The 142,367-nt window shown below is 46.0% G+C and overlaps 2 protein-coding genes across 4 annotated transcripts; both read left to right on the top strand.

Annotated features, from left to right (window-relative positions):
• Positions 1–24,474: 24,474 nt before the first annotated feature.
• ALDH1A3 (aldehyde dehydrogenase 1 family member A3) lies at positions 24,475–55,615 on the top strand. Its single transcript, XM_061371230.1, has 13 exons — positions 24,475–24,646; positions 28,147–28,251; positions 33,449–33,589; positions 35,769–35,898; positions 37,529–37,590; positions 40,280–40,408; positions 42,776–42,889; positions 45,377–45,479; positions 46,156–46,340; positions 50,756–50,920; positions 53,070–53,227; positions 54,421–54,495; positions 54,986–55,615. The coding sequence occupies exons 1-13, from the start codon at positions 24,548–24,550 to the stop codon at positions 55,056–55,058; spliced, it is 1,539 nt and encodes a 512-aa protein (XP_061227214.1). The 5' UTR covers positions 24,475–24,547; the 3' UTR covers positions 55,059–55,615.
• A 3,740-nt stretch (positions 55,616–59,355) lies between these two features.
• LRRK1 (leucine rich repeat kinase 1) lies at positions 59,356–136,181 on the top strand. Of its 3 annotated transcripts, XM_061371227.1 has the most exons (34): positions 59,356–59,480; positions 62,685–62,896; positions 80,646–80,809; positions 81,442–81,613; positions 83,545–83,727; positions 84,342–84,490; positions 92,050–92,276; positions 92,789–92,916; positions 93,190–93,353; positions 94,068–94,205; positions 97,159–97,271; positions 98,418–98,494; positions 101,703–101,832; positions 102,370–102,482; positions 103,338–103,552; positions 105,576–105,740; positions 107,405–107,577; positions 109,502–109,622; positions 109,879–110,038; positions 110,676–110,952; positions 113,900–114,071; positions 115,512–115,675; positions 116,940–117,079; positions 118,649–118,898; positions 120,319–120,485; positions 121,440–121,637; positions 122,287–122,564; positions 122,753–122,947; positions 123,755–123,906; positions 125,512–125,629; positions 126,939–127,055; positions 132,031–132,869; positions 133,445–133,546; positions 135,510–136,181. In XM_061371227.1, the coding sequence occupies exons 2-34, from the start codon at positions 62,830–62,832 to the stop codon at positions 135,685–135,687; spliced, it is 6,006 nt and encodes a 2,001-aa protein (XP_061227211.1). In that variant the 5' UTR covers positions 59,356–59,480; positions 62,685–62,829; the 3' UTR covers positions 135,688–136,181. The 3 variants fall into 3 exon arrangements, with proteins under 3 accessions (XP_061227211.1, XP_061227212.1, XP_061227213.1); XM_061371228.1 differs by lacking the exons at positions 59,356–59,480; positions 62,685–62,896 and adding an exon at positions 63,286–63,851; XM_061371229.1 differs by lacking the exons at positions 59,356–59,480; positions 62,685–62,896 and adding an exon at positions 76,064–76,215.
• The last annotated feature ends 6,186 nt before the right edge of the window (positions 136,182–142,367 follow it).

The raw sequence follows: 142,367 nt of genomic DNA, 5'->3' as shown, positions 1-142,367 counted from the left end.
TCCCCACAGCCACTGTTTGAGCGAGCTGAGGGTGTTGAGCACCCATAGGATTCAGTCCAAACTCAGCTCATCTCTCCAAGCTTCGTATTGGCATCGACCTGCACCATGTCCATCCTGCAGCGCTGGGTGTCCTGCCTGCGGGCGAAGCAGGGGAGCGCGGGGGCCTTCTGCAGTGCCTCAGATATTTGGTACATCTGGTGTGTTCTCTCTGCAAGATGTGGGTTTAAGAAATAAGGGGCTTTTTTAAACAGACTCAGGTTTTTTTTACTGAGGCATCTGGTTCTGTGAATGTTTGAGAAAGCTGAGATTTCTTCATTCTTGGCAGTAAGAATAGCCCAGCTTCTTGCCCACTGCAGTCCAGTGAATAAGTGTCCAAGCACATCACTGGGGAGGCTAATATAGCTATTCTTATGGAACAGAAGATACTTTTCTCATTAGAGCTGGCTCAGTACCCTAAATTATCATTGCTTATTTCTTGTCTTATGAAGAGCTGTGGTTTACACCAGGTAAGGATTTGTCACAAAGTTTTGAGAACGCCTTGAAAGTGTGAACCAGAAAAGGAGCTTTTCTTTCCCTTGTGAGATGTTCCTGCTCTTGTTGAAGATTATGCCCACATTCACTCCACTGCTGTTTTTAACCATGAGACTCTAACCAGTCTCCCCCAGGACACAGGTAGTTCAAGTCAGGTGGTGTATCTCAAAGGCTCTCCAAGTGAATCAAAGGGATTTGAGGGAATTCAACCCCAGTGATGAGGGTGGATCCGGCCACTGCAGCTGCTCCAAGCTTTTTCCAGTTATTGCTTCCTGGGAATAACTATAAGGTCACAGGATCTGCCTTGTCTGTGTGTTGCTTCCTGACCTACTGAGCTGTGATGTGTCTTTCCCCCCCCTGCCTGGTGCCTGTGGCACTCAGATAGAGTTTTGACAGGAGCTGAAAGAATCCTCCTGGGGTGGAGGGAGGAATTGGACCTGCATCTCTTGCATCCCAGCTGAGGGCTCTGCTGACTGCACATGGTACAGGAGGATAACACAGATCCTTTTTTGTTTTTCTCTTTTTAAATGGGTGGGAACAGGGGGGAAAAGCATTTTATCTGAAACTGATCCCGTGCCTGCGTGCTAGAAAATCCTCTGTGTGCGACAGCTCCTGGTGCCCAGGTCACAAAAACCATCCTGGGAAACATCAGGTACAGCTCAGAGGTAATCTCGCACATCAAAACCAGGCGGGTTTCAGATCATTGTGTGGCTGGACAAGTCTGGATGCTGGCAGGAGGGAGATGGCAGGAATTAGGATCAAGGGATGGAAAAGCCCTACAGTGACAGCTTGTTCCCAGCATCACAGTCACCATAGTTGGTTTTGCTGATCCATCCAATCCAGTGGCACAGTGGCTCTGCTAAAGGATCCATCACCCCATCTGCCCCAGGGTGAGATGGTTCAGGGACCTGAATGACCAGAATCAAGGAAGGGAAGGGGTTTCTGCTGCTTCAGCTGTCCAAAGTGATGCTGGTGGAGGAGCCAGCCTGGCTCCTGGGGTCACAGTGGCCATTGCCTTGGCACAGCCGCAGCATCAAACCGCACCTCTGGACAGCCCCACTCTGCAGCCTGGCCTCGTGCCTGGGTTGTACACTGTGGTGAAGGCAGATGTGTTGTTTTGGCCTTAATGTTTGTCCCACAGCACTTAACAAAGTGGAAAAGCACACAAGGACAAAGCCCTGAGATCTTCAGTTTATTCAGTAGTGCTGCTGGGCTTGTCTCTGCCTGCTGCTGGTGCCAGGGTTCCTGTAACCCTTCCCTGGGTTTGAACATGCAACTACACACGTGTGTGTGGTCACATAGATGACCTGTTCAGTGAAACGTTACAGCATCCAGCACAAGTTGGACACTTACAGATCTTGATCCTTCTCTGACCACCAACACCCAAGTCACTTCCCCACTGGCCTTGGTAACACAGAGTGGCACCAAATCACATCCCTTCAGAAGACAAATTCACTCTTTGCTTTGAAGACAGCGAGGGCTGAGGCATCCACCACATTCCTTCCTGCCGTGTGCCAGCAGCTGCTTCAAAACCAGATGTCTCCTCTCTGATTCAAATGCTGCTGACTTCCAGTTCCTGCCGTTAGACCTTCTTCTGCCTGTTCCTGAGGGATGTGGGAGCCCCAGGTTGTCAGATATCCAGGCTGCCCCTACCACCCAACACAGCGTGCACTTCGGGTGTCCTGAACCAGCTTGCTCTTCCTCGGTGCTGCTAAAACAGAGCTATTGGGGTCAGAAAGATCAACACCATCGTTAAACACTTCAAGCGTATTCCTTTGCTTTGTGTCTTGGCTGTGATGGCCATTTGGTGGAAGCAATGCTTTCATGTGCACAGCCCTGGTCTGGTTTTCCCATTGCTGACTCTTCTTTGACCTACCTGCTTGATAAAGTGGTGTGGTTTTTGTCCTTAGTTCAGTTTCACCCCCCTACAAAGTGATAAATCTGTTAGAACATCATCTTTTTTTCTTTTTTCCTGCTTTGTTATTATTATTATTTATTGCTTCATGGCTTACCATTGATACTCCATGGTATCATCTTCTAATGATGCTGGTTGAGGTTAAGGCGTTGATCCCATTTCTGGTTGAGCAATGGACATTACTTCTACAAGAAGTCCCCAGCAAGGTGTGGGGAAGGCGATGGACAGCCTGATGTGTGAAGTCTCACGAACAAGAAAGCAGGGATTTTCTTCTTATCACTAGTTTAAAGGTCAAGCTTGGTTTTGTTTCTCAGCTGCATGTACGGAACAATGCGTCTTTTCTCTTTGGGGCTGTCTGTCCACCTCCTTCCCCTGTAGATTTTGCTTTTAACTTGTTTGCAGCCCTACCCAAGGCAGAAATGCTGGCAGAGGCAGCGTGTGAGACCAGAGCATTGCCCAGAATGGAGCTGATCCTGCAAAACTCCGTGTCTTTTGCTATTGGGATTGAACATTGGGCTCTTCTAAATGGAGGGGCACCTGGTCCCAGCTCATTTTAAGCAAGATTGGCATCATCTGAAGCAATGTAGGAATATTAAAAGGAAGTGAGGGTGTATGCGTAGAGCAAATGGAAGTATCTGTGCTCTCTCCCACCTTGTAAGTACATCACAGTAATTCAGAGGAGTAGCACGTGCTCATTTACAGACTTTGTGCTACAGAATTATCCCTCATCAGAGGAGAGATGTGCTTAGTGCAAAAAACAGCCTGAGATCACAAAGATGCTCAGTGCAGCCCATAGCTGAAGCATGTTGTGATACCACTGGGTAAAGATCAAACTGGAAAGGACTTACCGACATCTGATTCTCCTCAGTTTTAGTTGGCTCCAAATCGAGTGAAAGGGTATTTTTATGTCTGGTCACAGTCCAAAAAGATATAGCAAAATCACCTGGAGTTACAAATGTGTTGCAGAACCTGTCCCTAATCACATTAAGAGCTCTAAACTGTAAGAGTCGGTTGTTTGCCAAATGAAATATTCTCCTCTGGTATTTGCAGAAAGGAATTACAGCCTGTGAGTAATGTTTTTCATTTGGTATTGAACTATGGTTTCTGGTTTATGGACCCAATTCTGAGCTTGGGGAAAGAGTCACTAAAAGGGTTTTGTTTGGTTGGGGAATAAGGGCAAGGTTCCCTTATCTTCATACCCACCTTGGGGCTGGCATCCAGGGACCCACCAGTTGTCCCCCTCAGGCTGGTGTTACCTGCCTGTGTGATGCCCAACAGCAGTGGGTCTCAAATGATGTATTTGAGGATCTCAGTTTCCAGCTGGGCATTTGAACCCTTAACAATGTCAAGCTTCCTTCTGCAGTTCTGAGGGAGATGGTGGTTGTTGCTGGATTTGAGGTTGTGCTTAAAAAGATGGGAAGGATTTGTAATCATAGGGCTTAAAGGACAGCCCCCATGGTTGTGAGGCTTGCTGCAGAAACGTCTGGCACCTTCAGGTGTGCTGATGTCCATCCAGCTTCTTCAGTATGGTGACCAGCTTCTTCAGCAATGGTGACCACTGGACTCTTGCTCCAAGCTTCAGTTGCAGCTAGCTCCTTCTTTTGACCCACTCTGATGTGGGCCACCAGCCATGGACTCTGGTCTGCAGGTCCCCCATGGTTTGTACATGAATTCCTGGGCTCAGCATCCCCCAGTAAACCAATTAATTAGGTGATGTAGAGCTCTTTTAGCAGGTAAGAGGAGGGGACAGTGAAATCAAACGAAAACACTCAAAGCACCAAGTCATCTGCTGAGAGAAGCAAGGTGAGATGGTTTAGAGAGCTCCAATCTCCCTGCCATAGTGGATGTACCCTATGCAGACTTTATAAGTATAAACCTAGAGCTGTGTGAGCTGGGGCAGCAGGGAGATGCTGTTTGCTTAAACCAGTGCTGCTGCCCAATGAGCTGCCCGTCACACCACGCTTCATTTACACTGAAGGGAACATTGCTGATGGTTCACCCCATATCCCAGGGGAAGGAGAACCCAAAGTGGCTTTGTACCACCTCAAAATTTCAGCTGCGGGCAGGAAAGCATCCTAATTCCTTGGGAAAAGCAGAGTGCATGCAGCCTGCCCCCGGCATGCCCCCTTCTCATCCCATGGGAGGAAGCGCGGGGCCGGGTTAGCAGCCATGCCCTGGGGATTTTGGCCTGACTTCTTGCAGTGTCTTAATATCCCCCAGCTGGCAGCCATAATTGGAGAGTTATTAAATAACTGTCTGCAGTGACATACAATCTGAGAGCACTGTACCAATTACTTCTCATTTGCTTCCCTCTATCTCAACGTGTCCCTATCCCCCCATCCTACCCTGCGCCGTTCCCATGAACAGTTTACTGTAGTGATTGTGGGGCAGCGAGAGCTTCTGCAACAAAGGAACTACTTTATTTTCTGCCATGGTTAATGCCCCAGTTTAATGAGTTCTTCGTATCATTCTCACCACCCTAAATTAAAGGGTAGCCTATGCAATTAAACCACTTAGGTTTCAGGATGCCCTTCTCACAGTTATCTGCAAGATGGGCTGAAATGCAGCTGCTACTAATATTGCTCGTATTAAAACTGGCAAAGGAAAAGCCCACTTTCATCTCTTTATTTTTTGTTATGTGCCTTTACTTTCAATTAAACTGATTATTTGCACCATCTTGTTCCTGATCGTTGTCCTGTGAGGTTTTCCTGGCCAGGAAATACTTTATGGAATACAGAGCTGTAGATGCTGAGACCTTAATGTCTGTGGCTTTCAATAATGAGGGTGAAGCTGAGATTTGCAAGTCTTATAGTCTAATTTAGACCAGTATTAATCAAGAGTAAGGCTGTAGTTTGCAGTGGATTCATTCCACATTCAAGCTTTGTTAGATTAGATTTTGCTCTCCTTTCTTTCTTTTTAAATAGGAGTTCAATGAAGAGATGAAATTCTCCCAAACCCTTCTCCCCAGTTCTCTTCTTCGCATCTGGAACCTATTGATGTATTACCAAGAGCAGATAATCACCTGCATTAATAAAGCATCCTTGGGGACCCCCAGATTCTTTCCATCAAGGACTCTCTTCACCCATTCCCAATATCCAGCCCTGGAGATGAAAAGTTGCTGCTTTTCAAGAAATAGGAGGAGTTTTGTCAATCTTTGGTTGGGAGCAGAGCAGGGACCCCCAGCAGCTCACAGCTGGGGTCTTGCACCCACAAATGCCCCCCAGAGCCTACCACGTGTTTTGTGGGGATCTATGAGGATAGGAAAGGTTTGGGCCCATGGAGACACAATGGAGAAACCCTGAACTGGCAGCAGAGGGACCGGAGGGGTGACCATGTGTGTTTATTTTCAGGTGAAACACAATTACTCTCTGGATTGAGCTGAGTCATTGGAGCTGCAGATCCCAACCTCACAATCCTGGCAGGAGTCAGGGTTTTCCTGACCCAGGGGCAGTGCTGGAAGCAGCAGGTTGGATGCGTTGGCTGGGATGCTCCCTCTTGTGTGTATCAGTCTAAGTGGAAGAGTGCAACCCAGCACCTCATGAAGCGCTCACTCAGGTAAATGCTCTTATATCAGCAGAGTTCCCTCTTGCACAAAGTGCTGTAGGCTCCAGGAGCTGGGATTTCTTAATTCCTTTTGTCCCCAAAATGTCAAAATAGAAGTGTGAAGAAGTGGCATCAGAAATAGCTCTTTTCTGCCATTTAGCTGAGATTGGCTCTGCGGCAAGCCAGGGTATTATAATTGGGATGCATCTGCAGTGAAGTTTCTTCCTGCCCCAAACCTGTCAAGTTCCAATATTCATTTTAATGATCTCATTTTATAAATAATGGAAAGAAAAACAATGCATTCAATAGAAATGAGATTAGAAATGGGAGGGGAATGAATTACAGCAGTGTCATTATTCCAAGGAAGATAAATCTCACTGTAAGTGCTCTCCAGTGAAACAGTGTCTTGTTAAGTATAAACCAAATCTGGTTCTGTTGATAAATAGAAGTGTGAGGCAGCGGCAGGGAGTGTTTCCTAACACCAGGTTGTTGTCTTAGTATCTTGTGGCTAACGATACCTGGGTTTTACTGGTTATGCCACTGTCTCTCTGCAGGAAATCATTGAACACCCTGTGCTGAAGCTGCAGCTCCAGCTGGAAAATCAAACTCCAGTGAACAAATGCACAGACGGCATCAGTGAGTAACTCTGGGTGAAGCTGCCATTGCCAGGCTCCTACCTCAATGGGATCATGGAGTCTGGAGAGCACAGTGCAGTGGAAGGTGCAAATTAGTGTCATTTCAGCAGCCCACACACAATTTGCTTCAGGCTATTGTGGGAAAGGCTGTCCCTGGGACAGAGATTTTAATCTGGGGCTGGATTTGTGTGGCGATGAACCTCGTGTACGTCTCCCAGTGTAGACACGATGCAAATGGTGGCTTGAAAAGTCTGTCTCATATGCCTGTGGTCACATTTTCTGTCTGCATGAGCAGCTGCTCTGCAGAGCAATCCCTGCGTCCCTTCTCCATCTGCTCCTCAAGGAAGGGACCATACAGGGATTGATAAGAGGGACTGAACTGCAAAGACCACCAGCTCAGCAGCGTGGTCACCCCACCACGTTTGTGCTCACCTAATCAAAACCAGATTGGCCTTTCCTGTGACTAGGAGGGACACGCTGGCACGAGCCGTGATGGGATGGGGTGAGGTATCCCTAGAAAGAATGTAAACCCAAGAGCTGGCAGGCACCGAGCGGGGGTACGCAGAGCTGCACAAAACAACACCGCAATCAGCAGCCACATGGGCTGGAGCTGGAGAGTGGCCGACCCTCCTAGCTGGGAGCTAATGATTCCCTTCAGGATTGCATCATTAGATTCAAACTGAGTCATGATGAGGTGATTTGGGAAAACAAGTCAGAATTCATTAGTGAGGATACACGTTGGAGCTGTTGCAACTCAGAAATACAGTGAATAATGAGGAAACTCCTCAAGAATCAGTGAAACCCCAGTAAGGTGAGCCAGCCGGTGGGTAGTGAAGACAACAGAGGACAGGCCTGATGGGCATCTCCCATGAGTCATTCTCTAGGGAGCTCCATGCCACGGCTGCTTGAAGAGAAGGTGGATGCCTGATCCCAGGTAAAACCTCCACCATCTCACATCACCCACCAAGAATGAGGTACAGAGCAAGGTACACGCGAAGAAGATTTCAACCAGAGGGCTCAGAGCATTGCAGCCCTCATTACTACTGCCCCATGCTGTGCTTACCATAGGGCTGCTGGCAGAAAAGGCTTTGTATATCCTCACAGCTGCATCTGCCCATGACGCCAAAGCCACCAGAGAGCCCAGGGCACTGGGGTGGCAAGTCCACCTGCTGTCCAGTGGCTGCAGGCTGGCTGTACTGGGTCAACCTTTTGAAGCTAGTGCCACAAAATCAGGTCATCTTTGTGAATTAGAGGTTGCACTTCAAAGGGTTGGGGTTTTCCCCCCAAATTCCTAGCAAAAAGCAGCATCTCCCCATAGGGTCAGTTGTTCGTGTGAGGAAAAACTTGGTGAATTCAGGTATATAAAGCGTTTCCTTTGCTTCCTCAGCAAAGTCTTCCTATAAATAACTGCATACCCCCAGCCTTGTTCTGTCCTGGGTGATGCTTAAGCTGTCAGTAATCATAAGGCTGCTGTCCCAGTGCTGCTCAACAGGGGTGACAGATTATATCTCTAAAGTCCCTTTATTGGACCTTGTTCCCAGAAAAGCTTGCAAATTGCTCTGATCTCACCAGACAAAGGCGTTGCTCACTCTGGGAGTCCTTGGATATCCGACACAATAAGGTAGGAATTGGTGAGAATTACCTGAGATAAAATATCCCTTACAACATCAAAGTTCTTGATCTCTTAGCTGTCAGGTGCAGGTATGTGAAAGTCCTGACAGGCTGAAGATAGAAGGAAGAGATAAAGCAAAAGAGGAATAGGGAGGGGAATGGAGAAATTCTCTGAATGAAACGTTATATCATTGGATTTGGCACAAAAATTTCAGTGCAAGGGGTCTATAGGGCTGGGTGGGTGTGAGCAAGGCATGGAGCTTTTGCCTTTTGAAATGAATAAGCAGCTGATACCAGGCTGCTGAGGCTGGATCCTCATCTTCATCACACCAATGGATGGAGGATACGGCAAAATCATGGTCACACAACATCTCCATGTCCCCCGTTTCCATGCTCTCCGTTGTTGGCTGTTTTTTTCCCTGTAAGATGGCTGAAGTGGGTCAGTTATTGATGGGGAATTGCAGCTGTAACACAACTTTGTGCTGTATATTTAATAACCAGGCTCTCTGTGGAGGACTGACCTCCCCGCATTGTTGTCAGTAGCTATGGCAGGAGAGCCGGGGCTGAGCTTTCACGCGGTGCAGCCCAAACTGCAGTAGCGACCTGATTGCAGAAGGCCAGGTCTTTGGCAGTAAAGCCACAGGTAAGTCTGAAACAGAGTCAAAGAGGTTGAGCTGAAAGGAGATCTGCCTTGCTCAGTCAAAATCCTGCCCTTTCACACTGCAATGACCGGGCAGCCCTTCCCTCTGCCCGCTGCTCCCGCACACCCCATCCTCCTCCCAGGTCTATGCTTTAGAGCAGATCTAAACCTTCAGGTTCTTAGCAAGGTTTTGGCAAACACACAAAATACTTCTCTCAAATGACATAAATATTGTATGTTATTTGCTGCCTTGCCAAAATGCGCACACACACACACACACACACACACACACGCACTCCTAACTAAGCAACAGTCTTTAAAAGTTAGGATCATTGCTTAGAAAGAAATATACAGCATTTTATAAACCCACATTGATCATGCACCACGTGTTGAAAGTATGCATGAAACTGGGACCCCAAAACTCCATTAAAGCCCTTTGAGACAATACATCACTGCACCTTTATATTGCACAGAGGGGTTTAACAACCCTTCTCCAGGAAAATATTTTACTAGGTAACAAAAAAAACCCAGTTATTGAAAACACATCTATTTGAGACTTTTGGCAATTCGTTTTACTGCTCGCATTTCCAATTCATTGGTGCAGTTCATGAAAAAACATATTTTCACAGTTGGGTCATGGTATTATTTCTCTAATTTTATGGGGGTTTTCTACTTGAAAGTCGTGATAGGATTTCTTTCTGCAAAACAACAAAGACAAAGATGTTTGCCCACTTTGGTGATAGTGGTGATGTTGTAGGGAAGCAGGGCCTGCTGCAAGTGTAGAATACACACAGATGTCCCTACAGGAAATGATGACACCTTTCTGCATAACCAGTGTTATGTCTGAACTAGGTAAAAAGGAGCCAGAGGAAGAATTAGTATGTTTGAATCTCCTAAGGAACAAAAACAAGGTATTATGTATTAGGCCATATTAAAATCTGTAAATGAAATAGGTGGTTTTACATCAGAACACCTGAACTGTTCTTTGCACTCGCCTGACCTGGATAAATCACTTCACCTCACCCTCTAGCATTCCCCTTCTTTTGGCTGATGTGAATACACCTCTCCAGGTGAAATCCTGGCTTGAATATGCCCTGCCCACAACTGATGCCAGAAGAGGGCAACGGAAGGGAGAGAAGGAGATAAACTCTTCCTAAATCAGACTAGCAGTGTATCTACATTGCAAACTTGGGCTCAGATTGGGTCTGCTACATCATTTTCCTATCTAGAGAATGACTTTTCACCCAAAGCTGCTAATGCTTTAACTCCATTTTAGCTGGCCATGATGGAAATGTGGATGTGTGCTGGGCTTCTGCTTTTCCGTGGGTAGATAACTCACCATTTGGAAACAAACCTAAACTATAGGCATGACCCTCCAGTGCCTGCCTGCATCCATTCTCCCACCTGCCTCTTTCTTTCACAGATCTCCAAGAAGACTTTGATGGAGAGGCTCCACTTACTAACATGCAAAGAACTGAGTTACGTATGTCCTTGGAAGCCCTGGTGACATGCAGGCCTGGTGACAGCAGAAGCCACTTGTCAGTCTGTGGATTCCTGAACCCAAACGCTGGTCATCTATGAAGACCAACACTGAACATCCAAATGAGGATTTCTGCTTATTTAATCAAACTTGTCCTGGATCATGTGTGTGCTTGCCATTTAAGAGCTTAACTTCTTACAATGCTACAGGTAAGTCTAACCTTTGCTTTCAGAGAGATACTGTAAGTGCCCACAAGTACGGTATGACCTTGTTTGTCCAGAGAAAAGTGATTTTTTCCACTTTAATTGCTTCCTGTATGACACATTTCATTAGCTCCCAGCTTCCTGCCAGCTGATCTTCTCACTGCATTTGTTTCCTGCTCTGCACGTAATCACGGCCATGAAAGTCCATCAGCAAAAGTGCAACCAATTTGAAAGATGAATGAATCTCATGCTTTCCCTCCTTCCTCCCCCCAAAATCAGAAAGCCCACGCTGTGGTTTCCAGCACACATCTATCATTACACACTCCTGGGTCTCAGGTAAATTAGCAACCTGATTCTTTTCCCTGCTGTCACTTAGAAGAAAAGGGCTTCTTATTTGCCATCCAAGGAAAAGTACAGTAAACCTAGAGCTAGATAAAAGGGAAGTAATCAAATATATTTAACTGTACTCAGCCAAACCCCATTATTTGTATGGATGTTGCTGGTGCGTTTGAAGAATTAGGATAGCTTTGTCTCTAACAGCAAATAGTACTCCTCGTGACAAGTGCAATTCCTGAGCTGGTGTTCTTCCACTTATTTAAAATGAGAAGTCCAGCTTTGTATTTCCATATTCATTTATGAATTACCACGGTGAGCTTGGCAGATACTAAAAAAGAAGTTACATGTCTGCTCTTCCACTAAGCATGTGCCTTTGGGGTGACCACAGCATCCCTCTGTCTTTCCTAGTTGGGAAATGCCACCTCAGTATGTGAAGTTGCCTTGGATTGTCCTTCCACATCTACCTGAAGGAAGCAGGGAGAATAATTTTAAAGTCATATGTGTATCAGAGGGTACCATGTCCCTGAGTTGCAGAGAACAGCTTACGGAGCATAGGGAAAGCATAGGGCAGACTGAGCAGCCACGGTGAAGAAATACCATGGGAATATATTATGGAGATACCATGGAGATGAGGGTGGTAAGAACACAGCAAGCCTTCAGCTGGTGCTAGGACCGCAGGATTGAAAACACCTGGACAACATCACAGCGGTGCTGATACAAGGGGTGCTCCTTGCCTTGGCAGCTAGTGTGTGGGAAAGGAAGAATGCGCCACCTCTAGACGGCTGCGATCGATGATCACACACACACAAGTACCTTCAGAAATCCCTCCAGTGCCAAAACACACCGAGTACAGGGATCAAGACTAATCCAATTGGGAAACATAGCAAAACCACCTCCTATCCCTCATGCCAGGTCTCCCTGTGCAAACAGTGCAGGTTTTGCAGTGAAACCACTTGACTAAGATGTTCCAACATAAGCACTGGAATTCAAGTCCAGAGATTGAGGGAAAGTCTCCCCTGGGCTCTGCTCATGCCAGCACACAGCTTTTCTCAGTTCAGTTCTGTGCTCAAAAGACACTGGTTTGTGTGCTAACCAACCAGGGAAGTAACTGTGGCTCTGCAGGCAGCCCTGTATCTTCAGGATGATGACGCAGCTCACCTGGATGCAGATGGCCATAACCAGATGACACACGTTCTGGTCCCAGCCTCTAGTTTTACTTTGCTCAGATGAAACATTACAACTCAATGTCATTTCAGTACTTTGGGGAGAAGAAGGAGGGAGACAAGAGCCTCCACGATGTGTTTTTTTACATGCATGCCTGAGTCAAATTACCCTCCCTTCTGCAGGGCTTCTTCTGAAATAACAGATCTTACTGTAACCAAATATTGCCGTCCAGGAAAGCCATTTTGCAACCAGCAAGGAGGCTTCTTCCTTCCCAGCAGCCACTGAAAAGGCTCTTTGTTCTCAGGCTGAGCACCTGCAGGGTGTTATCAGCAGTGGCCGGCTCGCTGAGCAGCTGCCACAAGACCCAGTGCCATCGGCATTGGCACCTGCGACCCAAAAACCATCCCCTCTGGGCCACTGCATGGGCAACTTTGGGTGCTCCCCCTCTCCCATGGGGACCAAGGGCACCAGCCCAGCCTGTGTTTTCTTTCTTTTCCCACCCTGAAATGAACAGCCTCACTCCAAAGGGTCTTTAGAGAACCTTGAGGTGATAACTCTATCGAGGATGGAGAACAAGCCTTAGGCACTACCATGCCTTTCTGACACAGAGCACTGGCATCCTGGGCACATGGTTAGAAACTACACCCTGAAGAGTACAAGGTAGAACTGTTGACTGGCAAGAGGAGCAGGCATCCACCAGAGAGGGAATAGCCTGATGTGACCCAGGACAAGACTGCACCCCAGGCTGGACCCAGGCACAGCTTTCTGCTCTGTCCATAGAGCCAGCAATTCTGTTTGTGGGAAGACAGACCTATGTCTGCTTAGAAACTCAAGGAAATCTAACTCATTCAACCCAGCAGATAGTCTCATACACCTGAACACAGAACATGCTCTATAAAGCATCACTGTCAGGCACAATAGCTTCAAAAAACAGGTTTTCATTCTTTTGCTGCATTTTACATGATTAAAAGAGGGGCACAAGGGCAGGAAAGCTGGAGGGGCAGAAAGCAGGGGCTGTCGGTTATAGATTTACCATGAGGTAATCTGGAGAGCTGTCTACACCAGTTGAGTCCATGCTGGCTCTGGAAGGATTTTACCAGTGGCCTCAGTAGAAATTGTATCTGCAACCTATAAGTTATTTATCAGGTCCAGGCCTGCAGGCCTGTCTCTGAGTATTGCTTTTCCACCAAAGTCAAAGGCTGGACGGTCCACACCACCAAAAATGTAAAGCAAGCACATCATTCTTCCTTTCCTGATAATCCAGGTAAAATCCTGACTCCTACAAGGGAGTCATGCATCGGGGATTTCAGCAATGCCTCAATGCAGGGCCCACGGTATTTATCCTGGAGAAGTTCTGCTAAATACCAAGAGAAAATTGCATGATGTGAGAAGGGGCAGACCGCAGCTGAAGCTTCATCATGTGCAGTGGCGGTTCAGCACCAACCTCACGAGTTCTTCCACACACCATGGCATCGCTTCCATTTTCTTTGGACTGCAGCAGTGAAAGAACAAACATTGCAAAAGGTTCAGAATGAGACCTTAGAGTGCCAGGGCCGAGCCCCTGGGAGGTTTGCATAAATGGACAAAATAACACCAAGCATAAGCCTTACCTGGGAAAAGTCACCGTTTCTGGGTGCATGTTCAGGCAGTTCGTAGTGAACGAGCCACTTTAAACCTTGGTCTCTGTACAGACAGCAGGAGCAGCTTTCCCATGACTTCATGTTTTTATCTCTTTCTAATATTCCCCCCTTTCTTCTTCGCAAAGGGAAAATGTCCAGGTTTGTTCCTTTTAACTTTGTTCGTGGTAGCACTCTTGACAGAAGGACTTAGTGTCTATTTAACGTCTTTGCAAGGAAAAGGGAGAAACTTCTCGGTTACATAAAAGTTTGTATCAAAATTCAAGAATCCTGATTAATTATTGGAGACTTGCCTTGTATCATTCAATTTGTTTGAATAGCTTTAAAGATTAAGCAGATCCAAGGCCTAACAGAACCAGGGCCAGTAAGACAATAGCTGAGATTTCCCTTTGAAACAAAATATACAGGTGGTTTCACTGAGTTTCTGTGTCTATCTGCCCGGCTTTCTTATTTTTATGTCGTATCCAATATCACAGAACCTGGCAGTAGAAATCATATAGCAATTTGTGAAAGGTTGTTGCTGTTCTAGATATCATATAGTCTGTTCCACACCAGCAAAGACAAAACCAATGCCTTTACTCCTCGAGTTTTCATTCAAAGGATAATGATCTCTGGTAACAAAATATTTGGCAGTGGCATTATTTAAAATGCACAGAGGAAATGTTTGTCCCTAATTCAAGGGCCTGTGGTCACACAGTCTCTGTTCACTTGGTATTTACCAACGAATGCCAGCAGCAAAAAGCCCAGGAACAGAGTTAAGTTTATCACACTCCATCCTCAACCCATCCCGTTGTAAGGGAGGGGGGGGAAAGTGATCACTGAATTTCTTTGCGGCCAGAGAACTTATAAACTGAGTGTTATACCCAGCAGGCTCTGATGGCTCCTTCGGTGAACATCTAATTAAGCAGTTAGGGTGGATTTTTTTCCTTTCAGCGCATACTTTTGTGTTTTAAAATCCCTTTGCATTAAACGACTTCTCGGGTTTTACCGAATTTCTCACACGGACAGAAGAGGGGAGTAGGGGAAAAGGCAGAGAGGAGATTTCTGTCGTGGGAACAGGAGTCAGAGACAGGGATTTGCAAAGGCTGAAGGCAAATCCTCCCCGAAATCTCCATCTAAAACACCGAATACCGCAGCCACGAGCTGCCTGGGACCGCTGCCTACCTAAAGAGGGAGCAATGAAGCCAGCCCGAGGGGGATGCCCGCGTTTGAGAAGGGGGGGATCGCTCCCCGGAACCCAAGTGCCGTTAAATCACGGCTTAAGACACGTCCTGGCGGCAGTCCTTCGGGAAAGCGACGGGTTCGCTTTTAGTGGTGCAAATCCGGAGCTTCGGAAGCTTTATTCGGCGAACCCAAGGGGTGCCCTGGAGCAGTGGGAGCTGGGGTAGGGGAAACAGCCCCGGGGGTGTGGAGAAGGGCCGAGCATCCCCCCTCCCCTCTCTTCCCTTTGGAGAGATGCTGCGAGGAGGTCAGAAAACCGCGGATCTCCTGCCCGGAAAGCGCGGAGTCAGTGCCCGAGGGGAAGCTGCCGGCCCCGGGCATGGTCCCGGCAGGTGCCCACGGACAGGGACGAGTCGGGGGGTCCCCGGGGTGCACCCAGCTTAAACCCGGAGAGATTAAGGGGGAAGGGGGGGTAATGGGAGCCACGTCGAGGTACGGGGCTGGGCTGGAAGGAGCCGAGCACACCCCGGGTCAACCTCGCATCCCGGAGGGGATGCAGGTCTCTGCCCGCCGGGATAGAGCCGAGCCGGACCGGGGCGGGTCCCCCGGTATCTCCCCCACCCCTCCGCCCCTTCTCCCTCGTTAAGAAAGTGTTAGAAAGTTGCTGAAGTGCGAAATGAGCCTGCGAAATCTCGTTGTCCTCATTAAACTCTGACAAGGAGGGTGACAAGAAGCAGCGGAGGGGAAACAATGCGGGCAGTGTTGGGGAGAGCCCCTCGCCGGGGGCAGCCTTTGTGCCCGCCAACAAAAGCTCTTGTTTGCATGTGTTCAAGTCCATTAAACCGCGGCAGCCCCAGGTGCAAACGCCAGCCCCGGAGGGGCCGCGCAACCTTGCGCGCCCGCTGAGCGCGGCGGCGGCGGCAGCACCGCGGTCCTCAGCGCCCGGATGCGAACGGGCAGGGCCGGGGCACGGTCCTGGCGGGGTGTGCATGGCGAGGTCCTACTAATGAGGGCCCGGCTCTTCATTAACAGGCGTGCCATGCAAGCCTGCAAACCTGGGTGGGTTTTGCTTTGCCCTCTTCTTCTTGCGTGCCCCCGGATCCGTCTGTCCCCTGCCTGGTGTCAGTGGAAGCGTGAAGGCTCTGCAGCAGGAGGATGGGACACAATGTCGGCTATTGTGCTGCTCACCCCATCAAAGGAGGGGACACTGGTGGGACCCAGTAGCTCAGGGCCATGGACCTGCTGAGAAAGAGCTCAGCAGACACAGAATCATAGGATCAACCAGGTTGGAAAGGACCTTTAAGATCAAGTCCAACCATCACCGCAGCACTGCCAAGTCCACTGCTAAACTATGTCACTAAGGGCCTCATCTACACGGTTTTTGAATGCTTCCAGGAATGGTGATTCCACCACTTCCCTGGGCAGCCTGTTCCAATGCCTGGCAACCCTCTCAGTGAGGAAATTTTTCCTACTATCCAATCTAAACCTCCCCTCACGCAGCTGGAGGGCATTTCCTCTTCTGCTATTGCTTGTTAAATGGGAGAAGAGACCGTGTGCTGTGATGTGGTTTGCTCCTGCTGTGGCTTCTCAAGGTATGTTGGGATGTGGTGAAGCCAGCAAATCCCTATACAAAGTACTCCCAAGGTTTGAAGAGCAGTTTGACAGCTCCTGGTTCAAACAGCAGAGTTCATCCCAAAAGGTGCAAAAGAGAAGGAGAGTTTGTGCAAAGCTTAACCACAAAAAACATCCCTGCACAGGTCAAAGCCTATGAAAACAACCTCAGCCCAGTGTTGGTGTTTCATACAACTGGCACTGTGCATTGCCCAAGAAAAAGTATTTCCAGGTTGTGTTGCAATAAGTCCAGATCATTTCATCCCCAGTGGATCTGCCCCACGGCTATTTTAAAATGTGCTGGTTATAACAATTCATTGCATTTGATAGAGCTGGGAGACTTGCCTTTTATTCTGCAATTAGACGTAAAGGCTCTGAGCTGGCAAAGGTTACGCGCTGTAAGCATGTGAGCAGCTCTGCTGAAGTCATCTGGGACTGCTCACGTGCTTAACATTAAGCCTGTGTGAGTGTGCAGGATCAAGGCTGGAGATGGTATCTTCTTTAAGGATGTTTGCTTACCTGATCTGTGTTTCTAGATTCGTGACTGTGCCCTTCACACCCATTTCTCTGGGAAGAGCTGCTGGGGGTAGAGTCAGCCGGACACAGCTCACACGTAGCGTGATGAAGCCCGTAAACAGAACTTGTTGGCAGGAGCTCGATTCAGGAAGACATTATGGCACCGGGTACATTGCAAACTGTTCAGCTGTGCAAGGCTGTGTGTATTGAGGCGTTAATGCAGAATTGTTGGGCATTGGGCCCACAACAGATGTGATGATGAGTGAGAGCAAAGAGAGAGGAAGGAGCAGAAGAAGAAAGGCTCCTCCATTCCTGACGAGGCAACCACTGCTTCCCAAACCTGGATACTGGCTCCAAATACCTCTTATCAAGAGAAAGTAAGTAGGAAGCAACGTGATCTGTGGAGAAAACAAATGTATTTGTTTTTTCATTTGCCAATCCCTCAAACAATACCTGTTTGTAGGCAAATAATCCTCAGGTCTGCACCTTAGATCAATGCAGGGAGTGGTTACCATTGCTCTGTGGTGCCAGACACACTGAATGGTTTGTAATGAAACAGGTCCTTGAACTTCTTCACGGCACAGATGCTATCTTAGTAGGTTATCGCACACTTGCTTCTGTTCCTGTTCCCACTCTCCTCCTCTTCCAACACTAGGCCTGGCAGGGAGGAGTGAAGGCAAGAAGAAATAGAAGTTGTTTTAATATAAAAGGCCTCACAATGTTCAGCTGTTTGTTATTTCCTTGCCACTAACTTTTCCACTTCACTTTTGGAGCCAGGCAAACTAAAGGGAAGGCCGGTCCTTGTGCAGCCAGTGTAATACCTATGAGGCGCATGAAGAAAATTAATTTGATTGAGGATTTTGCTTCATGAAGTCATTACAGTGCAAAGTATAAAAAGGCTTTGTTTTGCCTTGAGCCAGCAAAGTCCTGGTTTGCATCAGGACATCATGTTTAAGATTACAAATGCTCACACAGCGCATTTCATGGTATCTCACATCGCTTCTCTTCACCTTTTCTGGTAGATTCTGTGGAGGTAGAGTGGAATGGGAGAAGAAACTCTTCTTCAGCCACAGATGTGTTAAAATGGAAGCTTTAACCTGCAGAGCATGAAGGGAGATACAAATATTGGGAGAGTGCTGAGTTCATGCAGTACGGCTGCTTCAAATTCCAAGATACCAAAGATACCCAATGCCTACAACCCTTCTTCACTAATATCACTCAGCAAAGCCCAAGTAATGTTGGATTAACTTTAAAAACCCTACATAATACATATGGTTTCCAAAGGATCTTCAGGACAGCCTCATCTTTCATTTTAAAGCATCTTTCTAGATTCCAATCCTTTCAAAATTGCATTTGAATCCTTTGATAAACTGAGTAGAACTTGTCTTGGGATAAACCAGCAGACCTCCCCACTAATTTTGTGTTATTTGCAATGTCTTTCCGAGCTGAAGGCAGTGGTTCAGCTCTCACAATTTCTCCTGCTTGTTTTACGTGGCAGCTGATCAGGTTTGGCTTCAATGAACTCAGCAAAAACCTGTGTACAAGCCAACCCTTTAAGCAGCAGTAATTACCATTAGATAACTATGTAAGTGTTTAGACAGGTAAATAAGCAAGTAGGTGCCTTTGTTACTAAGCAGCTTCTTCCAACAGGTATCTAAGGGACTTACTCTCCATGTATTTCTTCATGTTTGTATTCTCTGTGTCTGTGTGGTGGGTTGACCCTGTCTGGATGCCAGCTGTCCACAAAGCTGCTCTATCACTCCCTTCTCAGCAGGATAGGGGGAGAGAAAATGTAACAAAATGCTTACGGATGAGATAAGGACAGGGAGATCACTCAGCAATTACCATCATGGGTAAAACACTTGACTCAGTGAAATCAGTTTCATTTATTGCCAATCAAATCAGGGTAGGACAAAAAGAAATAACCCCAAATCTTAAAATATCTCCTCCCCACCTCTCCCTTCTTCCTGGGCTTAACTTCACTCCTGATTTCTCTACCTCCTCCCCGTCAGTGGTGTGGGGGGACACGGAATGGGGATTGTGGTTAGATCATCATATTGTATGTGCTGCTCCTTCCTCCTCAGAGAAAGACTCCTCACACTCTTCCCCTGCTCCAGCATGGGGTGCCTCCCATGGGAGAGAGTCCTCCATGAACCTCTCCAACGTGAGTCCTTCCTACAGGCTGCAGTTCTTCATGAATAGCTCCATTGTGGGGTACAGTCCTTCAGGAACAGACTACTCCAGCTTGGGATCCCCATGAATTCACAGGTCCTGCCAGAAAACCTCCTCCAGTGTAAGCTCTTCTCCCCATGGGGCCACAGGTCCATGGAGAGAAGATCCATGCTCCAGCACAGGTTTCCCAGAGCCTTCTTTGGGCAGCTCCTTGCTCTGGCCTGGGGTCTTCCACAGACTGCAGGTGGATACCTCCTCCACCATGGACCTCCATGTGCTGCAGGGGGACAGCCTCCTTCACCACGGTCTGCACCAGGAGAGCCTCTGCTCTGGTGCCTGGAGCACCTCCTTCTCCACTGTTCTTGGGGCCTGCAGAGCTCTTTCTGTCGCATATTCTCACTCCTCTCTCTGGCTGCAGTTGCTCTTGTGCTGTAGCTTTTTCCCTTTCTTGAATACATTACCCCAGAGGTGCTATCACCATCGTTGATGGGCTCAGCCTTGGCCAGCAGTGGGTCTGTCTTGCCACGCAAAACCAATACAGTGTGGAATAAAGAAGCCAGCTCAGTAAGAGGGGACCAGGTTGAGGGAGCTCTCTAGATCCTGTTTGTTTCTGAGGTCTGGGATGGATCTTGGGATTTTGCAGCTAGAAAATATTTGGAGCAACAAAGTGAACCAAAACCTGCTGGCAAAGCGTATGTATTGCTCCCTTCAAATGGCCAGCCCATACCAATTAAACAGCCCACTACTGCTACCAGGGAGCCTGTAAAATGCCAATCATATCCGAGTTCAAAACAACCCATCCTGCCGCTGACCCGTATCGCGGTGAAGCTGATAGACAGTGATGAAATACATGATTTTTAAGTTTGCTTAGAAAAATGAACTCAAACCCTAGAGAAAATAAAGTTACAGGAATAGAAAGTTCACAAAATCTGGCACAGAAAAGTAAGAAAAAGTCCCAGATGAAAGTCACTGGGGAGCAATGCACTGTCAGCTGCATGTTCTGCCTCAGCTGGGTGTTTTGGTGGGAGATCTTCTGATCCAGTTTGTTGTTTAATGACTGCTGTAGCTGAGCACAGTGGGAGCTGAGCTCAGAATGCCCATAATGTAAAGTACTCACACTGTAGGTGACTCACATGGGGAATCCAAAACGATGAAGACCCTTCTTTTAATTCATTGCCACCTGCCTTCTTTCCTCGCTGATAACCCAGGGTCAGGATCCTCTCTGAATTACTGGGAAAGGAAATGCTGCCTGTGAAACACTCAGACATTGCTGTCATGAGCACCATGGAAAAACCAGACGGAAATGAATAATTTTGTGCCCAAAGCACAGTTTGTATAACAGGCAGTAAAAAGCCCCGTCGCTGCACATTAAACAAGAGGGGAATAAATCATGAGGGAGCTGCTCTCTAAGGAGCTGCAATCACTGCCAATGCGGAGTGAGGGGGGTGCCTGCAGGAAAAGGACATGGATAACTCAATTACAGTTCATCAGGCTGCGCAAAAGCAGGCGAATTCTGATCGGTTCTAGCTGCTGAGTGCCGGAGTGTGCAGCCTCAGTAGCCTTTTAGAGTATATGGTTTCACCCACATATTTATGTTTGAGTGTGTATGTGTGCTTCAGGGTTTATGTAAAATAAGCAGAAGCAGCTTTGGCTCTGTGCCATGATAACTGCTCTACACAGCTACAGGGCTTCTGGTCAGCTTGAAGCATAGGCTGAGGTCTAGATGCAAAATATCATTGGAATATCAATTGATCAACTTGTGTCATAGCTCTCAATGGCTACGCCACTGCTGACTGGGCAAAACCATTGTCCTATGGGTGAATATGTGCTCCGTTGCTAAATCTGTCTTCATCCATGGGGCAGGATGCCAAAGTTGTCTGGAAACATCATGCTCCCAGGTGATCCGGAGGTGTCTTCACTGATCCTCCTGATACAACTCCCTGGTATGGAGCCAGGAGGTAAGCTACATGTTTACAGAGCAGAGTGTATTTGAAGGATGAGTTACCAACATTATTCCCTTCATTCTGGTTAAATGAGGTGGGGGAGTCAGAGAAATTAATCCCTGCAGAGACCCTTGACCCCCACAGCAGATAGGGAGACAGCCACATCACAGCACGAACATCTCCTTGGCACAGAAATGGGTGCTTAGGTCTGATCCATGGCTGCGGATTTAAGAGCGTGTATGTCTGACCCAGCAGAGGAAAGGCAATCTCTGTGCTGGCTGGCAGAGCAGAACTGGTGTGCTTACAGCTAGAAACCTGTGAGACACGGCTCTGCAGAGCAGCACAGCACCAGGGAATTCACAGCTATTGCAGGGGGTGCAGCAGGTTAAGGATACATATTGCAGACATCTCTGCAAACACTGCTGCAACAGTAGAACATAACAGGGTGGCTCAGTAGTGATGTGACCTTTCATTAACAGATGCTTTTCCTCTTGCGGCTGTTTCTGGCACGTTTATCAACTGTTACAAACTTAGGTAAACCCCATTTTTTCAGTGCTTCTATTTGAATGGTGGCATGGCCCTCCTGGAGCATGGGAATGAATATAAAACGTCTCTCACTTGTTCTGATCAGGGCTCTGCTGTTGCTTTTAGGACATCTCCCGCTGAGCTATCCATTCAGCAGTCTGGGGGAGCGAGTGCTTCCACATCTGTGGATCTGATATAAGCACCAGTGACAAAACACTCATCTCCTGAGGCCAGTGGTGTTGTTCCCATTTGCGGTAGGAATGAGTTTGCCCAACAAGGGACCAGTGTCCACAAAACTCTTTGACAGGGGAACATTTTGTTACTCTTCTTGTGATGTTCCTAGGGGGGAACATTGCAGACAGCTCTGTGTATTGGTTAAAGTTTATTGTTTCAGCTCATTCATATGTCGCTGACTCACAACTCATTCACTTCGTGCAGCATTTAAAAGTCTTACGCATCCCCAAACCCTGCATGTGGAACTCTTGCCTTAGATACAGCTCACACTGCACCAGTGTTAACTCAAAGAAGCAATAATGCCTAAAGTAATTTCCCCAGGAATGTCTTGTAAAAAGTCTTCCTCATGAGAGGTAAGAGACATGGTCATTCCATGCGAGAAAACCCACTTGGAAGGACTCCTTAACCACTGCTTGTCCTGGAACTTCTTATTCATCATTCTCATCATCCATGTATTTTGTCCTCTAGTTAACAAGAGTACTTCCCCCCTTTAGCTGAGCATTTCTGTGGGCAAAACACAGACAGAAATAGAGAAATTCTATTGATATTGTGTCACCTCTGTAACGATGTCCTCCCCGCTCCCTGCTATTTGAACTGTCAAGTTATTGCCTGTAGTGTTGTGATACATTCTGGTAAAACCAGAAATGGGAAATTACTAGAGGTCCAAAAAGGTTTGGTTGCCAGACCATGCCACTGGGCCTAATGGATCAGTGGCCATTTCTTTTCCAGAGATAGCTTTCAGAAATGTCTCCTGTCTCAGGCTTGAACTTGCGCATCCAATCAGTCTCCTTGGAGTGTTGTTGAGGACATCTAAGGATAGCTTAGATCCAAATTCCTCTTTATTGGGACCAGGACTGTGTTGGGATTTGGTGAACAGATTCTTCAAGCTTTGAGGCTTTTGTGGATAATACCAACCGGACAGTTGAAAATGGACAGCTTAGAAACAAACACTTCTGCTGTTGTAATGCATCCCTTTATTTTCTGATAGTGCTTATTCGCTTCTGCCATTGCAAACGAAGATATTCCCCTTCTAACTGAAGCACCTTCCCATGTGAAGGGGAGATTCCACCTTGCAGCTGGTAGGGTGGATGAGTCCTTTAGTGTTCAATAGAAATTGATTCAGTGGCTTGTCTGGTAAAGGTTGTGGTGGACAAAAATCCTCCTTCATGTTATGGAAGCGCTCAGGAGCCAAGCACCACCGAGTAGGCTTTCACCTGAGCAGAGGACCTCCAGGACTACCCTGCAAGTTGCGGGAAGTGGGGTTTGATTCATCAGTGGTACTTTCCCTTCTGAATCAGCACTAACTCTTGTGCTGCTGCGATATCACGGGCTGTCCGCCTTTGGAAGCGCCGAGCATTTTTAAGCATTCTAGCAGCAAAGTGCTGACTGTTGCTGGGGATGACAGATTCTGTGAAGCATTTTGTAAGATAACTGCTGGCACCTTGCCACTTGTTATATGGAAAATATGTTGTATTATCTTCCATGTGTGTGTGGGTGTAAGGGTGCTCCCAGTGTCCTGGCCCCCAGCCTGCAAAGACTTACACATATTTCATTCAGAATGAAGTGAAGCAATGCATAATGAACTTGTTCAGGCACAGAGCCTAGATCTGTCACTTCAGACATGTTCCATATCCTTTAGGGCTTCTTGAAAGACAGCATCTTTCTCAATGTTCTGAGTATGCTGCTATGAAAACCATGCTGGAGATTGGCTGTGTAGGACACAAGTATATTGGTTATCACTGTAGGAAGTTGCAGCAGGAGGGCTTGGTCCTGCACTGATATACTGAAGCCCTTTAGTCAAACTGGGGTGGTCAAACTGGTCCCAGACTCATGTATGCACATGGACGTGGAGGATTTGCTGTCTGCTCCACACCAGACACTTCATAGGATCCCAGACTGGTTTGGGTCGGAAGGGACCCTAAAGCTCATCCAGTTCCAGCCCCTGCCATGGGCAGGGACCCCTTCCACTGGAGCAGCTTGCTCCAAGCCCCTGTGTCCAACCTGGCCTTGAGCACTGCCAGGGATGGGGCAGCCACAGCTTCTCTGGGCACCCTGTGCCATGACCCTCACAGTGTCCTTTAATTAGTGTCTTTAATGTCCTAATAATGTCTTCCTAATATCTATCTTAAATCTCCCCTCTGTCAGCTTTTTGTAATTTGATGAAGTTTCTTCCTTCTCCATCAGCCCTGGAAGCTCTACAGAAGCAGGGTGCGAAGAACGGGGCGTCATGGGCTGAGGTGAGGACGCCACGGCACCGGCCATGCCGCTGTGGGTGATGGGTGTTGACAAGCGAGGGGAGACCCTTCCAGTCAGGGAGAGCTGAGCTACCTTCCATGCCGACATCCTCTTGTGCTGGGCCGCTTCCTCCCTTTGGCAGAAGCCGTGCTGGCCGCTCGGAGCCCGCCCGCCTGGCACCAGGCACCCTCCTTCCCCTTACGGGCCCCGCCGCGGCCCGCTGGCGCCCCCCGGCCCCGCTGCCTCAGCGGAGCCTCGGCGGGGCGGCGCCGCCCGGTACCTGAGGGCCGCGGCAGCGCGACGGGGCGGGGCGAGGACGCGGGGCGGGGGCCAATGAGGGGCGGCACCGCCCGCCCCTCCCCGCCCCTCATTGGCCGCCGCCCCGCGCGCGCCGCTCTTAAGGCTGAGGCGCGGGGCTGTCAGCGGCAGAGTGGTGTGGGTTCGACGGTGGGGCCATGGCCGCCCTCAACGGCGCTGTGGAGAACGGGCAGCCTGAGAGGAAAGTGCCGCCGCTGCCGCGGCCCCTGCGCGGCCTGGAGGTGAAGTACACCAAGGTGAGCGGGAGAGGAGGGGAGGCGGGCATCGCCGAGGTGGTGCAGGTGCTCAGTGAGGTCAGGCTGGTGGTGAAGTTTCATCCTTTTAACATAAAGTTTTCTCTCGTTTTCCTTAATTCTTTTCCTTCCCCCCCCGACCTAGACTTAAGGTTCACTGGGGGGTTTAAGTGTGGTTGAATGACTGGAGTGAGCAGATGACTGTGGTATTTCTAGGGGAGCTGCTGTTGCCCCAATCCCTAAAACCCAAGAAACCAATTTTAGAGGAAAAAAAACCCCAAAACATTAAGTTGTGGTGCTGCCCTGGGTGCCCATGGGCATCTATCCCTGGTGGGGTGGCACCCATGGTGCCCATTGGCGGCAAGCCTGCAGCGTGAGGGCTGTGGTGCCGAGCTGTCCCTCCTGGCTGCCATCTTCCCAAGCACAGCACTCACAGACCAACCTGGTCGATGCTTTTAGCATCATGGTGGTGCTCAGCGAAATCGGATTTGGATGGGGTGAGCCCGGGTGGAGGCGAGAAGGGGTTTATCCATGAGGCAGCTGCTTGTCTGGGCTGTGTTCTGCTGCCCTTAACCAGATGGGAAGCTGCTGTGCGGGCTATGCTGGGTGCGGGGTCAGTGCTAGGGTGGGTTTGGGTCCTGATGAATGCGGGAGCATAGAGGAGAACCAGTGTCCTAAAGGGCTGGCCTTGTGAAAGGGCTCTGTTAGGGCACTGGGGCTGCCCAGGAGTGGTGTTAATACATGTCTTGGTGGTGGCTTTCTGTGCCAATAGATCTCCTCCATGGTTTCCCCATGGGATGCGAAGTCAGGCAGCACAAACCCACACCTCTCCATCTCCATTGAGCTCCCCTTCAGTCATTCCTGACCTGCCAGATTTAACCAAAGGCTCCTCATTGTGATCACTTTGTCCTCCAGAGGTGAGGCTGGCACTGGTGTGGAGCTGAGCACCGCTGCAGGAACCCCAGCTCCCCAAATGCGGCTGTAGCTCTGCCATAGCCCAGTTGCCTTTTTGTTCCACAACAGCCTGACCCGCTGCCTTGTGCAGCGGGGAAAACATCCCGGCTGCTTACACTGCTAGGGAGCCTTGACCGCCATAAGTTGAGCGATGTGCCTGGACTGAAAGAGCTGGAGGGGCTGAATGAGTGCATGAATTGCTGTTATATTTCTATATTAAGTATTAAAAATAAAAGGCAGGACGTGAAGTCCATTCTCTTGCGGTGAGAAGGAGTAAACAGCGATAGCTTATCCAGCGACATGTTGATTTGAATTGTGCAATCTGAAGTGCTGAACAGATTAGCAATTAGTGGTAATCACCGGACTAGATTAATTTTTAACATCCCAAATTTATTGGCTTTTTCTCTGTAAGATAAACTTGTCATTTCGCAGCAAATTGGATCTGCAGCTGCTGATTGCGGAATGGCGTAATGCTGCTCAAACAGCTCTTTCCTGCATCCAAAATGGACACGGCCATTAGAGGTGTTCTTAAACTTCCAAATGTTCTGCTTTTTGTTATTTTTATTGTTGTGAACACTCCTAAATACTCCTTAGGGATCTAATCCCGCAGCCGTGCGTGTTTTAAAACATGTGAGGTTTTTATTCTCTGGAGTTTTACCGGAGACTCTGTGCACTAACAGTACCAAGGTAGTCTCTTAAAAGTGGAAACCAATGTTAATTAAAAGCGTGAGTTTGACACTTGAGCTGATGCTCCCAGTGCATCTGAGAAAATAATGAGCAGCAGTCAGTGTTCATAAAACTGCGAGGGGTTTTCTAAATGCCCTGAGCTTCACCAGATGTGTACAGCTGACGGCACGCTCCCCTCTGCTTAGCAGAGGGGTTTATGTGTGGTTCTACCCGTTATGGGGCTGGGAGAGAGCAGAGCTTTTCAACAAAGATCTTACTTACAGAGCAGCTTCATGCTTGTCATGGATGTGTGATGGAAGTGATCTGTCCACAATTCCCTGTCTCAAATCATGGGTATGAAGCATGAACGGCTGATACGCTGTTCTGCACTAACTCCTGGCACTAGAGACTCGGGGTGTGTGGTGTGATTCCCAGAATGATGCCAACATATATGTTGCATTTAAAACAGCCTGATCCTGTCAGTCTTGTGTTTAGTACTTCTCATAAGAACACTGTTTTCCCATCCCTACCTTCTCAATGTTGAATGCAGAGGAAAAATTGAATCCTTCCCCAATCCTTAGTTTGTGAGCATATATATATACAATTCCTGCTCTAATTCATAATGTTACTTTCTTCATTAGTGAAATGAAAGACAACTGAGATTACAGTATGTAAATATTAAGATGCAGGACTTGGATACAGAGGTAGTTTGGGAGCATCAGTGTCCAGCCAGTTTACGTTTCTAGCATTTTATCTCTTCTGACTTCACTTGGCAACATTCTTTGGCAAAACTTGCTTTTTCTCAGCGTGTCTGAAACAGGTGGCTCCAAAAGTGCAGCTTCCCCACAACTGAATCTCAGATGCTTTTTGCAGTAATAGTAATGAGAAACTCCTTTCAGGAAAAAAAAGCTGCCCAGGGAGAGAAAACTATGACCCAAAGCAGTGGGAATTCCGAATGTGAGGGATGCAACATTAATCTCCTGGTAGTGTATAGAGACTCATAAACAAGATTGTGAATGTGGATGACTTCCAAGTAGAAGTACTTGCTTACAGCCGCTAACAGGCTACTAATAAAGATTACTTCATCTAATCTTATTTAAAGTATATTTAAAATATAACACTGCCAAGTTAGATCACAGCATGGATAAGATGCATGTTGAATCAATTAATTGCCTATAGGTATTCGTGTTCTGTTTACAGTGAGTAACAACACTCCAGTATTTAATGCATTTTCGGTTACGCAACACAGGGACTGTTTGTTCTTGCTTTAGAAATACAATATTTTGAAACACTTCAATCTTGTCACAGATGACTCCAAGTGATGTGGGAGGCTGCATCTACCCTGTGACAAGGCATGGTGGGGTAGAACTGAGCCAGTACTTACCCTCCTCTGGACAGTGTTGGGAGGGGGCAGGTCGTGGAAGTACCCCAGGGCAGGTCACACACAACTGAGTAACGCTGTATGCTGACACGTCACTTGTAGCATGTAACAAGGGGCTCCTTTTGCCTGAACTGTAAGAGTTTCTTTTGGTGTCTTTTTGCTGTTCCCATGGAGATGCATTTCAAAAACTGTCTGTTTCTCATTGCCAAATCATGGTGTTATTTTGTGTGGGCCCCATCCTCTGTCCTCCTCTTGCTCAAAACTAACTGGGTGCATGAAGGCTTTTTCATCTCTTCTTTACCTCAGGTTCTAGTTTGGATAAATGCTGTCTGTATCAGTCTCCTCAGTCTCCTTGGGAGAGAGACTGAACATCCTTGACTCTGCCATCAATGAAAACTGAAAAGCCTTGGGACCTTTGAGGAGTACTTGTGTTTTATTTGCATTGTCTGCATGACTCTTTCCTTTTCTCTTCCCCATCCCTCTTCCTTTGCTCTCTTTTCAGATATTTATTAACAATGAATGGCATGAGTCTACAAGTGGAAAAAAATTCCCCACCTACAACCCTTCAACACTGGAGAAAATCTGTGACATAGAGGAAGGAGACAAGGTAAGGAGTTTTCCTGCTGGAAAAGCAAAAGGCAGTTTCGAAGGGGCTTCCTTTTGTAGGGAAGCACACAGAGGAAAAGGTGGCTTTTAATGACAATGTACATCTGGCCAGACTGTAAGCTGGATCTGGAACACTAGATGTGCTGCTCAAGAATTACACTGGGTGGGATCAATCCTGTCTGACTTGGCAGGGTCACTTTCCCTGGTAGGAACTGCCTGCTGAGCACTGTCAGAGGGATGAGGTTCAGCATTGTTCTTGTTTTATATCCTGGAAGGAAGCAGCCAGTCTGAGGAAAGCCAGTCTGAGGAAATAGCAGTGATGGTGTATGCACACCCCTGACAGAACTGGGGCTTTGAGTTGGAAGTGGTTATACACAAGCTGCATGGCATTCTGTTGGAGACACTGGATGAAACTTGCCCTTTTTTAAACACAATCAACAAATAATCTGAGCACTTGGGGGAATGTAAGCTCAGTCATGCTAACACTGCCCACTTCCTGCTAGAGATGTAGTGCTGCTTTTCCAACTGGCGTCATGGGTTCTGGCCTCCTGTGCAAATGTGGCAACTCAGTTAAAAGCAAACCAGTATCTCTCAAGAGTTTTAGTAGTCCCTGGTGTGCTGTAGATTAGCCTGGGACATAACTGCTTGGGTTTGGTAATAGTCTGAGGTGAGGAATGATCAGATGTGACACTTTTTGTCCAAAACAGCTCATCATGTATGGGCCAACTGGCCTGATCTATGGGAAAGAGCTGGCGTTTTGCAGTCATGGGAAGATGAATCACAGCTTCTCTGCTGTACCAGGGCTTGGGCTGCTTGTTGCTGTTGGGCAGTAAGTGTTGAGCAGTGTGGGCATTTCTGCCTGTGCTGAGGTATCTTTTTCTTGGTGCCTAAGCTTGTTCAACACTTGTGAGGCCCAGTGCCTGGTTTCCAGCCAGGCAGCTGCCCTGGGGATCCTTTCCTGGTAGGAGTGATACCAGTTGTGCAGGGGCAATGTATTTAATGGTATTACACTCTGTAGAGTATAGAGCCTGACCCTTCTGAATATGGGAGCAAACTTGCTTGGCAGTACAAGTCTCCAGCCTGTATGCAAATAGTTTGTAAAGTAGCTGTTCTTTTGGATGTCACTAAAGCAGCCTCTGAGACCTATTGCTATGGAGGATCTGTGCATCCATGGGGCAATTGCAGATTGAGGCAGAACCAAACATTATGTGTAATTGCTTTATACTGTCTGGGTAGGACACAACTGTGTTTAACTGCAGTGGCATGTAAACAGTGGGTCTGAAGCAAATTCTGATGCAACTGTGTTTTGTTAGGCAGGAACCATGATGTTGTTATTTTTCTCTGAGCTAAGTGTCTCCTCAAGCAGTTACAGAGCATTACATGAGTATTTAAACCTGCCTCTTCATGACTTGGTTAAAGAAAATTGTTATGCAGAGCTAAAAGGCCAGTTTTGCTGCTTGCCTCCTTGAGACTTGTTCAAGCCTGAATCCAAGGATAACTTTCAGCTTCTAGTTTGCAAAGGTGTAAACCTTTCCTTGAGGCCTGTCAGTGGAGCCCTCTGCCCTTGGATACTCAGCATAGGTGGCTGACTTGGTGCATAGAATAATTGCCGGTGAGAATGAAAGTTAGCTGCACCTTGAGTGCTGAAAGTCTCTTCTTTCTACCTCTTTACATCACACTTAGAATCATTGGATAGTTAGGGTTGGAAAGGACCTTATGATCATTTAGTTCTCCAGTCTGTTGGAGTCACTACAGGAAGTGGTGAGTTGTTTGGTGCTTTCCAGTGTCGTGCCACCATACTTGGTTGTGCTGGTCAGTTCCACAGGGTGGTCCCTGGTACTGGCTTTGGCTCTAGTTTCAGAGCAGGATTCCACTTCTATCCCTGAACAGAAACCTGCCTCTCCCTGGCTGTGCAGAGTGTGTTTTGCTTAGGCTGCATGTGAGGGGTGAGAATTTGGCAGCTGATATCTCAGCTATGACAGTTTAGTCTGGTGCTGAATGAGGCTGGGAGCTAGGGTTTTGTTTGTTCTTTAGTTATAGAATTGAAGATCGACTTGCTCTTGATGGGCTATTTGGGTGATTAAAATCTTGTATGATAAAATAAGTATTGAAATTAAAATGATGAATTCTCCCACTTGATGCTTGGAGACTTTTTGCCTCCCAAATAACAGCTTTGTGTCCAAGTGTTTGCCAGGTTGATAAAGAGAAGGAATAGCTTTCTTCATTAGACTTCTGCCTCCAGCAAATAATGCAGCCCTGGAACTGCCACTGTGTCTTGGTGTTGCCATGTGAAGGCAGAAATACTTGTGCCATTGTGCACTGTCAATAACACCTGAAGACAGGCTGAGGTATGAGGCTGCATCAGTATTATTCTCTAGAGCAGACTTGCAATAACACCCAATGCTTTTGGACACTTTAGGCTGTTAAGATGCTGTTTGTAGCTGTTTTGAACTTGGGCTGAAAAGTTAGAGCAATACAATGTGTAGACTGTTTGCAGGGGAGCAGGTCAGAGAACCTCTTCTAATTGAGAAACTGTGGCATGCTCATGCCCTGTGTTGGGTAAGTGCCTTTCCAAAGATGTGCACTTCAGAGGCTTTTCAAAGAAGTTAGCAATTGAACTGATGGAAGATGATCTCTACTGGATGTGCTCATCCCTGGCACTCTTCTTGCGGGATAAATGGAAGCAGTGTTGTGCACGCTGAGCATGAAGCAGAGCAAGGCTTTTCTGTAGGTGTTTTTCCTACTCGCAGAGTGAGGTGGTGGTCTCTACTGAACTACTAGGGCAGGAGAGAGGAAAAAGGGGCAGGATAGAAATGGAGCAGCGATGAGCAGGACTTGATGTAGGGGAGGAAGGTGGAGGAGGTAGCTTAAAACAAAGAACAGCGTGAATTTGTTCAGGGGGAAATGGTATGTGGTTGTGTAACTGGGGGTGCAAGGTGGGTATGAAGGTTTGCAGGCATTTTCCAAGGCTGCAATGCTTGACTTCATAATCTTAATGTTCTCTTAGGGGGGCTTTTTGTATAATGCTCAGTAAATCCGTGTAGATCAGAACTGAGCACCAGGATGCACACAGTGTGTCCCTGGCATCTTGACAGTTACGAGTCTTTGTCACGCCTTGTGCCTACCTATTGCGACATGCCTGCAATGAACATGCCATTCGGACTCCCCTAATGCCTAGTCATAACAGGGTGGATTAAGAATGGTATTTCAGCCTTCCTGAAGAATTTCCTTGTTTTTGCTAGTCTCTCAGGCCTATTGAGGCTCTGCAGGCTCACAAGATTTCAGTTGGTGGTGCTACTCCTGCAAGTGATTTGAGAAAGCCTGTTTATGTATGTGATGGTGACTACAGTCTCCAGGCCACTGTGTGTACCCACCATGTCTGAGAAGAGACAAGAATGAAGACAACTAGTATTTGCAGGAGCTACAGCAGGGCTCAGGTGCTTCCATGGTTATAGGATGGGGAAAATCTCCCCACACAGCCATCTCCTCCATGTTCTGGAGGTGCCAGGGTGGTGGGAAGACCCACAGTACCAAGGGCATGTTGTGTTGTGGCCTGTGCCAGTGCAGACCCAATGCTTTCCACATCAGTGCTCTCAGCCCGGTCACAGAAGCTAATTAATTGCTGCTAAGGGAAGACTAATTTAAACCTGACACACTTCTTGTGTTCCATTGTCTGCTTTGTCACATAAAATACTGCCCTCTTTCAGCTGGAGCCTTCATTCCAGCAGGCAGAGTGGGGAGCACATAAGTGTGCAGTGGCTGGTGGTGCCTTCTGGCTTTTGTGATGTGCCAGTTTGAATTCAGATCAACTCAACTGAAGTGAGCCACTCTAAAGGCTCATTCTGCCTGTGGGTGGTGAGGCCCAGGCAGAACAGACCTGCCTGTACACTTGCTGTTTGCTTGCCAGCACCCTTGGCTTGACCAGAGCCATTCTTAACCCCCTGGATGAGCACAAGTTTCCTACAATGGTTACCCCATCAGTGCCCTTCCAAAGGATGGATTTCTTTTCCTAATAGTATAAGTTAAACTATTTTAAAGGTGTGTAATCTTGCAAAGAAAAGGAGCTAAATCTAGTGCAAGGCGACATTTCCGTGGGTGACAACGTGCTGTTTTGCTCTAAGAAGGCAACTTGTTTCCCTATAACACTATTTTCTTGGTTGAGCCCCACATACTTCCCCATGAGGGGAGAATGGCCAGACCCTGCTGGATCAGTGCAGAGGCTTACTTCATAATTGTATCCAAATGAGACTTGAGATAAGACATAAATGACAGCAACTGGAGAAGTGCTATGAGGAATGATAAAAGCCTGAAACTCTCCCTCCTTTCCCACCCCCTTGAGCCACATATTATGGTGAGGTGCAAGTTCTCCATCAGCAAAGTGGGCTGAGGGCTTTGCCAGACATTACATAGAGCAGGACTCTGTCCAAAGCCAGGGTGAGGTATGCTTTATGCATGCTTGGGGCTGTGGATGCTGATGGCAGTGTTCCCATTGATTTCACTGGGTCAGGACATTGCCCTTGGCTTCACTTTTAATCAGTGTATGTGGGGAGAAGGGAGGAGTCCAGAGCATGCTGTGGCCAGAGCAAATGCATGAGAGTTTCTCTGGGGATGGCAGGGGAAGGGAGAGTGGCACTAAGTCTATGTAGGTGAAGTGCCTTTGTCAGAGCACTGAACCCTTCCCATCTGGCAGAAATGTTCTGAAGTGTGATCTAGGACCTAAGGGAACTTTACTGTGTTAACTGTTACTGGCATTAGTTCCAGTGGGCTGGAATGATGGGACATGGTTTAGTGATGGATTTGGCAGTGCTGGGTTAATGGTTGGACTTGATGATCTTAAAGGTCTTTTCCAACATAAATGATTCTGTGATCTTGCTTCTCAAATTCCCCCAGTGTCACTTACATCCTGTATCAGCAGGAATATGAATTTGGATTATTTTATAAACAAATCATTTGCATAAAATTCCCTTTGAAAGACCCCATTGGTACTTGACCTTGAGGTTTTTTATGAGCCCAGGCCAAGCCCAAAATACATTGCAGGCTTGGGTTCAAATCCAGGAGTAAAATGGAAGTGGCTTTGTAAGACAACTTTGTTTTAGCCACCACAGCATCATCTAGGAAGAGGCCTGGTGGGCTTTCTCTGCCATTATCCAGCTCCTTCCTTGTAACCCAAGGTTTTCTTGTGTATGTGGCTGCTCTAGCCTGATGTGGATAATGCAGTGGAAGCAGCAAAGGCAGCATTCCAGAGGGGTTCTCCATGGAGACAGGTGGATGCCCTGAGCAGAGGACGACTCCTGCACAAGCTGGCTGATCTTCTCGAGCGGGACAGAGTCACCCTGGCAGTAAGTACTGTTATCAGTGATCAGCCAGCAAGAGCTGGCTGGTAACTCAGCTCCATCCTCTGATACTGCTTCCTTATCTACCTAATACTTTACCTTCATGAAGGACAGAAGAGTCCATGCAGGAGACATGGCTTACCTTCCTTTTTCTGCAGGATGATTTTAGGGCTCTTGGAAGAAGGCTGATAGTTTTCCTATATGGTTGACTTCTCTAAAACTTTAGCTAGTTATGGAAGTGATTACAGACACTAAATTTTCAAAGCAACAAACATATTCTTTTTCAGTTTAAGTCATCAATGATCGTAGCTGTCTCCCAGCTCTTACCTTAAAAACAAACCAACCCGAACAGAACAACCAGCAAACAAACCCACACCAAACAAAAAACCCTAAACCACCACAAATGACCTGGTCCTCCTTTATTACAAAAATACAAGGCCAGTTTGGTTCCTTTGCAGATTGTTTCCCCTAAAATGGGGGGCTGGAAAGAGATTCTTTCTCTTGCTGGATGTCATCCAAAGTTTAAAATGTGTGTAAGTGGGAGCTGTTTCTTTCCCTACTAAATACTGGCTCAGGAAAATAGCATTATAGCCCTGAAGCTGTTTTAATTTGGACCTGTGCTGAAGAACTGTGGCTAATGATTCCCCATCCTGTTCTGAAGGAATCCTTCTGGTGCAGAACAAAGGGAGCAGGACTGGAGCTAAAATGCATTGCAGTTGGTATAAACCTTTAGACTATATGGGCCTCATAAATCTTTACACATTCCACCCACAGATCCTAACATCTTTCAGCTTGGAGCTATTGTCTCTCCAAGCCTAAGATCATGGACCTCAGCACTGACTAGTTCAACGCTGCACTTTGGCTCTGCTTATCTTCAGGGGAATGGCATTTGTGCCATTCAGTGCTGGTAGATCTGTATGTGCCTGAGCCAATGTCCCACTGAGGTCAGTAGGACTTAATATACATGGGATGTTCTTAGGAGTCTGTACTTGCGTGACTGTTCTGAGCTGTGTCTCTCCCCAACACAATGCCTCTTAACCACATGAAAGCTTTCAGTTTCAGCAGGACAAAACCAAAGCATCCAGGTCTGAAGGCAGTTCTGGACAGCAAATAAAAGGGAAAGAAAAAAAAAGTGTGTGTGAATATACCCTGTTCATTTTCTGCTCCATTTTTTGATGTGACTCCAGAGGACCCTCCTTTTTCCATAACCAGGATACTCATTTCAAGCTCTCTGCTGTCCTTCTGATCTGGGAGGGCTTGTTTGGCATTGTTGTTTTTACTGCAGAAAACCAGCCCTAGCTGCCTTGGCTGCATGCTAAGCAATGACTTATAAAGATCAGTCAGCTTAGCAGACAGCCAGAGTGGGTAACAGTCCTCGTCTTTCCAAGGGGAATGTCTGTTTGGACCCTAATATCTGTGGAAGATGACAGGGTATGACCTCATATGTAAACAGAGATGTTTCAATCTACCAAGGGATAGTACTTCCCTTATGGATGTGCTGGCCATTTGCACCAACATCCCAATTTAATGACCTGAGTAGAGAACAAAGCGTTTACTGAGCTAATGTCCAGAACAGTGAGAAGGACATGAGCCCAGACTGGACTTCATTTAGAGCTACTCAGCATCAGTGCAGCTTTAGCGAAGTGACTCCTGCCTTTCCTTAGTCTCAGCCCAGATCTGAGCCCAAAGGTTACTTTAGCAGAACTCTTAAAAAATGTGGGGTTTATCATCCTGGGGACAAAAAAATATTTTCAGAGGTTGGTTTTAGGGCTATCAAGTAGAAAAAAAATAGATTTGCAAATAAAAGTGGATCCGACTGATTTCAGTGACACCATCTGGAATCCAGAGCATCTGCGTTGGAGGGTCAGTTGCAGTGAAGTCATGACACATCATTTCTGACCAGTGCCCCAGATCACAGCCCTGGATCCCATTGACAGCCACCTTCTGGGGGCTTCTGGAAGATGTGCTCTCGTTGCAATCACCTGATGCATGCAGTAGGGTTATTTGGTCTAGTCTCCCTTCTACCTTACTTGTATCAACAAGTTCATTCCTTAAATCTAAGCAGAAGGAAAGAAGCCCCATGTCTGCAGCACAAGGCAAAATAAAATTGAGAAGGAGAACCTCTAAAACTGCTTTTTATTATAAGAAAATCCACTTTAACATTGATGCAATTTGGTTGTTTCAGACCCTGGAAACAATGGACACAGGCAAACCCTTTCTGCAGGCTTATTTCATTGACCTGGAAGGTTGTATAAAAACACTCCGATATTATGCTGGATGGGCTGATAAAATCCAGGGCAGAACTATCCCAGTGGGTAAGTTCCTTCAGACCCAGTTTCAGAGCTGGGATGGGATCTGGCTCAAGGGGTGGGAGGGAAGTGCATGGAAAGGTCTGCCTGTGAAAAATAGCCTGCATTTCCTTTCTGTCTCGGGATGTGTTTTAAGTAGATGTGTTTCAAGATTTAAACTAATGGCAGGACAACGGAATGCCTGGATAGATCTCTGGAAAACAATGGATGGGCTTTTCTGTTGCCTTTCTAACAGAGAAACCTTTTTGGTTTTAAATTCAGGCTAAGTTTTAAAGAAAAAAGCCTCAGCTTATAGGGGAGTTTACTCATTGGGTATCACTGAAATGAATTAAGATGCTGGAGAGTGTAAGGATGGAGGTTTCTAGGGAGAAATGTATAAAGGCAGCAGAGCTTGTACTGTTCTAGATGGCACACATATGTGGCAGAGAGTTGAATCCACCAGCATCTCCCACCTTGCTGATGTTCCTGCATCCTTGACAGTGCTCGCTTACAGATGTTTAGAGATAGGATGTAGTGCTTTATCTTAAATGTTATTAAAGAGAAGGTCTGAGATGTTGCCTTCTCTCAGGAGCCAAATCCTGAGCTCTCAGAGGGACCCTCTTCAGTTTTCTGACCCTTCAAACTTCTCCCAGAGTGTTTCCTAGGCTGCAGAGCTGGAGCAGTCCCACTGCACTGCTGTGGCAGGGACAGAGAGAACACTGTGTCTCAGCTGTATGAGTTCAAATATGGTTTTGGGGAGAACAAGTTAAGACAATGAATGCCCATGTATTTTCAGAATCAGCCTGTTTTGTTCCTGCATGTGGGTAATCACTGAGGCTGGACGAAGGACAGGCACTGCAGACAAGAATTAGTCACCAGAGGAAGGGCTCTGAAGGGCTGGACTAGTTTCAGTCTGTGCAGGCAGCAAAGGGAGCAATGCCAGTCATATAAACTGAGGTCTGTCACCCTCATTCAGAGTGATGGGAAGCTTTGCTTGCCTGGACATTGCTCATTTGTCCTGATTTGAGATCACTTCCAAAAGCTGTAATTAGAAATGTTCATGTTTTCTGTCAGATCTTCCCAATGAAAGCAGGTTTTCAGCAAGAGTGAATTTATAAGGAAAAAGTCCTCCCTGTTTTTCCTTTGAAAGAAGAATAGCAGTATTTTAAGATGAATGGTATTATGCTTGTCCAGAGTTTCATCTCTTTGTGATTTCTTACTGGAAGTGCAATTCCTGTTACACTGAGTATGATTCCTATACAAAATGGGTTTAAAAACTCTCCCCCTCAGGGAGACAAGTGCTTTGCTTCTTCCAGTGGGGAGCAGTCTCAATTAAATTTGTTCTGGCTTTTCGGTGTGGGAGTTATCCTTCCCTTAGCCTCAACACAGGGAGTCTGCAGGAAGAACTGAACCTCTGGTTTTAAAGGCTCCGCTGTGACCATGAGCAGTATTTGGCTTTTGAGCTAACACAAGACCTGTTCTCAGAGGTCTTCATCCACCTGGAGCATCCCAGGGGCATGAGTTACGATAAACAGATATAGGGTTTTTTGTCTAATATGGTATTAGTTCTGTCCCCAGCCCATTATTGTGCAGTTGTGTTACAGTCTTCCTGTAGCAGCAAGGATTTTGACTGGTCTTTCATTCTTTTGTCTTGCAGATGACAATTTTGTCTGTTTTACCAGGCACGAGCCGATGGGTGTCTGTGGAGCTATAACTCCAGTAAGTAGCAGTGATGGTGCTCTGTATCTCTCTAGAACTGGAAGAATTACATGTGTATTCCCCATCTTATACTGCAACCATTTGCTTCCCAGTTAAGTACAGCTGTTCTGCAGGAAACTCCCATCTCAGTTGCCTGATGTAGTTTCTTGGTTTACCCTCATGCCAATTGCTCTTGGCAACACAAAGTCCTCTGCAGTGGAAGGTGCGTCTCCTAATCAGATGCTCTGCTCCTCTCTTAAGGCTGACACCAGTCACTAGAGGCCAGTCAGAGCTCTCTGACTCTTGCACTGCTGGGATGTCATTATGTGTGACAGCTTTATGCTGCCTAGTGCTGATGCAGTTTTAAATCATATCTATTATTAATAATGCTTGAGTGTTCTCTGAGCTTTCTGTGATTAAATCTCACTGAATAGTTTTCTGTTCCTGAGGTCTCATTCTCTGCTGAGAGGACAGTGTGGCTAGTTCTGGGAATACCTCCAGTTTTAGTGTGTATTGCTTGCTCTGTTTTAACAGACATCCAGGAAGATTTTAGAACTACACAGGAGATAGAGTTTGTTCCTGCCTGGTTGTAAAATGCTTTGAATGTGGTATCCTACAGGTCATGAGGCAAATGGTGGTGTGCCAAGATTCTCTGTTTGGATACTTGGATCAGTAAGAGTCCATGGAATACTTTTACCTTTGGGATAAGGTTATAGGAGAGACTGAAAGAAATGCATGTGGGGTGTTGGATTTGCTGGACCTTGGGAATACCAGGTCTGGACCAGTTCCCAAAGATATCTGGGGAAATTTTGCTTTTTCCTCCAGCAGAACTGAGTTTATATCGTGGTGACAAGATGGTGCAGTCTATTTAGCAACATGAGGGTGATGTGAGGCAAAGTGGGAGATAGTTGGTACTAGTTGTCAGTTGTTTGGTTTGATTTTGGCACAGCTTTTCTGCTGACCAAGCAATGTGACTGCTTGTGACTGACTAGAATTTGAGACTTAAGATCAAACCATCAGGTTCCTCTCATAGATCACAAATAAAAAGGTATCTCCCTGACACACTCAGCCACCTTTGGTACTCAGCAGTGCTTTGGGAACTATCCCTTTAAAAGCCTACATGTAGGATGCTTTGGAAGGTCACTTAAAGGGGACATAATAGGACTTCTAATATTTCAGGTTGTCCCTCCATCAACCATAAATACAATAGAAAGTACAGAACCAAATTTGACTCAAGTTCAACAGCGTGTTTGTAAAAAGGATGATTGGGGTCAACAAAACCACATCTGTCTTCAGTTTACTTAGAACAAATCCCCTTCAATTCTTTCTGCAGTTTGATCTCTAACGCCAGCAGTCTGTGGGTTTGTATATTCCTACTTGATTTAAAGAGATTCTGTCACTACTCAGCATATGCCTCCCTCCACCAATTACCAGTCCTCCCTTTTTTCCTGTGGCTTGACTATATTGAAACCAATGTTCTTAGCAAGGGAAGTTCTTTTTATCCCTAGGTGATGTCATGAGGCAGCAGTGGAGTCCTTCACTGTTGCTTTCACCAGCCACGCTGCAACAGAAAGCTCCTAATGGAGTTATGTCACGCTCTGAAAGTCTAGAAAAGAAGTTTAGATGTGGATGGCTCAAGCTGCAAAGTCAGGCCTTCAAGAAGGCTTAGGAGAAGAAGACAAATGGGCGAATCATGGGATGTGGCCATTGGAAATCACTGAAATAGCAGGTCTGGGAAAGAGGGAGAGGCGATTTGAAGAATTAGACGAAATTCTGCTTTGTCTCAGGGCTGCTGGGTTAGAGCAGAGCTCATCTCTGAAAAGCTACACTGCTAATTTATTTGTAAGTGTGAATTTGTAGATTCCCAACATATTTGGCTTCTTTGTTGATAGCTGAAGGCCCTTGGCTTGAGTCTAGAGAATAAGTCCCCTTACTGTTGGCCTGCTTCCATCATCCCTAAAGCAGCATTAATGATTTTTGATGAAGAAATCCTTTCTGCTGCCAAATGACCTTTCTGAGATTTAGTCTGAGCTCGATTTTTCCACTTCTTGCTTAGGCTCCAAGGTCTACAAATACATATGACCGTGAAAGAGATTAGCACAGAGGAAACTCCTGTGGACTGGTTCCTAATTCCTAATAGGAAAACTAATTGGAAAGGAGCAATTTACAATTTGAAGGGAGTATAAGACCTCCCCTGGATTTCCACAACTGAACAACCCACTGCAGTTTCCTTGTTACAAACCTGGAATTGAGTGATATTGTATAAGTCTGAACTACTCAGCCAGTACCTAACACAGAAAAATGGGGTTTTTTTTCAATGAGCAGTTGAACCCTGTAATTCCCCACATAAGGACGCTGTGCAGAAGTGATGCATCAGGATGCTGTTTCCAACACAATTCCTGTGAACAGCCAAAATCCTATATTAAGTGTGCTCAAACTCCTGTAAAGAATGAGGTCACATCATGCAGAGCTTTGTCCAACTTACAGGATTAGCTTGAGGACTGCCAGCAATATTTGGGATCTCAAGGGGAAATCAAGGAAGTTATACCCTGTAGTCCAAGCAAACAGATTTGTAAGCAGCCACTTCTCTTTGTGGCTGTTCTCCCAGTTGCTTCTTTCTCTCCCTGTGCTGTGTGAAGGTGGGGTAAATGCTGTGTGGATGTGGATGTGACTGTGCCAGGCTGAGCTGATCGGCCCTGTGTTCTTGCAGTGGAACTTCCCATTGCTGATGCTGGTTTGGAAGATGGCACCGGCGCTGTGCTGTGGAAACACTTTGGTTATCAAGCCAGCTGAACAAACTCCTCTCACATCGCTGTACATTGGCTCGCTGATCAAGGAGGTAAGGAAATCTGAACATCCTGTCTAGGTGCTGTTCTTTTAAGGTCTTAAGCAAAGCTGTATTTTGAATTGAAACTGTAGGGTTTTAGGTTTTAAAGATGTTAAAGCTTCACAAAGGAAAGGGAGAGCAACCCATGTCTTCAGTCTTTTCTTACAAAGGCCTTTGTGACTGGCACTGGCTGGGAGGTAGCAAAGATCACAAAACCTGTAGGTTTTTCTCCTTTCTCAGGAAAGCTGCAGAGAGAAAAACTGGTGGTTTTATTCCTCTGCCTTGTCTTCCCCTCTCCCATATGATGGAAAGAATACAGCTCAGTTTTCTTAGACAATGGGACAAAAAGAGTATGTTTTGACAGCAGTTTTGTGTTTATACCATCTTTAAGTGGGATAATTCAACCAAGACAGAGTGCCATGGGAAACAATTCTTTGTCACTTCTGCAGTTCATAGAACAAGTTAGCTATGTCTGGCCTGTAAAGCCAACTCTGTATTGACATAAAGGGAAGACCACAGGTTGGGATTCCAAAATGTTGGTTTAGGGTTTGTCAGGTGTCCTGGGTAGGATCTTAGTGCCCTCAGATCTATTAACCATCCTGAGGTGGTGGGAGGTGCAGGGTACTTCCAGCATCCTACAACTACATATATAACTAATTGTGAGGAAAACTCAAAGGGATGTAGATAAACTTTTTCCTCTCAGCTGGAAAAGTCTGTTATGCTCAGTCAAATGATAATGATGGCTTTGTCTGCTCTTGGCTTAGCCTGGGAGAATACAGGATGTGTTAATAACTGACACTTAGGGCTCTTCAGGAAAGGCAGTGCAAAAATACTACCAGTTAAGTATCTCCTACAGTTAAATGACTTAAGAAGATTACACAAGATGAGGGAGCATAGAATGCAGTTGCCATGACTTCTAGTCAGCCCTGCCACTCCACTGTTTCTTCCACTGACATACAGCCCCCCAAACACAAGCATTCCCCCAGAAAACCCAATTCAAATCTGATGAAATCATTTTTTTTGAGCTGAAATTCTAAGCTGCCTGTTCCTCACTCTTGTCCTTCAAGGCAGAAGTGTAATTAGAGCAGGATTGTTTTATTTGAAGACGCTCATTTCTCCACCCCAAATTAGCTCAATTCTTTGCAGCTTTTCAGAAGAGTAAGTTCATTGTTATATACATTTTTCCCCTCATTAAAAGGATGCAGAAGATGTTAACACAAAAGCAAAAGCTGTGTCTTAGGTTCAATGAAATCATCTTGGGCCAACCAAAACATTTTGCCTTTCTTTTTTGCTGAAAAAACAGAAAAAAACTTTTTGGTTCAGGGTGACCTGAACCAGTTTTTTTACTTCCCTGTGGCTTTGCTGCTGACTCCAAACACCATTACTTGCACAGTTTGACATGCAGTGCTTTCTTGAAAACTCATTAGCCAAGATGCAAACTCTGTTCAACTCAGTTTTATCACTGTCACATCCATAGAAGAGATCTGACTACCCTGCCCATTTATGAGAAGAAAAAGTGGGGAAAAAAGGAAGCTAACATGAGCAATTACTTCAATTTTTTTAATGTGTTGGGAAGGAGCAATTGCTTTTATTGAGTTTTGACATTAAAAAGCCACAGTAAATGAAGTGAATGTTTAATACCCTGCAATTCCATTGTTAGAAATTGCAGGGAAAACAACCTTGCACAATCAGTAGTAGGGGAGGGCTGACCTAGACATGCATAATCTTTGAAACTCTTATTTCAGGAAGCAAAACCAGACCAGTAAGGCCCACACTTCTCCTCACATTAGAATTTCACCTAGCGGTTTGCCATTTGTCTCTTTTGGCAAAATTACTGGTTGCCTAACCTAGGTTGTAAATGCGGTGGAAACTGGCATACGTCTGTTACCATCTGCTTTTGTGTTCCTGTTTTATTAGCCTCATCATCTAGTGAGGTTTTACTGACTTCTTAATCCCTCTGGCCCCTGAAGAACCACAAACGTCAACCTTTGTTCAAAACAAACTTTCATTCAGTTATCCCTTGGCTCCAGCTGCACAGCAGTAGCTGGGGGCCAAGTTTGGCCAGAAGATTTCACTCTTGACTTGAAACTGGGACTTCTCCAAGAATTCTTACTGAAACTTGGCATTTCCTAAGCATGGCTGTTAGTTCTACCCATGTCTATTCCAGCTGGTAGCTCGCAGTCATGTTACTGGAAAGTCTGGAAAACAGGGATGTATCTCATATAGGCTCCTTGTCTGCAACTCGCAATTCTTAATTACAAGGAGCACAGTACAACTAATTCAAGCTTCCTGAGAACTGAACTGCACTCTCTGGAGTGCAGACTCAGCTCCACAGTGCTCGTAATCTCTCTACAGAGCTGTATTTAACCTCTGTTTTAGGTGGGTTTCCCTCCAGGTGTGGTGAACATTGTGCCAGGCTACGGCCCCACAGCTGGAGCTGCCATTTCTACCCATCACAGCATTGATAAAATTGCTTTTACTGGATCAACAAAGGTAGGTGATGGACTCCTCATGGAACACTTGCTGTTCCTTTTTGCATTCTCTTCTAAAACTGTCAGCCACATAAGACTAGACCAATGAAATACCAGTGATTTCTGCACAGCCATCACAATTTTCCATCACATTCCATGTGACAGGATTTCTCAGAAGTGTTTGGGATTTGTCTAACTGAGGTCCTTGTGCTAGTGATAATCCCATGTCTCTAAACTGAGTTTTGCCAAACCATCCCATTTCTGTAAGAACTGTAAGTAATAGATGTTCTGACATAAGGTAAGAGTCTCCAGGGGAGGCTGGCAGTGTCTTAGCATCATGTCATTGACCTGATGGAGCTTCTGGGCAAGTTTCCCTGCCAGTCCTGCCCTGCAAGCATGTGCAGATGGCAAACATGTCAGTCAGAGCCCTGAACAATTCTTCCTCAGCTTCAGTTACCTCTGAGGAGCTAGGACTTAAATAAAAACATGGCTCTGTGCCCAAGGCTTCCTCTGCTGACGTGGATGGGATTAACATTTGAGCTGCTTTTGAGACCTGTACTGTAAAGCACCTTCTATTCGTTTCTTCCTGTAAATAGCTACAGCTGCTTTGCTTATGAGAAGGTTTGGAAGTGAGACCTCTGTTTTGTCAGACACCTATAGCTGTCCTACATGGGGGAAAGGACCACATAGCTTGGACTTGTCCATGGAATTGAGCAGAGCTCTGACATGCAAAAAGAAAATCCTCAAACAAAAGCTTGCTTAGATATGTGAATCCTTTCCCACTCTGGATTTTCTTTGCAACATACACTTCACCCCCTGAAGAGGGGGACTGTCCAAAGAATGGAAATGCTGACACCAGTGGGTGCCGTTGAGGCAAATACAGTCTGTTCTCTTTTATTTCTTTGAGAAACATTATTCTGGGTGAGCAGTCATTTAATTCCTCCGTTCTTATGTCTATCCTACTAATTGCAGAGTGTGATCTAAATGTATAATGATGACAAATTACATTGAATGGTACTCTTGGTCGGTAAACGTAACTAAACACTCAAAAGCTGCTGCGTTTAACAACAGTACCATCTAGTGGCTTTGAGTATATGCTAATTGCGTTGCTTATCCCATAGGAGAAGCTGTGTTAAGCCCGTTTCTGTAGAGGGATCAAGGAAACAAACATGAACACAGTAAAGTAAAAGTTAACAATGAGCTTTTAGTGTCTTGGTAGTTGGTCTAATCTAGGAGTTTACCCAGTTACACGCTCTGTCCAAAGCCTAGATCAGAAACTTTTAGCCCAGATGAGGTGCTGGCTGTGTGAAAACAATAAAGTTTATAGCCTCATCCAGCCCACATGGATCTGTTTGGGTTTTTAATGAAAAAGGGTATCCAGTGGATTAGGAGGAGGAGGAAAATCTCAGCTGCTGGAGTCTGTAGGCAAAAAACTCTTACAGACATTGTGCTTGTCTTCCTAATCCATGGGTGTGCAGGAAACACCGAGGGAGACAGATTCTTTGCTAATGCATGTGTAATTTAGAAGTGTTTTCTTCCCCCTCCGCCCATCTGTGAGTTCAGCTGCATCTCTGCTGTATTTGCAGCACAACGCTACTGTTTCTGAGCCAGGAAGTGAAGCTAATTCAAAATATATTTTGACTTAGTTCTTAAGCCCCAGCTTGGGCTCAGGGCCAGCCTGGAAACACTGAGCTTAAACTCCACGAGAAGTTTCCCATCTAGATTTCTTTCTTTCCCTTAGTATATTAACACTACTCCTCTTCAGCCAGCTAGCTTGTAGGAATGCCTCTGGTGAAGCTATGTGTATCTGCAGCATGATGCATCACTTATTTCTGCTCTCTCTAGGACTAGGCTGCTGAGTGACTAGAATTGATCTGTACTGCTAGGTTCAGGAGCCTTGCTCCAGATACAAAAGCAAAACATGAGTAATGCAGACCTATAACTGCCAGAAGCTGCCCCATGCTTTCCTTGCTCACAGCTCCACTCCAGAGTAATTTTGAGGCAGAAATAAAGTGAGGATTGTCACATGCAAAAGTAAAATACAGGAAAATCAGTTACAGAATGAGGGAGGACATTCAAATACAAGGTCACACTTAAAAAATAACCTGCTTTAACAACTGAAGTTCCCAAATAGTTTTAGCCAGTACTGTTTCTAACAAAAGTAGATTGCCAAGTGATTCTGATGCTTGATTTATGCTGCTCTTGTGAGGAATTCTGTGTTTTTTAAATGGAAAGAGAAATTGCTGATTTGGTGTTAACTATTTAAAAAAAAATAGCACAGATTTTGGGGAAAATGTGATATGAAACTATTTTTCTGGTGAGGGATGGGGGAAACCTTTAGTTTGACATTACTTTGATTAAATTCTGGCAGCAGAGTAAATCCTTCCCTTCAGGAGAGGGTGGACAGATAAATCCCACCAATTCCACCCTTGTTAGCATCACACTTGACACAGCTAGTTAAGACTATTAGAGAAAGGGCTCACATTCTTTTTGTGTCTCAATGCTACAGGTTGGGAAACTGATCAAGGAAGCTGCTTCTAAAAGCAACCTCAAAAGGGTGACGTTAGAGCTTGGAGGGAAAAACCCCTGCATTGTGTGTGCGGATGCAGACTGTAAGTATTGGCTGCTGTGCTTACTTGCTGTAAGAGACTATGAGCATGGTGCTTTTTGTGTGTCTCTGTGTCCTTCGGCAGCCAGCAGGGCTGGTGTTTGCCACTGCATCCACCCCAGAGGCTGGAGGAAACATCAGTCCAAGGGCAAGATGCAGTTCTTTGCTGGAGCTCTTGCCCAGCACAGGCACCATTCCTATGGCAGATGAGGAGACCATTATACTATTGCTTGAAAGCCAGAGATATTTGTGCCATCTGCTAACTGAGCATTGCAAGGACCTGGTCCATCCCGGCTGTACAATAGAAGGGAACTCTGCTTTTTGAACAACCACTACTGAAACTACTCTTCAGGGACCAATGCACAGTATCTAGGAATCCACATGTGAATTCCCACAGCAAGGAAAAGCTGGTTACTGCCCTCAGTGTGTCCTTGTGGAAGAAAGTATCAGGAGCTATGGCAAACTCGATCTTGAGTCAAAAGGCAGGAAGGGGGGTGGAGTAAGTGACCTGGTTTGGGGGCAGCATTGAGGCCTTGTGAGTGCCTTCAAATGGGTGCGGACCATTGCCAGCATTGTTTAAGGAGTCTTTTGAAAAAGAAAGGCAAAACACGAGCCTGGAAACACTGAGAGGCTGGGACTGTGCATGTGCTAACACTTTCCCCTCCTGGGCTCTGTTGCAGTGGACTTGGCAGTGGAATGTGCCCATCAAGGCGTGTTCTTCAACCAAGGGCAGTGCTGCACGGCTGCCTCTCGAGTGTTTGTGGAGGAGCAGATCTACCCTGAGTTCGTCAAGCGCAGTGTGGAGTATGCCAAGAAGCGGCTTGTTGGAGACCCCTTTGATGCCAGAACTGAACAGGGGCCCCAGGTAACTGTGTGCCTGAGAATACTTGTTGTTTGGGGTTGTTGTGGTTTTGTTTCATTTTCCTTGTGTAAATATTATCCTTATGAATATGGTCCCAGCAGAAGTGCTGAGGGGTGAGTAATGTATCGTGGCTTTATTTTTCTCACTATTTTAAATATCAATTAATCACAACTGTTGAAATGTTATGTTGTAATTTTTTTAAACACAAATGTATTTAATTCATTTCTTATCCAGCTTTATGACTCCCTGGTACATTAATACAAAGCATATTGGAACAAGAAGCAATGCACAGAAGAGTGCAGCTGCAGAAATGGCCATTCAGCTACTTGGCTGTGTTGGTGATGACAAGTAGTTAGAGCCCAGGGATTCCTGAGTCCCCACTTTCCCTCTCTTCCTCTTCTCCTTTTCTGATCCTTTGGAGGATTTTCAGCTGAATTAGGAGGAAGAACCATGCCAAGCTGCTGTCATGGCCAGCCTTGTCAATGCTTCCAGAGCCTTCCTCTCATTTTTTCCTTTTGAAGCAATCTGAGCTGTGGTGGAGAACTCTGGAAGAAGATGATCCTTGGGTCAGATCTTCTAAAAGGGGCGCTTTCTGCTACTAAAAATAAAGGGGGAGTCCCAGAAATCTGTAGCTTAGACCTCCTGTTCTTAGTACTGCACTGTGAGTTTTTCTTCCTTGATGCTATCCCCTCAGAGAAGGGGGACATCTGCTTCTCCTTATCTGGATCTAGACTCATTTTGTGCATAGCAAAACCTCACTGCGTGTCCTCATGCATGTGGAATAAGACAATGTACATCCCCTGTTCATGCTGGGGCTACACCTATCCTTTAACTTGCCTAGAAAGAGATTTCAAAGTGCTCAGCAGTTTTAGGACAATAATCCCATGCTGGATCTTGCTTCAGCAGAGATGAGCTGACACTCAAACTGTTTCAATATCTGCTGTTACCTTCTTTCTGCTTAAGGGAGACTCTTTGCATACAGAGCTATAATTGAGGGTAGTACATTGGAATAGCAGTGTCTTGTCAGATTTTAAACATGGCCCATCTGTCCTCTTTCCTTGTTCTGGCTTACCTGTTCCACTTGTACCTAGGAGAGAGGGCACACAAACCTCAGCTTCTGTACATGCAGCTGTCAAACCTAACGTGGGAAGGCGTTAAGAGAGTGGGAGAAACTGTTAATCCGAAAGCTTTCATGTGGCTGACAGTGCAAAGTAACAACCACTTCCTCTGCAGCTATGGTTGCTCTCTGTCTGAAGCCTATGCTGTAAGATGCAGCACATAGGAATTCAAGCAGAGAAGAAAAATGATGCAGTGTCACAAGGGCTTAAAATGCCTCCAAAAGTAGCAGAGATTCACACCTGCCCACAGGTTACTGTTCAAATGTGAAGCTTGCAGAGCAAATTTTTCCTCTGTTCCTGAAGTAACCTGCTCTGCTGTGAGGGGTTTTTACCTTGAACTGATGGATAAGGGAAGACTCACCAGGGAAAATATTCTGTTATCTTCTCCTTCATCTTTCCCTGCCAGGCCTCAGTTGCTTCAGATCCAGGTCATTACTTTCATTCTCCTGTATAGGTCAGGGTGAACGTATATAATAGCATGACAAAAATGGCCACATGTTGCTGTGTAGACCCCATTCTGGGATGATCACTGGCTTAGAACCCAACAGTGGTAAGGAGCTGGGGCCAGCTTTAGCTGACAGTGGTTGTCACCCATGATCTTTTTGATCCTACATCAGCTCCAAGTGATCATAGCGAGACAACAGGACCTGCATTACACAGAGTTCAGAAAGTGTTTTACACTTTTTACAACCTCTGCAGTTCCACAAGAACTTAGAAACATGGTGCTGGGTGCAGCTGTTTTGTTCCTATATTGCACTGCTCTCGCACACTAGATCAGGGAACTGGCTGATTCAGGTCTAATCCAGCCTTTCTGAAAGTGAGCAAGGAAGGTTTTACTCAGGTCAGCTCCCTGATGTGGATTACTGTGCACTGGCACGGATGCTCATGCCATGAGTATGGGAAAAAGCACTGTGTCAGCTGCAGGATTGGGTTATGCTGATATAAGCTGCACTGCTCTGATCAAAATTAGGTCAAATTTAAACAGTATTAAATTTAAGCAGAAATGAGGCATGCTTCTGATGAGCCTCCTCCAAAACTCACATGGGTCTGACTGTGCTGGCTGGCTGCAATTCAAAGGACACCACAAGAAACCTGAGGGGTGATCAGGACTGTTTGAGTGCCAACCTCAAATGCAGACCAAGGGGTTTTGAACTCTGGATTCCTGTGAGCTGTATCACAGGAAGTAATGAAGTAATTCTGCACAGATGGCAAAGTGGTTAACCAGGGCATTATACAACTGTGAGCATCAGACTGCGTTAGATGAGACTAACATCCTGGTGGACTAAAACAGGGATCAGAGAAGAAGACTGGAATAGTTTTGTTGTTGTAGAACCCCAAATGCTGGGATTTGTGGACTGGAGGTCCTGGAATAAAACAAGCACCAAGGCTGCCTCATGGCAGTTGCTCTCCAGTGCTTATTCAGCCCAAAACCTATTGATTGTTTGCATTTTAAGATGGTGAATATTTTCCTTAGACTGTACATGTTTGTCTACTTTAGGATTAAAGCATGAAAGTAAAATATGTAAGTAGAAAGAGCCTGTGTCCACCAGATGGTTGTGTGATTATTCCATAGGATTACAAGAGCTAGGCTTGGAAAAGGAAAAACTTGCCCCTTGAAGTCTTAATGAAGCAAGATATGAAGATTTTTCACCATTGCAGTGATGCTTAGAAACCTCCTCCTCTTTTGAATCAGTTGAACAAATAGCAGGATTTGCTCCACCAGGTCATGTGTTTGTGATAGAAGTCAATACTCGAACCATAAATAATAGTGGAGTAGGGGACAGAATTTAAACAAGCCTTGCAAGCTCTAGTTACAACGACAAACAGTTCCACCCTTGCATGTCATTTCTGCAAATGTTTTCTTTCCCCAGTGTCTTTTCATCTAACTATAGTTTGCCTCGCAACAAGTTACAGCTGTATAAATATCCTTGTTTTGTTTTCTGTGATGTGAAGTGGATGGACTGGATTGCTCTGCATCACAGACATGCCAGGATGGAAAGCACTTGCAGATCTTTCAAGCTATTTACATTTGGCAGCTAAGCAACCAGGCAAATAGACAATGTGTGTGACACCTGCCAAACTTACTATGTGACACCCTGAGTCCAACACGAGGGCACGCATTTCCTCGTGCAGTAGCATCCAAGTGTTTTCTTGGGTAGCATTTTAACACATGAGAGAACATGAGCACTTAGTACAAGCTGTCCACAGCACATGTAATGCACACATCTGTATGGCAGGGGATGTGCTGTTCTCTGTTTTCACTCTGTACCAGAAGTACCCCAAGGACACCCTCCTGAAGCTTTGATATTTGTCTAAAAGCATGACAACTGGGATTGTGTGTGGCCAGGATTAACTAAGGACAGGATATAGTCTGTAATCTGGAGGAGTCCAGTGTGGAACACTCCATATAAACAGTCCCAACTGGCAGCTGGCCCTGCTTAGGGAGGGGTACTGAACCAGTACAAGCATCTGGAGGTACTTGGCATTCAGAATAACCTCCCAGGCTGCCAGGGCACCTTGGAGTCTTTTATTTCTCTATGAACTTGTCAAGGGTTTTGTTAGTTTTAGTTTAAGATAAGTCTTACCATCTGCAGTGTGCTGTGATGAGATGTTTCATCTCTTAATTATCCATCATGCAAATAGCATGTTCGTTTGAAGCCTGACAGTATCTATATGATTGTATGAGTATGGCTTCAGAGCAGTAGTTGTTCTGAAGTCACCCCATTAATATGGCTTATTTTTGAGGCTGGTCAACCAGTGTGTGACTGTAAAGAGTTGGAGGCAGAGCTCGCTGGGCTCTTCCAGCTGGGGACAGATAGCCGTGTGTGAAGCTGCACATTACAGCAAAGTCAGCTTAATAGTTTATATATGCTGATTCTCCCTCCCTTGCACTGTTTCTGTTGCTGATAGGATCCCCTGCTGAGCTAGCTGAGGTTGCTAGCCCAGCAAAACCCATCTCAGGCTGTCTCACGGTGCTACTAAGCTAAAGTTAGTGCATGGAGAAGGTCAGTAAGTCCCAGAGCAGGAGCGAGGTGAGCCATGGGAGTACATATCCAAGATGTGGAGGACGGGAACATACAAATAGCAGCAAACTATTAGACCAGATTGAACTATCACATGTAACTTCACCTCCTGTTTTCTGTGGCTCAGGACTATGCCTGCCTTTCAGCCTGCTTATTGCCTCACCTGCTTTGACAGTGCCCTGAAATGTGCCCCTGGGCCACATGCAGTGACTCCAGTCTCTGGAACGGTAATAATAAAGGTACTGTTGTTGGTTTATTTTCCTTCTGTGTCTGACAGATTGACCAAAACCAGTTTGATAAAATCCTGGAGCTGATAGAAAGTGGGAAGAAAGAAGGGGCTAAGCTGGAGTGTGGTGGTCTTGCCATTGAAGACAGAGGCCTGTTTATAAAGCCCACTGTGTTTTCAGAGGTGACTGACAACATGCGTATCGCCAAAGAAGAGGTACAGTACAAGTCACCTGAGCCTATATATGCATTTAAATGGGAAAGAAAAGAGGTATGGTTGTAGGTTGAAGTGAAAACCTGAGAGGAGAATAGAAATTTCACTTCTTTCAGTGTCTTAACAACTGCCTAATGCTGAAATCTATTCTACTAATGAAGTATCTGCAAGGTGAGCTTCAATCTGGAGTGTATGTGCATACGGAGGGGAACTGTGGGAGGAAAAGGAGAACAGAACAGGCAAAAACTCCTGTCACAATGTTTTAGCAGCAATTTTTGTGCAATGAATAGGTGTCTGTTTGCAGCCCTTCCTAATGCCTTGCAGCTTTCCCTCGTTTTGTTTGGTTTTCCAAAAGGAAAGTAGCCCCTCTGAGCGTATCTAGTGGACCTTAATAAACCCAGATGAAAATATAGTAGATAACACTACCCTCAAGCTTTTGGGTCTCATTTCAGGAAAACTTGCTATAATGCAAAATACAGGTGCATGCCTTACCTAGGTAAACACTGCTTCTGAATACGAATTAGTGGTAATGGAAGGCTTTCTGTCTGAACCCTTGATTTTTAAATATAGATGAATAAAAATAACTGTAACTGTGGCAGGCTGGAGCAATCTGTGTCTCCTTTGCCCTGAAGTTTTCAAGTTTTCTGAAGACAGTTAAGTTCTCCCACTCTACGCAGATGTGTTCTCACGCACCTCCTACTGAGTGGACTTGAAATTGCTCAGCTATGGTACATGCTGATTCAGCGTGAGAGAGGACAGGATGATGCGTGTTCTTGCTCCACTACTTAGTAAAAAAGGAGTTGCTTTATTGCAGAAAGGTGGGACAAGAAATCTGGGAGCTGAAGCTGGTGAGGAGGGAAGGAATGGCCCTGCTATTCTGCCACTGAAGAACTTTTCTCAAGTAACCTTAACGTCTGAAATGGTCCCTGATTCTGTTCCCATGGTGAAATCCCCCAGGATTGACCATTTTTTTCCTCTTTGAAAACATGGTCAAAACCAGCAAAGTGCAACTCTAATACTCTGGCTTTCATTATTCATATGCTGAAAAATTGAACAAGCTGCGTGTGATTAGATCCTGTGATATTCCTTTGAAATAGAAGTGAAGCTACTTTTCATCATGTTCCCCAAAGGAAAATAAGTAGTTGCCAAAGTCAAACTGGCACTTGTTTTTTACATTTTAGCCTAGTGCTTTTTATGGGGCTGCTTACTGTTCACTCCTGACAAAATGTTTGATGTCTCAGATCTGCCACAGAACCTGGGAAAGATACCAGTTAGTCTGGGCATGAGTTACAGTCTAAAAATAGAGGGAATAAGAGCTGAAAATCCCATGACAGGCCTTTTTGTAATGAACTGACTCCAAATCCCAAGTCACGGTTCATGAACTTTATCCAGTTTCATTCATTCTCAGTTTTGTTGCAAACGCACGTTCATCCTTTGCCTGGGGTCAAGTTAAGTACCTGGATATCCTAAAACGAAGGCGTTCAGAAATGCTTATATGAGCCTAAAAGCCAGCCAAACTCTCTGCCTGGTTCTCAAGGTGGCACAAGCAAGACTGTATGTCACCTTAGCTCAGGGTATATTACACTGCAAGATCATGCAGGCCAGAAAAGGGCCTCACCTTTGATACTGTACAGGATAAGAGTCACCATCCAGAAGTCGGGAAGCATTGTGTGTGCTTGCTGCCTTTATCCTGGCAACCTGGGTAGCCAAGTTTGTGGTCAAACACATGCTGGTAAATGCACTGCATGCAAATAAACTGCATACAGTCACAAAATCAGAGTTCAAACCAAGGAAGAAAACTTGCAATCCTGGAAATATATGAATTACTACTTGAGTACACTCAACTTCTGGGTTCAAAAGGAGAGTCATAAATGGAGTAAGGATGAATCATTTGAAACTTGTCCAGATCTTACTCTGCTTATTCTGATTGTTACAAATGATCTGCTAGTTGTTGGATCTTAGCTTGTATTAGCTACTGTAGCACATCACTGTACTTCCTTTGAAGTCAGTTTAATTAGGAGGTTTTAAAGACTATCAGTGACTTCTAGAAGACCAGGATGTAACATTTGAAATACAGTATCCAAACAAAGCACCTGATTGTGATTACTTCAAAATTGCCATGATGAGCAAAGGCTTTCCTCACTTTGTGCAGATTTTTGGGCCAGTTCAGCCAATTATGAAGTTCAAGAGTATAGAAGAGGTCATAAGAAGAGCCAACAGTACTGAGTATGGACTCACAGCTGCAGTGTTCACAAAGAATCTGGACAGAGCATTAACACTAGCTTCAGCATTGCAGTCAGGAACAGTCTGGTAAGCAGTGTGGGACCAGAGTGTGGGCTGGGATTTTGTTTCCTGGGAGCAGGGAGGGAGTATGATTTGGAATCCTGTGTGTGTGGCGCAGCTAAGATGTATTAGTCTGCCTAATTCCCAATATCCTACTTAAAAGCAACATCCGTTCATCAAAATAAGGTGGTAAAGACCAGACAGTCAGGCAAGAAACGGACTTTTTGTTCCTTCAGTCGATGTAGTTCTTTGACTGGAAATCCCTGGAAGTGTAGGGGTTGTAGTGAGTTCCATCGGGCATGATGCCTTTCAAAATCCTGTGTGAAGGCAAACAATTTTCACCATCTTTAGGAAGCATCAGAGGGGTCTTAGCTGCACAAATCAGCATGGACGGTAGATGGCATCATACCACTGTCAGAAAGATAGCTATTTTTTTGCTTATAAAATTACTTATTTCATATTAGAATCATTTTACAGAAGGAATCCTGATTTCTTTTTTTTCCCCATTTAAGGTAGGAATTTGATCTGAGATCTGACTTTGATACCTACAGAGGATTGATTTCAAGACTTGGTATCTGCCTCTGAGTAACATTTACATGAAAATGGGATGTTAGGCTTTGAAGGATATACATGCTGTACATACATGAAGGTGCAGTCCTACAGCACCAAGCCATAGCTGTCTCTCTTCAGTCATTTGGTCTTACTGAGATGCTGAGGAAGTATCTGCCTTAGCTTTTGCTACCTAATATCTACAGAGAAATGCCTGGCACTTCCATTTTACTACAACACAATTGTCTAATGGAGTCCAACTATTTTCTATACCTGGAAGTGGATGGTGGAGCTGCTCGTGAGTGTTTATAGACAGCCTTCTGAGTAAACATGTTCAGTGCAGAATGTGCTTCATTAAATTAGGGAATAGGTTATACTATTTATTTTAAGCACAGCTCTGAACGCAGCATAAATTCCAGCTCAAGCATGAATGCCTTTGCCATTTGGGACTATGAAGTGAGATGTAGGTCAGAGTGAGCACCACTCAAATGTTTTCTGTTTCTGACACAAAAGAAGATTTTAATTGCTAAAATCTGATTTTGCAAGTGTATGAACTGCATAAAGAGAAAACTGTCAGATTTCAGCCTTTTTTGTGGTGGTGGTGTTGTCATCATCATCTTGTTTCTCCTTGGAATTGAATTGTGGTTTTACAACTGATGTTTTTATTGTAGGATCAACTGTTACAACGCGCTCTATGCACAGGCTCCTTTTGGCGGCTTTAAGATGTCAGGCAATGGCAGAGAACTGTGAGTTTTGCTCAATGCTTTGTTTATATGTGGATGGTGAATGCAATAACTATGAAAATGTTGTTGAATTTGCTTTAAACTATTAGGCTTGCAGTATGCTGCAGAGGGAGGTGCTAAGCCAGTACAGTGTGGATGTAATGCATAGATGTGAAAACCTGAGTGGTGCCTTTTAGAGTACCTTCATCTGCTTTATAAGCTCTTCATTACTCCTGCTCAGTTAGCTCTACTTGTGCAAGCATTTGTTTCTTTCACAGTGGGGTGTAACTGTGTGTACTTTGGCATGTGTGCTTCGTGGTTATGAGCAGTAGCGGGTCAAACTGATAGCTGGTGTTAAGTTAGTTTAGATCTGGTTTTAATGCCCTGATGTCATTTACAGCAGCTGTCAATCAGAGGCTAAAATGCACTTGTGTGTAAATCTCTTATCTTAGGGGAGTACACATTAATAAGCTACAATTGCTTGTCCCCTTCCTTCCTCTCTCTTCTCTTCCAGCGGTGAATATGCTTTAGCAGAATATACCGAAGTGAAAACAGTCACCATCAAACTCTCCCAGAAGAGCCCATGAAAGCAGAAGGCCTGAATGTGACACTGAATGTGGCACCTGGGGGATGTGTTCAGAGCAAGGGAAGGGGAGGGGAGGAAGGAGAATGGAAACACCTAACTTTATTCCTCTAGAAACACTGAATCTACTGGACTCCATTTTGTCAACTGGCTCTTTGAAAACTGATTTAAGTGACCCTACTGGCAGCGCAGCACACACTTGTACTGCACAAGTCTCTGGCTGTCCATCTGTCTGCTACCTGTGACAGTGTTTGCAGGACTTCTGCTTTCAAACTGTACCCCCGAAGGACGTGAACATCAGTGGCGTGTTAGACAAGCTTCTGGTACTGTTAGCACGAGGTGCCCCTGCCCATGGCAGGGGGTTGGAACTAGATGATCTTAAGGTCCTTTCCAACCTTAACTATTCTATGATTCTATATGGGTTTCACTTGGCTTAAATGGACTTGAGTGGTTGGGTTAATACAACGTGACTGAAGTTGGCAGAGTTTGTGTGAAGACTGCAGCAGGAGTTCAGAATTTCAAGCTTTCATGGGAGGATTGGTAAAGAAATTCCCTTTGAAAGAGCTATCTTGGTCTCTCTAAAGATACACGCATTCTCCATAGTGGTGATATTCTAGCCCTGAATGAGATTTGTGGGATTTTCCTAGAGGACTACTTTAGGGCCAGTATTTCACCCAGCAGAGCTAGACTTTATAAAGTGTCCTTGGAACCTGATGTTCTGGTGTGCACACATGCTGCAAATGCAAGGTACTGACTTTCTAACCCTTCTAGCTCCCAATGAGTCATAATTGTATCTCAAACCTTCACTATAGCACTTTTTGCAAGAGGATTTTGCACTGTACTTACCATGATGACACCAAGTTGAATGCTAAGCATGTAGCATGGTAGATACCCCACAGAAAATATCCCACACCAGTCCTTCTGATTTGAGGGAGGGAGCTGAAGAGCTGCAAGAAGCTGTCCTGCTTGCTCTTTCTCTGTAACTTTCAGGCTTTTTGAACATCTCTTCATTTTTGAGCCAGAATTATTATTATCAGAGTAACACCTGTAAGCTCTCCTCACTGCTCTTTTAATCCCATATGAATATAGCTTAAAATACATTTCTGGAAGTACAGTATGAAAAGGCAGGTGCTCCCAAGCACACACTCAGTGCTAAAGATGTGGGTGTACAAGCAGTTATCATGGAATAAGCTATGGCTGGACTAAAATGTGTCAGCAGCTTTGCAGTAATTGCCCCTGCGAGCACTGTCATCTTGTGCAAGCACAGAGTAGCTGGTCCTTCACCGAGAACTAAACTGCCTGGAACTGTATAAGCATGCTCGTACATGAATAGCATCCACGGAGTGGCTGTCACACCAAGTTCATGCCTTAGTCTCTACTGCACTAACTTCTTTGCATGCCCAGACTTTACTATGAGATTAATGACAAGCCACCAGTTCCTGGGCTCCCTACTCTCCCTCCTCCTCCTGCTGATTCTGTACTGGAGAACTACTGGCAAGTGTATGGGAAGTTCCACATTTGCAGGAGTTAGTGGTGCCAGCTTGTTAGGGAGTTCAGCTGATCTCACTGGGATTCTCTGAGAGCAAACCAACAGAGGTTCCTTACAGCCATCAACAGATCTCCATGGATAAAGATTCTTGCCTGGAGCCTTCCAGATGTCAGTGCCTGAAGCAGAAATGCAGGTCTAACTTCTCTTCTCTGATGCAAGCAAGGGTTTAACCAGTACCTTCCTTAGCTCAGAGATGTACCCAGTCAGTAACAAGTTCTGCTGCATGAGTGGACCTTTTTTTTGGAGGAGGAAGGAGGTGGTAAGTAAGGAAAAACTTTGCATGAGCCTAAACATCCTTATTAGTGAACATTGAAACTGCACTTCAATCCTGCTTAACTTCTTAAATGACATACCTCCAGCAGCAGTGCATAACATGGGCATGTGAGACAGGTAAATCTCCCCATCCACTGAAGGAAATGTCCTCCCATCCCCATGAAAGGCCAAATGGGAACATTGTAAATAAGTTTCTATGTTTTGTAAAACACTTTTAGAGTGCAAACAGCATCTCAGACAAACGTTTTACTTTTGCCTACTGGATGGTTTTCTAGGGCTGCAGCCAGGAGGGAGAGAAGGCAAACAGTAAAAGGCTGGTTATCTTGCTCTGTATTTTTGATGGACAATGGTTGAAACCAAAATCATCAGAGGTTCTGAAGTTCCTAGTATTCTGGCTTTATATGTATGATATATATTTCACCTCTTTTTTCTTAATCAAGTTTTTAAAAAGTCAATGTATCTCCTATTGTATAAATCAGGGTTTGACTCTACACACTGAATTTTGTAAGTTATATAACACTAGACACTAACTTTAAGATAACCCCTTAGCGGGTATATATTCTTCCATTGCACACCAAGGCTTTCATATGAAATACTAGGTTTGGGTTTTTATATTAAAAAAGAACTATATTTATAAATTAGGAGACAGTTAATCTAATGTATTTTTATAGCTAAAGGTACAGGAAAATGCTATGTTTAAACCTCATGTATATATTTAGACTCTGGGTATCTTTTTGTAATAGTTCTCATTCCTAATAAATGTTTAACTTTGTGAAGTGGTTTCTAAATGCTGCACGTTGAAGGTGAGGGAGCAGAAAACTTCCATTGACTTCACTCTCTAACAGAGGGGAGTAAGTTGAATGCCTTTTGTTTTTACACTGATCAGTGCTTTAAGATAATTACAGCCCCCCTTACGCACGCAGTAAGACTCTTTCCATTAGCAAACAACTTCCACTCAACTCCACCTCCTCTTGCTGGGTTTAACTGCACTCTGACTTTGGCACATTGTGTCAACACAAGCAAAAGGTAGAAAGGGCTACTGTTCAGTTCTTCTAAACCGAAGTGGCCCTGAATTGCTGCAATTACAGTGAGTTCTTCCTCAGCGTTGTGTCTGTTTCAGTTCATTCAGTAGCCCAGCAGTAGTCCCCAAGTGGAAAGGTGCACAAGACACAACCTCATTTCAAGGTACCTTTTCCACGTGGCAGAACTGAACGCAGAGTGCATGTCTGCACATGTGTATCTGGGGATTCCAAAGGCATCTGAACCTGGGCTCATTTCTGAAGTTTGTGAAGGATTAGCCTATTTGAAAAGCAAAGCCCTGAAGTGTGGTCAGTGCTTCACACACAGAAACTGCAGCATGTGCCTGCTGGCTTACCCTTTAAGCAGTCACTTTTGTAAGTTATGCCATTACAGTAAGCTGAGGGAGAAGGAGAGCAGAGCTGCAGCTGGCAGGGGCAAGCAAAGCTCCTTCCAGTTTAAAAGGCTGGGTAGATGGGAGACAGGGTGCTAAAACCAGGTACCACTACTGTGGCTGCAGGTAAAAGCAGGTTAGTGGGACCTGAACACAGGTGAAAGCACCAGAGAAGACCCATCCTCTATCTCCATGATCACATCAAAGAAACACTCGAGGCAAGCCTCAGGCTGCATGCAGCCATTCCATGAATGGATATGGCTTTTTCCACCCTCAGGTGGTCATCAGAGATCCATTTCTTGGTACAGACCAGGGAAGAAAAAAAACCCCTCTGTATCATAACAATATGGTATTCTGTAAATTATAGTAATTTACAGAATCACTATGGATAACAAAGCAAAAAGCATGCAAAAGTGGTCTTAGTACACCCAATGAGCGGGGAAAGCAGAGCAGTACCAGGCTTGTTAGAGGTTCCTGTACCTGGGGGTGAAGGGGTTTGTGATGGGAAAACGATATTCCAGCTGGAGCACGGCCTGTCCACCTCCTTCGGAAGGAAGGAGGCAACCTCGCCTTGCTTTTCCAAACAGGAGCAAACTCCCTTCTGGGGAAGGAGCAACTTCCAAAGAAAGGAATCTCGGATCAGTGCTGCTACCGGTAAGGCCCGGCCGACTGATGCTGACAGGAGATTGGCAGCAGTGTTACGAGCCCGGGGAGCTCTATGGCAGCAGGTTGTGAGGCCGAGCACCCCCTGACAACCCGCTGTAGCTGAGAGGGTCCCGCTTCACCCCCTGCAGCTCCCAAAGTCTGCTTTTGCCCCAAAACAACCCCAAAGAGCGGGGACCCGGCGGACAGCACTCGCTGCTGGTCCCGGCTGGACAAGGAGCCCAGAGGGGCAGCCCAGGGCCCTCCCTCTCTTCCCCTCTCCCTCCGCGTCCCCTCAGCCCTCGGGCGGGGGCGAGGCGCGGCCCAGCCCGCCACCCTCAGCAGCGCCCGGGACCGGGCGGGCCCTCAGCGGCCGCGGGCCCGGTGGCGGAGGAGGCGCCGCGCCGCTGCCCCGCTCCTTTTCCTTCCTCCCTCCCTCCGCCTCCCGCGCCCCACAGCGAGGCGGGCGGGCGGCCGGGCGCCGGAGGAGGAGAAGGAGGAGGAGGCGGCGGCGCGGCCGCAGGGACCCCGCGGGCCCCGGGACGCAGGAGGTACCATGGCTTTGCTGCCGCTTCGGCCTGGCCGCGCCGCGGGCACCTGCCCCGCCGTGAGGGGAGGCAGCGGGACGGGGGCTGCCGGGGCACGCCGGGGCTTTTCGTGTGGAGAAACTCTGGGGGAAAAGCTGCTTCAAAGTACAGTAAAAGTGCGGAGGGAGCTTGGCGGCGCTGCCCGCCCCTCCCCGGCCCCGGCAGGCGGAGAAGGGCCGCCCCGCCCGGCTGCCCCGGCCTTGGGGAGGAAACACTCGAGGCTTGCTCTGAGGAGAGCTCGGTTTAGGGACGCGGGGCTGCGGGCTGAGAGCGGCTGCTGCCGGGCTGTCCCCGCTCCCCTCGGCCGAGCGGCCACCGAGAAGGGCTGGGAAGGCTCATGGGACACCTCGAATGGGGGGGATGCCTCATTTCCCCTCAGTGTGGGGAGAAGGGCGGTTGGCACTTTCTGCACAGAGCAGACCGAGGGACATGTGCCCCGCCGGGCTGGGATGTCTCCAGGCAGGAATGAGGCAGGCCGTGTCGGTTCCAGTGTGTGATGGCAAGCGGAGGAGCCCGCAGTGCGTTTCCCATCCCGAGGGTGTTTTGGGGCTCTCTGGATCCGTGGTGGTACCTATTGCAGTGCCCAGGTGGGCTGCTCGGAAGCAGCAGGTGATTGGAGCGGAGAACTGGAGTTGTGGCATGTTCCTGGTGAGGTGGGAAGTGATCCCGGTGAGACCGTGGTGTGCATGGGTGCCTTGGTGCCGTTAGGCACTGTACACAGGGGGAGACTGGCCAGGCAGAGTGGAGAGCAGGTCCTTGGGATGCTCCAGGCGTGCTTGGATGCACTGGGACACTGATGATAGCTGCGAGGAGCAGGTCTCAGGAGGGAACTGGGAATGTGTGAAGTGGGATCTAAATCAACCTTCAGGTGTGTTCTGCACAGTTCACATTGCTCCTTCTGCAGAGCCCATAGGATCCCTCTCCCTAAATTAGATGAACACACGATGTGTGCTTGTGTCACAGTTGGGTGTATCTTGCTTAAGGAAAAAGCACTATTATTATATAGACAAAGGTCCTGAAATACGGAAATGCTGCTTTGATGGGTGCTGTGTGGCATTAGTATATGTGGCTACAGCGTTTAGTGTCCTACCTGAAGTTAAAGGGAACTGATTATCAAAACCACAGTATTATTGTCCCTGACAGTGTTTTCCTTTCATTGCGTATGAGGAAAGTTTCAACCTGAGGAATAAACTGAGTAGAAAGATAAGAATCAGGAGTGGGGTGGTTTTCAAGCCGCTAGGGTCCACAATGACCCCAGTGGGGTCAGTTTGTTGTACGACTGCTGTGAGTGCACATGGTGTGCCCCATCGTACAGCAAGGAAATGCCTCAGAAACCAGCATCTGCTAAAAGAGCTGGTCCGTTGGTCTTTGCATGGGGAAGTATTTATTCTTGCTGAAGCTGCTCGGTGCATTTGTAAGTGAGGGCGCAGGGGAAGCAGCTGCTGGAAGCATCACATCCCTTCCATTTTCAGAGTTAACAACCTGGACCCCTTTGGGGATCTTGGCATGTTCTAGGGCAGAATCAGGTCCTCCACTGCCATGGGCTCAGTTCACCAGTTCATGTGCTGGATCTGGGCTTACAGACCACCTCTATCTCAGCCTCCTGCAGCAGCCAGAGCCTCCTACATGTGCCCAGCTGCTGCACTGGGGTGCAAGAGCTGCTGGGGCCTGACCTGGGAGGTGAGCAGGCTGGGATGTGGAGGGAGGGATGAATTGATGCTCAGGCATCTGCATCCATCTGGAGCTGCAGCCATCCTGCTGCAAAGGAGGTGTTTGTGGCGTGTGTATAAGTGCTTGCATGCAGCCTGGCCCAGGTCTCTCTGTCCATATCATTATTTGCCATATGGCACCCGAATTATTTTTCTCACCTCTGAAAAACACCAAAGCACCAAACCACAGTCTGTGGTCAGCATCCAGAGCCTGGATTTCAGGCTCTGTGCAGTGCTTGGGCTGTGAGTTTTGGTTCCTGCTGCCAGGCACCACAAAGTAGGGGTCATCAGAAGCTGAGTTTTGCTGCTAAGTGCACTTTAAAATTCAATTATTTGCCTAGAAATAATTGATGTAGCGTGCAGGGACTTTTAACATTGTCAGATGGTGATTAAAAAACCTGTGAAATGGGGGAAGAGCAGAAAATTCCCTGGAGAATGGTGATGGGTCAGTGTATTTTTATATTCTCCTTGGCCTTTGATCCCAATGCAGGAAGCCAGCTCTGCTCAGGGAGGGTTAGGGATACTTTTGGCTCTTACAGGCTGAAGAAGGATGTGGGTTACATGCTTTGGCAAATTAGAACCTCTAATCAAAACTTCAGTATCGCACACCTGATGTGAGAAAAACCAATAGCAGTCAAAGATGAAGGGCATCGCATTACGTTTGAGAGGCTTTTACTCACTGAAACTGAAAGCAGAAAGTGAATGGGCACTGATACTGGTTGGGCACACACTGCAAATTCACTCGTACTTTTAACCCCTGGGGAAGATGAATTCAGAGAGAGAAAATTCCAGGTTTGCAGTGATAAACAGGTAAGGAGATGGAAATGCCTTTGGAGACCGAGCTGTGCAGTTTTCTGCTGGCTGTTGTGCAAGGCAGTTCAGAAGAAGCCAACTTTAAGAGCTATTCAGGGCCTGATTTGCCTCCTTGAACATGTTTGAAGAAGCCTGAGGCTTCTAGGAGCACTGGGCAAAGGGGAAGGAGCTGATGTGTCTCTCTTAACCCTCTTTTCTTTTCTACAGAGCACTCAGTAACCACATCAGTATTTCTCAGTTTCTCACGGTGGAGTCTTACAAGAGCCGCAGTCTTCTTTGTGGACGGGAAAGGTTTTGAGGTTGCATTTAGGATTTTTCCAGCTGCACTGCATGGTTTCAATGCTCTGCCTTTACACTAGCTTGTGGAGAATCTGAAACTGCAGCTGTGACCCCTGCCCACCCCCAAAGACTGAGCAGCTTCAGCAGAGAAAGATTGGGAACATTATCCTTCTACAGCAGAGATGTTAGTCTCCTCTGTTAATTCATGTTATGCTCTTAACAAAGCTCTTACAAAAATAATTGTATTTATAGGATTATAAACGCATTTCTGCAAAGTAACATTTAGACAACTGCATTAGAGTGCAGAGGAATAAGCTTCATGCAATTTCTAGACAATTAATTTGTTTTGCTGTTTATTTTTAAACAGAGCAAATGATGTTTCGTCAGGATGGTGCTTACTAACAGCCTCTGCTCCTGCGTTTACTTGACGGAGATCATTCAGCTTTGACAACACTTCTGTTTTGAGTGCTGCAGAAAGTTTGTCTGTTGGATCTTCACAACTGTGACCCAGAATGTACTGGTGTGTGGGAACTGAGGAATCCGCTGTTTGCAGAGAGAGCAACATGGATCCACAAAATGGTAAATGAGAGGATTTCTTTTCTTTCCTGTTCAGACTGGGAGCAAAAGGTTTTAAGAGTGGCCAGCTGCCACTGAGTTTCAATGACATTTAAATGTGTGGAAGATCTTTGAGTGATTTGAGCCCTAATCATTGAAAATGTATAGGTTAGAACAAGGAATTTTACTTCCAAGGAGAGTCATGTTGAACTACTCAGGTGGTAAGAATAGCATTCCTCTGAAGACTGATTTTTCTCCAAAGGCCTACGGAATTAGTCAATATATGTATCATGTCTCACCAGTTCCTAAATATGTTTTACAAGATCTGTGCTTTTTCAGTGTGTGAATGCAAATATGTTCCCAGCCGCTGATGCAGTGTGTATTTGGGGGATGAAAGCTGCTAAAATCAGAGCATCATTCCTCAGGCTGAACCTGATATTAACCTTCTCCAATTTTATTGTCAGCTTTGATTTAGTGGCGTGCAGCGGGTTATTGTTGGCTAGGTTGGAAGGTCTGCGTTCATACAATGTCATAAATCCATAGTGGGAATTTCTCTTTAGGAAGGACATATGCTTCAGGTTGCTTCTTGTGGATTTAGTTTGTTTTCTGAACAGCCAAATTATTTTTGGATAGCTTTTATCACTGAAACCCTCAGCTCCTCAGAGCTGCTGCCTTTCTCTGAGTCAAAACCCAGTTATGCTCCTGCAGCAAGAAATAGCCGCCTGGTTATTGTATAACGGTATTCCCCCCTTGCAACAAGCAGTTCATTAGGAGGCAGCATCTGCGTTTTAAGTGTGGGATGAAGGTGTGTTTGACGCTTCGTAGTGAGTAAGCAGGCTTCAGCAGAAGCTAATGTTTTTGCAGCCTTATTTTGGATTTTATCAGCAACTATGATAGTTTATTCAGAGGCCGCCTTATCTGGTTTGAAGACGTTCCTCACCAGCGTCACAGGGAGCTCTGGGGACTCTTTCCTCTCTCCGTATGTATGCTGCTTATTCTGTGATACTGATTTTTCTCTTTGGTTTTGCTTTTGTTAATCAGCATTGTATCTTTCTGTAATAATGAGGAGCATTTGGTTATTGCATATCCTTAAATTCTATCTTCTGAGTTTCTCTCTGGAAGAAATTCTCTCCACTTGAATACTAAGCTATAAAACATGAGAAGAATTTTAATCTGTGCTAATGATTCACAAGTGTTAAGAATTGCTAAATTTTTGCTCTGCAGTAGTGATTTGACAAGTTTTTCTCCCTGTTTAAAGATACAGTAAATAAAACAAATTGGTTTAGGAGTGCATAATGAAGTGAAAAGCAAAAAAGGCAGATCTACATTGTAAGCTCAGTTTTTGTTCTGGGAACTTTATTACATGCTTCTGTTATGTAAATATATTCAGTTAAACTGGTTAACTGGAGGCAGACAAATCGTACCGGTATAACTCTTCTATACCCGTCTGGGTTATTGTATTTGATAAACAGTGTTGGAAGGTTGGCAAAGGGATCCTATGAATGTTTAAGATTGAGTACTGCTCTGGTTGATTTGTCTTTGTAAGCATGCTGTACATGTTTAAACTCTTTTTTATTTCAGCCTTGTTTGAGTCCTGCCAAGAATAATTGTCATTAGCTGGCTGGTCCACTCCCTAAGTTAGCTGGTCCTTGTTCTGCATTTGGATCCTATTACAGAGCTTGATGGCAGGAATGAGGTGACTCATTCAGCCTCCACATCTGAACCTATTGTTTACACGATTTATTAACAATATAGATGCAGCCTCCTGCTTCCATTCAGTGGGAACCACTGGGAAGTGGAGTGAGATCACAGATCATTTCTTTAATGCCGATGACCTCATTAGTGCTCCCAAAGCTTGGAGGCTTTCTTGGGGGGGCAGGAAGGACAGGGTGGATGTGAGGGGTTTAACAAACAGCACGCCAGTGCTTGTGCCTCAGTGATGGATCAGTGCAGTGTTACTGCTGGAGGCACCTTCCAGAGGGTACCAGGACCACCCGCTGCCTTGATCATTTAAAAGCCTTAAGGTTTTTAGGGCTTCCCCCCCCACTCCCCCTCCAGCCAGGTGTCCATGTGGAGAATAGGTTCACAGCATCACTGACTGGGTAGCAAATGTAAGACATGATGCAAGGGCTCACCTTACTGCTTGCGTCTCCTTTGCTACTCCTCTTGGCTGTGGCAGTGATCTTGCCTGTATCCCAGCAGGATGCTCAGTTACCGTCAGAGCTGTGCTTCAGAACTGGACCCTCTCTACCCTCTGGCAATGGTGCTCTGCTTGACTCAATACCAGCTGAGCACCTGCTGGTCCACAGAGAGGATTTGTCACTGGAGTGCAGAATAATGCTCCGTTCCGGGTACAGTCAGCACCTCCCTTCACTCCTCAAACCCTGCTTCCCCTCTCCTAGATGTGTTCATCTTGCCCTAATTAAAAGCAAGAAAGCAAGCAGAGATATGGGGGTGGCTGTAGCTTCTTATGGAACACAGGGTTTGGGTTTTTTAAACTTGATTAAAGAGTTCTACATAATGTAGTGGAGGTGACATAATACCAGGCTTGTAAGAAATACAATGTAAGCCCAGAGATATCACTGTATGAATGCCTAAAACAGAATAGAGAGTCATCTTTCTGTGGGCTGGTTGGTTTCTTTGAATCTTATGAAATTTTACAGCTAGGATTTAATCCTCACAGGAGATTCTAGGGGACAGTTCAGCAAAGGTGTAGAAAAGCAATCACTGTCTGCTGAAATGTAAGGGCAGTTTTGTTAAAGAGCTTATTGCTGTCTTACTGAGGATTTTGTTCAAAGTCTCAGTGTTCATGTGCCGCTTGTTTGTGTCTTGGAGGTGGAATTGGATTATCCTTCAAGCACACCAGAGGGTGTCTCTTTCCTCCTTCTAAATCTAGAAATGGGCATTGATAAGGGTGTTATGTTGTAATGCATATAATATTACGTATTAGGGACTATGATGCCAATGATAGTTGCTTGACATTTTATAGTAGCTTTGCACATATTAACTAAATCAACCTTCACAGTTTCTTTTGAGGCAAATCTGGTTTAAGCTGGCGACTTCCAATTTCCTGTCCATGGAAGCACAAGTAGACATGGGCAGAATGCCTGAAAAAGAGACCTCAATATTAAAATGAGGGATCAAACAAGTGACCAGAATATAACGGCTTGAGTTGGCATTTGGAGTGGACCGAAGACCCTTAAAGCTGTGCTTCACAAGTGCTGTGGTGACCCAGCAGCTCCCAGGGCCTTGTATTTTGTTAGGAAGAAGGTACTCACGATTGTAGTGACCTTTGCAACCCCATCTGGGCCATGGCTCAGCTCAGTACTGACTCAGAGGGAAAGCAGCTGCCTGGGCTGCTGCTTCCTGAGTCGTAGAAGTCTCCAGTGCAAGTAAGAGGAGTTTAACTGGAAGAGTTAAAGAGTCATTTTAACAAGAGGGACTGCCCAGGAGCGAGTGCAGTTCTATGTGGAAAGTTGCACAATGGATTGAATGGTGACAGCTTGAGGTTAGCTAATAGCAACTGAAATGGTTCATTCTCTGGGGACATGGCTTTGTGTATGCCTCGTCACTCCCCGGTTTGCATCAGGGCAGAGCATCTGCAAATGTGGCCCAGGCCTTCATCAGAGGCTTTTTGAAGAGGTGACAGGGTCTGTCTGTCACCAGGACTGTATGTGGAGGGATGGAAACTTAGGGAGACTGTGCCCTTGTTCTCCCTTTGGTGCTTACTGGCTAACCCAAGCTTGCCAGGCTGTCAGTGTGAAATCTACTTAAAAAGTAAGTCTACAGGAAGAACTGACTTCTTTGCAGCAGTAAAAGCAGCAGAGCTCACCCGCTCCAGGGTGTGCATGTAAATGGCCTCCAGATCATTTTTGGTGTCATTTACTGTCATTTCCACTGTTGTTTTTGTTGCCTGTGAAGGGCAGGAACTGGCATTTGCTAGTGAAAATATCTTTGCTTATAAATCTTCCCTGTTGAATAGAGGAAGAAGGGAAAATCAGTGTTGGCAGCACCACTGGTGTCACTTTGTTCCTCGTGAAATCACCATGTAAACCTTAAAACCTTTACAGCAGCTGTGTGTATGGGGCTTGGGCTAGGTCTTAGGGCATGTTGACTTAGCCCCATCTGTGGCACGTTGTGCTGTGTAACAGGGGAGATGTACTTGCACCCTCTGTTCTGCTTTTTCCATCCACACATTACCCTGTAGTAAAATTACCTTGAGCCTGCTGCAACAGCAGGGTGGTGAGAAGGACAAGGAGAGCATCTGGGAGATGATTTGAGCACACAGAGCACTAGAGACCTGCAGTGTGGTGTTTCCTTGAAGTTCTGTATAATCAGAGTAAATGAGCCTTGAAGGTTTTCTTACTGCTCCTTAAGCTGTGAGTCCAAACAGCAAATTGAAAGTATTCCTGCAATCAAAAAATGAAAAAGGCAAAAAATAACCAGGTATCTTATGTGAGTTAGTCTTACTGCATGATGCCCTGCAGAAGGAGAAGTAGGAAATGCTAGGCAGGAATAGGAAGTACACTGGTAAAGCAGTAATAGGCCTGTATTTTTAACCCTATTTAAATACACAAGTGGTGCAGTCTCACACAGGGCCAAAAGCTGCTGTGGAAGGCCAGCCTGCAGCAGAAAATGCATGTGGTTAAGCTTGTCCTCCTGTGCAGACTGTAACAGAGCTGCATATTGCACCATCTCACCAAGCTGAGCCTGGGTTGCTGAAAAGGGCAACAAATGCTGGAGTGTTTACAATTAGGAGCCTAATTTAAGACATTCTGAACTGATTCTCAGAGCCTGGATACTAAGCTGTGTTATTCACACCCACCCTTAGAATATGTCCCTTCTGTTTTGAAGCGGAGGCATCTGGAAGAGCCATTTGCCTTTGAAAATGTCTTCATGTGCGTGTGTAAAATGGGAGTTTGGCTTGTGGATGTTGCATCCCTCTAGAGTCAGGGAGGTATAAAGCAATTCTTAGGTCTTAGTAGTGGCAGGAACAGCTTTGTCCAGATAAATACCATCAAAGCCAGCCTGATCTTGAACTTGTGGGCTGTAGCTGCTGGGAGTGCCAGCAGTGTGGTGCAGACCTTAGGAAGCTAAGTGAGCAGACAGTCCAACCTGAGAGCCAGACTGATTTACTGAGAGTAGTAAATCATTGATCTTTGAGCAGTACCTGGCATTATCTGCTGCTGTACAGCTTTATTTTTCCACCTTTCGGTTAAAATGTATTTATGGTGTTACAATATCATACAATGTAATGCAAAATGTATTTATATTTACACTACATTAAGATGTAACTTATGATAACTCAATCAAGAAGCCTAGAAGAAAACAAAGCTGAGGTGATGGGGTAGTAAAGAAAACCCTTTGCTCTTAGACCCTGTACCCTGGGACTACTTAATGATGTTACTAATGTGTGATTATAAGGTAGCTCTTAGGGGAGGGCTGACACCATGGTCATAGAGCCATTGTCCTCTGTTTCAGTGGGAATAAGCAACTGATAGTGCTCCCACCACCTCAGTCTTCACCAGGCCTGTCACTGATTTAGGGTTTTGTCAGTGAAGTTGCAGGTGATTTTATACCTGCACTGAATAAAGTGCTATATTTAGTCTTCTCCGAGGTCTTATCCTTTGGGGCCTTTATCCAAAACCCATTAAAGTCTTTGCACTGACATAACAGGCTTGGGACCAGATCTTAAGGGATCCTCACAGCATTAAGTCTGCGGTTCGTTTGGTTTTCATTTGTCTGATCAATAAAAGGGCTGCCAGGGCACTGCTTGGCAGGAGGCAGGTAACTGGGAGGAAACATTTGCATTGCTCACAAGGTGTGAGGGATGGATTTAATTCCATTCAGCTCCCAATCTGCTGTATAGAATCATAGAATTGTTTAGATTGGAAGAGACCTTTAAGGTCATCAAATCCAACTCTTAACCCAGCACTGCCAAGTCCACCACTAAACCATGTCACTAAGAGTCACATCTACATGTCTCTTACAGGGATGGTGACTCAACTGCAAAGTCTGTCTCTGAATAAGTTTTGCTTCAGATTTTACATCAGTTTAGACTCCTTAAACCAAGTCGGTGTGCTCATTAGTGGGTCAGAAATTGCTTATTTGCATGATTATGTATCAGCACACCAGCAGCCCTTTTATGGAAGCTGCTGATAGTTTCACAACAGAAGTGTGCCCATGCTTTGAATTTGTGCCTTGCTCTTACTTGGAGGGAGGACTTATAAAAGAAGTCTTTAAATATTAGGGAAAGACCTGAAACTTCATGAAGCTTCACGTGTTGCTATGGAGAAGCTGGCAGGACTTGGGGTCTGCCATGGAGCTGTAGAACCTCACTCTCTTGGCTCGCCCTCTCTAGCTGGGGAGGGTGGCAGATCAGTGGTGACCTTCAGGAACTTCTCAGCTGCAAAGACAAGCCCCACATAGCGTCGCCCAAGGGTGAGGGAAAAGGTCAGGCTGCTACAGGAAGGGCAGGAGGAAGGAGAAGGGTGAAAGGAGGCAGGGACTGGGATTGGGAGCTGGAAGAGCAGCTTGATTTCATTTCTAATAGTCAGTCTCTAGCTTCCAAGTGTAAAGGTTGGGATTACGGGTACTGCTGGGGAAAACTCAGGAGTCCCAGGCTGTCCATGGCTCCTTTTCTGTGCAGAGTTGAAAATCATGGAAAAATAACCAACCAAAGCAGTGATTCAAACGAGAAGTCTGGATAAATTTAGCTCAAATATTCTTGGTATGTTTGTGGTCGCTGTGGAAATTACATCACTGCTTGTTTAAATGATCAGAATATCACTTGGAAAACTGGCATGGCTACCCGAGGAGAGCTCAAAATGAAATCTTTTCAGAGCATAGATGTCTTCGGAATTGTTTCACCTGCAGTTAGTTGGTTTTGGGCTTGTTTTATTCCCGTCTGGGTTAAGGAGTGTTTTGACTAGAGCTTATTGCTGCTTAATTGAAAAGCCACAAAGTTTAGTGCTGATACACTCTGAAGTGTGATTATCTTCACATAAAAATTCTGTCTGGGGACTCAGTTTCAAAAAGAGTGCTGGTAATTGCTGAAGACAGGACCTCCTCCAGAATCTGCCTGCTCCTCTTTCTGTTTTGCACATCAAAGAGCCTTTGAAAATGCTTTTATTTTTGCGTCAAACAGGAACCTTCTCTTTTTTTTTCAGTAACACTAATGGACAGAATCCCTTTTCAGATCTCATCTGTAGCTTGGAAAACAAAACAGTCTGGCTCCTTAAAAAGTCCAGCTCCTTAACTGGGCTTGTTTTCAATGTCACAATTCTCCAATGTTCTGCACCTTGAACCTTTCACACTGGTGTGGTTTCAAGCTCAGCTGGCAACTAAGGACCACTCAAATCCTTGCTCACTCCACCCCTACAGAGAAAATGAACTCTATCCCAGCTGAAACCAGGGCACACATAATGGCAGGGTGGGAATAAAAGCTGTCAAATCAACGTCATTTGCATGGATTTGGCCAGGTTCTCATGTGCTATGGATCAGAGTTCATTATAGGTTGGTGGGAGGGGGATGAAATGTGATTTGCTTAAGCTTGCTGTCTCTACCTTGGAGCAGGTATCTAAAAATGCTGTGGGCTGCAGTAGGCTCAGAGCATATGCCTTTGTTTGAACATAGCATTCTCATGGGCAGAATCCTTGTTCTCTCTCCACTGAAATGAATGCTGATATTCCCAGACATCAGGAAGACCAAAGGAAAGTATCTCCCCCTTCTTCCTCTCTGCAAATGCAGGCGTTTCGTCTCTGCTGCTTGTAGGTTTTGTCACAAGTGAAGGAAGGTTTTAGTTTCTTTGGTAGCCCTCATTAAAGCTTTGGCAGCATATTGCTGTGCGGCCTGGTTTGTGACCAGCACTGTCTTGGCCAACAGCAGAGGTCTTTTTATCAGGCTTTCTTTTCTGCTCCAGACACAACTGTTAAGGTAACCTTCCCTCTCAGATATTTTGTCCTGGAAACTGGCATCTCAGTGGATCTACTTTCATGGAAGCTGGTGGAAGTGCTCCCACTGTGTTCAGTAGAAGCTGGAGTGGAACCTCTCTCTCTCTCCACTGTTTTATTGGGGTTTTATTTTCTATTCCAGGCTATTGTGTTCATCTCTTTCCTCTGATGCTCCTGCCAGCTCTGCAGTTCCCTTTGCTTTGCTGTTGCCAAACTGGCTGTTCAGCTTCCTTGATGCCAACCATATCCAGTATCTTAATTGCGTTTTCTTTTCTCCTGCATGCAACACATGTATCTAAACTAATCTAGAGTTGTTGTTGTCTTGGTGATAAATGAGAATTGGGGATAGCAAAGGGTAAAGTAGTTTATTTAGCAGACAGTTAAAACACATTGATCTCTGTCTAACGTGTACTAAGCTTGCATTTTGCTGTGTGGGACCCCCTCAAATCTCTTGAAGAGCTTTTTCTCTTAGATGTGTCTGCTTTTTCCTAGGTCTATCAGTTTGTTTAACAAAAAATACTCTCTACAGACTTCCATTAAAGTAGCCTGTGAAGCTGTTATCATCTCATGTGTTAGTGCTTGGTAACTGGGTTAACTTCTGCACATGTATAACTTGGGAGCACAGGCTGTAGGGTTGGAAGGAGTGTGTGGGTCAGTATGCTGGTGTCACACCAGTAAGTCTTATTCAAGGCCTGTTTTAAGCAAATTAACTTGTCTGTTCCTTCTGCTTTTCTAGAATACTGTTCCTCGTTTCTCCAACACTTCAAACTTTCTTCTAACTGGCAGCCAAAATGTGTTCATACCCTGCACATAAATAACTCTTCTTCCCTGGTGTCTCCCTCTCCATGTATTTATAGACAGTACTCCCAGCTCCATCCAGCCTTCATTTTTCCGGGCTTTTTTTGTCTGTAGTCTTGTAATTAGACTTGCTTTGATTCTTTTCCACCTCTTCCAGATTCTCTTAATATTCCTTGAGCACAATAAACTGGACTTGTGCAAGGTATTTTACACCTTTTTAATGTAGCTTTCCCATTTTTCCCCTCCTTTCTGGCTGGCCTTTCCAAAACCTTCATATGTCCAGCATCTGCCAGACCTGCTCTGGTCCTTGGGGAAGGGAGGAAGGATGCATCAAAGGTGGCAGCAGCTACCCAGGACCCCTGCCATGTGAGGGAGTGATGGAGAGCTGGGCTTGCTGCTATGGCCCAAGAGGACATGATGGAGCAGCTCTTGAGCTTCATCTTACCACTTTAAGCAGGTTTCTCTGAAAGCCTCACTGAGGCGTGTCTTTCCCAGTAGCATCCATGGAGTTTCATGGGGATAGAGAGGCAGATGTTGGCTGCTTCTGTGCTATTATTTTTGACAAGCAGTTGGGTTGGAGTGCCTTAAATGGGTTTTCCGTTTAGGAGGGTGTTTACACGTGTTACTGAAGTAAAACATAAGCTTAGGAGCTGCTTTTCTCAGCTCAGACAAGCTGTGAAATTGCTGAATGCGTCTTTAGTAGAGCCAGTAGAAGACTTGGACTTGGAAGAGACCTGGTCAGAGACCTTGGGCCCATCCTGCCCTCATACGTACACAGGGAGTCTCTCCCTGAACTCTTCCAGATACAGGCTCCCAGAGCTGGGGCTAAAAGCATTTGCCTCTTTCTAAAGCTAGCTTTAAATAGATGTCTAAGGAAGACGTAGCAGAAAGGGGCTGGCCATGACATGGTGCTTCCCCAATGTGAATAATTGACTTTTGGTTTAGAAGGATGTTGAGCAAATTATTTCTTTGAAAGAGAGAAAATGAGTGATGTGTAGTTTGTTTTCCTTCTGATGAAAGCTTGAACATTAAGGAAACGTTTCCAAAGAAACCAAAGTTAGCCATGAAATTCTTGTTTTATGGTGTTTCAAATGAAATCCAATCTTGGCTATAATGTTTGATGCAGTTGGATGGGAATGGTCTCACTAGAGACATCTTTCATCCTTTAATAATCCTCTTTCCAGGCATGCCTGGAAATGGGCATAAAGAAAATCCAGAAGCGTTGTCATACTTCTGCATGCTTAATGTATATATTCCAATTTAGAATCTGGAAAGCCAGAGTGGCATCGCCGGCCTTGCCTGCAAAAGCAGCGTTCTGAATGATTCAAGCTGTAGGATTGGAACCAAATCACTGAGGCCAAAAAACAAAAATAGAAACTTTCACTTAGAGCTGAATCATTCGTAGTTTTGATGCAGCAATTGGCTCTCTGGCCATCTGCAGTAGTCTCGGTTCCCTCAGTCTCATTCTCTTAGGGGTGGAAATGAACAACCTCAGTGTTCTCTGTGGGCTTTGCTGATCCTTTGCACCCAAAAGAGGGCACTACTGGGGGTACCCCCTTCTCTGCGAGAGCCAGCCTTTGCCCTGGGCTTGCAGGAGGTCATCCCTGTCCCATTCCTTCTCTGCACTGTGTCTACCAGGGGTGATGAGACAATCTGACCGCTGAGAAGTGCATTGTGGCCTCTGATGCTCTGAGTGCTCCTATGGTTCAAAAGGGATGAAAATGTACACATGAAGCTGCTTAGGCCTGACACTTTTACTCAGTGGAGGGAGTAAAACCATCACTGTTGTCACCAACAACAGCCCAGTTCATAGCACTGGTAAGCTAGAGAGGGCAGGGTTAGCAAGCGGCTGGCTGCTTGTGTTCTGTACCCAGCCACTGGGTGGGAAGTGGGAAGGCGAAGAGGGAGGAGGAGGCAGCAGCCCTATGTTTGCTGTCTCTGCTGCCATTTGGGGTATGGTGGTTGCCTTGGTGTTACCTACTGCAGCTAAGGAAACTATAAATGGAGAGGGGATAGCTAAAGGTGGGATGGGGAGCAGTGGGAGCCTTATGTGCTGTATGCACAGCCAGGCAGGGATTTGTGTGGGGTTTATCAGCACACAAGAGGCTGGCTGCAGCACCTGGAGCCCAGTCGCGGTGCTGATCAGAGCCTTTGCCCTGATTCTGTGATGAAGGTTACATGCCTCCTGCCCGTCTTCCATTGGATATAGCTCAGGGCAACAGAAGCGGTGTACACACTTAGAAAACAGTCATGGGGGAGCACCATGTCTAAGGTAGGGTTGTCCTGTTGCAGAATGCAAGAGAAGAGCCATGTCCCGGGGCCATCACATGTAATAGCCCTGTTCCTTTTCCCTTGGTAGCTGCAAGTACAGTTAGTGATCCCAGACTTACTTTTCCAAAGTGATTTGCACACTGACATGATGGGTTTGCTCTCGTATTCCGGTGTGTGCACTAACTTCATTGCCTTGTAACGGCTGTGTGTAGCCTCTTTTGTACTTCAGCAAAGTAAGAATAACCAGCTTAGTTTCATTTTAACCTCTTAGACAATACAAGTCATTTCCAGAGTCCCAGGGATCTGGGAGGCACACACACAGATGCAGCAGCCTGCTCAGACCTGGTGGAGCTTTTCAGCCCTGTCTCAGTGCTCACCATGGCAGAAGGACAGACAGACAGCTTCACACAGCCATCCAGGCATTGGCAATACTGCCCACTAAAGACTGCTGAGTCTCAGTGCTGCCTCTGTTTAGGGCTTTTCTGTCCCCTCTTCCCCCATTGTACTGGATGATGGAGAAATGATTGTGTAAGTGTGGAGCTAAAGCCTTTGGAAGCGTCTGATTTTCGTAATTCAGTTCTGGAACCCCTTAAAAAGGCAGGAGTCCAGAGCATTTTTCCATCTGGGACTTAATATTTTCCTTTCAGGTTTGCATTAGCAAATACTTGTTTCCTTGCAGGTTAGGAGTGTTTCTAAATAGAAAATGTCCAGTGGCTCTGGGGATAACTGGTCACTTCGCATGGCTGTAGCTAAAACTGTCAGAATGCCCTTTACAGGATCCTAAATGCTTACTGGAAGATGTTCAGTGCAGATGAGCACTTGGTGTGCATGGTACTGGCATGCAAAGGACTTAAAAGTAAGTCCAGATTATGCAATAACAAGTGAAAAAGATCCCTTCAGTCCTGGAGTTTTGTCTTTGAAGCGTTCTTCTGTGTTTCAGATCTGGTCTTTTGTGGGGTTATTAAGTTTCCTTTTGGGGCAGTGAGCATTGATTATAAGCAGTGTTGTAGATGTGGGTGTCTTTTGTACTCAGTGCATCATCTTTTCCACTGCCTAGGCAGGCAGATCTTGGTGTGGAGCCGCTCCTTTAATTAGCTGAAATAATAGATGTTTGGGTGAAATGGAACCACAAAAAATAAGCAGACGAAGCCTGTGGAGGGTTCCTGCTGTCCTGGGAAGCTGGCATGTCTCACTTGTTGTGAAGAGAGATTAATCAGGGTCAGAGGGACATGGCCCGATTCTGGTGTAGTCTGTCTAGCGGCGGTGATAAATTTCCCACATAAAACATCTTGGTTGGATTTACCATGCCTTTCTCTGCTTGCTTTCTCACAGTGGGGTTTATAAGTGGTTCTGACCAGTTTTGAATCCTTCCAGGTACATTTTACAGCCAAATTGGTTGAACCATAGGTATTTTGCCTACATCTGAGAGCAAGGTGAAATAGATGATAGGCTTCCTACTGCAGGACCCTCCTTTGAAGAGTTCTGGGCTGGTTGTCTTATTAAAGAACCCAGGTTGTGTTTTTTCTTCCAGTCTTGGGAGGGGAATTATTTTTCAGTATCTCAAAGATTTCCAGAGGATTAAAACATTTTTCTTACCCATCTAAGTGGGAAGTGCAATGTAGGGCAGATCCATCATCCTTTGAAATCACTGGAGGCTTCTTCTTGGCTGTTGTTCAGTTTATTAGTCTGAAGTTTCTCAAAGCAACAGAAGATACATGGGTCTGTTACAGAAAAAACATGGCTTTCTGTTAATTTTGCAAACCAGGTGGCCAAAGCTTCTCTAAGGTGGTGTCGAAAAATATTCAGCAACACTTGGGGATTTTCTAAGCATTTTGGGGTGGTTAGCTTTAAATATTCAACATACCTTAAACCTCATCTCTGTCCCATTTTTTATTTGCTCTGTGGTAGCACTCAGGAGTCAAAATGCAGAAGATTAAGCTGGTAAAGGTTAGCTGTAGCCATCTGGGGCTGCTGAGGAATTAATGTCTGAGCTCAGCCCAGAGGGGCAGCCTCCCTGCCCACCCCCATCCCCAGATCCTCTCTGAACCAGAGGCTTGGATTTCGCTGTAATGGGCCATGGAGATGAAAATAACTGTCAAGGCTCAAATGTAGTAGTTCATTCAGACAAAGCAGCAGCCAGGCAGCCAAAAGACATTACATCCAGTGGCCGCTGGAAGAGCTGCTTGTGCAGAAGCAGAGGTGGATGACAAACAGTCCAAGGAATTAATAGCTTAATTGAGCATCACTGAATGGGATGCTGTGTTAAAGTCATCATCTTGATTTGTTCCTGTCTCTGGAAATACCTGCACACATTATGACAAGGTCAGTAGCAGTTTTAAAGTTTTATTATTATTGTAATTCTGTTTTTGGAGCAAGTTAGCTTCCTGCCCTATTTTATCCTACATTAAGCATCTCATACCTTTCTCTGCTAAATAAAAATACCCTTATTCATTGCCAAAGAACTCCTGCTTTATCAAAGGAACTAGGGTAGCATGTACAAACTGTGAGTTAATGTGTCAGAGAGAGGAATGCAGTGATTTGGGATATAAAGGTAATAATCATCTTTACAGTATCTACAGTGTGCTGTTTTGTTGTGCAGCCATTTGCTGATTCACAGCATTGACCAGCAAACCCTCACCTTGTTACTGAAGAAGGCACACTGTCAGTTTAGAGATTTCAGTTTGGTTTTTCTTCACTTCCTATAATAACAAGGCCTGAGACAGAGTGTAGCTATATATAGCTCTGAAATTCTCATTATATCCTTTATTAATGATCATTCCTTGATATTCTTTAATTGTTTTTGTTTTGATTCTCTTAGCTGGGTCAGCAGTCTGTTGCTCTTTACTCTTGCAACCTTTGAATGGCAATAAAATAACACTGCTTTGTTTCACTGGTAACCTCTGTTTCCATTTGAATATATTTTAGAAGAAAATAAGTCTTCTCTGTAGCTTTTGTAAAAGGCTGTTAATGCAAAGCCAAACTTAAGGCATTTCCAGTGTATAAAACAGCGAAATCTAAGTGGGAAATATTTCCAGAGTTCAGTGTTTCTAGTAGCCTTTTACTACAGGAATATCCAAGAAGTACTGCTAGAATATCCTAACTTGCTATGCTGTTTTGCATGTAGCAGTGTGCACTGTCAAACAGTAACACGGACCTTTCTGTGTAAAGTGCAGAAGCCAATTCCTAAATACATGCAATCTAAGAATTAAAAGCACTTTGTTACCTCCAGGCTCAGATCCTCAGCATGTTGCATGATAAACAGTGTTATTCAGCTTCAGTATTGCTCTCGCATCGTGTTATGCAAGGCTGTATGCAAGTGAGGTGACCTTTAGGAAAGCCACAAAGAGCTCATGTAAAGAGTGTGAGATTTGTAGGGTTAAAACCATAGGCAGAACTTTGGATTGCAGCCCAGTTTTCTGCTAAAAATGGCTGAAATATGTATTGGCAAAACTTTATTTCCAGCCTACGTGAGTGCCAGTACTGATGATAGTTCAGTCATGCAACTTGTAGCAATAAAACAGTTTTAGCCAGTCGAATATAATTTTCCTTTTTTTTTCCCTACTGGTTAGTATAAATTAAGCTTGTGAAACACGCTGTTTCCTATTTTCCATCTGTATTTCAGAAGTCAATATATCACTTAACTAAGCTACCAGGAAATCTTCTGTGAATTGGGTAATTTGCTTGGCAAGATGCTTAGCTTTGCCATGGATGGCATCTGTGGTTTTTGGGAGCTTAGGAATGGATAGTCCACTTCTCCTTGTTTAACCTTTGCAATCTCAAGTTAACTTTGACATGGACATGTGAGTCCAGCAGTTGGTTCAGGGCAGGCTTTTTTATCTCTCTGTAGCTCATCAGTTTTGCTCTTTTCAGGCTTGTAATCACTTCAGTCTCAAAGTGTTCTTTATGCTGAAGACCTTGGGAAGCTTTTTTCCTCAGGTCTTAGGCAGGAGGTCAGTTTACTCTGCAGAATGCGATCATAGGGAGAGGTTTTGATGACAACTACATAAGAAACTTGAATGATGAGCAACATAATCATTCTGCCAGAATATTTAAATAGAAAGAGGTTGGTTTCAAACAGTAGAATTGTTCAGGTCTCCTAGATTCAATGAAGTTTTTATTGATTCCCGTTTGATGGATGTTCAGATGTTCAAAAGTAGGCAGCTTTGGTTAGTTCAATAAAAATTTGCCTAAGACAAGATTAAAATTGAGTTTAAGGACTAAAATTAACCCCAATGACTTTGATTAAACTGCCAGCTAATTCTGGGAGCATGCGAACTCCATGAAGCCAGCTGTTTGTGACCTTCCCATTCCTGGAGAGCCCAGAAGTCTGCAGCAACATATATGAATAGACGGCGATGGTTGATAGCCAGCCCATGTTCTCCAGATGGTGATGATAGTAGCAATGGTTGTAACTGAGCCATTACACTACAAAGGACTTTTGAGGGGGCCAAAACTGTAAGAGGAAGCATGACACATTAGCTAAGTAGTTTTGTGAAGTAGTCATTTGTTAAAACACAGAAGCGGTTTTGGCATTAGGGTCTGGCTTGTGGAGTTCCTGCTTTCCTCAGTAACAACATTGTGGTCCTTCTTGTGCTGCCTGGCCAACTGATTTGGTATTCCTCCCTGCACAGTGGGGCAGTTCCAGTAGGAGAGGTGGAAAATGCTCCTGTAAGGAGAGCTCTGCTGTGCAGTGCGTGAGACGTTGGCTGGAGAGGTCTCTAATTAGGTGAGGAAGTGACACCAGCATCTCCCAGATCCCGAATGAATCTGTGGCCACAAGATGCTTGTCCCCCACCTTCCCTGGCCATAAGAAAGAAGAAAGATGGCCTTGCTCTGTTATTTGACGTAAAGATGTGCCTTTATGTGCAGAATGGCTGCAGATGTGGGGTCTTGAGTGATAGTCCTCAAAATCAGGATTGAGGCTGGAAGGAAGTAAAATTTGTCCCTCCTTTCAGCATTTCTTTAGGAACAAGACTAAAGTTGCTGTGCTCTGTCAGCCCCGATTTGCCATGCTTCCTGCTCAGCTTTCCAGCTGTTTTGTATCTCTGATGTGAGACATTTTTTCCTTCAAGGGGAATTCCAGTGCTTCTCTCTAGGTTCAGGATTTCATCACAGAACATTGAGCGCAGGGAGGCTTTATGTTCCAGTAGCTAGTGTTTGCTTGGATCTGTACTTCAGACTGAAGAACTGTTTTGCTTTAATGTTCTCTCTTCTGCCACCTTTTAAACAGTTACTTGCCAAGGAATCATTTGCATTTCCTACCTTTGGTGTCCATTCAAAAGAGAATTAAATCATATCCAGTATTCTTAGTGATCCCTTACAGTGTGTGGTCTGCTCTAAAAAACTGGTCCAATGGATGAATTTCTTTTCCCATGTACCCCCTAAAACTGTGGAATTATGAAGGCACTGCACCTATGAACATGAACTCTAAGATGCTCTTTGTTATACTGTAAGTGTAACACCACATTCACCTGCCTTGATTTCTGCTACTCGTCCTTTACACGCTGTGCATCATCTGAGAAAGGTTATTGATGTGGGCCCATTTTTAATGGCACGAATCTCTGGAGCCATCTCCAGTGTCTGAGTGATTTGAGCTTCATTTAAATAATTGATGAGAAGCGTTAGTCAGAATCTGTTGGTGATTCAGACTGCATTATTCAAAGATACTTACAGACAGTTATAGATTGGTCCAAATTTACTTCTTTTTCCAGGCTGCACTAAACTAGGCTCTGTATGACATAGCTGTTTACTGAAAAAGAATAATCCCTGTTAACATATATGAAAATCTGTGGATTTAAGGGCTTTATTTAACCGGTTGCAAATAGCAATAATAATAATGTCTTAGCAGGAAAAAAGTGAGTAGGAAACGGTTTCTTTTCAAGTGAAAAGTGCTTCTTTTCTCTGCCTTGCTTGTTGTTCAGGAGTGGACCTGAACATCTCACTCATAACTTAGTGGCTTTCCTGCAGCTTTCCCTAGCCTGGTAGCTGGGGGTGGGTGGATGTAAGACTTCATGGCTGCCTCTTCATCTTCACCACAAGCATCTTCTCTAATGGCTTGTGGCTTTTAAGCTTTGACGTGTAAATGCTCTTGTGGCTCCTGAGAGCATTTTAAGAAAGAAAGACTAGCCTAGGAGATTCTCCATGATTGATCACTGGGCACCTTGAATAATCTCCTTTTACTCTAATTCCCAGAGTAAAAATACTCCCAATTTCTTTTCTTTCACGTTCATTGAGGTGTATAAACCTCTGGTTGAAAGTGCTGGAGAAGGACAGTGGGGTTCTATTAGGCTGTTGTCAGGAGCTGAAGTGTGACTGAAGTGAAGTTAATGCCAGAATTGCTTTGCAGGTCATGCAGGCTCCTTGCTGCTTTAGAAGTGCTGCGGCTCTCAGGAAAGCTCTTCCCCTCTCTGGTTCCTGCAGCAGGAGGTTGAGCATGGTGGCTGCTGCAGAGCCTATGTGTTTGTGAGCTTTCATGCTGTGCTTTGGAAACCACCTCTGGGAGCAATTGGGGAACTCGCTATCCCTGTTAGTTTCATGTCCGTGTTGGAAAGTACTTTACCATGTTACTACTTTCTTTTATCAGGCAAAAAAGTGTTCAGGTTTCTCCTTTTTTTGTTGTTACTTGTGTGCAGTAAATATTCCACTGAAAATAATTCACCCCGTTTTTTTGCTGCCAGGATGCAGTGATGTTGCAGCTGTACATGAGTAATGACCAGATACTACTTCACCCCTCTTTTCAATCCCTATTGCAGGAACTGTGGACATGGGTGGCAAACAGTCCACAGTTGGTGGAGTCTCTGTCATTCAGGCACCTGTGACAGAAAGCATTCAGGATGCTTACAAAGCTGGAGACACCAGTAAGGCCCAAGAGTTGATTAAATTGTCATGTGAGGAGACTGCACTGCAAGTGGAAAAGGTAGGGTTAGGTTACTGCTCTTTCTCAAACTGTGTTGGGAAAGAAACCAATATGCCAAACCGCTGTCTTCCATCGTTTCTCATGCAGAAAATCCATTCAGGTATATATGTTACGTTGGTACTGGAGGGTCCCATGCATAGCTGCTTGTGTCAGAAACACATGGTCAGATACAGTATTTGCCCTTGAAAGCACTGATCAGAGAAAGCAGTGATCAGAAAGCACTGCTCACTGATCAGAGATAAACCCCAGGGAACAGTGTATTTAGGAACAGGAGACTGCAAGGAGGGGTGCTGGTGCTGTGGCCACAAAAACAGGGAAATACATAAGAAGGAAGCAGTTCATAGACTTAGCAAAAAGTGTGTTCCCCCATCAGTGGAAGGATGGTCAGTGGCCTCCTGGGAAGTTTTTCCTGCATGTGTTTGGAACTATATTCTCTGCACCAGGTTCTGACTTTAGAGCCCTCTCTTTGAGCCTATTCTTTATGATTATAATGGCTACTAGTGTTTATGACATTCTCAGTTACAGCACTATGCATTTACATTGGCACAAATAGATATATAGCTCTTGAAATGCTCTCTTCCTCTGCCCACTCCCTTTACAGAAAATGTATTTTGCTCTATTTTCTTTGCCAGTGTCAGCTTTTAGGTATTGCAGCAGCATATGGAGATCTGCAGGCGGTGAGGTATTTACTGAAGGAAGCGTTAGTGGTGTTACCAACAGAACCTAATGATGACAACGCAGCTGTGGTGGCTGCATATTTTGGACACAAGGACATTGTGAAGGAGCTGCTGGATTCCTTGCGTGGTAAGCCTGTTGGGTTGCCTTTGCCTTTCCTCAAGCTTGTTGGTAGCTGTGTGCTGTAGCTTCAAGCAGGCATTTGTTTTTTCATGTTCCTTGAAAGGGGAGGGACTGAGCCCTGGGAAAGTGCGAGGAGGGATCTAATCTCTGCTGTGTTTGAAGGGAACTTCCCCTGTGGGGGAAAAAACACATGCATAAAAATATTCCCTGTTTGCAAATTGGAAGTGAAGAAAGATGCCGTGGAGACAATTCATTCCCATCAGCCTGCACAGCTGGGCGGCATCCCAGACCCTACAGAGAAATCAGGGGATTTCAGGAAGCAGCATCATCCCACTCTGCTGATCCAGCAGACACGGTGGTGCTGGGAGGAAGACTGCGGCATGACTGTCTGGCTGGTAATAGTTTGGGTGCACAGCTGGCAACGTGCTGCATGCTCTCTTGTTGGCATCTTGTTCTGACTGTGAGGGGAATTCCTTCTTTAGAATCATAGTATTTTAATTAAATGTTATTATACATTATTTAATAGCAGAACAGAGATATTTTTAGACCTGGACATAATTCTTAGAGCAGCTGTGAGGGCAGAGGGAAGAGCATTTCTCTGAGTCAGGACCAGGAACTGTGTTTGGGTCCCTTGTTGCTTTCTTGATGTAGGATATGGCACCTGCTTCTTACTGGGACCCTCTATGGATTCAGGTTCTGTTGGTCCTGCACAGCGGCCAGAGCAAAATGCTGTCTTGACCTCAGATCAACTCTTAACAGCTAAGCTAAGCCTCTGCAATATTTGACCTGAATATAGTTCTAGCTCCTCACTGGAGCTATGCACTTGCCAGTGTTCTCAATGAGAACAGGAATTACCTGTTGGGAAACCTGCTTATTCAATGTTCTTATACTGTTAGAGCACTAATAAGGGAAGAAACTTTCCAGTTTGGGGGTGCAATTAAATGTAATATTTCCTTCAGCCAGAAAGGAGGCTGAACAGCAATGGGTTTGTAACCTAGTAGCAAAAATTATATTAATATAGTGCTCTCAGTAATGAAAAGTGACTTAAATGGTTTCTGGAAACTTAGCTCAGCTTAGAACTGATCAAATTCCCTTCAGCTCTTGCTTCAGGGGATCAAGGGAGGTGCTCTATCCAAACAGCAGCTTTCAGAAGTTTTTATGCAGGAGTTTCTATTCAGTTCCCTGGGAAGTCACATAGAAAACAATCCCAGGGCTTAGGAATAACTTGCATTAATTTGCAGTTTGGCTGATGCAGAGATCCTCTGGCTCAGTGTGAGCTTCTTGTGGCTTACAGCTGATACGGAGCCTGTTTTTGGTAGCATGAGGGTGAGTGATTAAGTCAGGTTGTTAAGAACACAAAGAGCAATGGGATTTCCACATGGAGAAACTGCAAAAACGTCCCCAAAAGCTGGCACGTAAACTTGGGCTTGTGGATGTTTCTGGGAGCATTTCAAAGGGGATGTGAATTCGTAAAGTAGATGGAGGTGATATTGTGCATCAGGGAAGATTTGAGGACTGCTTATTGTTAGCAGAAATAATCCTGTCCTGGGCAGTTAGTTATATGCACAGACTTAAGTACACCTAGAGGAGAGCAGTGTTCTACTGGTAAAACATTAATTCAGCAAAATAAGCAGTTTGGGGATGACTAAAACATTAGCAAATTCATGCGGAAATCAGGACATGGTACTTTGGTTTTTAGCCTTAAATGGCATTTGTCTAATGTCTAACTAATTAATTGGTAGGAAAGGATTCACCCAAAATGAAGTATTTCAAGGGGAAATGAACCTTTTTTTCATGGGAGACATTAGGGTGCAGTGGAAATCTGCTCCTTAGTCCTCAGGGGCTTGACCCTGCTCCCCTTGCACAGCCGTTTGTGGATGACTCTTGTACATCACAGCCTGCTGGCATCAACCAAGTCAAATGCTGTCTCTTTTCAGCAGGTCCTAGTACTTGCCAACAACTCCTGAACTGGATGCTGGCCATAGCCTGCCAGCAGGGACATTTGGACATAGTGAAACTCCTAATTCGTGCATACAGTGCTGACCCAGAGAGCTGTGCAGTCAGGAAGAATGAGTTTCCAGTTCTTATCCGGTTGCCCCTCTATGCTGCTATAAAGGCAGGTATGTATGTGCATGCTTCAAAACTTCTTTTTCTGCAATGCTTTTTAAACAATGGGCTGAGTTGTTCACATCTAGGAAGGGATTAGTGTGGACTGGCTTGTCTGGAATTGTCCTGGATTTCCAGTGGGATAAATGAAATAAAATCGGCTCTGAATCTTTTGACTTAGCCAAATTTAAGTCAGGGCCTTCTTAAGTTACATTACTGTAAATACTGAGGGGCTGAACTTTACTCTGTAAACTCCTGGGGAAGAGACCCCTCAAAAATAGAAACTTTGCATGTAAAAGTGTTATTGTGATGGACACTCTGGCAAATGTGCTTGATTTAGGCTGAATAATTCACATTTCAAACACAGCTGTGTGTATAGATTAGTAAGGCGGGGAAAGATTAAAAAGAGCAAGGCTGGGCCAGTGCTTTCACATAGTGTCTTTGCTGTCTCAGTTTGACCAAACTAAATCCTATCACTGGGGGAAACAGCCTTTAGAAAGTTCAGTTTCCTTTTTGCACACCCCGTGGCTTTTTTTCAGAAGTGGTTATTTCCCAGGATTTCTGTTCAGCTCCCAGTTGGTTCATTTACATGAGAAGAAGAGAACAGACAATCTGCTTTTCTCTAAAGGGAATGAAGATGTCGCTGTGTTTTTATTACGGAATGGAGCTTTCTTTTGTTCCTACATCCTGATGGACAGTCCCGAATCCAGCAAACACCTTCTGAGGAAGTATTTCATTGAGACGAGCCCACTACCAGGTAGTGCTCCAGCAAAAACAGTAAGTAGCCATTTATCTGCCTGAAGAGATGTTGTTTTAAAGGAGTATCATGTTAATAATTGATATTTGTCATTGGGTACCATGTGGCTGGTGATTCTTCTCAGCTAAGAGCCTTGTGGTTTGCTACCAATTAAGAGAGCAAGCTGTGAAAGTGGCTTTCATGCCAGCACTGAGCTGCAAGGTGTAATGGCATCATTGTGCAAGACACTGTGTGTGGCAGCTTCCGCTTGGCAATCTTACTGTCAGTGTGTGAACCAGGTACATGCTGTGGAAAGGAAACATGGACTTTATGCTCAAAGTCTCCCAGAGAAATAAGCACTGCCACAGGCATCCTCTGTGACTCTAGGATAATCACTTCGTTTAGGTGTCTGCTGTGGATTCTGGTTGCAAGGTAATGCCACAAGCACAGTGTAGAGCTGAGCGTGTAAACCCTTCTCTTCCCCTGTGTCAGATAGCTCAGGTACAGCACGTACAAATAGGCTCATGTGGCCTTTTGTTAACACGGAACATAGTAGAGCAAGCTCACATCTGCTCAAAATACCTTCCCTACTTCAGACCCCCATCAGTAAAAGATGGCTGGTAGCCTTTACTGTCACTTACTTAGGGCAGATCTGGCTTTCTGGAGCAGTGTGGGGAGGATCGTGTGTGATCACATCATTAGTTGAGCTGAGCTTGTGCCACACAAATGGTTTTGAGGGGAAACCAAGGCGAACAAAAAGCAATTGAAGCCTTTTTAGGCTGACAAGACAGTGTTAGCTACACAACCACTTAAAGCCTTCTGACAATTTTGGTGATTCATTTGCATCTCTGTTTCTTCCGCTGTGAAGTGGGGAGATTTAAACTCCTCGTGTCTTACAGCTGTTAGAAGGTTTAATACATACAATGATGAAGGTACTTTGAGATCTACAGATGAGTGTCACTGTTTTCACACAGGGTATTATTACATCTCATGATTATCACATTTCTTTATATAACTAAGCTATGTTCTTCATTCTCTTAATCTCTGTTATCCTAGTGTCCTTTATTCAGAGCTGAAAAATGTCTCAGCACACACAGTTACTGCTTTACAGGGAAACACATAGTATTTCATATTATTTCTACTCTTATCCAGCATAGTTATCAGGCATGTTCTGGTTTCCCCCTCTGTCTGTAATTAACTGACACTAAACAGGAGCATCAGAGCCCTGAGCTTTCAATGGTTTTCATTAGGTCATAAAAATTTTGCAGTGAAAAATTATGAGGGATGTTTTGATCAAGGCTCTTTCTGCATAGATCTCATTACCAGTTGTGTATCTCTTTGCTCAGCTTGTAATATTATGGGGTGTTGATTCTGCTTTGCTGTTAAAGTAAAAACAAGCAGAGAGGTTTTCATGGGTTTACAAACTTCTCCGTTCTCTGTTTTCCTGCCAAAGTCCTGTCTCGCTGGATTCCTGACAGCACTGTGAATGTTAGGCCACATATGTGAGCTTGACTTCATTAGGTTCCATCAACAGATTCCTCCCTGTCAGAGTCTTAGTTTCATTGACAGGTAAATGATAGGAAGCTAAATCCTAGATGTTTCTGGGTAAGAGCTGATGAAACTACATGCCTTCTAGAAGGAAAAAAAATCTCCAACTAACTGGATAATTCAACTTGAATAAACTTGGAATAAATGTCTGAGTCACAGGGAAGAGGTCTGTTTTCCATGTGAACTTGCTGGCAATATTTAACCTAGCTGCTGTAAAAATGACTCAGCTTTGCAGTTGTCACACCCTGAGTGAAGAAGAGAGCAGCCTTGAAACATCAGCTAAACTGCCAGAAAGGTCTGGACTAAAAAACAAGGGAAAAAAATACCCAGAAACTTGACTTTGATTCTTTTAGTAGCTATTTCTTTTAATATGTTTGCTTATTTAATGCATTCTCTTTGAATTCATTTTGGCAGACTGCACCAAATGTGGGAAGGTTTGTCCTAGTTTGCAGAGCTCAGATCCCTGGGAAGTGACAGCCACACACCCTGATAAGATTTTAAAAGACAACTTTGTGGCAGCGGCAAACAAACTTCCTCAGTGCTTTCTATCTCATAAGGTTCATGAATGCAAGTCTGCTTGTGTAAGTGCTGTGATGCGTTTTGCAGTGGGAGGAAGCCAAAAGCATCGTGCAGAGGCTGTGATGTGCATGGCAGGCAGCTGGGTGTCAGACAGCCTCTCCTCTTGAACAGGGCAAACACAGCACAGACCATTTCAGAAAGAGTCCAGAACTTCAAAAGGGTTTGTCCCTTCTGTGCTCTCTGTGAGTGAAAACACTGCAGAGTTGGCCTCCAGTTGATTTCACAGCAGTGAATGCTACCAGCTATGCATAAAATGTGGTTGGAGAGCTCGGTTTAGTGCCACACCTTCTAGGCACTGATTGCACTCTGCAGTGCTGCCCTTCCTGACACACAAGGAATTACATCTCGTTTTTCTAATACCAGTTTCTCCTTTTCTTTTTCCTTTCTGGCATAAATTTATCCCCACAGCAAATCACTGCCCTGCTAAAGAGAGGAAGTACTCCTTTTACGCAGGAACAGGTAGCTAATGCCAGAAAGACCTCCTGCAGTAAAGTGGCTGGGTACAGATTCCAGACTTTGATAGGTGTCACCAGCATGGAAATCCATGTAACTTTCCACTGTGTGCAGTGTGAGAGAGATTTGTTTTTTCCCATTACAGACCAGGAAAGAGGAAATGTTTTGCAAAGAATTTTATGCACAAGCATACAGACATCTGCGTGTTTGTGTGTGTGATCCACCTCTGATTTCTTTAATCACTGCCTGGCTATCTCGGTTACAGTGAAGATATCTGCAGCAGTTCCACTCAGGAGTCTCAGCAGCTTTACTGGTGGAGGAATTAGATCACCATCCTCAGAATATCCCATCTAATGAGTGAGGTTCTGTTGGGGCATGTCACATCGCTTAGGAGAAATGCACCGCAGCCTTTTCAATCAGCTTACCAAGTGGTCTCAAACCTAAGTAAATGTCTTTCATATTTATAGTTCGCCATTTGCCCAAGAGCAGTGTGGTTTCTTGCCTCTGCACAGTTTCCAGTCCCTGTCTCCCTCAGTGCATCCCCTGACATCACTGCAGTAGAGTATTTCCATTTAGTTTTCAGGACTAGTATTGAGAAATCCTTTGTTTGGCAGGACAGGGGAGTCCACAGAGGCACAGAGGTTTTCCTTGCCCTTCTGAAGAGCAGTAAGCTGCTCAGAGTCAGGCTGTGCCCAGGAGCTAACAGCCTCTGAACGCTGTCTCTCACCAAGCCCTGCAGCCAGTGCCAAATAGAGAAGGGCTGAGCTGATCACTGGGCTCTATGAGTTCAGCATCAGAGACCTTTGGCATCAAAGAAACAGGATTTTCTGGGGAGGTAGTGGAGATGATTAAATATGAGCTGGGGCGGAAATCCCTTTTCTTTGTGGTGTTGCTGTTGGGGTTTCTTTCACTTAATTACATTTTCACTGCAGAGCCAAGTAAATCCCTAAGGTAGCTCCACTAACATAGGGTTACTAGCACCAAGATGAGTTTGGTCCACTGTCCCTCATCAGATGAAGGGGCTTGGCTAATGCTGGAGTTTGCAGCACTCAGAAGAGACTCTGTCAGTCCTTGGCTGTGGATGGGGAGGAAGACAGAGTGCAAAGCACTTACTGGTGAGATTCCAAAAGCTGCCTGGGAGATAGGGACACCTACCCTGCAGCGTTCAGTGCCAGTGTTGGATTTCATAATCTTGTCTGTGGTTTCAGAAGTCACTATCAGAATTCTTCAGGTATCTTTTCTATCACATTAAATGCCCTGGGGCCATGGCTCTGCATTTTTGAGGTAAATGATACACAGCAATCTAAATGCAAAATAGAGATGAGTATCAGTCTGAAATGGGAAACAGCAGAGATGCAGGGTCCTGCTTGCACTCGCTAAACGCTACAGATATTTTTACTGCATTGGAAGGTGTGCTCAAGGACAAGTACTATTTTGCCCTGTGAAGAGCATCATCTTGAAACAGAGAAGGAGCTGAGGGAGGGGATAAGCACCATCAGTTCTTTTTTTCTAATTCCTTTTAATTGCAGCTTTGTGTGGGACAGTTTAAGCTGGAAGAGAAAGGAGGGACTTGGAGTCTATAGTGCATTTTTACTCCTTCCAGGACAGATGGACTGTCAAACAGAGTCTGGGTAGGCTGAGACAGTGACTAGTGTCACACAGGAGATCGGGGGCTCTGGAGTATGAATTCAGGATCTCAACCACAAGATCCTGCTTTCTCCTGTGAGGAGGAAACCAAATGAGCAAGCCGTCTCTCCAGGTCTTTGTTTCCATCACTGCCTGTATAGTTCTATGCATCTTTGGTGTGACTGAAGGACCATAAACTTGTCCTCTGGAACTGCTGCCTAAAAGCTTGGGTTTTCCCCTATTCATTCTGATTTAAGCCCTCTTCCTCCATTTTGGCCGTGTCTCAGCATAGCTTTTGGAAAAAATTGGCATTCCTGGAAAGAAAGGGTCAGGAGAAATTATTTATGACCAGACAAGGTTAGTTGTTAAAATGGCTGATTCCCTGTTAAAACATTTCTCATATCTAGGCAGACTGTGCTTGCATTATACTTTCAGTAGCTGGATCTTTGTTATAGCTTGTTATACCTTTGTCTTCTAGCCTGAAGAGGCCATTCCAATTAAAAATCTACATGGAGCGCGAGTAGTTGGGGATTGGGCCCTTTTTTACTCTTTCTTAGGCCATGGGGTTTGTGGTATGTGGTTTTGCTAATGCTGAGCATGGGATTTTACCCAGCGCTGTCAGAGTGATGGTTTTGTTTCTGTATGAGCAGAAGCCATGATGTAGATTTGTCTTGACATAAAGAGGCTGTTGCTGGCATCACTGTAAACCACAATATGGTATGAATGACATCGGTAAGAGAATTCCATTGCTGATTAAACTGTATTTCTACTGGGGGCAATTTTAGCTCATCTAGGATGGAGCTACAGTGATGCTGCTGCCCTCCTCTACCCCGCTATGTGCTCTTTCCTCCTCTTGCGTGGCTTTGTAAGTCAGTTTTTGGTGGCTTTGGCTGGGAGCAAACCAGTTTAAAATTCTGCCTCTAAAATAATGTTATAGGATAGGATAGTGTAAGCAGCCAGGCAGGTGCCAATACTAGTTGAGGTTTTGGTTTCCAGTGTAGAGCTGGTTTCCTGTGTTGTTTGGATTTAGGGATCTGGTTCCTATTTAGGAGCTCTTGAGGCAATTCAGGGAACCACAAGAAAATGATCAGGTGTCTCAGCACAAATATGCTCTTCTCCACTAAGGTTTCCGCATGCTGGAAAGATCTCCCAGTCCTTTAGCATCATTGCCACATCCCTACTTCTCTCTTGAAGTGTGGGGTAGCTAGGGATGGAAAGGGAATCTAACCCATGTGTTTATAGTCTGTGTTACCTTAACTCACACCCATTGCTGTAAACAATGGTGTAAACAGCTCTTGGGCTGTTACAGGTGACAGAAAATGCCAGAAAACCACATACAGAATTAAACCAAGAGTTTGTAAGCAGGAAGCTCTTAATATGCAGGCTTGGAAAACCTAGCAGTAAAGCAGAGTATGTTTGGTGCCAGTGTGAAAGCTTTGCAGTGTAACTCCCATTAGTACTGTGTATTTACCTGTAGCAATGGATACTCTGCTTAATTTGATTTCTCGTTGCTCCTGGCTTGTTGTGTTTTATGTAGATGCCTTATGGAGTGGAGCATTACAAAAACAGGCTCTCTGCCTTGGTTTCCCAAGTTGATGCAATGGGCATAATATTTCCATTCCTCTTTGTAGGGCTGTCTTGAGGCTTCACTAGTGAACATCTGAAGAGTGTTATGTCTACACTAAGTACAACTACTATCAGTTTCTAAGCAGTGCAACTGTTTGTGCACTACTCTTTATTCCATTCTCCTAGACATTCAAACTGTGTGATCTACATTATTTGGAATTCTGAGTCTCAAATAAGTATTTAAAATAGACCTTTGTTTCCCTTTTCTTTCTCTCCCTTTCCAAATATATATTCCTTTTAGCTTTAAATTTGGGGTTAAAAGTCTTAAGAGCTAAGGACTGGGCATTGAAAAGCAAACTAAATTGCTGTCGGGTCCTTGCTGCCTCCTGGTGGAGAAGTGAGGATCACTTCATTGAGGCCGTCTTTGGGATGAATTATGTCAAAACCACTGAGGTTGTGAAAACATTTTGGGGCTAACATTTAAAAAATGTGTATTTTGGACCGTAGATCCCATTGGAACACAATGAAGTGATCTTGAAAATGAAGCTTTGGGTTGTTTACTTGCATTAATGACCCTTACATGTTCATGTTTTCTTCTGTCCAAGCTGGAGCCTGAAACAAGAGTTATGCCTTTCACAACAGCTTCTGTTGTTCTTCCAAAAGAGGATAAAGAGACTTCCTCATCTTACTGTCAAAAGCAGCAGAACATTATCTAGAAGGGAGGCAACTGCCCAAATCATGTGTCTCAGCTGAAATATGTTTGTAAATGATACTGAGCAAATTTCCAGTGTTTAGAAATGGTTTAACAAGAGGGTGTTTGCCTTTCCTTGCCTTTCCCAGATGTTTCTTTGCAAAACCTGAACCTTCCCCTGACTGGTTTGGCTGCTTGTTGGAAGGTTTAAGATGGAAGAGCAGTGCTGGGGATATATTGATTATCCCAGCAGCAGGCCTCCTCCTAGGAAGTCATTACCACACTCAGTAGATCTGTTCCTGTCTTCTCTACAGATGCACAATCAATGATCTTTGCTTTGGGGGTATCAGAGCACTGGAACAGGGTGCCCAGAGAGGTTTTGCAATCACCTTCTGTGTAGGTATTCAAAACCTGCCTGGAGGTGATGCTGTACAGCCTGCTCTAGATGAACCTGCTTTAGCAGTGGGGTTGGACTACATGATCTCTAGAGGTCCCTTCCAACCTCAACCATTCTTTGCTTCTGTGATCCGTAAGTATTTCAGAGGCTGACTGCCCCACAGGGGTTTCTCTGGGCCTTCCTGGCCTCTGTTGGTGCTCAGAGTGCTCTGGAGATCTAAGCAGCAATATAGACCATGTCCAAGAGACAGAGTGGGGTTCAGGCTGTGGAGTCTGGATTTAAGGTGATTTCCATGATCTGTCTATATTGTGCTGCTAGTGTAGGGTGTAAATGCATCTTGTGGGGCTGGGAGTCCAGCCCCATGGAAACTCACTGCACTTTGTTGGATGAACAACCCATTAGAGTCTGTCCAGCTCCAATATGAGAGTCTGGTTTCAGGCAGCTCACTGCTGGTGGGACACAGTGGGGCTGGGGTATGGACTAGTGAAGAAGTCCAGGCCCCCTGCTTGTGCTTGCTCATGGTCTTTGGAGTGAGATCATGGAGCAGCTATATGGTGGAAGCTGCTGATATCCAGGGATGATTTCATCTCTGAGTCAGTGTAATTCCTAGAAGCAGATTGGAAAGTGAGCAAAATGTTTATGGTCTGTGCTCTGATCTGCCAGATTCCCAGTGGTGTAACCCTGGCCGAGAGCAACTGGGGTTTTACTAATGTGGTTTTCTCTTTCTTTGATATATACAGGTTTTGTGTGTGAACTGGTCAAACCTCAAACTGCCCTGGGTGGATCTGGACTGGCTGATTGATATCTCCTGTCAGATAACTGAGCTTGATCTCTCTGCCAACTGCCTGGTCTCCCTTCCATCCGTGATCCCATGGGGCCTGATAAACCTCAGGAAGCTCAGCCTGGCTGACAACCAGCTCACGGAGTTACCCAGCATCCAGTCATCCGATGAAATCATATGTACAAGGTGTGTGTGCTTGATGCCTACAGCAAACTGAACCTGTGCAGAGAGGAGGTCTAAATGAGTTAGTTGTGCTGGTGTGACACTGCATAAGTGAAGGGCATATGCAGGAGCTTCTTGGTTTATTTTCTGTCTGCTGCAAGGTTTAACGTAAGATTTGCCCTTTTGCATTCTCACTGTTTCCAAGTTGTAGGAGCTTTTATTTCTGTACTGTCTCATGTTGCTTCTGCTTTTCTCCAGCTCTGGTGAGCCCCACTTCTCTAAGTCTAAGACCTGAGCTGGCTCAGGCTGACATTTGCTGGCTGGTATCAATTATCATAGTGGTCTATCCAGACCACTTCTGTCTGCTCCCTGGAAGGGTTAATTTTCTAAATAGTGGTTTCTGCTTTGCCTTGTGAGAGTACATTCCAGCTGCTTTCATTCAGATCTACATCTGTCCTGCTAAAATAGATGTCTATGGCAACAGGAGTCTGCTAGCATTTTATTGATGCCTGACTGAGTATCTTCTGTATTCACAGGTTACTTGAGGTTGATGTATCCAGCAACAGGCTCTCTACTCTCCCTTCTGGATTCCTACATCTTAAAAACCTGAGAAAACTCGTCGCTTCCAAAAACTACATGGAGAAGTTATTTGATGAGGAAAACAGTATGTACAGCCCAGTGTTATGCTTACATTTCAAGCCCAGGTCTGTAAAGCCTGTAAGACCCCCAAACTGTTACCCCCAAACTGTCAGTAATGACTGAAAGACAGTGTTAGCTAGAGATGCTTAGGATCTCTCAGTCCTTTCTTCAAAGTACATGAAAAGGCCTGGTTGTGTTTTAGCACTCATGAAATCCTTTTGCTCTTATCTAGCAAGTATGCAGCATCTCGCTGGATCAGATTGCTTACACCAAGTCCACAATGTTTTCTGTTTTCTAGCAACTAATTGGATTGGGTTAAGGAAGCTGCAGGAGTTTGACGTCTCTGACAACAGGTTGGTGGAACTTCCAACGGTTTTTCTATACTGCTTCAAGTCCCTAAACATACTGAATGTTTCCAGAAATCAGCTGAAAGTGTTTCCAGATCCCTGGGCCTGCCCCTTGGTAAGTGAAACAGCTCTGACAGAGTCAGAGGCTGAAAAAGCTGTTGAAACAATGCAAAAACTATACTGTGATGCTTAAGAAGCTATCAGATGTCTTAGGCTGAAAAGCTGCTCTGGTTCTGAGTGTCCCTGCCTGATTCAGTTTACAGGGCTCAGATTGAGTCTTTCTGAGGTTCTGCCCTATTCTCACCCTGTTGATGGAATTGGTGGAAAACTTCTATAAAGGTGTCTTATATGGATGTATTAATCTTCTTTACAGTTCATATGAGCAGAATTATTGTTAGGGTAATTTTATGGAACACTAAAATGTTCCACAACATTTTATGTTATGGAACCTTCATTCAAAGTTAGCTGCCCAAACCCATGGCTGTCAAGGGCATCTATAAATCCACCCATCTCTGTGACTTTATTCCTCATTATTACAGGGATAGCAGGACGACAGTGTACTTTGCTGAAGTGTTTGCTAGTGGTTGAAAAGCAAATGGGGATAACTTTCAAACTAACTTTCTTTGCCCACCAAAGAATTTATCTATCGAATGAATCTCCTCAGTAAATCCTATGGACCTGCATGCACAATAATTTCTCTACATCAAAATATCTAAAGAGATCACCTAGAATAAATGTCTGAATGCCTTAAACATGTGACACCTGAGCTACCTCATTATTTAAAGAGATTATTACTACTCTAAGTTTTCTTTTCTTTTCTGTTTTCCAGAAATGTTGTAAAGCATCTAGAAACTCACTGGAATTCCTGCCTGATGCGTTGACTGTGTTCTGGAAAAATCACCTCAGAGAAGTGGATTTTTCTGAGAACTCACTAAAAGAAGTTCCACCAGGACTCTTCCAGCTTGAAGTAAGTGTCATTTCTTTCTACTTTGCAGTGCTTAATACCTACTCAGCCCTCGAAGTCATAGGAGTGGCTGCCTGATGAAGGTAGACTACCTGCTGTTTTAAGCTGGGGAAGACAGCAATTGCACAGAGTCTCTGAGCAGCCTGTAACCCCCTGAATGACCACATTCAGCCCCTTGTCCAATGTGATACGGTATCTAGCTTCCGAGAACTCTCTGGATGTCTGTGGTTTTCAGATTTTGGGAGCACAGTTTGGAAGAAGCATTGTAGCTGCAGGCTCCAGCTACTTGAAATATAGATGCACTCAAGTGTGCTCACAAGCAGTTGTGTTTTTTCTTAGTCTGGCACACCAGTGTTGTGTAATGATAGATGAATCTTCCTATGCTGAATATAGCATGTTTGAACGCCCTAGATGATGCTAGTTGGAATCTCTAAGCTTGTAGATTAAATAATTCTTGCCAGTGGGCACCAGAGATCCATAGTTTTACTTCAAAATTCTTCAGAATTTGTGGCTTCCCAAAGTTTCAACACGAAACCAACCAGAACTTGGGGGTTTCCTCCAAGCTTCCCTTCCAGATTGTGAAACTCAGGGCCATGGAGATAGAAACAGAGGTAAATCTTTGTGCAGAAGCTTTACGATTTTCACTGCTGGCCTCTGTGGGAGGGATGCAAAAGTGATGGCTCATATCAATGTCCAGTTTGGATCTCTGCTGCAAAGGTGCCTCATGTTTCTGCCTGGAATAAGAGGCTGAGAGTTGTTTGCTCCACAGTTCGTTTTAGTGATCCCTGCAGAAATGTCTTTGCTTTCTGGTAGCCATTTATTTTGAACTGGCATTTCTCTTGAAGTAGAATGTATCTTATGGGATATTGTGTCCAAAACTTGTCCTTTTCTGAATGCATTAAAAATAAGCCTAGTGGGTAGGAGCTACCATGACAGATATTAAACACTAGATGGTGCTTTAAGGGCACATTTCCTTGGGTGCCGCTGCTCCGAGGCTGCAGAGGGAAGTGAAGGCACCAGTATGGGGTGTCAGAGAAGATCTCAGTGCAATCTTTGCTGATGGTCTCTCATCAAAGTTATCTTTGAAGCTTTGACTCTCTTGAATAGTGCCATTCTCTTCCTTCTCCAGAATTACAGTCACAAAAGAGCCCTAGCCAGTTGAAAATCACTGATTTTCCCCCTATGGAGCAGGGACATTACATGTAATCTCACCAGCCTCTCAGCTATCCTGGAGTGTGGCCTGGGGAGGGGGAACATGTAACATGGACACAGTTGACTGCAAATGAAGCACCCCACCTAGACCACACAGAACAAAGTTGGTGCCAATTCTGGAACATGTAGCCTCCCTCCTACCCTCTGCTCAGGGATGTTTAAGGGGAGAAATCTGAAGCACTGTCATTGAACAGCCCCATACTGATACTGGAGAGAGCTTGACACCAGGCGCCAAGAGAGGACTGGAGGAGTCTTCCTTTCAGTGGAAGCTTTGAGCCAAGTGGAAGACTGATGATGCTAGAAGCATTGGCTGTCAAGATTCAGGTGGCAGGGAGGGTTTTAGAGTTTGCCCGGTTTTCCAGCCCTTTCCTCTAGTGGTTCACTGTATCTGCAGTTTGACATTTTGCTTTACCTTGCCCATGTCCCATCAAGGCCCAGTGCTGCTCTTCTCTTATCACTAGAGGGAGCGTTTCGCATGGTAATGGCCATTCCAGCAGCTGCTGGTTGACCATGGCTGATGTCACATGGATAACTGATCTTTTTCCAATCTGAGAAAAAGGGAGGAAGGCCAACAGACTGGCTTAGTGAGACATTATTAATCCTGGTTGATGAAAAGGGGCATAAACCTTTTATATTATATGGAGCACATAAAACATTTAACACACTTGAAGCTGAAGACTCTCCTGGTAAAGCATGATTTCCGTGGGGTATAATTCATTAACATGACTGTACTTGTGGCACGAGATAATTCAGCTGATGTTCTGTTTATCTCAGTTTTCGGGGGAGGCGGGTGGACGGATGGACTTGCAGAATATGCCTGGTTGGAAACTGTATTTAGAAGTCTGGTTTTTAGGGGAAAAATGAATTTTCAACCAAACGAAAATGATCATTTGAGCCTCAATGTTATTTTTAAGGACAGATGGAAGAGGATCAAATTTAAAAAACTGAATGGGAGCTGCATTTTTTTCTTTTCTATTTCAGTTAAGTTTAAAGGAGAGTTTGTGATTAACCTTATTCATGTCCTATCTGTATGACATTAACTGAGTGGTGTTCATCAGCTTCAGTGCTTGTACTTAAAATATCTCTCTGGTGTGAGGAAAACAAAAAAGTAGATTGGTAACTTGTCTAAAGTGAGCAACCTGGTTTAGTGGAAGGTGTCTCTGCCCATGGCAGGGGGTTGGCACTAGATGAGCTTTAAGGTCCCTTCCAACACAAACCATTCTATGATTCTATGAAATAGGGCAAAGTTAATATAAAACCTTTCAATTTTAATAGACATGTAATAACAAAACAGTTACAGATTATCCTTGTGTGAACTAATTGATGTTTTGCAGTGACTTTATGCATATACTTAATGGGTGTAAGCCCACTCTGACACACACACATATATAAGACTTCTCATTCATATGTGGCATACTGTGTAGGTAAATCACACTGTTCTTTTCCATTTGGAAAGGTTTCCTCGCTAAAAGTCAAATGTCCTCTTAAGATGGGTTGTTTCCAATTGCATCTGTCAGCAAGTAGACTAATAATCTCCCCGAACTAATGGTGTTGCTTCATGCAGAAAATATACTTGCTGGAAACACGAAGGAAATGTTTGCATGCTGGGCAGCACGGACAGGATGTTCTGATGAATAAAATGTACTTTTATTCATGCTTCTGTCATTTAACAGCCATGTTAAAAAACCTCTTTCTTTGCATTTGATGGACTCTGACTTCTAACTCTAGGCTATTCCTCTTTCAGGCTTTGGTGTCCCTGAAGCTGCTGGGAAATCAGTTAGTTACATTGCCTTCACAAGATAAGTGGAATTGCAAACAGCTTAAATCCCTGGATCTTTCAAAAAACCAACTTGGGAAGTAAGTGTTTCTTTCAAATTTTGTCTGAGAAAACAAAAGCTGGAGAAATAACAGCAAACCCAATCCCTGGTGTAATACAAAGGGTGTCCCTGCTGAATTAATTACCTGCAGAGCAGGCATTGATATCCACATACCACGTCTCCAAGTACATTGTGTGTCTGTGACAGTGATGAATTATCCTTTACTGATTCTTTAGGCATTTAGCAAACTGTATCATTTATTAAGTGGGTAGATTACTGATAATGGCAGTTCAATTTCAGAGCATGTAGAAATGTCTTTAACCCAGGGTGTCAATCAGCATGACAAATACCAGTTTGTGGGAGTATATCTTAACCATAAAGCGTCTGCTGGACTGTTTGTAATGTGGGAGTATTGTTTTGGAGAAAATGAAAGATCTTTGGTTTTGAAATGGAAGTGTAACCAGCTGCAAGCTCATAGAGATGATTTCCAACCAAAACAATTCTATCATTCTATGATTCTAAGACTGATGTTAATAAGGAAATCCAGTAAAAGAGTTATAGTGTTCTTGTGTTTAGAAATTACAATAGGGATGTTTAACAGAGTTAAAGGTCCCTTATCTTCTCCAGAACTGCATTGAATTGTGTCATACTTGTATCTTCTCATTTGGGTGCCTGACAAGCGAATGTTCTGGAGTCCTTACGAGTTGCTGTGTCAGTTGCAAAAGACAAATTACTGTTTTTTGAATGTCTTGGTGCATTTCCAGAGTCCTGTTGCTGGGTCACCTTGTCAGAGGCTCTCTGGTGAGAGCAGGGAATGGCAGCAGGTCGGTTCTCCAGTGCTTCTCATGAAACTTGTTCAGTTTGCTGTTTGACAGACTACTTAACCTTGACACCCATAAGGCTGGGGGGTCAAGTGCTCTTGCCCTGGGAGCTGAAAGCACTGCCTTGCCGAGCTCTGTTAATTTGCCAGAAGAAAACCATTGGGCCTGGACAAGTGTTGGTGGAGTCTAGCCATGTGATTGCACAGCGGGTTTCAATCCCATCTCTCAAAAGAAGACAGGAACCTGTAAAAGCTGTGCTGTGAATCCCACAGCCTTGAGTAGGGTCAGACTGCACTGTGTATAGTGTCCTGGGCATGAAGCTCCAGGCCAGTTCTCAACATGTCACCATTTTGTTTGACCTGCAGGAGTGATGAGGGATTCAAAACCAAGCGGATTCCCTTTTTCGCCACGAAGAACAGGGTGCGCTGTGGCCCAGAGGCAGGTAAGGCACACGGGGAAGCAACTGCTGACAACGCCAGGCAAGCTGTGAAGCAGCAGGGATCCGTGGAGCTTGGCTGGAGGGAAATCCGTGTAAATTCATCTGTGATTTCAAGTGCAACAGCTTTTAAATTGAGAGGAAATACATTTAAATGTTTCAAAAGAAACAGTGCAGCTGGTTGTTACCATTGACATAGAAAGATGAAGAATGAGTGAAACCTGTTTCTTTCATTGAGCTTTTATCCTTTTCATGAAGGTTATTCTTTTTAGGCAGAGTACTGACTGGTGTGTTGAAAGGAAATTAACCCATAATTAGTGTTATTACTCTTAGGATTGTTCCTGCTGCTGAATTTGTACAAGACGTGTTTTCTCCTGTTGCTGTGATTTGCACCCCCAGCGTGGGGCAGAGCAGAAGAGATGTTCTGGATCCATGCACATGAAATCCTACAGAGAACAAAGGAATATCTGCAGATATTTGCGCTCCTTCCTGCTCTCTGTGGGCTTCATCTGCATTTTGTTTGTTTGTTTTGTTTTAAAGCCCTTGGAGAGCTTTCTCTCTCTCGGCTGCCTTGAAGAATGACTTGCTCTAAAGCATTCTTTACAAATCGTAGAGTGGAACAGAGCTGGCGTCTTCGTGACGCACATCCGAGCAGCACTCGGCTGCCTGCAGGAGGGAGAGGCTCTCCTGCAGCAAATGCTTTCCTCTGTTCCCCTGGAAATTGTGGTCTCAGGTCAATGCGAACACGTAAAACTGGTAAATGCACAAAGTACAGCCATAGCTTTAGGTTAGGACTGGAGGTCAGAGGCTCATTTTTCTGCTCATGGAAGTAGAGGCTGCTGGGCAGCAAGTCCTGTGTGTGCACCCTAAGGAGGAGAAAGGATTGGTCTGCACTGTTTTGCAAGTAGGAAATGGAAATAGAAATGCTGTGGCATTGGTGAAATCCTAAACGTGGAAGAATTAGAAAAAAGAGTCTGAACCTTGTGAGTCTGTGGAGGCTGTCATATCCTCAGAGCTTCTCTGTGAAGCGCTACAGCAGCATTTCCCAAAGGGGAGAGAAGGGTGGAAGCAGTGGCAAAGGCAGATAAAACCAGCTAGAAATTTCTCCATGCTGCAAACCCAGCATAACCCCTCTACGTAAAGGAGGAGAGCATGGACTCTGCATTAGTACTGCTTGATATTACCCTGGTGCACCTTCAAGCTGCTTGAGGTTGCCTCAGGAGGGCACGGAGTAGCCCACCTGGCTGGTGCCATGGTTGAACAGCCACAGAGATAGAGCAAAGCCGGTTCTTCTTTTCCCCTCTCTATTCCTCTGCCAAGTATAGCTGGGTGAGACTAGAGGATGTAGCCAAGAATTTAAAGAACATGAAGAAAAAACAGAAGCTGAAGTACATCAGCTGCTCACAGAAGTCTCCAAGCGAGGTGGGGGGCAGGTTTTCATCTGATTTTACCAACAAAGCTGTTTACTGAAGTCTAGATTATTTAAAGGGAATAATTTATGGATGCTCACTATATTTGATTGATAAACCCCAGAATAACTTCTTGCACACGCACATGGGGTTGATGGCGTTTACTCATCCAAAAATATGTTTCCAAGATGGGATTTGTGTTAATTTTTCTTCAGTTCTTTAAAAGAAAATTTGAGCTAAAGCCAGAGAAATCATAAATAACTCATGAATAAATAATTACAATTCATAAACACCTCGAGCTTGCTTCCAATATAGAACACTCCTTTCTCCATGGGACTCTCGTGAATAGAGTATTGCCACTATTTTAGGAGCCTACGTGTCCAAGAGGACTAAATCTGTCTGTGCCTAGGTGCATACTGAAAAGGAACAATGAAAAGTTTAAGTCCAGCGATGAGCCAGAAAGGAAGTGAATTGAATCCATGAATGAGCCTGCTGTTCTCCTAAAATAATCCCAAAGATGATTTTCTTATTTCAAGCCTCAAAGGAGGACTGTGACACCCTGCCCACAGCAGACAGTCCTGTCACGTACATAAAACACCCTGCAGACAGTAGGGCTCTATCTTACTCCTTTTCTGATCATAGCTGAGGCTTGAAATGCTGTTAATATTAGTAGTGGGAGATTTTCTCCTGAGAAAACCTCTTCCATTTCCTTTCTATTTTCCCTTTTCAGCTAAGTCTAGTTACAGTTCCTCAAGTCTTCTCTGTAAGGGAAGATCTCAGTGGAAGTGCAACTGTCCTATCCTTGAGGAAGGACGTGTCTCACATCAGTAAAAGCATCACTGCTTTCATTGACCACGAAGGCAGCAGATGGAGGTGGTTGTACTTTCCTAATCAGAGACTCAGAATCTGTTTGTCCTTGTGTGGCCTAGTTTTTCCTTGACTTCAGGATGCTGCTTGGCAGATAGATGTGACACTCTTAAGACAGCAACACAATTCATGGCAGCTTTTCATGCCACTATCCCAGGAGTAATTTGTGGAGTGAAATGATGTTCTTTGGAACCAGCTGAATTTCCCTTTGTTTGAACCTCTCAAGCAGCAGCAACTCAGCCATGCAGTCACTGCTATTACTGCTTGAGTGGCTCCCAAAATACGCTGGTTAATGTTCAGCTACATGGGAAATCTGAAGTGCCCTGAGACCTTGCAGCCTGAGACAGCAGAGGGGCAAATGGGAACAGTGTTTTAGAGGCATAGGCTGGCAGTCTGTAAGCCACAGTTTGGGTTTTCTTCTCTGTTGTTATTGACTTCGATCCACCATAAATTGCTCCAGGATGTGACATGGGGGCCTGAACATGAATTCTGACTGGCTTCTGGCTTTTGTCAGGCAACATGGGGAAAAACACGTTGAGAACCAGTGGCGCCCCTTGGTATGCCCTTTCACTGCCAGCTGTTAGGCTGGAATAGGGGCAGTTCACAAGGTATTACCAGCTATTCAACAGCAAGAAATACAATGCCCCTCATCCTCTGACATACAGTCATGTTGGCGGACCTCCCTCAGTAACCCAGAAGTCCTGGAGACTCTCACTTCCCAACACATGCATCACCATGGCTTTAAAAATGTGAGATGTGGGCATCAATGTTTGATTGCCATTGAAGGCTGTTTGCTTTTCTGCTGTTGCTTCATGGTGGTTGCTGCCAAGGAACATGACCTCATGTCCTGCCTACAAAGTTAAGGTGAAGGTGCTTGGTTCAGAGCTTTGGTGACTGTTATGTTTTAAAGGTACAGCTTGTTTCCTGTCTTGTTCCAGGTCCTTTTTTGGAATTTCCAGCATTTCTGAGTGATTCTCTGGAAGTCCTTTATCTGAATGACAATCAGCTGGACTCTGTCCCTCCGTCCGTTTGCCTTCTGAAAGGTTTAACAGAACTTTACTTAGGAAAGTAAGTCCGTGTCCTGGAAAAGCTATGCAGTATTATTATTTCCATGTTGTTTTAGTGACCAGTCTTTTGTGGAGCCCCACCCCAGATGTCCAGTGCTTCTGAAGTCAAAACGCTGGAAACAGTTAGCCCCTTGTTAAAACTGTGCCCATCATTTGCTTTAGATAAGGAGGAGGCTGGGGTTTTGAATTAAGGAAGATGATCTAATGCTTTGAATGCAGGCCTGGGAATCTAATGTGTCTCTAGTTCATTCTGGCTTTTTGCTGTCAGCTTCTATAATGTTAGAGTGACTAACTCCTCATTTTTGCCCTTGTTTCTTCAGCTATCCAGTAAAGATGATTACAGTTGTCTGCCTCAGAGGATAAATTGAGGTTATACATCACTTTTAGGATGGAAATTACTATTAAAGTGCTGAGTAGTCTTATTAAAATGTTAATGGAAGATTTCTGCAAGGAGAGAATAGTGTAATCTGAGAGTCCGTGAGAGCAGCTACTTACACACAAAGCCTGGTTGTTGGTAGATTTATTTGTTTTTATACAGTAACCCTGGTATCCGAGAGCTTCCTCCAGAGCTTGGGCAGCTGGCTAATCTCTGGCAGCTGGATATCGAGGAACTAAGTATTGGTAACGTTCCTGCAGAGATCAGGAAAGAGGGTAAGGCTCAGCCTATGTGTTCTTTATTAAACTGACTGAACCTATAATGAAAATCGCTTCCTTTTTAATGCTCCTAATGACAGTGTGTGCCCAGGCCCTTGTTGGGAATAACAGGAATTGCACAGGGAAACCTTTTCTGCATATTTGCAGATTTGATAATCAATGCTAAGCTCTGGCTATAAGATCAATTTAAGATAGATCACATTAAAATTCTTACTTACAAATGCAATATTTCATTTGCACTATGAATGCCACATAAATTCCATGGCTTGCTTCCTGACTATGTATATTTTAGGGTATTTAGATGGTCTTTCTAAAGACTGAAGCATTTAGGATCAGCAGTCAGAGTTGCATTGAAGTGACTTTATTGTAAACTGCTAGGTTTTTGGATCTATTACAATACTGTCTTCTTTTTTGTGTGTTTTAATAAGAAAATCCTGTGGGAACAAAGTTATTGGGAATTATTCCCTCTCCAGCACACTGTTGAAGCCTAAATCTAATTTTAACTGGAAACATAAAAGTAGAAGGAAAAACTGAGTATTTTCCAATACTAAATTAGTATTTTATGTTTCCTTTCAGCTTCTGAAGCATACGAGCCACAGCATTTGTCTCTTCTTACAGTGCTCCATTGTGGAGCCTCAGAGCAGTGACCTTTTTCTGGGGTCTCTGTCTCAGGTTTGTCCACTAGAGGTTTCTTTGTTTATTCTCTGGGTTGTCTCAGCCCACAGTGAAACTCAGGGAAAATATTAATTCAGCTGATGTGTCTGCAGCAGTAGGTTTTGTGCAGTCCTGCTCTATGTATGTACATTTGTAGCTGTGAACCACAGATAAAGCCTGTTCCCTTCCCCACTATAGGCCCTAAAACAGTGCTGGCATACTTAAGAGCACAGCTGCGCAAGGCAGAGAAGTGTAAGCTGATGAAGATGATCGTCATCGGTCCTCCACGGCAGGGAAAGTCAACGCTGGTTGAGATCCTGCAAACAGGAAAAGTGCCTCAGATGATGCACAGCGATGCCACCATCCGTACAACAAAATGGGAGCTCCCCAAGCCAGTGGGACACAAGGCAAAGGTGAAAAACATTTCAAGATCCTTAGTGGGATGTTTGAGCACTGCAGTATCCCTTTTGGGCTGAAATTGTCTGTCCCTTTACAGAGAACAGTTTCCATTCGTTACCTGTGAGGCAGGTCTTGCAAGTGACATGTTTTTAGACCCATCACAACTCCTCTGTTTCAGTACTAGAGGACAGTTCTGTTTTTCTGAGCACTCAACTTTGTATCCCAAAGAAATCAAGCCTGAACTCTGGCTCTCCCAGATCGGGTTGTTTTTGGACACTGATTTTGAAAGAATGTTTTAAATCAGCTTCTCTAAAGCAGATTGTCCTTTCATTTGGGACCAGAAAACGGGACATCACTATCTAAAGCTGGATTCCCTTGATATCAGAACTGTCCTAGATGGAGAAGGTGGGTGGAAGTTAGGATGCCCGACCTCGGGTGTGACCCAGGGATGTCTAAGGCACACCTCAAACACCCAGATCTCAGATGGCTCATTCAGGGAGTGTGTCAGCCCATACTGAACTCATTTGGACTGCACTGAATTCATTCAAGGGTTTGTAGGTGGCCCTGTCCACTGCCTGTGTAGTAACACAGGGATCAGAGCATGCAGAATGGGTCTTGAGGTCTTGTCAGAGCTGAGGGCATGCAAACGCATGGCTCTCCCTTCCCGGATGAGAGCCATGACCACCAGACTGTTCTGGAAAGGGTAGAGGACCCTGCTGAGTTGAGCTATTCTACAGCAAAGAGTGCCAGGCCAGAGACAGAAAGAAACAGAGCAAGCACAGCCTTTAAAGAGAAGACTTTGGTGGGAGAAGAGATTTGTTCATTTTGTATTGAAGAGCAATTGAATGAAATAAAAACCTAGACAGCATCAGAGACCTGGAGTGGGACCAAGATGTTGAACAGGCTTTGTCCCTACCTCTGTGTCTCTGTCTTTCCATACAGGCACCCACAGCTGAAGGTCTTTTGGATGAACAAAGCAGTCCTTGTGCTAATTAGGGTTTGGCTTAAAACAATATGGAAGTTCTTCCAGCTGTTTCTGGAAAACTTCAAACTAGGACTATGCTAGGACATCAGAGCCCTACTGAGATACTTAGCTCCTTGCTGAAACCTCATAGGGTAACTTGTCATGTGAGATCAGTCAGTACTTGGACCTGGACCAGTAAACAGAGCCCACTTGGTGTTACATGATGCTCTGAGAATGGTGGCCAGAGCGGAGTTTGGTTTTCTTTCATGTCACAGGCTTCTTGCCTCCCAGGGACAAAGGATTTAGAAGCCTCCACTGTCTGTAGGTGCTTCCTACAGAAGCTGCTGGGAGCCTGAATATCTTTTAAATAGAAAGCTATGTTCCCTCTTAGTGCTGTTGTGTGGGGTGCGTGGGGGAATGGGTGCTGATATACTTGGGAGAGAGCCAGAGCTAGAGATGTCTCCATTTAGATATTCCCCCAAAATCAGTGAGTCTGCTTTACAATAGCTGTAATTCTGGCTCATCTCTGGTGTGACACACACGTCAGAAGCCTCTGAGCAACATGCAGAAGGCCTTTATGAAAGGCTTGAGAAGTTTCCCATCTCCTGAGCATCTATATTCTCTTTGGCTCAGTTAGGGCTGAGCTCAGTGGAAGTGATTTCAGCAGGGGGTTTCCTGTTCCCCACAGCAATGGCAGACAAGTAGCTTCAGCAGTCCTGTTGAGTGTGGCAGAGACAAGGATGAAACAGTTTCTATTCCAGATGCAGTGAAATGCAGGGCTCAGAATAAGACCCTTGTTTGTACTGGAGAATCTACAGCATTAACTGGAGATTTACCAGCATCAAGGGCACCTCTATCGTTTTAGCAGCAAGTAATTAGTCTTGATTTCCTGTGGGGAAGTGGTAGCTATGCTTAACAATTGCTTGTTGATTTATCTTTCCTGGAGGCACAATTAGGACATTGAAACCCTTCTTGTGTCATACATTATGCAGGCGTAGGTTTATACTTCAGCTATTATCTCCCTGTGATTTACTGCGACCATTTGATTTGAACACTCCTCTTTGTCTAAGTAGGTTGATTCAGTGGAGTTCAATGTCTGGGATATCGGAGGCCCAGCGAGCATGTCTACAGTCAATCAGTGTTTCTTCACAGACAAAGCATTGTACATAGTGGTATGGAACTTGGCACTGGGGGAAGAAGCTGTGGCAAACTTACAGTTCTGGTTGCTGAACATCGAGGTAAGAAGTCACTGGTGGACTCCAGGGTATCTGTTTATCAAGTAGGAGCTCAGCACACAGATATGTGATATTACAGATTCTTTTTGGTCTGCTTTTAAAAACTCTGCAAGCTCTGAATTTCGCATAGCTCTTGGAATTAATTTTCCATTGCGCTGTAGGCGTTTTGCTATATTTAATGGTTTAAATTTATCATTTGCTTTGCTCCCCCTCACACACATCAGAGACTGAAACAAAAGCTGATTTATAAACCCTTGCTAAGTAAGGCTGGACATACTTATTTTGGAATTAGTGTTTGACCACACTGTGCTCCATGGGGGGTTTGAAGCATTTTCTTTCTTCTGTAGGGTTAGACACACATTAGTCTTGAGGTTGTGTTTTTAACACTTTAGATTCGGGTAAGCTGGAGAGTAGCTCCCAGACAGCACTCAGAGCTACAGTGAGTTCATTGGAGTTGATTTTATAATACAGTGTTAATAGTTGTTTTATAAATATTTATTATTTTATATCTGTTTTAATATTACACAAAAATGGGCTCAAAGCAAGTGCTGCTCAAAAAAGAAACATCTTGACATTACAAGGTCAATTACAATGGTCAGCAGCAATCAAACCCCCAAACTAGGTGACAAAGCTACAATCTGCTGTGGGTGTCAGAGGCTGAAAAAAAAGAGTGGTGGAAGAAAAATAGATCAAGTGCTATTAATTGAGAGAAATCTCAGAAAGATGGTGAGCTGCAGGATGCTGGGAGAGCACACCAGGGAAGATCTGTGCATGTCTGTCCTGCGCCTGTACTCTTTGTTAGCACCAACCAGAATATGTGGCCAAGTGGGCCCTTTGGTCTGACTTGGTACCGCCATCACTCCTGTGTCTGCACAGGGTTCAAGTTTGGTGTCATTCAAGTTAGGACATCTCAGTGGGCATCATAAGAGAGAAATGGATTGGCTGCAAATAAGCATGTATTTCTGCATCTGAATAGTCTTCTGTGGCCAAAGTCGTTTGGATCAGCAGGCTGATCCCTGCTTGAGGCTGTGCAATCCCACTGTATTTGGCAGCGCATTCCCTGAAATCTGGGTACATTCCAGTGCTGTAAGAAAATCGTGGAAGAGTTGGAAAAAAACACGAGATCATCTAATCCATTCCTTTGCACTGATTCAGGATTAAGATTGAGACTTTTCTAACAGTTTATCTCTCCTCTGCACGTACCTCCAGTGAAAAAGTTTGTGTAACTTCCCCTGGTACCCATTCCAGAGTGTGACTAGGCTTTCCCAGGGTATCAGATCTTCTGGCTACAGGTTAAGCTAACTTTCCCTTTGTCTGGGTGGACAGAGTTGCCACCATTTAGCTAGCTCGTAGCACCTTAATACCACATGGCAACTCCCTTTATGTTAAGACCTGATGTAATAAACCCAAACTGACAGTTTCCTGCTCTGCAGTAGCAGCAGATGATTAAGCCATATTCTGCAGGAGAAATTCTGTCATACCCGTATCACTTGTTGCTGTTGTCAAGCTGTCACAACACGTTGCAGCCATTTTTTATATGAATCTATATTCCATTTTATTAATGTGTATGACTACCACCTCTTAAATATTCTGCTTTTCACATGTCCTCACTGAATTTATCACGACATAATTTGGATGAGATCATTGTCAGTGTTTTCCCTTTGCAGGCCAAAGCTCCAAATTCAGTGGTGTTAGTGGTTGGAACACACCTTGATTTAATTGAAACTAAGTTCCGTGTTGAGAGGATAGCAACTCTGAGGGCATATGTCTTGGCTCTCTGCCGGTCTCCCTCTGGATCCAGAGCAACTGGCTTCCCAGATATCACGTTCAAGCACCTGCAGTAAGTACTCGTGCCTTTATGTAGCTCAGTCACTCTGTTTGATGTCACTTTAAACCATTTTGCAATACTCAATCTCCTTGGCAACGGAGCTGATTTAAAGACATGTCAGCATTGCGTTTCATCTATTTTTGACTTGGATAATGTAGTATAATTAGAGAGAAGTTCAGTGTTGCTCAGGGGTCTGATCATGGGTCTGAGAGCTGGAAGGTCCAAAGTCATGACCTCAGACAGGCTTGTTTTAGTGCTTCTGCTCCACTTGGCTTTCTCACCATTAAATGGTAATACAGTCTATGAGTCCCAAGGAGAGAAAGTACAGATTGAGTAATTAACACTGCAGAGCTTGGGAGCCTGCCTCTTACAGGGTGGGTGCTGTGGCATTTATTAAGGGGAGACCTCTTGACGTGAGAACACAGCTCACATGGCAGGGCGAGTAGTGGGTCAACCCCCTGAGCCTTCTGACAGTCCAAACCTGTGTCATTTGGGTTCTCAGGATGTGATTAACAGAGGGTGATGCTGTCTGGAAGATCAGTGTCAGGCCATGCAGTCTGATGCTGCTCTCTCCCTTCAGCTGACAGAGAGTGCCCTTGGGGAGAGGAGAAAGGAGCGGGTCTGTCAGCCACGGGAGCGCACAGCATGGGGGGGAATGTGGATGCAGCAGGCTGGCAGCAAGCAGTGTGAAATCACCAATGCCTGGAGCAAAGAGCAGGTGGCAGCTGGCGAGTAAAGAAGGGCGCTGCAATGTCCCTAGCGCTTTCCATCTGCTGCCTGGCAAAGTCATCAGGAGACCTCCCACGATCCGTTCTGCAGACGCAGGCTCTGTGTCGGGCATCCCAGCTGGCTCTTTCCTGTTAGGAGGAGTACCAGGGACCCAGTGTGAGGCATAGAGGCTCACAGTGAGAAGGAGAAAGCTTTGTGCTTCAGTCTCCTCATGCCTCTTTTCCCATCACTGCAGAGCATCCTAACATGATGTCAGTCATTCTTTCTTAAGGGGACTTTCTTTCACTCTGCCACATATCCTATACGTTCCCCTTCACCTTTCTTTTCCTCTGCATTTCCTCCCAGTTGGAGTTGTGCCTGATTTTATACTTCCTCTCCCCCATGCTTCCTCTTTACACCCCAGCATCCACTTGAAATGTGGGCTTCTCTGAGCAGCACTCCAGGCAGCCAGAGCAGTGTGTGTTGTGAAATCCTTGTGTGGCTGAGCCCAGAATGGTTTTATCAGTGCAGGTCCTCCAACATCCCAGTGATCCCAGTGCCACCAGTGTCTGGGGTTTAAGATAAGGCACATTGCTTTAGGAAAGGATTTTCTGTCTGCCACTGGAACATGTGTAGAATCAGTTAGAAAGACCCTTTGTTGGGGAAAGTGGAAATGAGCCATTCTTATCCAGCCCAAAATAAGACCAAAAATAGAAGGAGCTGGAACAAGCAGGTTTTTAGCTGTTAAAGAGATGATGAAGGCCAGTATCAATTCCCAGATCAGAGAATCCAGCTGAATGAGGGTGGGAATAGGTGTCTGGTAGCCATCATTGTGCCTCTTTGATCTGAGGAGGTAGAGAACTGGACTCTTCTTCAGCGACTGCCAGAGCACTGTGTTTTCCTTCTTTCTGCAATCCCTTACACAGGATATGTGCAGCAATGAAGGGAAAGAGGGTAATGATTTTGGTTATTCTGCCAGGGAAGTCCCCAGAGATGACAGTGCAAAGGGAATAGAATAACACCCAGTGAATGAAGCAGGCAGAGCACAGGTTGGCTTAACATATCTTTTCCAGGCTTTTCTCCAAAGCTAAAAACGTTCACTGACAGCCTTCCTCCCATTCACCTCACACAGGAAATTGAAAGTCACTGATAGGAGAAAGTGAGCCTGTAAAGGAAGTCAGTGTGCTGATAAGGTTTGATAATCTTCACCCTTGCATGACTTTTGCAGTGAGCTCTCATGTAAGACTCTGGAAGGCCTCGATGGACTCCGACAGCTGATTTTCCATGTCACTTGCAACATGAAGGATGTCGGCAGCTCAATTTGCTCACAGAAACTTGCAGGGAGATTGGTGAGAACTGCTCTTTCTAGTGGATGGTGATCCTTACCAAAAAAAAGCTTTTGGGGGGCTTGGTTTTGGATTGGAAGGTGAACTTTAGGAGTTACATACTTTGTATGCCTTCATCAACAATAAGATGCCTATCTGGCTTTGGGAAAAGACAGAACTGTAATTTCCCTTTAAAAGGGAGATGACTTAGCCACTTCATCTCCAGCAGGGTGATTGCTGTCTCATATTGATCCTGCTATTTTTGTCTTGTGGCTTGCAGATACCAAGAAGTTACCTTAGTCTTCAAGAAGCTGTCCTTGCAGAACAGCACAGGAGAAGTCAGAATGATGACGTACAGTATTTAACAGACAGACAGATAGAACTGATCATTGAGCAAACACCTGGAAATGATATCAAAGACTACGAAGATTTGCAAACTGGTATGTCAGAGCAGACAGTAATTTCTTGGAAATCAGTATGTGTGACCAATTGAACTATTCCATGAATAATAATAATGGGGAGAGGGGAAGCTCACCAGGTAACTGCTGTGCAAATAAAACCAGTCACAGAGTGCTCTACACTTGTATAGAGGTCACTTTGGAAATTGGTAAGATATAAAACTAGGAATGAGGGTTTGGGGAGAGGGCTGGGAAGCTTCTAGGATGGTCTGAGGCTACTAATTTATCTTATTTTAAACAAGCTTTGATATTATTTCTGCTCTGTGAAGGATGAGGCTGCCATAGTTTCAAGGTTGCTTTCTCTGTAGAGCTGTGTTCTTTATGGAGGCCTTGCTCTGCAGGAGCTGAAGAAAGCCCTTCCCTGTGAGGATGGCAGGAGGGTAGAGGGGAGTTGTGGTAGGGACAGAAATACTGACTGTAAAGCAATGAGATGTGGGTTTAACAGCGGAGTGCCAGATAGCAGCACTCCTCAGAGAAATGTTACACTTTTGGCTTGGCTATGTGCTGGCTGTATCTGGTATGCCTAAAACTGCACAGACTGCCTCCTAATCTTAGTCATCTGCACTGTGGTTTCCTAATGTTGGTCTAGGGCTAATCTACAATTCTTTATTTTTTGCAGCAATTAATTTTCTCATAGAAACGGGTACACTACTGCACTTCCCAGACACAAGCCATGGCCTGAGAAACCTCTACTTCCTTGACCCTGTCTGGCTCTCAGAGTGTCTACAGAGGATTTTCAACATCAAGAGCTCCAAGTCTGTAGCTAAGAATGGAGTCATCAGAGCAGAGGATCTCAGAATGCTGCTGGTTGGGACAGGCTTCACTGAGCAAACTGAAGAGCAGTACTTCCAGTTCTTGGCCAAGTTTGAAATTGCACTGCCAGTGGCCAATAACAGGTATGTTGATGATGAGAGGTGCTTAGCCAGGCTGGAGAACAGTGTCTGTTTAATCAAACAGAATTTGTCTTGACAAGGGTCTTGCTATGAGAAGATATTTGAGTGCATTAAACAGTGTAATGGAAGGCACCCATCCATTTGGGCTCTATTTCCTGGCATGAGCATCCTTTGGTCCAGACAAGCTAGTGTGAAAACTTTCCAAAGCAGGTCTTTGTCCACTCGGTGCTTTGAGGTTAATGAGAGGCTCAGCCACCAGCACAGAAGGGCAATAACACCGCTAGGGATGTGGCAATGAGGCTGTAAGGGCTCAGCCAGGATGGCTGTAGCTGAGAGAGGATGTGAGGCTCCTGGCTGCCAGGCCTGAAACTTAGATGGGCTGGAATCATCTGTTTCCAGTGAAAGATCCTCACTCCAGAGTATGGCAGAAAACTCTGGGTAATCAATAATTATGTCAGTTCAGAACGTAGCAATGTTTTATTTCTAGTGAAATCAGGAAAGTGGAGCTTCAGTAGCAACATTTTTAGCCTCAATAGGTGTTGATCAATAGTTTTCCTAGAAATGGTCTAGGAAACCTCATTCTCTTTAAATGTTAATGAGTCCTCCTCCCATCTGCCCCCCGATCCTTCTTCCTCTGGGCAAAGTTCCCTGCTATTTTTCTCTCTCCCATCTGCTTGGCGACAGCCTGTTGTTGCGTTAGCGGTGAAACCGTAGCTGTATTGCACTTTTGATGTGGCATTTGCATTTCACTTCCTTGCCCTTCCAGGACAGCACGGCTGCATCGCCCTGAGCCTCTTGGGAGCTCTGAATGCCAGCACAAGTGCAGCATTCTCTGTGCTGTCATTATGCCTGTCACTTATCCAGACCCGGATGCCAACAAATTTTCTCAGGCTTAACACAGATAAAGCAGCAATGTTTCTGCTTAGTCCAAAATGCCTTTTGGACTCCTTGTCACTATCTGCCATTTTTCTCCAAGGCAATTACATTGTCTGTGCCTCGGGAACAAGGAAACTGCTTTTGCATGGCCTGCCCAATCTTTTTTAGAGCAATCCAAGCCACATTAGCAGAATATTCTTCCCACTGACTGACTGTAACTCTTAGCAGGTTGGATTAATTTAATGTACTAGCCAGACACAGAGCAGTTATTTGTTTCTGTGCTTCTGCAATTATTATATAGATTGCCAGATAGAGTTTCTGTGCAGTCAGTAGAGGAGGCAGCTGCCAGTTTCTGTTCTGAAAGGGTGGATGCGGGCATGTTTCACATAGTTCCAAAATTTGCATTGGCTGTTGTTCAAGAGCATCGAATCACCATCTGTATTATAATCCACTATATAGTTGTGGTCCAGAAGGGCCTCACTGGCCATCTTATTCTCCTACACCCTTTCTTGGATGGGCTGGGGAAAATGTATTGGCTGTCATACGATGCATTCACTATCTTTATAGAACGACAGCTTGTAGCTTGATGCACTCCACTTTTCTGCCTAAGGTACTTGTAATTTAGCTTTGTTTTGCTTGTTAAAACAGGGTTGAAAGTATGTCCATTCTTACTGTAATTTATAAGTGAAGAGAAATCTTTATCACATTTTATGATAAATAAATCTTTATTACATTCCAAAGATGTTTCATGGATAGGATAATACAATTGTAAAATGTCATCAGATGTTATGGACTGTGACATATGGAGAGAGCTGTTGTCTCGTGATGGCTGTTTTTTTCTGAGCTGATATTTCAGGTTTTACAGAATACTGCAGCTGCTAGAGAGAAAACATAATAGGCTTAAAGCACTGGATTTGGATTCAGCATTAGTTCTAGTTATGTATTTAGACCCTACCACTGTTATTTCGGTCAAGCCTCTTGGCCATTTGCCTCATTGCTGTCATCGTGCCCGTCAGCGATGAGCCCCAGATGCCGACACATTTTCTCAGGCTCAACACTGATAATGCAGCAGTGTTTCTGCTTATAAGCAAGATTATTTGATCATATAGGCATTTTGGAATGTATTTGGTACTGAAGAGTATCATTGTCAAAAGATTATTGGCAGGTATTGAAAGCCTTAAGCTCATTGTTTTCAAAACAGTTCTAGTCTTCCAAAAGCTTCCCAAATATTAAAAATCAGGACGTGAATACTCTGAGCTTACTGGTAGATCTGAAAGTGTTGTGGTCCTCTACACCACTGTAGCTCTGTTACTTCTAACTTGGATAGAACAGTCTCCTTTACACATGGGCAAAGAAGCTAATAACCTGGTTGCAGGAAGAGAATGAGCAAGACAAGTGTTAGCTCTGCTGACATCACTCTGGCAAAATACACTCTTGCCCAGGACTTTGTCAGGGACGTGGTAGGGAGTCCATCAGCTGCAGTGGTGGTGCAGCAGGAAACCCTGTCATGTTGACCTGTAACATCCTCTCATCCTGGGACTGGGGCGAGAACCACAGCAGCCCAGTCCTTGCAGCCTCACTGCCACTTCCCACACTACCTCCTCTCCCCACCTTCTGGGCTTACTGAAGCTGAGCTGCTGTAGGTTGTTTTTGCATTTATCTTCTGTTCCACACAGGAGCACAGCTGTAATACAGCTGTAATTCTCTGCTTACTACCAGAGTAGTAAAGATACTAAAATAATGAGTCCCAACATCACAGCTGTTTTAATGACTTGTATATTTTAATGCATTTAATTTGTGAGTACACAAATGTCCTGCTCATTACATCAGTTTTAGCCCTGTCCAATAGCCCTGGCTGAATTATGTAATGTCTGCTTTGCCTCTGCTTGCTTCCATAGTGTAAATGAATTTCTCCATGTATTGCTGCAGTGCCTTTAGTCTAAAAGCTTTTTTTATATGCAGTAGGCTGTGCCATTAAAAATCTCTTTGGAGACTGAATCGCCTTATTATCCAGTAACAATGTACTCACTGTTACAAGCTGTAAATTTGAGCTGTTGAATTTGATGTATTTCAGCTACCTCCTCCCTCATCTGCTTCCTACCAAGCCAGCATTAGATATCCATGGGCTCTGCCACCAGACCACAAACACGGTCCAAAGGGTCTTCAAGATGAGTTTTGTCCCAGTTGGCTTTTGGCAAAGATTCATAGCCCGAATGTTAATAAGCTTGGCCGAGATGGACCTCCAGGTAGGTTGCCGTATCTCACTGCAAGCGAAAGAAGACAGCTGAAGTTGTTCAGTGTAGTGTTAAGTGGGTGTCTCTTCATATCCAGCTTTCTCCAGTCACAGATTTCAAGAATGTTATTTTAGTAAATAAGGAGAAATGAGACTCTGCAATCAAAATCTGATTCTGTTTTCACAGTAGGTGTCGTTTAGAACAACACATTGGCACTGGGGAAGAAAGCCTGTGTTCTTCACAGCCTCTTTATAACATGATCCCCTGGAAGGTTTCAGTACCTCCAGCATCTTCCAATTACAAGTAATTGGAGTTCTGCCTGCGGCTCTTGTCCATGACCGTTCCAGTGGGCCAGGCTCTGCTCACATCATTTGCCAGAGGAGATCTGGAATAGCTCCACTAAAGTCAGCTATCTGAATCTATATGGGTTTAAATGAGAAGAAAATTACAGGACTGTTGCCTTAATGTGATAATGAGTGCAAGCAGGCACCCTATTAGTGCAAGTGGTATGCCTATCATTAAAGCAGTGCTTGTAAGGTTCTGAAAGCTAAGTGAATTTTAATGTTATTACAGACTTATTTTTGCAGCAGCTTATATCTGAAAGCATAGAAACATAGCCCTGCTGGAAACCATAATAAACACCTGCAAAATATTTTTAGTACTACTGTGGTATCTTCTTAACAGCTATCCATTTAAAGTGTGTTCTGTCACTGATGTACAGAACGTGGAAAACATGATGCCTGGGTTTGGAAGGCCCTCAGTGTTCCAAGCTTCTCAAACCATGTAATAACTTTACCTGTTTTAATGGACTGCCTTGGCAACCCCTTGCTTACATCCTCAAGGGCACTATGTAACCCTAGAGCACCTTTGCTAGGGACCTCATCCAGTCCTCACTGCAGTGAATGGAGAAAGGATTCCAGGCATCAGACCCATCTGCAGACAAATAAGCGTTAGAGCAATGAGTACAGTGGAGTTCTGCAGATAAGTCTTTGGTTTTAAAATACATTTTGCTCCAAGTGCTGGTTTGAAGTGTCTTGGAGAAAAGCCATCTTCCTCCCACTGAAACAGGTGGAAAAGTTAACTCTACATTAAGGGCAGACTTAATCATTCACTAGAACATTTAGCTCTTCTTTAGGCTTGTAAGACTTCTGCAAATGCAGAATTGATGTAACAAATGGCACAGTTACAGAATTAACTTTTTTCACTGATAGGAAATTGTTCCTTTTTGAGTGCATAAAAAAATACTTTCATTGCTATAAAACCAACTTTTACTGTGTGTATTTTCATTCCATCACTGAATTCTTTAAAGAGCACAAGTTGCTCTTAAATGGCAAAGGTATGATAGCACCTGTGAAGGCCAAAACATGAAGTCACCTTAATGCTTGATGAAACCAACATCCTTATAAGAAATTTCAATGATTTAATGACTTTCACGCTTTTCTGTTGTTTCAGCTTTTTGAAAACAAGAAGAACACCAAGACAAGAAACAAAAAGGTGACCATCTACAGCTTCACAGGCACCCAAAGGAACCGCTGCAGCACATTCCGAGTCAAAAGGACTCACACTGTTTACTGGCAGGAAGGTCTGTTCGTTACCTTTGATGGAGGCTATCTTAGGTAATTTGTGTTCATAACGCAGCATGCATGACAGGGGACTATGAAACACATCATCTGAATGGAGATGAATGAGCCTAACTCATGGTATATGCTCACTTATCAGTAGAAAATGAGGCTCCTCTGTTAGACATAACTCATCTGGTAACAGCTGGTGACAAAAATGGTGTGTACCTGATTGTTTGCAGTGCTGAATATATCAACCTAATGTGTTATTGCAGCCACAAGTTTAAAGAGGCCTGAAAACAAAGCAATACTCAATGCAGAACTCTTTACCAGTGTAAAATCATACATTATCACATGCAAAGATTTCATTGCATCAGGGGCTTTTCCACTGAATCCTAAAGCATCACCACAGTGTGGCAATAAGATCAATGGAGGTGCTTCTGTGCTATCACTGTGTGGTTCAGGGACTGTGGACAACAGGTTTCAGCTGGCCAACGCAGAGCGTGTGCTGGCTGCAAGCCTGGAGGAAAACCTGCTGTCCATGTTCTTTCACAAATGTAGAGAGGAGGCAACTACTTAAGACATTAATCTCTGTAGCATCTGCAGATGCATTTGCTCTTTCAGTCACTGGCAAGATAGGGAGGAACCACTGGTGCTGTTGCATGGCTGGAAACCAGAAGGGCACAGTGACTTTCAGGAGTTCATCTATGCAGTCTGTGGCTGAGTAGAGACTTGGACCCAGACGCTGCAAATCACACACTGGAATCCTTAATTCTGGACCATGGTGGTAGTCAGCCTCTTATCTCTCTATGTACTTCAGGGAGTTACAGAACTCGGCTCTTTGTATGAAACGGGTGGGGGATTTGGGTTGAGTTTGGGGTTTGTTTGTTCGCTTTTGTGGGCATTACACAAAAAAATATGTCCATAAGCTCTTCCAAACAGTTTTTGGAAGTTATAGTAATAAAAAATCACTGGAATTTTATTACTGATTTATAAAATTCTTAACCCTCCATCATTCTCTATGGGGCGTTTCTGTCAAAAGTCTCTATTACACTGAATTCACTTAGGCCAGAGTTTTCTCTGGTTCTGACCTTCTGTAGCATTCAGCCATTGTGAGCAGGTGGCATTTCTGTGCAAGAATTCTGTTCTGAAAGCAGACAGACTGGATAGAAAATCACCCTCAAAGCTAGATGGCTTTTTATTTTGATTACTTAGGAACTACATGTTGTCATGTAATTCAGGTTTCGTGTGAGAAAGAAAGTTTGCTGACACTGATAACTTCACCAAAGCTTCATGGGGCTCTCTTTTGGCTTTCTTACAGTGTCGAGTCTTCTGATGTGAACTGGAAAAAGAAAAAAAGTGGTGGAATTAAAATCATTTCCCAGTCAGAAGTGAGAGACTTTTCAGCAATGGCTTTCATCACAGATCATGTCAACTCTTTGATAGACCAGTGGTTTCCTGGTAAGAGGACTGCCCTAATTTTCTGTGCAGTATTAGGTCTTTTTAACAGAAGGCTCTTTGACAGAGCTCTCCAGGTGCACAATACTGGGTGTTAATTGAGGACCCCTCAGGCTCTGACAGTCTCAAGCCAATAACATTTGGTAAAAGATGATAAACCTGCAGAGAGATCAGGATTTTTTGCCAGCACACCTTGGTCTAGACATTGTGTCTTTCAGTCTGTCAGTCACGGTAAGCACAGGTGAAATGTTACAGAGCAAACAGGACCTGCTTCTGTACGGGTTCAAAAGACTCTTCCAGTGCTCATTGCAGGAGCAGGATTTGGCCCAAACTACTTGGCTCTGTCCCTCGATGGCAGAACTCATTTTGGCATCAGCTGGGATCAGCATTTGTCCACCATTTCTAACACCCTGTAATTTATAAAATTATGATGGGAGAGGCATGAGTGAATATGATACCAAGGAGTCTGTGCCAAGGTAACTTCCTTGACTCCTGCAGTTGTTTTTCCTGTGATTAGCACAGATCCTGCTGTTACCCAGCGGGCTCTTTGAAACCCCAATGCACTTTGTTTGAAACCAAAACAAAATCTGAAGTGTTCTTTCTTGTCCCACAACTGGGCGAGAAAACAGTGCCAAAATCACTTAATTGGAGGCTCTCTGGAGGAAGCAGTTGTGCACTCTCACATATTCATGTTCTGTGTCTTATGAAGATAAAAGAAAGTTTTATTTGCCTGTGGATTAAAATAACGATAACATTTATTGCCAAAGCTTGAAAAGAGTCATGACTTTGAAGGTTATGGCCCATATTCACTCTGCCTAATTGTAGGCATTTAATGGAGCCTGTCACCTCTAATCCTTCTGCCGTTAGTGGGAGAGGTGTGAACCTCCCAAAGGTTTGAGAGGTAGAATCCATGTTTCCCCTGGAGGGGCTGAAAATTTGCCCATGAGGGAGCACACGGTAACTGTGCTCCTAACGTGGGTGCTGTAGGTGAGTGCTTACTCCTAGCCTGCACCTGAATTGCTCAGCCTGAGCACAGCATTCCATGCTTCCCAGCCCATTCCCATTCCCATGCCTGCTCTCCATATGAAGCCATCTGGCAGTTTGCAGTCTGCAAAGCAGATGTGGCTGGTGCTCCTGGGCAGTCGCTGTACTTCCACTGCATGGTCGTGCTCTTTAGCATACACACTGATCCTTGTATGCAGCCCACAGACACCCAGCACGTAGGAAGTTCTCTCCAAAGCTCTATTCATATACTTTGAGTTTCTACTGGTCCTGAATGTATTTTCTTTGCGAGGCTGTGTGTTACCTGTGACCAAAGCAAAGTAGCTGTTCAGTTATGTCAACAATCCTGCCTCCTCAGTACTGTCCCTGCTATCTGTGTACACTTTGGAAAAAGCTCTTTTCTTACTCCAGTCAATACACACCAGTGTTAAACTGCTGCTTGTGTGAGTGTGACCATTTTCAGCCAGTGGATGCAGTTAGTGACTGCAGACATTTGTATTTGGAGCTGTTGTTCTTTATCAGTTTATGTGGGTTATGTTGTTGTTTTCTGTTTGCTTGCTTGCTTTGAAGCACTTACAGCCACTGAGAGTGATGGCACGTTGCTGATGGAGCAGTATGTGCCCTGCCACATCTGTGCAGCTTCCAAGCTGGAGGAGAATGAGTGTGGGGAGAGGGCAGAGGACGCTCAGTACTTCAACATGGAGGACTGTGTCTTGACTGCCATTGAACTGGACTACATCACGTGTCCAAACCACCCTGACATCCCCGTTTCTCTCCAAGAGCTGGTCCCAGAGCTTTTCATGACCGATTTTCCTGCCAGGTAATGTTATTTCATAGTTTTTAATTAAGTTTCAGTGTACCTCTGTAATTCAGTTGGATCTTTTTCCTAAATAATCTCTGCTAGAGGAACATACTGACCACAGGAAACAAATTCATCCACTCTTAATGCCTGCTCTGGCAATTCATCCCAAACTGCACTGCTGGTGGTCAGCACACTCAGTCAGACAATCACTGTGTGCTGACCCAAGTCATCACTTCAGGGGGTCCTTTGAGATCACTGTGGTGCAACATGAGAGTGCCTTTTTAAAGCCACAGCTATCCTGCATTGCCCAGTACTCTGGCCAGAGCTTTGTGTAGTTTGAATCTTTCTAGGATCCCAGAAAAGAGATTTTAATATGGCAAAACCAAAAGGAAGTGCTGCTGCGTCACAAGATTGGCATTGAAATCGCCTTTAGTTTTAAGAGCCTGTAGGTGAGTGAATTTAGACTCCACTAGAGAATTCACACTGAGTCGAGGCTCCTGCTTGGCTGAGGGCTGTTGGATGTGTTGTATAGTAGTGTGGCAGTTCTGAACAGCTGAAACGGCTCTTCCCTACCCATAGCAGCACTGCCAAATCTTTAAGCAGCTTAACGGCATTCCCAGATGGGTTCAGTCAACACCCCTTATTATTTACTGTGTAGAACAAGAGACCTCCTGACAGCAGGCAGGACAAGATATCAATGTCTCTTTTGGTTCACACCCTCTCAGACCTTTCTGTGCCCGATGCAGAGCCATGAGACCTCTAGACCAAACTGTGCCCTTTTGGCTCAGAGTCTTCTGAGCTCCCACTGGCCCCTTTTCCTTTTTGGGGTCATTTCACTGGGCAAACACCCCATCAGCTCATCATGACAACTCTCCTCACAGTGCTATCTCCTAGAGATTTATTTGACGGGTATGAGGCGAGTGGAGACATTTGAAGTGTGAACAGCTGTAAAAGTAGTCTCTGGAAGAGTGGGGAAGTGATGAATTGCAGCTTGGGAACAGCTAGCTGATTTAAATAATCAGGTTTCAGAGTGTGGAGCTGTTCATAAACATCCTGTCCTGCCTCAGTGGAGAAGAGAGGGAAATGAAGCAAAAAAATCATTAATACAGATAAATGGTACAAATAGCTGTACCTTGTCATCTGCTTGGAAAAGGAGCTTATGTGCTTTCCAGATCTGTTTGATTCTTGTGGGATAAATTAGTAAAGAGACTTTTTTGCTCATTGGCCCAGGTGACTTCTTTCTGCTAGAAACCTGCTGTAGAACATGAGCCAGCATAGAGCACGCTGAGGTGACCAAGGTAGTTTAGGTGATCCGGTCCTCTCAGCAGATAAGACAAGAACCAATTAGGGATTTGTGGAAATGGAAATCACATTAAAAATGTGATTTTACAACATCTTTGAAACTTTTAATTAAAAAGCCCCCATCTCCTTTTGGCAGACTATTCCTGGAAAATAGCAAACTGGAATGCAGTGAAAATGAAAACAACATTCTTGGCCAGGGTGGAAGTGGAACCGTTATATATCGGGCACGGTACCAAGGAAAACCAGTGGCTGTGAAGAGATTTCAGATTAAAAAATGCAAGGGTTCTCCCACTTCAGCTGCAGGTACAGTGCACAGCATCGGTGTCGGGAATGAGCTCTTGCAATCTGCTATCCCAAGCTAAGACCAAAGAGCCTTTGCTCTCCAAAGTGCTGGCAGCACCTGTTTAAATACAGCTATGAAATATATGGCAAAATTGATGTGTTTCCACGGAGGAGGAGGGTGCATCTTCGAGTTCTTCATGAAAGCAATGAAGGTCATTGGCACTACTGGAAGCATCTCTCCTGCTGGGTGGACTCAGGGTGCCAAGGCAGAGCCCTTGATTGGGGTGGGAAGTAAGGTTTCATCTCCTGTTCCCAAGCTATTTGGCAATGAGAAGTGTGGATTTGCATGGGTTTGTACTAAGGGCTTGTGAGTCTCTACCTCTGAATAAGTCTTTTACTCCATCTGTGCCAGCAGCTACAGAAAGCAAATTGGAAATCCTCAGGCTGCCAGCTCCTTTAGGCAGGGACAGGCTCTAGTACTGCACATGCTGTCTGTCAAGCCCAGATTTCCAGCAGAGCCTCAGTCCATGGACAAAGGAAAGGGAAAAGTGCCTCATTTTCCTCATTTTTGTTCCCGAACCCCTGAGCTGTGGATTAGCTGCTGTCACAGTGACAAAAACCCTTGGGAAAGACCAAGCCTGCCTGAGCAGCCTGTGGTGACCTGTGGCAGAAGGGCAGCTACTGTGAAGTGTCCCTCTTCTGGCAGGGCAGCTGGGGAAGAGTAGGGAAGACTCCTTTCACCAGAAGGTTTGCAATGTGACACCCATACCCAGACAGTCCCTGCTTTAGAAAGCACAGTCCCTTCCCACCCAACCCATTCTGTGATTCTATGATGCAACTTAAAGCCTTGCTATTGGTGTAACACCACAAGCTGCCTTCCTCCTGCACCATTTCCTCAGTGATTAGCACCTTGCAAAGAGTTTCTGACTTGGTTTCTCAACTGGGGAGTAAGAAGGGGTTTGTGTGTCTTGCCAGATACCATGCTGAAACACCTGAGAGCCATGGATGCCATGAAGAACTTCTCAGAGTTTCGCCAGGAAGCCAGCATGCTCCACTCACTGCAACACCCCTGCATCGTCTCCCTTATTGGCATCAGCATCCATCCTCTCTGCTTTGCCTTAGAGCTGGCCCCCCTGGGCAGCCTCACCACTGTACTGTCTGAAAACTCCAAAGGTAAAAACAGGGTCTTCCTCCTGGAAGAGCTCATTCTCTCGGTCGTGATAGTGGCAAATGGTCAACAACATTTAAATTACTGCCTGGTTTACTAGAGGGGATTTTTTTCCAGACTAGGGGAAGTGGGAGGGATGGAATTGCTCTTAAACTGTGCCTTTGGGAACCTAGTAAAAATTGATGCTTAGGATTTTCAAGCCTATTTTGGAGACCTGGATTTTCAATTTCTCTGCAAATCAAAAACTGCATCTCACTTCAGTGCTGCATGGGGAACGCTGTGTTCATCCCCCTGGCACTCTGATTTCCCTCATAATTATCTGTATTTCTGTCACTGTCAGATGAATGACACTAATTCCAAGATAGGTTGAGGCCATCTGACCCTCTTGGCACCTTGGCTTTGTGTCAGCTTTTGGTAAGACACTAATTCTAACCAGAAGACTTAGGGGTTTAGAAGTGGAGGGTTTAAAAAAAAGAATCTAATAGAACTGTCAGATGTGAGTAGTAACACGAACAGTGTCACTTCACATCCTGACATTGAGTGATGTTTTAAAAGGTTGTTAGTTATTGCTCTGAGTTTAAAAGAGAAAGGAGGAGGTGAAAAAAGCAATTGTTGCAATTACAAAACTGAAGACAGGCTGTTCCTTTGCGCCAGGGTCTTCCTTTGTGCCACTGGGACACATGCTGACACACAAAATAGCGTACCAGATTGTAACAGGCCTTGCCTACCTGCATAAGAAGAACATCATCTTCTGTGACCTGAAGTCAGACAACATTTTGGTGTGGTCCCTGGATGTCAAAGAGCACATCAACATCAAACTCTCTGACTATGGCATCTCCCGGCAGTCCTTCCATGAAGGCGCGCTTGGCGTGGAGGGCACACCAGGATACCAAGCTCCTGAGATCAGGCCTCGCATAGTCTATGATGAGAAGGTAACTGTGGTGTATCCATGGGGGCAGCTCCTGTGTGACAGCAGTGGGTGCTGGCTTCATGCATGGGGCTGAATTCCCTTACACATGCATGGTACGCAGCACTGGCGTTCCCACTGTGACCTTCCTTCCTTCCTTCTCCATTCACCAAGAGGGGTTTGCCTTGTTTTTTCCTCTGCCTCTGGCTCTAGGTGGACATGTTCTCCTATGGGATGGTCCTGTATGAGCTGCTGTCCGGTCAGCGGCCTGTGCTAGGACAACACCAGCTCCAGATTGCAAAGAAGCTGTCTAAAGGGATCCGTCCTGTTCTTGGGCAGCCAGAAGAGGTGCAGCTATATAGGATGCAGGCACTCATGATGGAGTGTTGGGACACTAAGCCAGAAAAGGTACAAGACAGCCCTTTTGTGACCAGTGTTTTTTTGATCTTACAGCTACAGGGATCCAGCAGCCCTCTTCACACAGGAGAGCTGAGCTTGCTCTTGGTACACCAGACAGCTTGTTTGGCCATGTACTGCTCCTGCTGATATGGCCCAGAACTGCTCTTGACTTAAATAAGAGTTTTATGAATGAAGTGATGGTAGATTGGTGGCCTTAGACAGTGTGGTGACATGAAGGTCCCTTGATGTCAGTGGCAGTTAGGGTATTGATTTCACCAGGGCAAGATGTTACCCATGATTTCTACAATACTATGCTGTGAGTGTAACTACAAAGATTTCCAAACCCCTGAGATTGTGAAAGGCAGTGTGAGGAATAAAAGGGTTCGAAGTATGTGAAAAGGATGATGCTGCATTGTGTTTATTAATTACAAGTTGGTGTTTAATAGCTGATGTCCTGCAGGCAAAGGTCAGCTTGACTCACAGCTGTTAGTCATGGCAGTGACAGTGGGGCAGCTTCCAAAATTCATAAACCTGAAGAAATGAATTGATAAAATGTGTAAGAGGATCACTGATCAAACCATGGAAGTACAGAAGAGGTTTGGCTTCAGTGGGATATAGAGGATACTAAGAACCAATGAGGTGGGATTTATAAGGAGAATTTGGTGCAGATCTGAGAAAGTAGCAGATGTCTTTATTGAAGAAGGCCACTTCCTGACTCCCCAGCTTTAATAATTAATAATTATCGTAGTTCTTTTATGATCTGGACCTCCAGCTGTCTTGTGTGACATATGCCTTTCCTTTTTCCTTTCCCCACAGCGTCCACTGGCCATTTCTGTGGTAGGACAGATGAAAGATCCTGCCTTTGCAACATTTATGTACCTGCTATCCTGTGGGAAGCAGTCCTCCTTCTTCTGCTCCCAAGGACAGGATTACACTGTGGTGTTCTGGAATGGGAAGGAAGACACCAGGTGAGACAGCTCATATTTGTAATTTCTTTCTTTCTTTTTTCTTTTTAAGTAAAAACCCTTCAGCATCTTCACTTCATGCTCCTGGGAGGGAGGTAAAGAGAAGGTGAAAGTGGATTTGGGGGAGTGCCAAGGATAGGGTGAACACTGTTTTCCCAAACTCTTTTAATTGCGAACAGTGGTTGCTTTATAAAGGCTATTTAATGAGCTTAACTCAGCTTCAGTTAATATGAGGAGAAGCTTAGGGCAGTGTAGTGATTCACGCACACAGGATGAAGCATTTGTACATGAGAACAGACATGTTCTGCCTTCCCTAATGAGGCCATTTAACACTAAACCTTTCCTAATTGCGACTGCAGTTCCATCTCCATTCTGCAGAGCAATTAAGCACATGCTTAAATCCTATTGAAATCATCAGGAGTTAACCACATGCCTGAAGCTGTGTGTGCAGCCAAGTGTATACTGCCAGTAAAATGTGTGCTGTACTGAATAGGCATGTGCTTAAAATGTTATTAAACTGTGACTGAGATGATTGCATTTTGCTCAGTCGTATGTGACCCATGGCTAGTTAGGTTTATTTTTATGGATGTTACTGATTTTATAGCCTCAGTCTTCTTTGGAAACAGTCACAAACTGATGTAAATTTTATATTGCTGTGTTCATTATTTGTAACCATTAACCTAATGGGAAAGGGACGTGATTTGTTTATGAACAATTTGCTTTGCTCTTCGTGGTGCCTGCTCAATCGTTCAGTGCAAACAGTACAAGTACTCCTGCTAAAACTGTTGAAACACATGGGACTCACAGATGTAATTTGAATGCATGGATGTTGTCCAGATATTCACAGCAATATATCTCAGTGAATCTGCTTCCTGACTGGACAATCCGCTTGCTGGAGACTGCTGAGTAACAAATTACTTATATGTGGCAGATTTCAGGCTGTGTAATTGCTCTTGCCACAGGTGGTAAAACATCTGGGGCTCACAGATGTGGGTGTGAATGTCCAGTTATTGTTCAAACATGCAAACCCAATAAACTCCCCAAACAAAATACGTGTAGTTACAAAAATATTAATCAGTCATGTTTAGAAATCATGTTATCAGGTTACAGGTCTTTGCTCTTACTTGGAAGAATCATGCTCTTCTGTTTTATGTACTAGAATAAGTAATGAAGCCAGATAATACTAAGGCAGTGAACTTGGAAAATGAGCACATATTCTCTGGAGAACCTAATGGGCAAGATGGGCTAAGACCTCACAGCTATTAATTACTATTAATAGCTAGTAATACTGCTGTTCAGCTGGAGCCATTTGTCTCACAGCTGAATTATAGTAACCACATAAATTCTCCTCATCCATTTCCACACAAAGTCAGATAGCTGAGTTTAAATCTTCATGGAAACAATTGCATATCTGCCCCCTAAGGAAGACTTGTGGCACATCTGTATTTCTCTTGCTTTACAATGGCTGTTTGAAGGGTTGTAGGTCCTTGAAGCATCGTGCACATCTGGACAGCCATGTTACAGCTTGGCCAAAAATGCCACGTACTGTCCTGCAGCAGTGTGCAGGCTGGATGCTGGCTATAGGGAATTGTTATTTGCTCCTTTCAGAAACTACACAGTGGTGAACCTGGAGAAGGGAGTCATAGAAGTGGAGCGGATGAGCTGCCCAGGAATGAAGCTATGCTGCCAACTCAAATTTCAGAATGCCCTCTGGGCTGCCACAGAGGTGAGTGTTGGTTGAGTCCAAGTGCCCTGCTCAAGAAGGGGCCTCAGAAGAGACACAAATGAAGAGAAAGAGCTTATTAAATTAGTAAAGCTGAGAGTGTTTGAGACCATGTTCATCTCGGCTGAGCAGTCTGATGTTGCATCTGCTGCCTTTGGGTGTATTGTTTCTACATGTCAGACAGCTGACACCTAGATCAAAATCCTGCCTCCTGGTGTTCAAAGCAATCGTGGGAACTTCCACTTTCCAAGGCAAAACTTTCTGGATTGTAGCATATCCGTACGCAGGGTTTCATCTGGGAAATGTCCTTATCTGAAGGCGATAAAGGGAAGCAGTGAAAGAAACCATGCATGGAAGGGTGGGGTTTTGAAAGAGGCCTGAGGGATTTGAAAGTTGGTGGGAAATGGGTACCCAAGGTTTGTGTTCACCATGGAAAACTGCAGCGAAAACGATAAGAGAGAGCATGGCTGATGTATCCCTCAGAGCCCCTGTCCACCCATCGCAAAGCGCTGTGTTAAGTGTCAGCCAGTCCCAACACAATCGTTTGACACAAAGCAGGTTAAAAATAGCTGAAACAAGCTGAAATGTTCCTGAAGTTCAGTGTTTCATTGTGGAAAAGAAGGTCATACTTACTGAATAAATGATTTGTGTTGGCTAATTCACTCCACCCTAGGATAGGTGCTGTAACTGAGTGAGAATACAGCTCTTTTTCCCCCATAAGTAAATAAGACATACTGACCTTTTCTGTTTCCAGATGGAGGTAAAGTTCAAATATTCATATTTTTATAACAAAAATGATAGAAAAAATAGAATTAAAAAATCTTAAAGCACTGTATTGCCACCTCTTCAGTAAAAATGAAATGTACTGCTATTCCCTTAACTGGGTGCTCTATGTCAGTTTAGTAGATTTATGAGCTCTGGAGCAGGCGTAATTCCTCATACAGTGTAATACTTGCTTTCCTTGGATTGACAGATTCATGCAAAACAGCATGCAACATGTTTCAGTTGTCTTGGCACGTTTGGGGTTTGTGCAGTCAGGGTTGTCAAATGCTGCTTTTAGATGTGGTGATAAAACACCTGTAGTGCTGATTTTGGTGGCTTCTGGATAGCACATACATTGCCCACAGCTCATCCTGGGGAAAGTAGTACCTGCTTTCTATCCTGTGGTCTCCAGGGAAAACAAAGAGAAAGCCAGGCTTTGGGTATCAAGTAAAAAATGGTTTTGGAACCAGTTTGATCCTGTTCAGGTATTAAAATATGAAAAACATGAAAGATGATTGAAATGTACAGAGTTTTATGTGTTCTTTCACAGGACCAGAAGATTTCTGTGTACGGGTTGCAGGGCATGTGTCCTCTAAAGACTCCACAGAAGTGTTTAGACACTCCTGCTACTGTGAGCTGCTTTCTAGTCATGCCCATTGTCAAAAAGGTAAGGAGGAACCTAAAGGGAAAGGGGCATTTGTGGGACTAAGCCAAGCTGCCAGAGCCTGTGTGGCTCGTTGCTAGCTCGTGTTGGACTTTGCAATGCCCAGGAACATTTTGGCAGCGTGGGGAGAAGGCTTCCAGATCTTTGTGCCTCTGCCAGAAGACAGAGGTGTGGGCAAGAACCGGAGTCAGGGAACCAAAGCTGGCACTTCCAAGCCTGCTGGGAAAATGGTCAAAATAGATCAAATTCCTCTGCAAGGCAGTTTTCCAGCTGTGTTTCCACATCCCGGGAAGACAGTGTTTAGGCTGATCAAGTAGAGAGGACATGAAACAATAATTAGAATGGAGATTTGTCAACTGCTGATGCAGGGTTTGAGTATCCTGTATCCTAGCTCTGGTAACTACTCTTTCCCTGTCATTTGTGTACACAGTCATCTTGATAATACTGTCTAGGCTCAGCCACACTTCTCTTTTGGTTTTGAATGAGAACACATGGGTAATACGGTTTGTAGGGGTAATAATCTCATAGATAATACAGATAGTTACAGGTAATAACAGGAGTTAATATATTATCTAGTTCTGGAATTGCTAGCATCCAGTTACTGGCAAGAGAAATGGGACATGACTGCCTATCGTGCAAGTCTTGGGAGGTGTGTAAGAACTGGTGTGGGGCTAAATTACCTCCGGTTTACTTACAGTCACCTCAAGTGAAAACACATAATTATGTTCCAGCATTGTTAGTAGCTGTGTAGTTTCTGCAAATGCCAGCAGACCGGTAAGTGTCTAAAAGCTCAGTATGGAGCAGCTCTCAGAGCAACAGTGGAGCTGCCTTATGCCACGTGCCCATTCCGAGTTGCTGTCCATTTCTGGCTCCAACTGCAGCATCGCTGCAGACTGACTCTGAGGCAGATGGTTAGTGTAAGGTGTACTGCTTCACTTCCAAACACGGTGTCAGGAGGACTAAAATAGGGCATAGATGTGAAGCTGGCAGAGGGATGAGTTTCACCGCCCGGGAGGCTGCACCTCTCAGCTTTCTTTGGCTCCCAGACCTGGAGTTTCGTTTCTGATGTGCAGGGCAAATTTCTTTTTCATGCTGCCTGAGGTTTTGTCCAGGGCAGTCGAACGAGTCTTTTGCTTTCAGCTTTTCCACTGTCATACAGCTTGCAAAGCCATTCCTCAAGGGTTACGAGTGGCTTTATGTCTCCTGGTTTCTATTTCCAGTTTGTGGCTTGCCTAGAAAATGTCATAAATAATGCCAGGCCCTACAATAGTAATATTGAGTCTAGACACCTCCCTTCCTCCCCCGACCCTACCCAACCTTCCAGAAATCCACATCCCTTCGGCATACTCCTTAGTTTATTGGTCTTACTTTTTCCCCTCTCCTTTCTATGAATGAGCTTGGCAGTGAAATAACCAGCGCAGCAGCCATAGGGATGTGCAGACCAGGTTGGCAAGAAACTAAACCGCTTTTTGACGGAGCCAGTTCTTCCAGCAAGGCTCAGTGGAAAGCTTACACTTGTCAAACTCACTGTGCAGCGTACCGGAGTTATCACACAGGCATTGTTGTCCAGTGGAGAACAGAACTGCCTGCGTTTCCCTGGGAAGAAAGCCTTTAGCTGACGAGATGTGAGGTAACTTGCAGGCAGAGAATTGCCGAGGGATGTTGCTGGGAAGGGGAATTCTTTACGACTGCCTTGGGAAGACTGATCCAAAAGAAATAGTTTCCAAAACTTGGTTTCTCATCCAAAGGAAGCATCATGGAAATTTAAAAGCAGCAGAGAGGGCCCCAGAATCCAAAACTCTCCCGCCAAGGAAAAAGTCTTGTACAAGTTAAGCTTTTTTTGTTGCGTGCTTTCTGTCACCAGCATCACTGGGTTTGGCAAACAAGAACATTTCCTTTCAGGAAAAAAAACCCCAAATAAGCAAATAAACAGGTTAAAAGGAGCAAAACAAGATGCCTTCTGAATTGGTTTGCAGCATTCTTATGAGGAGATGTTGATGGAGAGGGAAACCTGAATGGTTCAAGCCTCTGGCCCCTTGCAGGAACCTGGAACACATGAAAACAAGAGCTGCATTTAAAGGCTGCAGCCTGCTGCGGCGTTCACTGCCAGCAGTGCCAGACCCTGTGGGGAGGAGAGGAGGAGGTGACCCAGGCTGGGCTGTTGGGGGCTGTATTTTTCTTCTTAACCTGCTCCTGATGGCTCCAAGCCTTGCTCTGTCCTTAGCTACGAGAACAGGACGTCTGGAGCCAGCTCATCTCCTGCACATCACATACCATCACAGCCCCGCTCAGAGGCCTTCCTCCCTGGCACAGTGGGACTTCTGGCAGGACGGAGACTTCAAATGCAGTTTTGTTGCTGTGTGTTTTTGTTGGCTCTTTATGGAGCCCAAATGCTGAAAACGAATTCTGAGAAAGTTACTTAAGGTTTCTGGAGGCTGCTGCCCTGCCTGCCTCTGGTCACTGCTGTCATACCCTCATTTGAAGGGTTTTGCCCGGCTGCACTGGCACCTAATGAAGTCTGGTGGGTCAGTGGAACCCTTTGCCATGGTCTTCTGTGAAATGGTCAGTCCCTTGTCTCAGGCAAGGGATGGCAGGCTCAGGGCTTTTCTCAGCACTTGAGCACTCCTCGCTTCTTAAACAGAGAGATAACAACAGTGGCTGGATAGAAACAGGTCCCAGTAGCCAAGGCAGTGAGCAATCACCACCCCAGAGCACAAAATAACTTCCAGATTTGCTTCCCCCACTGTGCTTTTCCAGCCATGGCTAGAATTTGGTGTCACTGGTGAAGCTGGGTGGGGATCAGTGATGCAGCTCTGCCTGGTAACAGCGCTGATGGCTCAGCCCTGGGGCAGTCTGGCCTGTGGAACCCGGAGGGAAGCTGGGTTCTGTTCTGCAGGAGCTGACACTAATAGACTAAAATCAGAATACTTTTTATGAAGCCTGTGCTTGGGTAATTCACTGATTTCAGCTCATACGAGACAAAATGACGGAGATCTCTGGAGACTCTAAGTGTCCTGTGTCACACTAAGAGCAGTTCACGTTGCCATAACCTGCGTTGTGGTTAATGTCGGATATCCCCATCTAAAATCCTCTGTTTTTAGTAAAAGTACCAGTTGTGCAGGGTCTGAAAAAGAGCTGGCCCATTTTCACCAGAGAAATGTGGGCTGCTCTGCTTTGCTTTGTTTTGTTCTGTTTTAAACAATCAAACTCCTTTCCAAAGAAGGAATAACCCAAAACCCAGCTTGTGCAAAGCATCGTGCCATGTTCCAGCCTACTGACGCAACTCCCTGGCAAAGCCACGTCCAGGAGCCTTTGCACCAGATCCACATGGCAGCAGGGACATGGCACCAGACACTACAGGCCTTTTGGGTTTCTTTTAATTAGTGGTTAGAGCATTGGGACTGGACTGAGTTAAAGTCCAGGTCCCATTTCACAACTTTCCACTTGCTTCCCTACTTTTTCCCATTACAGTAAAGTTCTGCTGTGACTTGGATTAGTCATACGGGCTCAGCACACTCAGGGTTTTACTCATGCTTTGTGTGCAGGATAATGGCTTTTTATCCAAGACTCTTAATGAGCCTTGCAAACAGTGCAATCAATTAAACTCATACTTACCCTCTGCTATCTGCCCCCTTGATATCTGAGAGCAATTCAAGACACTGATTTTGGCCTCTCTGGGTTTAAGCAGCCTGGGAGCTGTCTTCCATTTCTGGCACAGCCAAGATCCCTGGAAAGACACAGGTTTTCCCTTAATTTACGAGCAGCAAGAGGTGATGCTGCGTCCGCAGGCTGTCTGGCTGCAGAGGGGTGAGCTTGTGTCATTCAGCTGGTGGTGCTGTCTGGTTTGTTCACTTTGCCTCGCTCAGTCCAACCAGCTTGTAACAACAGCAAAAAAGCCCTGGGCAAAGGGTCTTTATGTAGAATTTATTGCTCCACAGGGAGGAAATGGAAAAGCCTTTGAGGTGGGTATTGTTTTATCTGCCTCGCAGATGGGGGAGTTCCTGGTACAGACCCAAGGTCATGGGGAGTTTTACTCCTGAGAGATTCATTTCCCAGTCTGTTTAACAGCATTTGCAGGGCTGGGATGAGCTGGAGGAGTCGGAGACCCCGTGAGCCGTGTCCTCCTCACCGGCTCCCGTCCATGGGACGTGACAGCATCCACTGGAGCGGGGCTGCAGAGCAGCACGGAGCCATGGCTCCTGCAGCCAGCACATCTGTACAGTTAGGGGCAGGGTTTTAGCCACCTGCAGGTTTGTTCATGGCACTTGGAATCCGCTTTGCTGAAGTGCTGCTGCTTCTGTGCCTTTCGCTGGGGTCTCTGTGAGCTGTCAGGATCCCAGAGGGTGTCCCCAGGAGGAGCAGGGCTGTCAAAGCAGCAGACATCGGAGGCAGAGCCATCACTGTGTGCTCCTGTTTGCCTCCCTCTCTTTCCTTTTCTGCTGCGTTCCTTCTGTTCCTCTCCTGCCTACACTGATAGCAGTAGCTTTTACTCCTTGTTGGAAATGAGCCGGGTTTCTACAGCTGGGTTCATAGGATCACGATGGCTGTCTCTGAACATACTCCAGCTTGAATTTGTTAACCTTTGGGGCAGACTGCCAGGTCTGTCTGTCCTCCCTTGCCAATAAAGAGGTAATACTGGGTGAGAGGAGTATGGCTCTGCAGCAGCTTCTATGTAATGACTTCGTTTTACGTTGCTGTTATCACTGAGTGAATTGGGTAAGTTACTGGTGTACTTGTAGAGCTGAGAGAGGCAGCCAGAGCCTTTGGGGCTGAAAGCTCTTGTAGTGAATGCTTCACCCCTGGCAGTGTTCAAGGCCAGGTTGGACAGGCCTTGGGCAACACGGTCTAGTGTGAGGTGTCCCTGCTCACAGCAAGGGGTTGGAACTGGATGGCCTTAGGGTCCTTTCCAACCCAAACCGTTCTATGATTGCAGAGAAGTAAAGAATCCAATGGCCATTCTGCTGTCTCTTCCTTGCAGAACTCGTACGTGGTGCTGGCTGGTTTGTCGGATGGACTCGTAGCAGTGTTCTCAGTGTCCCAGGGCATCCCAGGGGACAGCTGCTCCTACCTGTGCTCCCACACGGCAAACAGGTCCAAATTCAGCATTCCTGACGACGACCCCCGGCAGAACCCGTACCCCGTGAGGGCCATGGAGATCGCCAGCAGCGGGGCCGAGGTCTGGTACAGCAACGGCCCCGGCATCCTCATCATAGACTGCGCCTCGATGGAGATCAGCAGGAGGCTGGAGCCCTTCAGCCCGCCCTCGGTCATCACATCCATCGCCTGCAACTCCGAGTGCCACGGCGAGGAGGTGGTGTGGTGCCTGGACGAGAAAAGCAACTTCCTGGTGATGTTTCACGTTGCCACCTACCAGCTCTGTGCACGGTACTTCTGCGGGGACTGCAGCCCCCTCAGGGACATGTTCACAATCCAGCAGCCCTCAGCACCCATCCCAGCTACAGCACCCATCAACCACAGAGCGATGGAGAGCAGCCCGCTGGCGGACGTGAGCATCCTGTACAGCCCGGAGGGTGGCACCCAGATCCTCAACCACCAGGACTCGCTCACCGATTATTGCTCTGTGTCTTCCTACTCCTCCTCGCCTCCTAACAGGGTCACCCAGTGCCCCTCCAGCCTGCCCAGCTCACCCACGAGCCCCTCCAGTGCACTCCTCTCCATTGATTTTGAGGAGTCTGGCAAATTCCATGAGCTGAAGGCTTCCCTGGATCACGATGCTGTGCCTTTGGGGGACAACATGCAGCAGCACCTCCAAGCTGTCAAGATCCTTCCAGTAAAAGACCTCATATGGATCCCCAGGTAAGCAGGTCACTTATCAAAGAACTGCATCAAAACCCCTGCTGGGCTGAATGTGAGATTATCCCAGGCTAACTCAGGAGCTTCTGCATTCCCAGCATCATTCACCTGGACTAAATAACCAAGACACTTTGCTCCCAGTACAATGTTACATCGGTTTTCTACCCCTTTTTAAAGCTGTTTGGTGTTGAGCAGCATGGCCACAGCTCGGGTCGTGCCAGACTGATTTCAGCAGAGTGAGAAGGTGGGTGGTCAGGGTCAGACTCGAAGCTGTGGTTCCTCAGCTACTGAGGTGACAAAAACCAGCAGGCAGCTTCCTTGCTCACACACAGCCTTGCAAATCCTCTTGTCTTTTGTCGAGCTGATGGAAACCACTGGGAATCTGGTTTGGCCTGGCCTGGGGGCTCTCACTGTAGTGGATTCCAGATGCACCTCAATGGCATCAGAGCACCCCTTTCCCTGCAGAATGCTGTATGACTGCAGGAGGAGTTGCAGCAGAGGATGGGTACCCAGCACAGATCTTCCTCAGCAGTTCCCATTGTGGAATACGTGTGACATCTCCCTTGTTTCTGTTCCAGGAGAGGAGGGGATATCATCGTTATCGGGCTGGAGAAGGAATCGGGCACCCAGCGGGGCAGAGTGATCGCCGTGCTGAAGGCTGGGGAGCTGGCTCCCTATGGGTGAGCATGATGGGGCAGTGCCCATTGCCCCAGGGGCACAAGGGCACTGGGTGGCAGAAAGTGGCTCTGCAGGCTCCTGTGAGCTTCCTCTTGGCTTCCAGCTGTGTCTGAGAAGGTCCCAGACAGAGGAGATGCAGGTGGTGGTTGCACATCAAGGCGTGTGCTTGCTCTTAGAGCATGATATAGGTGAGGGGAAGGCACCGTGACCACAGCCTGGTCTCCAAGAGGCACAGAGACCAAGCACCCCATAACGAGAGAGACGGGCCCATCGTGCACAATGCAGTGAACGCTGGTCTGATCCTGCCTGGTGCTGGGCCCCGGGGCTCTGAGGGCACCTGGCAGAGGAGCAGTGGAGCTTGGCAGCCCGAGGCCCTGCGCTCAGAACAAGAGGGGTATTTATGCAGAGCACGGTGCTTGTCTGTGGCTGCATTCACGTGGGTCAGGTTGATGTTCTGGCTCTAAATGAGCACCTTTGTGCTGGCGGCAGTGACGGGCCGGGGGCAGGCTCCTGGAGCACAGGGGGGAGCAGTTACATACATTAACTGCAATGTTTCATACAGTGAACAAGGGTCCAAGCAAATAAATGGCTGCTGGAGAGATGGGGGTGTTCCTGCTGATCACTTTAATACCAGTCTGGGGTTGTGCTGTCTATGTCCAGACAAATGGAGGTTAAGGATTGCGAGGGATTATACATTCTCATTTATTACCACTAGGCAAACAGCCAGAGATCAAAGCTCTCCTGCCATTCCCTTTGCTTTCAGTGTGAGTGTCCTTACCAGCTAGCTGGGAGTAGGGCATCACCTCTGTTGCTCACGGGTAATCTTTAGGGTGATTTTGCTTTACCCACATCAGGTGTGGAGTTGAGGCGAAGCAATGCGGACACCTCAGGCTTGCCCTGCTTTGCTGCCCGGCTGGTCCAGGCACGATGGCCACTGACTCACCCTGTTTAACCAGCAGGATAAAGACCAACAGTGCAGCCTCCTCCAAGGGCAGGGCAGGGTGGGGAGGTGCTTCTTTAGGGGCAGTTTGTGATAGAAACAGCTGCCAGGGACAACCCTTGTTGCCAGTTCCCCCCATCTGGGGCCTCAGTTTGGGGCCAGTCTTCCCCCATCTGCTGTCAGAGCAGTAGATAGAGGCCAGCAAGGGCTGAACTCCTGTTGTAGAATCACAGAATCCCAGACTGGTTTGTGTTGGAAGGGGCCTTAAAGCCCATCCAGCTCCAACCCCTGCCACTGGCAGGGACCCCTTCCACTGGAGCAGCTTGCTCCAAGCCCCTGTGTCCACCCTGGCCTTGAGCACTGCCAGGGATGGGGCAGCCACAGCTTCTCTGGGCACCCTGTGCCAGCGCCTCAGCACCCTCACAGGGAAGAACCCTGAACCCTGCAGGGACAAAAGCATCACCTTCTGCCAGGCCTCATCCCCGTGGGGTATCTGCAGGGCAGCTGCTGCTGTCTGAGCAGGGAACTCGCTCAGGCACCGGGAAGGGAAGCACACGCAGTGTGATGCTGTCACACAGGACTCCTGCAGCAGCCTTGTGGATCCGTGTGCTGTTGCCCCAGCCATGCCTGCGGGCTGGGCTCCATCCCACTCCCACAGGCTGGGGAAGCTGTTGGCAGCCTGTAGCTGTGCCGTGATGGAGCTGTATTCAAAATGCCCAGCTGGCAGCAGGAGAAAGAGTCTGGATTGAGGGCAACCTCAGAACGTCCGCAGACGAGCACCCACCAGCATGTGTGGGCACCCTTTAGAAACCCTTTCCCACATCACTGAGCTGCTTGCTTCTGCCTTTGCCATGGTTTCTGATCCCTCTCTTTGTTACATTCCCCTTTCTCATGGATTTGTAGCTTATAAAGAGATTCAGTAGCTGGAAGGGGAAGCGTGTGAGTCAATGCCTTACCCCATGACAGTGATGCGCTTTGCTGGCAGAGCTCTGATGCCCTTCTCTGCTCTGTCCTTCCTTGTGCAGGGCGCTGGTGGATGCTGCTCTCATAGCGAAGGACACGGTTGTGTGCTGCTTCCAGAACGAAACCACGGAGCGGTGCCTGGCTGTCTGGAGGGGCTGGAGCGCCAGGGACTTTGACATCTTCTACCAGGCCTACGAAGAGCTGGGAAGGCTCGAAACCTGCATGAGGAAGAGGAGGTAGTGCCTGCGGCGCCGGGAGCCGGGGCTCGATGGGAGCATCCTGCTCCAAGTGTGCCTGGACTGCGAGACACAGCCCCGAGAGGCAAGGGACGAGGGGTGGGAGCATGGGAATGGTTTGCTGCTAAGGACCACTGTGGGGTTCCCGTGGCTGGAGCCCCATCAGGGCTTTGGGGATGGAAGGGGCCAGTGTGAGTGGAGCCGCCTCTCTGCTCTCTTGCTCCATCGCACGCTCCCCTGCAGTAATGGAGAGCAGGAGGTGGACGTGCCTCTCCTACAGTTTCTTCTTCCCCATTTTAAACTCCTTCCTCACCTTCAGCATGCCCTGGCTGCTGCTGCTGCTGCTGCTGCTGCTGCTTTATGGTGTCTGTTGTCAGCCGGGAGAGCCCCGGTACCCCCAGGGGGCTCTTCCTGGGAGCCTGAGCATGTTGTGGTCCTCACTGCCTGCTGGCCGGCAGTGCGGCTCACCGTGGGACAATGCATCCCACTCCATGGGACAATGCATCCCTCTCCATGGGGCAATGCATCCCACTCCATGGGACAATGCATCCCACTCCATGGGACAATGCATCCCACTCCATGGGACAATGCATCCCACTCCATGGGACAATGCATCCCTCTCCGTGGGACAATGCATCCCTCTCCGTGGGACAATGCATCCCTCTCCATGGGGCAATGCATCCCGCTCTGTGGGACAATGCATCCCTCTCCATGAGACAATGCATCCCGCTCCGTGGGGCAATGCATCCCGCTCCGTGGGGCAATGCATCCCGCTCCATGGGACAATGCATCCCTCTCCATGGGACAATGCATCCCGCTCCGTGGGGCAATGCATCCCGCTCCATGGGACAATGCGTCCCACTCCATGGGACAATGCATCCCATTGGAAGCACTGTGGAGCTGCTGCCCCCATCCCTGCTTGTGTGTGAGAGGCTGCTTCAGGTGCGGCCCCCGTTGTGGCTGCTGTGCAGAGACACCTGGGTGTAAGCCCCAGTGATGGATGAGCTTTGGCTGGTTCCTGAAGGCTGCTGTGGCACAGTGCTACTGTGAGAGCCTCAGACCAGCTGCCAGTGATCCTGCACAGCCTCGGGATGTGAGCGAGCTGGTTAACAGCACTGGTGCAGAGCCCATTGGACATAGAGCCGATGCAAAGCCAAGTCCCTCGGTTGGGGAGATGCTCGCTGGTGTGAGACAGGGACCCCTTTAACCAGGAGGGTTTGAAAACTGCCTTTGCTCCACTCCTCTTGGTGAATGCACTTGGGAGTGTCGGGAATGCAATAAGCTTCATTTGCCCGTGTATCTGTGCAGCTTCCCTTCATTAGCCTGGGATGATGTATTGGCTCTGACTACACTTGCACTCAGTTATCCCAAGCATGTACAGCAGTGTATAAAGGGGGCCTGGCTGAGCCCCCTGTGTAAAGGTGTACAGTTCCATTTTGGACCTTCTTCTTTTCTATCCCGAGACACCCGTGTGAGCATCGGCAAGGCTGGCCAAGGCCGAGGGGCAGGGTCACGCTCTGGTTCACAGTTCTGGTGCAGGCTGCTACGATCCCTCCCTCAGAAACACGAGCGTATCTTGAAATAAACCCGTTCCTCCCCACACTGGCACGGCACTGGTGGCACTCTTTATTGGCCTTGTCTCCATCCCCTACAGCTCCTCCAGCGGCCGCTGCATCACGGAGTCCCAGACTGGTTTGGGTTGGAAGGGAACTTAAAGCTCTTCCAGCTCCAACCCCTGCCACGGGCAGGGACCCCTTCCACTGGAGCAGCTTGCTCCAAGCCCCTGTGTCCAACCTGGCCTTCGCTCAGCCTTGCAGGTTTTCTTTGGGAAGACTCTGGAATCACCACAGCCATTCCTCATCCTCTCCCTGGAGCAGCACAGCTTGGGCCCTGCATGGCTTCCCCAGCCACAGTGGGGCTGTGGTCACAAAAGGGGCCTTGTTCCACTCACTGCTGCCTGCAGGGAGCTGCTGCTGTGCACGGACACGGCACGGACACGGCACGGACACGGCACGGACACGGCACGGACACGGCACGGACACGGCATGGACACGGCATGGACACGGCACGCACCTTCCCCAGCCACACCAGAACATCCCTGCCCTGAGCACCGCTCCCCAGCCAGGTCAGGGTGCTTGTGGGGGGAGCAGAGGGGCTGCAGGCTGGGTTCCAGGGCCCTGCATGAGAGGAGGGGGGAGGCGTGAGGTCCCTGCTGCAGGATGGGCAGGAACCGTGTCCTGAGCATCCCAGGGACGGAGCTGGATCCCAAGGGTGACAGAGCCGGAGTGCTGCTATGGAACTCGGTGGAGTCAGGGCTCCATTAACGCTGCAGGATGAAGCCTCAGGGGCAAAACTAAACAGCAGTTAACACCACCATCAAACCCCTGCCAGTTCAGGTGTGATTCCAATGCTCGCTCCCAGCCTTCCCTCCTGCACTGCAGCAGGTCCAGGCCAGGGGTATCACCATGATCCCTGTGGAAAGGGCTGGAGTCAAGGCTAGAAGCAGGAAGCGCCTTCAGCTTCCAGACCCAATCCAGGGCAGGGGCCAGGGGTGGGGTGGGTATTCCTTCAGCTGAGGAGAGAAAACAGCTCCGTTTCATCCCCCAGCCCATCGTGGAGCAGCGGGAGCACAGGCAGAGGGCTCAGGGAGGGGAACGGATGCTCTGAGATGAGATTAAAGCAACCGGTGACCACCTGCACCCTGATCACGGCCTGGGTTTGGCTCTGTCTTTGCTGGGGGATGAAGAACGACGGCCATGGCCCAAGCCCGGGTCCCAGCAGGGCTCAGCCTGACCCTTCCCAGGGGCCTCAGGTGCGAGGTGCCTGCAGCGGGGGCTGCTCCGTGTGCTGCTGCCGCTGGGCTGCAGGAAATGGGCTCTCTGTGAGCAGGCTTCGAAGGACAGGAAATACCGTGGCTATTTCGGGCTGTCCCCGGCTCACCCCGGCCCCGCAGCACCATCGGCCTCAGTGGCTTCATGGGCACAAGGGCCCTGGCTTGGAACTGCCACAGGCAGGAGGATGCTGCTCTGCCAGGGCCTGGGCACTGCATTTGGGCTCGTTTCTGAGCTATTGAACACCTCAGCACCATCTCCCGGCTCCAGTGAACCTTCCTCAGGGGACCCATTGGGCTGAACCTCTGGAAAAGGGGCTCCGTTTGATGGCCACCGTGCTGTGGTCCAGCCCTTACGGCTGCAGCGAGCGGGGCCCTGAGTGAGGACAGGAGTGGAAATTGGGCCCAATTCCACCAGAACCAGAAAACCTGCCCTGCGCCTTGTCTGTACCCAGCTTCTGGGGCCTTGGGAGGCAGCCGGAGCCATCGGGCAGCTCCATGGCCCATGGGGATGGGGCTGTGCTCAGCACCGGGGGTCACAGCACAGCGATCCTGGCAGTGGGTACCCGAGCAGGGCACGGACCTGCCCCAGGAGCTGCCCATCTGCAGCCATTCGGGTCCCCTGGGGCCATCCTGGTCCTGCCCCAGCTCCGCCTTTCACTCCCAAAGCACGGAGCCAACCCCTTCCCCTGCCCGTGAGCCCTCTACTGAGCAGTCAATAAAGCCAAAGGTGCCGTTACCTTGCGTGTCCCTTTCCTCACGCAGTCAGTGAGAAGCACAGCAAAGGTCTCCCGGCAGCCCCGATGTCCAGGATGCTCAATTCCAGCACGCTGGAACGCGGGAGGTGATTCAGATCTATTAAAGGTAAGGGGTTTGATTGAATTGAGGTGTGACAGCAAACGCAGCGCTGGATCTGCGGGGGTTGTTTGATGTTAGTTCAATAAAGGTGATGCTAAAGGAGATTCCTGGGCTGGAGGAGAGCCGGGAGGTGGCTTTGGGAGCTTGGGATGGCTGCGGACACGGTTCCTGCGCTTGGGAAGGTGCCGCAGCAGTCTGGATGTGAGGAACACGAGTGCTTCTGGCAGCAGCAGCCGGGTGGGAGGGAGGCAGTGAAGGGATGGGGAAGGAGCCCTCATGGGATGTGGCTGCGCAATGTGCTGGCTATGGTGGCCGGGATGGCCTCAGGGATGCCCATGGCCCATGGAGGGGCTGGCCCTGAACACCAGCTGGGACCAAAACCCAGGGCAGTAACCGGCACTGGGAGCACAGAGCTGCTATGGAAACGTCCACTTGGAGCAGGCCTCAGTGCAGGGCCCAGCTCTCACCACATCCCGGAGCAGAGGAGGAGGAGGAGGAGGAGGAACATGGTGGGACCTGGCCCATCTGCGCCTGGCGCACGGTGCTCACTGGCAGGACCCTGCCCCCTTCCCCAGCCCCTTTCCATCTCCTTTGCTTCATTGTCCATGATGGATCCTTGAGCTGCTGGGAGGGGAATGCTTCAGAGAACAGGGAATAAAGCCAGCTCCCTCCTTGCCTCTCCCTGAAGCCTCACGCGCAATCGAACTGCAGTGAGTGGTGAGCAAAGAGCCAAGCGCGAGGTGCCCTCCTTGAGCCCCACAGTGGATTCTGGCCGTTCCCCTGACAGCCCATGGGGTGAGCAGGCCTCCAACCCGCCCCATAGACATCCTAACCAGGAGGAAGGCCCTTGACTGGCTTCATGCCCCTCCTGCAGGCCAGCAGAACAAGGAGCCTCCATGGGTGAGAACCCCCCTGTCCAACCCCACCGCTCACCATGAGCCCCGGGAAGATGGGAATGGTGAAGCATTCCCGAGCTTTGTCCTCCAGAGCTTGCACCCGTGGGCAGCCGGAAGGGTTGGAATCCATGGGTGGAAGGGGCTGGAGAGCCCTGCATGGGCAGTGTTGCTGTGAGCACCCCATGAGCAGCACAGCGCCTGAGCCCTGCTACCTCCTGAGCAAGGAGTGCCCGGTGTTGTCAATGGCTTTAATGGAGAGAAGCACCGCACCACGGAGCCAACCCCGGAGAAAGCCTCTGGGTCACAGTGCTCCAGTCGCAGGCAGGCACCACCTCATCTCCTCATCCATTGGGAAAACCCAATGGGAAAACCCAATGGATGTGAGGCAAAGTCTCCAGGCCAGCTCCTTGGCATGCAGCAAACTCCCCCTGAGCCCTCCAGCAGCACTGAAGTGCCAATGGAAGGCTCCAGCCCCAGAAAGGCTTTGTCGCGCTTGCCGGCCGATGGCTTGCACCCGGTCAAGCTCTTCCAACTCGGGCACCCAAATCTGCCTGGTTTAGCACAAAATGGGGTTTGTGAGCTCGGACTTTACCCGAGGCAGATACAAGCAGAAACCTCACCTCAAAATGCATCCCTCCCAAGCTGCAGGCCCTTCAAACCTGTGCTCGGTTCCGATGCGGGGCTGCGAGAGAGCTCTGTGCAGAACCCCCCTGTGGTGCTGCCTGGACAGGTTTGGTAACAGAACCAGAGCTGTGGTGACTGAGGACAAAGCCCCAGAGCCGGATGGGTGCTCTTCATTAAACAGCTCCTTCCATTTACATGCATTGGGCTTTTACCAGCTGTTAGGGGGCTAAAAAAGCCCTTACACCACCATAGGTGTTGATAAATACACTGCAAGTAAGGGTTTGCTTCCCCGTCTTTCAGTGCAGTTCCTCAGGGTTTGTACTCTTCAAGCTCTTCTCTGCAGACACAAATTGTTGCTTTTCTGCTCCTTGTCCCTGCGTGAAGAAACGCTTCTGTAACCCCAATAACCCTGCGTTGGGACTTACACAGAGAAGCCTCACCCCGATACTGCAGAGCGGATCAAACTGGCAGAGCTGTTAAAAGTGCTCGACACCGTGATGGTTTGTGCTGTGTTTTGGACACAAACCCCTATGGGATTCCTCAGCCCTGTCACTGGATGCAGTTTGAAGGTGCAGTGAAGGATGTTCTCGGACAGCAGAAGCGCTTCTCTCCCCAGGGAGAGCTCCAACCCCTCGCTGCAGACGAGCCCCAGCTCACAGCACAGGAGCCAGCACCAGCGTCTGATGAACCAGAGCCAAGGGACGTGGTGGGAAGTCTTCTGCAGGCCAGAGCCCAGCACGGAGGTCAGAGCCCGTTGTCGGAGGGAGCTGCTCTCCCCTGGCCTTGCTCCCCCCGGCGCCCTGGCTCTGCCTGCGCTGAACGGACACACAGGGACAGGAGGAGCTCTGGTTGCAAATAAAAACTCTTTATTGCATCTTAGAAGCAAATTCTTCTTAAAAAAAAGGAAAGAAAATAAAAGAAAAAGGGGAAAAAAAAAAAAAGGAAAGAAAAGAAAAGCTTTTTCCATGCACTGACTCCATCCAAGTACCTACATCCTTGGGACTGTCACCCGAAACGATGAACGTTATAAGACATCGACTCTACCCTAGTTGCAGTTCATAGTCCATACACGTGTAAACAATGGTTATTTCTTCTACTGGAATAGCAATTACTCCACAAGATCCCTTCAAACACGGCAATGACCTAAGCATCCGTTCCTCTCTGGTCCTTCCCTGGTCTCCACTTCCCAAAGAGCAGGAGCTGAGAGCAATGACACAAGATGGTCATGGAGGATACCATAGAAAAATAGACTCGTTTGCTGGTTTCTAGCTCTTGTTTCAGCTGAGCCAGGTATTTAGAGGCAGGTCCCAACAGAGCATCTGCTGCAATGCCAGTGTCCACCCACTAAGTCTCAGGTAAAGGGTTCCCTTTAAGGCACTTTGTGTGTTTTCTCTTACCTTGCTAGGTGTTCGCTCACAAGGGACCGCACTTCCCTTGTGTTCGGCCTCCCCATCCCCAGTTCCTCTTAGAATCCCA

The sequence above is a fragment of the Neopsephotus bourkii genome, unplaced genomic scaffold (genome assembly GCF_033783945.1).
Source record: "Neopsephotus bourkii isolate Nb327-2 ecotype Australia unplaced genomic scaffold, CSIRO-AGI_Nbou_v1 NB_1572, whole genome shotgun sequence".
NCBI classification, from domain to species: domain Eukaryota; kingdom Metazoa; phylum Chordata; class Aves; order Psittaciformes; family Psittacidae; genus Neopsephotus; species Neopsephotus bourkii.
This window is presented reverse-complemented; position numbering and strand designations above follow the sequence as displayed.

Bases quoted from the DNA above. Each gene is read 5' to 3' on its own strand.
- ALDH1A3 (XM_061371230.1), top strand. From the start codon at position 24,548: ATGGCCGCCCTCAACGGCGCTGTGGAGAACGGGCAGCCTGAGAGGAAA. The intron at 28,252-33,448 runs GTAAGGAGTTTT...TGGCTGCTCTAG, and splicing joins ACATAGAGGAAGGAGACAAG to CCTGATGTGGATAATGCAGT. The intron at 40,409-42,775 runs GTAAGGAAATCT...CCTCTGTTTTAG, and splicing joins TTGGCTCGCTGATCAAGGAG to GTGGGTTTCCCTCCAGGTGT.
- LRRK1 (XM_061371227.1), top strand. From the start codon at position 62,830: ATGTACTGGTGTGTGGGAACTGAGGAATCCGCTGTTTGCAGAGAGAGC. The intron at 83,728-84,341 runs GTATGTATGTGC...TTTTCTCTAAAG, and splicing joins CTATGCTGCTATAAAGGCAG to GGAATGAAGATGTCGCTGTG. The intron at 114,072-115,511 runs GTAGGTTGCCGT...CTGTTGTTTCAG, and splicing joins TGGCCGAGATGGACCTCCAG to CTTTTTGAAAACAAGAAGAA.